General features: G+C 59.3%; 5 protein-coding genes across 17 annotated transcripts; 2 read left to right on the top strand and 3 right to left on the bottom strand.

The window, feature by feature from the left end:
- The first annotated feature begins 1,627 nt into the window (after positions 1–1,627).
- PKD1 (polycystin 1, transient receptor potential channel interacting) lies at positions 1,628–46,587 on the top strand. Of its 2 annotated transcripts, XM_019713061.3 has the most exons (46): positions 1,629–2,057; positions 17,034–17,105; positions 17,226–17,297; positions 17,565–17,734; positions 18,041–18,712; positions 18,819–19,002; positions 19,813–20,033; positions 20,366–20,481; positions 20,887–21,013; positions 21,318–21,556; positions 22,071–22,826; positions 23,701–23,832; positions 24,028–24,203; positions 24,465–24,598; positions 25,206–28,822; positions 29,020–29,169; positions 30,271–30,414; positions 30,538–30,817; positions 30,901–31,114; positions 31,193–31,364; positions 31,705–31,857; positions 32,502–32,646; positions 32,727–33,347; positions 33,515–33,671; positions 33,959–34,211; positions 34,305–34,500; positions 35,458–35,628; positions 35,836–35,979; positions 36,068–36,278; positions 36,372–36,498; positions 37,492–37,608; positions 37,697–37,746; positions 37,983–38,167; positions 38,274–38,367; positions 41,258–41,376; positions 41,461–41,663; positions 41,739–41,933; positions 42,340–42,479; positions 42,892–43,004; positions 43,274–43,421; positions 43,521–43,646; positions 43,824–43,998; positions 44,162–44,452; positions 44,531–44,665; positions 44,743–45,048; positions 45,144–46,587. In XM_019713061.3, exons 1-46 carry the CDS (start codon positions 1,852–1,854, stop codon positions 45,609–45,611), a joined length of 12,897 nt encoding a protein of 4,298 aa, XP_019568620.3. In that variant the 5' UTR covers positions 1,629–1,851; the 3' UTR covers positions 45,612–46,587. The 2 variants fall into 2 exon arrangements, with proteins under 2 accessions (XP_074178747.2, XP_019568620.3); XM_074322646.2 differs by lacking the exons at positions 42,340–42,479; positions 42,892–43,004; positions 43,274–43,421; ... (4 more) ...; positions 44,743–45,048; positions 45,144–46,587 and adding an exon at positions 39,815–39,977 and having other exon boundaries at positions 1,628–2,057; positions 41,739–41,927.
- A 7-nt stretch (positions 46,588–46,594) lies between these two features.
- On the bottom strand, positions 46,595–83,122 carry TSC2 (TSC complex subunit 2). 9 transcript variants are annotated; one of them, XM_019713099.3, is made up of 42 exons: positions 82,986–83,122; positions 82,256–82,421; positions 80,207–80,293; positions 78,489–78,599; positions 77,436–77,580; positions 76,288–76,405; positions 75,785–75,833; positions 75,248–75,373; positions 74,827–74,900; positions 73,581–73,707; positions 72,650–72,793; positions 71,637–71,774; positions 70,975–71,078; positions 70,426–70,507; positions 69,109–69,264; positions 68,509–68,625; positions 65,608–65,730; positions 64,778–64,884; positions 64,404–64,554; positions 63,004–63,126; positions 62,363–62,497; positions 60,898–61,087; positions 59,976–60,069; positions 59,690–59,792; positions 59,358–59,452; positions 58,021–58,149; positions 56,475–56,636; positions 56,070–56,222; positions 55,832–55,944; positions 55,100–55,315; positions 53,770–53,973; positions 53,040–53,108; positions 51,645–51,775; positions 50,696–51,189; positions 50,404–50,479; positions 50,085–50,171; positions 48,985–49,171; positions 48,490–48,629; positions 47,346–47,424; positions 47,187–47,278; positions 47,006–47,104; positions 46,595–46,926 (listed from the first exon to the last, which is right to left on the bottom strand). In XM_019713099.3, exons 2-42 carry the CDS (start codon positions 82,391–82,393, stop codon positions 46,762–46,764), a joined length of 5,433 nt encoding a protein of 1,810 aa, XP_019568658.3. In that variant the 5' UTR covers positions 82,394–82,421; positions 82,986–83,122; the 3' UTR covers positions 46,595–46,761. The 9 variants fall into 9 exon arrangements, with proteins under 9 accessions (XP_019568658.3, XP_019568663.3, XP_019568657.3 ...); XM_019713104.3 differs by having other exon boundaries at positions 56,475–56,639; XM_019713098.3 differs by having other exon boundaries at positions 56,475–56,639; positions 82,912–83,059.
- On the top strand, positions 83,112–88,917 carry NTHL1 (nth like DNA glycosylase 1). 3 transcript variants are annotated; one of them, XM_074322648.2, is made up of 6 exons: positions 83,112–83,340; positions 84,336–84,574; positions 85,295–85,465; positions 86,411–86,570; positions 88,511–88,637; positions 88,723–88,917. In XM_074322648.2, exons 1-6 carry the CDS (start codon positions 83,202–83,204, stop codon positions 88,844–88,846), a joined length of 960 nt encoding a protein of 319 aa, XP_074178749.1. In that variant the 5' UTR covers positions 83,112–83,201; the 3' UTR covers positions 88,847–88,917. The 3 variants fall into 3 exon arrangements, with proteins under 3 accessions (XP_074178749.1, XP_019568666.2, XP_019568665.2); XM_019713106.3 differs by having other exon boundaries at positions 83,123–83,340; positions 88,532–88,637; XM_019713107.3 differs by lacking the exon at positions 88,511–88,637 and having other exon boundaries at positions 83,118–83,340.
- Positions 88,918–89,670: 753 nt separating this feature from the next.
- NHERF2 (NHERF family PDZ scaffold protein 2) lies at positions 89,671–100,879 on the bottom strand. 2 transcript variants are annotated; one of them, XM_019713180.3, is made up of 7 exons: positions 100,485–100,879; positions 97,721–97,921; positions 92,232–92,411; positions 91,809–91,962; positions 91,688–91,731; positions 91,042–91,104; positions 89,671–90,828 (listed from the first exon to the last, which is right to left on the bottom strand). In XM_019713180.3, exons 1-7 carry the CDS (start codon positions 100,695–100,697, stop codon positions 90,670–90,672), a joined length of 1,014 nt encoding a protein of 337 aa, XP_019568739.3. In that variant the 5' UTR covers positions 100,698–100,879; the 3' UTR covers positions 89,671–90,669. The 2 variants fall into 2 exon arrangements, with proteins under 2 accessions (XP_019568739.3, XP_019568740.3); XM_019713181.3 differs by lacking the exons at positions 97,721–97,921; positions 100,485–100,879 and adding an exon at positions 95,011–95,380.
- A 5,121-nt stretch (positions 100,880–106,000) lies between these two features.
- On the bottom strand, positions 106,001–107,032 carry NPW (neuropeptide W). The gene is made up of 2 exons (XM_074322567.2): positions 106,441–107,032; positions 106,001–106,206 (listed from the first exon to the last, which is right to left on the bottom strand). Exons 1-2 carry the CDS (start codon positions 106,908–106,910, stop codon positions 106,176–106,178), a joined length of 501 nt encoding a protein of 166 aa, XP_074178668.1. The 5' UTR covers positions 106,911–107,032; the 3' UTR covers positions 106,001–106,175.
- Between the last annotated feature and the right edge of the window lie 11,728 nt (positions 107,033–118,760).

The raw sequence follows: 118,760 nt of genomic DNA on the forward strand, positions 1-118,760 counted from the left end.
TTCCAGATCATTAATTTCTTCTTTAAATGTATGTATTTTCTGTTCCAAAAATCCTTTCCAAACAACTGCATTTATTCCACAACCACCTTCCAACAATCATTTAGACTTGATAAATCTCTTTCCCTCATTTTGCACTACTGTTTCTTATGGGTATATCTTCTCTCATCTGGAGTCCTTAAATCGTATCAGTTTGTCATTTAACTGGATTTAAAATCTTGGGTTTGGAATATAATCCTAATCCTGGCACTTACCTGCTGTGTGACTTGGCAAATTTTTTAACCTCTCTGTGCCTTACTTACCTCTCTGTAACTTACTCTATTAAGTTACCTCACTTAATAGAGGGAATAATAATAGTGCTCACATCCTAGAGTTGGTGAAGACTCAGTGGAATAAGGCAATGAATGAATGATTAGGGAAATGAAGGATGTGGTTTCCTTCCTCCCATCTCTCAGCTAATCCTCCCACTCGCTGTGCCCAACTGTCCAATTTTATTATTTCTTCATTGTTTTAAAAGTCGAGATATAATTCATACCATAAAATCCATCCTTTTCAAAGCACAATTCAGTAATTTTTTTAAGTATATTTACAAGGCTGTGCAACCATCACCACTAATTCCCGAGTATTACCCTCCCAAAAAGAAACCCCAAACCCATTAGCAGTCACTCCCCATCTCCCCGCCCCCAACCCCACTAATCTACTTCCTATCTCTATAGATTTGCCTATTTTGGATTCCTATAAATGGATTCATAATAACGTGTTTTTTTGTGAGGGTCTTCTAGCATGTTTTCAGAGTTCATCCATGTTGTTTGGCGTGGATTCTACCCACCACGGGCATTAGTTTCGTAATTAAATCCTGCACACATAGAGGAACAAAAGCTCCCTCTGCAGAGCCAAGCACGGAGTACTTCGAGACCAGGAAAGGAAAGAGTGGGCAAGCGGCAGCCGGAGCTGGAGAACCCGGTGTCCGGCGAGCAGAGAGCAGTCTCCTGCCCTCGGTCTGCGGGCGGGCTGGTGGCAGCAGGATTCTGCGCTTCACTGGCCCAGGTGAGGCCCCCCCCTTGGGCGCCACCTCCGTGACAGCGGGGATTAGCAGTCACACCTTTCCTGCCCTGGTGTAACTCCACGAGAGGACGCGAAGGGTACCTACTGAGCGCTTATCGTACGCCAGGCGCTCGGGGTACCGAGCAGATCGAGAGGGACAGAGGCGCTGGGGGTGGATGAGCGCGCGTAGCCGGCGCCCGGAGATCTCAGGCCGCGGTGGTTATTATTGCTGGTGTTTTCCGTGTGACTGTGGTGACAGCAGAGGGCTGGGAGGCGCGGACTCCGCGGGAAACTGAGGCGAGCGCGCGCAGCAGGAGCAGGGAAGAGTGCCGGGGGAGGGGTGTGCATGGGAGGGGCGGGGCCACACCGCCCCGCTCATCTCCCCGCCCCGTTCACCCCGCGCGGCGGCCACAGTGCAGAGCGAAGGGCGGAGCCTCAAGACATCCCGCCCGATGCCGCGCCCGACACGGTGGCGCGGGGGCAGAGCCTGAAGACACCGCCTCCCCGCGGGCCCTGGACTCCACGGCGCAGGGGGCGGAGCCTGGTGACGCCCCGCCCAGCCCGCGCCGCGCGGGGAGGAGGAGGAGCCCGCGGCGGCCCGCAGTGCAGCGCGAGCGCGCGAGCGGGCGGCGGTGGACTCAGAACGCGGCCGGGCTCGAGCGCCGAGTGGACGTCGCGCAGGCCGGCAGGCCGCGGCCGCCCCTGGATCCTGCCCCGCGCCCCGCGATGCCGACCGCAGGCCCCGCCTGAGCCGCGGCCGCCGGCGCCGGGCGGGCTCCGGGCCGGGGCCATGCGCACGCTACCCTGACGATGCTGCCCGCCCGCCTGGCGCTCGCCCTGGTCCTGGGCCTGTGGCTCGGGGCGCTGGCGGGGGGCCCCGGGCGCGGCTGCGGGCCCTGTGCACCCCCTTGTCAATGCGGCCCGGCACCCGGCGCCGCCTGTCGCGTCAACTGCTCCGGCCGCGGACTGCGGACGCTCGGGCCCGCGCTGCGCATCCCCGCGGACGCCACCATACTGTGAGTAACCCGCCGCCCCGCGACGCGGGCCGGGAGGTTGCCATGGCGCCGGGCGGGCGTGAGCACTGGGGGGCGGTGAGGGCCTGGCGGGGCGCAGGGCGTGGGGAGGCCTCGCCGCGCCTGCACCCTCCAGGGAGAGGCCCGGCCGGGCAGGCCGCCGGCCTGGCGGGCCTCGCAGGGCGTGGGCGCGTCCCCGGCCTCTAGAAGGGGAAACGGAGTGCCGGCCAGGCCTCTCCCAGGGCGAGGCTCCAGCGTAGTGAGGTCCGCCTGACTAAATAAGGAAAACCTGGGACCACGGCCGGCTTGTCAGCCAGTCTGGCCCAGGCCAGAGGGAAACAGAAAAATCCCGGTTTCTGTGAAAACAGAGACATCCCACCCGGTGGGACTCTGCAAACGCGAGCTGATGGGGGGCCCGTGGCAGCGTGCGGGGGCGGGGCGGGGCGGTCTCTGAAGGGAGGCTGCAAACACTTAAACGCTAATTAGACACTAATAGGATGCGGCCTGGCGGATACCCAGGGCATGGGAGCCCAGGGGAAGGAAGCGAGGAGATGGAGAGCTCTGTGTGGCATGGCAGAGAAGGCTTCCCGGTAGAGGTGTCTGGACAAGGGTTAGATGGATATGTAAGACTTGGCTTGACACTTCAGAAGGGGCAGGAAGGTGGGTCCAGGGGAAGAGAGGAGGGAATTGTCTACAAAGACCTGGAGGCTGGACTTGGTCGTTTGTAGATGTAGGGTTTCACTCCCAGTGTGGCAGCTGCAGGGCAAGTGTGAGGGAATGAGGGCCCGATGGGACGTGGGCAGGGGTTCTAAGGGCTTCAAGTGTCCAGTCTAGGGCTCTGATGTTATCCTGGGACTAGTGGTGGGTGGGGTTACCACAGAGGGGTTTAAAATGCTGAAGAGCTGTTGTTGGGTTTGCATGTGGGAAGTAGTAATAATCACCTTTATAGAGAGCTGTCTGGAGTGAGGTCCTGTGCCAAGCTCTGGTTGTGGTCATTGCACCCTCACCCTAACTCTGAGGTGGAGGTACAGTGAAGATCCCATTTTACAGATGGAAAAACTGAGAAGCAGGTGATGCAGTTTGTCCAAGCAACAGTACCAAGTAACAGCCAGTACATGGCAGAACTGGTTTTGACTGAGAGGTGCTCAGGACCCAGAATGAAAACGGTGTAGAGGACTGAGATTTCCAGACAGTTATCCCTGGGGCTGCGAACAGGCTCAGGGCCTGCTGGTCCATATCCCTGGGGCCCCGTTTGGATTTCTTGGGTACTTCCAGGCACCTAAGGCAGGACCTTGACCACAAACTGTTGAATCTGCGGGGTGGGCCCAGGCATTCAGTTTTGTGACACTGTTCCCTGGGTGACAGCAGCATGCGGCTACCTTAAATTGTGAGGCCCAGTGGTCAGTGTTCAGATGAGTTTGGATGTTGAGTGGGTGAAGTAGGGGTGGGCGCTTATCCTGCGCTTATCCTGAGTGGTCCAGATGTTCTTGGGGCTTTGCCAGGTGGGCTTGGGGGTGGGGGAAGAGCAGGTTCTCCAGGGTCAGCTGGGAGCCATGGGGGCTGTGCATGGGGGGCCTGTCATCTTGCTCCATGACCACTGAAGCATGTGCCATCTCTACTGTCTCTTGAGATTAGCCTCCTGTCTGCCACCAGCGTCCACATAATTGCGTCAGACTCCCCTACCCTTTGTTTCTTGATACTGTGGGTGAGGTTACGTGTGTCCCTGGTGGGCTGGGAGCTGCTGGGGGTTAGACTCCTGCTGGTGAGTCCGAGCTGGCCTCCAGGAGCTGTCCAGGGAATAAACAATGCCGATGGGTCCGAGGCCTGCAGCAGGCAGGGCACACTCAGGAGGCTCTTGGAGACAGTGATGGAGCTCGAGTCTGTTGCCTTGCATGTGTCCCCTCAGGCTCTGCTCCTGGGTTTTGGAGGTCCTGGGAGCTGATGGCCTGGCCCAGCCTGAGCTGGCAGGATTCGCAGGGTTGTTGCCCGTCTGTGCAGCAGGACCCTGGGAGACAGGTGGATGAGGAATAGAGGAGACTCCATGCTCTTTACACTTGAAGCTGCTTCTGGGAGGTTTCCAGAAGGCTGGGGGAATTGAGGACCCACAAGAAACAACCCTTGGGTGCAGATGATAAGGCCCCCGCTGGTCCCCCATCTGTACTCTGGGCAGCCCAGCCATTCTGCCTGTCGACCCTGCAAATCCTCTCCTCAGGGAAAGGGAGATAGGTGAGTCTCCTCTTCTCCAAGGGAGAAGGGCTGAGCTCAGAGAAGCCAGGGAGCCTTCTGGGCGAGGGTGTGCTTGTGCAGGGGACCCAGTAGCCTCTTCTGGGGGGGCTTGGGCCTGGTACCTCCGTCATCAGTGTCTTGCAGCCCACCTTTCCATTTGAGACTCCTTGGCCAGTCTGAGGTGTAGCAGGACAGTTGTGTCTAGACCTGGGTGGAAGGCTGGCCCCTAGGGGATTCCGGGCTCCCAGACCCTGGTCTTTCTTGGGTTAATCGATGCTGCTGGGAGGTGGCAGCCTTACGATGGTGATGTCACTCAGCAAAATGCTGTTGCTGCTCTACTTTTAAAGCTTTATGATGGAGAATTTGAACATACACAACAGACACATTAGCCTGGTGAACTTCTCAGACCCAATGCTCTGTGGCCTGCTGTGCCCTACCATACTCCTACCCCTTTAGAACCAAATTCCAGCATCCTCTTCTTTGATCTGTAAGCATTTTGGAGTATATGGCAACGCTGCAGTCACACCTGCAACGAGTAATTCCCTGATCCCATTACATGTCCAATGTATTCAAATTTCAGTCGTTTGAATTGGGATCCAAATAAGGTCCACACAATGCAATTAGTTGGTGTCTTTTAAATCTCTGTTGGTGTATAGGCTTTCCCTCCATCTCTTTTTTCCCTCGTGCAATGTGTTGAGGAAACGAGCTTTGACAATGCCTGAGATTGGGTTGCGTCTATCTCACCTCCCTGGTGTCATTCAATGTGACCCTCTGCCTTCTGCGTTTCCTGTAGATTGATACCTAGTTGGGTCCAGAGCTGTGTTGTATGACGAGTCACATTTCAAGTGCTACCGTGTTGGACAGGACAGCACAGAGGTGGACTGTGTTACCCCAGAAAGGTTTTGATGTGGCAGCGTTTCTCCAGGTGTGGGCTGTCCGTCAGTTTCAGGTGTGGGTGATTTTGGCCGACCACTTCTCAGGTGTTGGGTGTGCACTGCTGAGTTTGGCCTGGGGCCCATCCTGGGTTTTGTGTACTGACTGTCCTGTGTGTGTTTCAGATCTGGGTCTAGGCTTGGAACAGGAATTCAATAAGGGACTTGGTTTGCTGATTGCAATACTGGGGGCCTGAATGTCTTCTGTTGGCCGGGAGCACTCAGGGCCTCCCCCTTCCCTGCCTGTTCCCCTAAATGACAGGCGATTAGGGGAGAGGCTCAACCCTCAGTGTCTGCACAGGACATCGGTGTGAGGGAAGGTAAATAAACCCCTGGACTTGACCTGGGCCTGGCGTGTGCGTAATGTGTTAGACTGCAGGTGCCACATGCACTGCTGCGTTAAGGGCTCGCCGAGCAACAGAAGGTCGTGTCTGTGAGCCCTCGGCTGTGGGGAGTCTGGCTGCTGTGTGCCGGCTCTGTGCTGGGAGTCTTCAAGCCCACCTTTCAGAGGCTCAGTTATGTTAAACCAAACACTCAGATGATGGGGAGGGAACCACTTTGGAGGCGCTGCCCAGAAGGACCCCCAGTGTAAGTGGCATTGATTCAGTACTTGCACAAGAGTCATCTAGGGGCTGGGGGAAGCGTCCCAGGCAGAGAGGTTCGCCTGGTGGAGCCTCAGGCGGAGGAGTAGGAGGTGAGGCCTTTATCGAGAGAGCAGGGAGGGGTGACACCGAAGGGTCCAGGAGGGAAGTGGTGTGCTTGGCGTCTTCTAGAAGGAATGCTGGCTGCTGTGTGGGGACAGTGGCTACCGGGAGGACTCAGGTGTCCTGCACATTCAGCTGATCTCACGCTCACGTTCCCTGAGCTGCACACAATGGCCGGCACTTGGGGATTCAGACTATAAACGCGTGTGTCATGTGAGTTTCCTGGGGAGACACAGGATGCAAATTTGCCAGCACTGTGGACATGAGGGCACACATGCCTCGTGTACGGGGTCCCCCGAATGGGGACTGCAGAGTGGAGAACATGTGCAAATCGTATATCTGATGAGGCACTTGTAGCCAGAATATATAAGAAACCCTTATGACTCCATGCTAGAAAGACAAATGACCCAATTAAAAAATGGGCAAAGGATCTGAACAGACAGCTTTAAAAAAGACATACAAATGACCAATCAGCACATGAAAAGATGCTTAACCGCTTGCTTTTAGGGAAATGTCAATCAAATCATGGTGAGATACCATTTCATATCCACCGTGGTGGCTGTCACCAGAAAGGCAGACAGTAATGAGTGCTGGTGAGGATGTGGAGAAATTGGAACCCTCCTCTGCTGCTGGTGGGGATGTAGAATGGGACAGGCCTGTGGAAAACGATTTGGCAGTTCTGCTCCCAGGTATCTACCCGAGAGAAATGAAACATGTCAACACAAAAACTTGTATACAAATGTTTACAGCAGCATTATTCATAGTAACCAAAGATGGAAACAACCCAACTATCCATCAGCAGATGAATGGATTACTCAGCCATAAAAAGGAATGGAGTGCTGACACAGGCTACAGTTATGGATGAGTCTTGAAAACGATGCTCAGTGAAAGCAGACAGACACCAAAGGCCACGCGTTGAATGATTTCACTAATATGAAATGTCCAGAATGGGCAACTCCATGGAGGCAGAAAGCAGACTAGTGTTGTCTGCGACTGGGGTAGGCGATGGGGGTTTGGGGTGATGAAAAAGTTTTGGAATTAGATAGTGGTGATGGTTGTACAGCCTTGGGAATATGCTAAAAACCACTGAATTGCATACTTTAGAAGGGCGAACTTTATTAGTGTGCGAATTATGGCTGAATTTTAAGAAATCTCTGAAGAAACGACCCAGTAGGCAGCCCCCTCCTACCATTGCCTCGCCTTCTCCCTCCATGGTGGCCGAGTGCCAGGCTCCGTGCTAGGCCCTTTCTGTCCTTTACCTCAGGTGCCTCACACAGGGCTGTGCTGTGGGGGTGGAACCACTCGGTCCCACTCTACAGACCAGGACACGGAGGCTTCCAAGGTTGAGTCATTTCCTAGGGTCACATGGCTGGAGAGTTGTGGCCGAGACGTGATTTCATCAGCAAGCTCTGGGGCATAGCCTTGCAACTGCGTGGCGGGGCCGGGGGTACAACAACAGCAACCTGCTTCGTCAGCTATAGAGAGGTGGCAGCGGGGGTGTCCCTGCGTGGACGCGGTGGGCTTTGGGCTCGGGCCCCAGCTGCTGCTCAGCCCTGCTCTGCCCTTCCCAGCAGCTCCCCCTCAGGCCTCCCTTTGCTGTCCCCGTTCTGGTCCTTCCTGCTGACTTACTGTTTGGTTCCAGGAGGAAGGTGTGGAAGCCCAGGAGTCGGGGATTCAGGCCCTGGGTCAGACCTGGTTTATATCCCAGCACCTACACTTCCTGTGTGACCTTGGCCGAGTCACTCGGCCTCTCTGAGTTTCAATTTCCTCACCTACGAAATGGGCACCATGAGTGGATATACCTTACGGGGTCACAGGGCCTCAGAGGTGAGGGTGTGTGGGGCATTCACAGGGCTCGGTTGCTGTGGTCCCAGTAATTGTAACTTGCCAAAGTGGCTCCCTCCGTCCCCTCCTCTATGCCTGGTCCCCCGGCACTGGCCACCGGGAGATGGACCCCTAGGACCTGCCCTGCTGCAGAGCAGACGAACGGCGGAGGAGAAGTGCCCCTGAGCCAGTGCTCATGTGCTCGTGACTGAGTTGCTCAGACCAAACACTGCGACAGACGGGAGAAGCATAGATGAGCCGGAGCAGGCAGACTCCTACCCACCCCTCAGCGCCCAGGCAGGGAAACCCCACGTCCAGAAGCCATCTGGTCTGAGCTCGGGTGCCTTCAACACAGGGCCACGCGGCTGTTGGGGTTCATCACTCCTGGCACGTTCCGCTTCTGTTTTTATCTCAGTTTTAAGCCTTTGTGGTTTTGGTGCTTCCACGTGGGGATATGTAACAGTTACGAGGCGTGAACAGAACACTGGGAGCTGTCGTAGGCCCCTTGTTCTTGATGATGTGGCAGCCTTGGGACCTGTTTGCACGCCAGCCACTCGGCGTCTCCCACAGCAAGTTGGTCCTGCTGCCACCTCAGCTGTCGCACACGGCACCTCTCTGTGATTTCTCGGGAAGCTGACTCAGGCGGTTTTGGAGAAGGTGCGCCTGGCGCCTGCCAGACTCAGTTTCCCTTTCCCGGTTCTCTACAGGCTCCTCCCACCGTCGTCCTCTTCCCTCAGGCCAGGGCGTCTCCTCGTCGGCTGCCTGTTGGGGCTCCTTGTCTGCTCTCCACAGGCTGTGCCTGGGGACCACCATCTTGTGACAACTGGCTGGGCTGGGCGGTGCTGCCAGATGTGGCCCCACCCCGAGACCCTGCCAGCGGCCCCTGTGCCAGGTGGGTGGGGAGTGTGGAGACCCTGGCCCCGAGGGAGACTCCGGCTGGGGTTTGGTTTCCAGTGCAGGAGCCATTTTGGATGGAGACGCACGTTTTCTTTTCCGGAACACTGTGTGGTGGCCCGCGCCAGCCGCGGGAACCCAGTGGGCCCAGCCCGACGAGCACTCTGGAATGAAAACATCCCGTTTCTCCTGCCACTGTCTGGGGTGGCGCAGCATCTGGGCTCGGGCACCCGGAGGCCTGGCCCGTGTGCTGGGTTGCTCCTCTCCAGCTGGCTGAGGCCGCGTGCGGCGGGGGCGCTGCTGAGTGAAAGGCAGCTGGAAAATGCAGCTCACGTCCTTTTTCCCGGAACACCTCGTTCTTTATGGCTTGGCAGCTGTCTCCGCCAAGGGGCCCAGTGGTGCCCAGCTGCTGATGCCAGCGAGGGGCTGCCTTTGGGGGCCAAGGTGGGCAGGGCTCTTTCCTTTCCAGAGATGCCTCGTGGGCCCAGGCCTGACAAAGCGGGGTGCCCCCGATTTTAGCAGCCCCCGTGCCTTCAGTACCCTTGGGGCCACTCTAGAAGGGGCTTTGTCCCAAGGCAGGGAGAGCCAGCTTTCCCTTCTGGTCGAGGTGGGGAATGAGGGCCAGGGCTCACGGGAAGGCTAATGGCACCAGTGGCCCCCGGGTCCTGCGCCTCCACACTGCTCTGTAGCCCTGGTGTCGGTTGGATCCTGCCAGCGGCCCTGCCAGCGGCTGAGTGGGTGCTGAGGTTGCTGGCCACACTGAACTGATGCTTCTGCCCCTGGAAAGCCAGAGGCTCAGTGCCGGCTCCCCGGCCAGGGTGGGAAGAGCCCCAGCTGCCTTTCTCCTTCCCTCTTCAGACTCCGGGGAGGCGAGGAGGGGTCTCCCTGAGCCTCAGCATTCCCATTTGTGGAGGGGATGTCGCAGCCCCTGCCCTGGCTGGCTGTGACAGGCCAGAGTGCGGAGGGAACATCTGCTGAGTGCAGTGCTCTGAGGCCCCAGCTGTGGGTCCTTTTCCTCCCCTGCCCTTGAAGGGAGGCCCCAAATCCCCAGCTGCAGGTGGAAGAGTAAGCTGGCCCCCTCTCTGGGTGGGCCCCCTCCTTCCTAGCCCCTGGCCACCTCCCTGGTCTGTTTATGCCCGATGGTGGCTGGTCTCAGTGCCTCCCCTCAGAGCTGGGCGGTGTGGAGGGTGCCCCACGGCCTCGTCCCCTTCCTGAGGTTCCCCTCCCTGTCCTGGCCTGTGGTCCCAGGGGGATCCTAGGCAGGCTTTGTCACCACACCAGACACCCATGTCATCCTGGTGATAGTTCAGTTGTGGGATGGCAAAGCTCCATGAGGGAGCCCCACAAAATACCCTGTGAAATGGGCACTGTTTGCTGTTCCAATGCCCTGGGGCCGGGAGGCTGTGGAGGGGTCTCATGCAGGCCTTTCCCTCTCGTCTTCAAGGCCAAGATCCCCTACCCCCTTCTTGCTGATTCCTTGGGCCCTGGTTTGCAGTCAGGTGGGGTGAGAGCTGGGGTGCAGAGCCCCCAAGGATCTGGCAGGCCCACACCCTGCCCACCTCCCCAGCTCATCCCATCCGCGTGTTTTTTTTTTGGTGTTTTTTTTTTCAAATCAGCTCTCTCCTAAACTTGAATTCATTAATTTAAACGTCATCATATCCGGCCCTGGAAGCCAGCCTCACTCTCCATAAATAGAAGGGAATGAAAGCAGAATGAGGTTATTAGACTCAGACTGGCGCGGGTGCTGGGCTCCCAGCTGCCTGTCCCCAGTGCTGAAAGGAGTCATTAGTGAGGTGGTGAGGTGGTGAGTGGGTGGCAGTGCCAGGTCTGAGTGCCGAGGTGTTGGCAGGGATCCCCTGAGGGGCCCTGGACCAGCACTGTGGCCTCTCTTCCCTTCCTGCGCCTGGCTTCTCAGGGGCCGTGTTAGGCGCCCCCCTGGCTTTGCTGAGGGGAACCTGTTTCTCTTCGGAGCCTGTGGGGCCTCCGGGGAGAGGATGGGCTGGCTTAGCCGGCAGCAGCAGGGCCCACTGAGGCTGCATTTCCAGGAACCAGGAGGGCTGGAGGAAGAGGGAGGAGCCTGGAGCCCTGGGCCCTGGATGGGGAGTGGGGTGCCTGCCGCCCACTGCGCTGTCCTGTCCTGCCAGAGGGAGGAGGCAGCTGCTGGCTCTGGAGGAGCCAGTTACATAACATGTACAGGCTACCCCTCTGGAGCCCATTCCCCTCAAGCCCTGTTTCCAGCAAGGCAGCCAGCACCGGGGTGGGGGTGCTGGGCTGGGGCCTGGCAGTCGCCCCCACCGCTGACCACATGCGTCTGGAATGTGCAGATGTTTCCTTGGGGGCTCCAGCTGGCCCCCAAACCCCGCCCAGCATCTGGACTGGGGAGCAGGCACCCAAGGCCACTCTCCTCCTTGGAAGAGGAGGAAACTGAGGCTGCTCTGGGCTGCAGGACAGGGTCTAGGCTTGTCTGGGGGCTCTGTTTCCTCAGCTCTAAAAGTGACGGGCCCCGGAGCCACCTGGGAACGAACGCTCCAGACATGCTGTCTCCGGGACCCAACCCTCTTCTGGCCTCCACCTCCCACACCGACTCACTCACCTTCATACGTGTAGCCCCCTTCTATCTCTCTCTGCTGTGGCTCTGAGACTCCCTCTTCTCCTCTCTCCCCCTCCCCTGTCCCCCTCTCCCCTGCCCCCCTCTTCCCCTTCCTGCCTCCCATCCCCTCTGTAAAGCCTGGGATGTGAGCAGGGCCAAAGCCCTGTGTGGGGAGGGCAGAAGGAGCTGCCTTTGTCCATCGGATGGGGGGCCCTTAGCATCTTCCGCTGGGTACCTGCAGCTTGGTGGTGAAAGCAGAGGTCCCTGACCCAGCTCTTGTTTGGACCAGGAAGGATGAGAGCCAGCGGCACAGGGATGCCCCAGAGGGCGCCTGAGCCCCAGGATAAGGATGCAGTCCCGGGAGAGGCTGGTCCTCCCCTTGAGAACGTCTGATCTGCAAGGCAGGGGGAGTTGGGAGCACCCCTGCGTGGGGACAGACTGGGTTCCCCCGTGACTGCGGGGCACTGTGGGGGTAGGAGGAGGAGGGCCCAGGTTGTGGGGTAGACCAGGGGTCTTTCCTCCGTCCCCAACACTTGCCTGTCCTGAGCAGGAGAGGGGACGGCAGAGGGCCAGACTGGGTGGGAGAGCCCCTATCTCTGACCGTGGGGTTCATGTCTGGTGCAGCAGGCAGTGGGGGCCCCTCCCAGCCCTATCCCTGCTGCCTGGGGAGGTGACACGTGTCTTGTGCTTTCATGGGTGTGTGCCTGTCCCCGGTCACCCCTCCCCCCCAGCCGCCCTGACCCCTCCAGCCTTGGCTCTGTGTGTGTGTGTGTGTGTGTGTTGGGGGGGGGGGTCCCTGGAAGTTGCTGGCTTGGGCCTTGCAGGGGCCTGGGAGGGTCCAGCTGGCCCAGAGGGTGGGCCCTGCCTGGCTCAGGGCCTCTCAGGGTGCTGTCTGGCCAGGCTGCTGGCTCTCCTGTGGGGCCTGGCACTGCTGCTTGGCCAGCCTCTGCTGCTTCTGCCCACTGTGTGGGCTCCTGTACGTGCTCCTTGGGCCTGCTGTGTCCTGTCAGGCCCCTAAGTGTGGGGGCAGGGCTTCAGATTGCAATGATGTCACCTGGGGGGGTGCAGAGGAAGCCCGAGGGGCTGGAGTGGGGATGGGGCTGGCCTGTGGCCACCTTGGCGTTCCCCCAGAACATGGATGGCAAAAGCAGATGGAGATGTGGAAAGTGGCTGTGCAGGGCCTTGAGGCTGTGGGCCTGGGTGAGGACTCCACACGTCCCCCTCCAGGGGCCCCCCCATCCAGTCGCCCCCCATGACCCTCCAGTGACCTCTCCTCTAGTGTCTTCTCTGCCCCCAACCCCTCCAGTATATGTAGTTGCCCATGGCTTGCCCCATGCAGATATTTCCATATGAGGGGGGGGGGCTGTGGTGTGGCCCCTGGCTCTGCCCTCTGGGGGGTGGGCTGGGCAGAGTTGGGCCCGCAGGGTCCCTGAGGCCCTTTGTCCTTTTCTCTGCACCATGGGCCAGCCAGGCCCAGGTGAGGGCTGGAGAGAAGGGTCGGAGGGGTGCGGTGCAGGGAGCACGTGGCCAGCACCCGTGATGGGGAGACGGTCTGTGTGTGTGAGGAAAGTTCCACGGGGCTGCTGGGCCAGCAGACTTGGATGGAAGACTTAGCTGGGCTGTGGATGGCCTGGAGCCGTGGGCCAGGGAGCCCAGGGACGGCGCTGGACCCCACTCCACCCTGGTTTCTCAGGCACTGTAGGCGGCTCCCAGCAGCTGTCACTCATGATGAATTTTGCAGAAAACAGGATGTAGAAAAACACTTCAGGGGTTTTCCTTCTTTCTTTCCTCCTCCGAGGCCTGGGCTGGGCAGCTCTCCCTGGAGCTGTGGGTGTGTGTTTCATGCCTGCACTTCCCCTCATGCCACCGTCCTGTCCCCCAGGCCATCTCTCTGGACCATCGTACTCTCCAGGGCTGTTGCTTCTTGGCTTCTGGGCCTGATTCCTCCTCACAGGCCCGATTCCACTGCTGTCCTTACCTCAGCCACTGGGAAGTGCCCACTGTAGGTCTAACTGAACTCCAGGGTACCGTTGACCAAGAGGTAGGAGCGTGGCTGCCTGGCCACGTCCCGGCCTGTCTCACCCACCCCAGGGATGGTGTGGACACGCCAGCGTGCCGGCTGTGGGCACAGTGCTGTGCAGTGCTGGAGGGCCTTGGCCTATGCCGGGAGAGACCATACGTCCTTTCTTTTTTTAAAAAAGCACACATGACTGTCCTAAGTCGTTTATTAGGTCAGAGTTTTACACCCGTTGCTCATATTTGTGGTACCAGTGGAGCTGGAGAGTGTCGCCTTCTGCAGGTCATAAGGCGGGAACCATTGGTGTGGGGGGACCTGCCCCTTTAAGGCACAGCTGCGGTGATCGGCTGTTTGTCAGGGTTTCTTGGGATAGTTGGATGGAATGGATCAGTGAGCATAACCTCAGGGAATTTGTGTGTGGTGTCTTCACCAACCCACTAAGAATCCGGGACTCTCAGGGCCCTGCAATAGTGTCCAGCTTTTGGCTACAGACTGAAGGCTTCAAGCAGACGAGCTGGTTACCACCATGATGGACAGGCCTGCGTGGGTTCCCTTAGGAAGTGGGCGTGCGCGCCCACCGAGTCCCTTACCTGACAACCTGCTCTCCCAGTCTTGCAGCTGATTGGCGGCTGGGGCGGGACCTGTGGTGGAGTCCAGAGAGGGGTGGTACTGCCCACAGAGCACCCGAGAAGAAAGCACTGTGCCCCCTCCATGGCTCGTGGAAGCACTTGTGAGCGCCCATCTGGGCTTCCTTAACGGCAGCTACCGGACTGAAAGGAAAACGCCTCCCTGTGTGGGAAAGGACCAGGGACGCTGGCCTCGGTTGGAGAGGGCAGAGGCGGCACTGCCAGAGGGCCCATCCCTGTGGCCCCTGCCCCCAAAGGTCTCTCAGCTGCTGGAATTCTTGGAACCCGTGCCCTGGGCATGGGCTCCCTGTCCCACAACCCTTGAGGGGAAGGGACCTGCGTGTGCAAACATACACACCCTGTCTCCACATAGGAAACAGGCTGGGTGAGAGCGGCGGCATCTACAAGGCGGGCGGAGCTCGGGCCCTGAGCCCACGGGCTGTGGCCAGTGCCACGGCTTGGAGTGGACGTAGCCTCGCGGCCCCGACCTCCTAGGCTGAGTGGCTCCTGGCCCCCCTTGTCCACCCTCTGAAGCTCCCCCTCCTGGCCCTGGGTCTCACCCCAACCCCTGCTCCAGGCCCCGTTGGGCAGCCTGTCTGTCTCTTCCTGCACTGAAGCCTCCACACCCCATTTCTCCTACTTCAAGAGCAGAAAGAGTGTGGAAAATCTAGGGGATCTGCCTGCTCTTGAGAATGGGGTTGTTTCTCTGCACCCCCTTCCAGGGCTTTCTTTAGTTTCCGTTTGAACAGTTGCAGGGGGAGGGGGCTGCATTTTGCACCTGCCTTTTTTCTGACTTTGTGTGCCAAGAGGGGGTGTCAGGCCACACTTGCCAGTGGGCTCAGGGCTCTCAAACTATAAATCATGTCACATCTTTTCAGGTGAGGGGAAAGAATGTCTGTCCCTCTCGATGCGTGTGGCTACACTGCTTCCCAAAGCAGTCAGGTTCTCAGTGCGGTGGGTGGCATGAGTGTGTGACCTGGCACCTGCAGTGCCATTTGAACTTCTTGCTGGGAGGAGAGCTTTGCCAAATTAGGTGTGCTGGCATCCTGCCACCTGGTCAGAGCAGTGGTGGCGCTGCTGTGGGTTTTTCTGGCGGAAGCCCCGTCCCTACCTAGTCCCAGCCAAAGCTCTGGCCCACCAGCACCACCCCGCCCCACGGTACGCCTGTCCGTATCATGGCCCCAGCACCACCAGAGGTCCCACCACCACCAGGAGGACCTGCCCCCTGTTCTGCCTGCCCCTCTGACCATGTCTGAGGTTCCACTCGCAGCCCGTCTCGTGGAGTCCCCGGTTCACTGTAGGACCGTGGTCTTGCCCACCTGCTGCATGTACTCCCCTACTGAGGCCGCCTGTGGCCTGCAGCCCCAGGCCGCCCGAGGCCGGTGACAGGTGAGCACTTATGTCCACATGCCATCTGCTCAGCACTGAGTCCCCCGACAGCCGCTGCCTTTGCAGAGAGAGAGAGGGAGACAGAGAGAGAGACAGAGAGAGCCCAGGCTCCGGGGGGTTGGCTGACTATGTGTACAGTCCATCTCCGCACCCCCTTAGTGGGAGCTGCAGGGGGCAGGAGCTCCCCCCATTGGTCACTGCAGAAGCTCCTCAGATAGCCCCCTGCTGTACTGGGAGCCAGGATAGTGGGAGCAGCCTAGCTGAGACCAAGTACCCCTTGGAAGGTTGCGAGTATTTGGATATTGTGGCCAGCAGGTCTCCAGGGAGGAGCAGTGGTCAAGGGATGGGGTGGGGGTCAGTTCCTGACCCTGGTTCCAGAGGTGGTCCTGGGCATCGTGAGCTGCGCAGGGGGACTGTGCCATGCATCCCAGCCTGCCAAGCCCTGGGACTCTGTCTGTCTGCGCCTTGCCCATGACCTTGGGGCCTGGGCTAGCAACGCAGTGCCTCGGCTCGCAGGAGGACCTCGTTTGACACCAGCCTAGTCTTACTAAGCTCCTGCTGTGTTTGGAGCAGGCTTGGGATAGCAGCGCCCATTCCAGAAGGTGGCTGGTGGGAGCTGGGCTTTAGGACACCCCCGGGCTGCCATTGGGGTTTGGACCAATGGCTGCAGCTGGGGTAGGGTTGGGAAGCCTGCATTTTAGGAGCTGGGTTGGCAGGCCTGGAGGAGGCACCAGTGGACCCCCGGTCTCTGTATGACTGGGTGGTCATTGGTGGGAAGACAGGGCTGGTGAGAGGCATTCTGGGACCTGGGAGCATGAGTAGTGACACCTGGAAGGGCAGGGGCTTGTGGGCGGGAAGCCCAGGCCTCTTCTGTTTGGAGACCATGGTGGGAGCCTGGGGAGAGGACGAGGAGGGTGGGGTGGGTCAGGTGACCGGAGGTGTTCACCAATTCAAGGTGGTCCACAGGTCCCCAACCCATGAGGTGGATGGGCAGGGGCGACTGTGACCTCCACCTCCTGGCTGGGAAGGCAGGTGGTACTGTTAGCCAAAGAGTGTGTCCTTGACGTGTGAGTCCCAACTGTCTTTGCACAAATTCTTGTGGAGTCACAGTCTGTTTCAGGAGGTTCCCTTTCGTTGGTCAGTTTGTCCACTCCGACATACATAACACAGTTTTACATAACGTCAATCCACGCTTCAGCCTTTCTGGATGCTTCCCACGGGACGTTATGCTTCGCATTGAACCTGTGTGTTATCTTGTTGACTGGAGTTTTCATTGGGGTCGTGTTAACCTCAAGGTTTAACATGGGCTGTCATTGTCACTGTGGTATGGCCTCATCTACCAGGGCCCCCTGTTCACCTGGTCTGTGTGTCCCACTGGAGCTTACGGACATTCAGAGGCCCCCTCAGCTGGAAGCAGCTGGCCCCCTGGCCCTGGAGACCCCTGGGCTGCCCTGGTGTGTTTTAAACCCTGTAGGGGAGGTGAAGTCTGCCCTCCATGGACCGGCCCTGCTGGGCCAGGGGGCAGGGGACAAGTGGGGCCTTGGCTCTGCAGGGGAATGGGACAGGGCATGGATGGAGTGCTGAGGGGCCCCAGCCTTCTGCCTCTGTTTCCCCAGATGTGAATTCATTCCGATTCTCCATCCTGGCCTGGGACTAGGGAGCTCAGGCGTGGGAGGCCACAATTGGTGGTGCTGGGGAGCTTCTGGGACAGGCCCGGGGTCGGCTTTGTGCCCCACCCGGGGCTCCAGCACTGACCCGTGACTGATTTGCTTCCCAGAGACGTCTCCCACAATCTGCTCCGGGCCCTGGACGTCGGGCTCCTGGCGAACCTCTCGGCGCTGACGGAGCTGTGAGTGTCCTGTCCAGCGTGGCTATAGGATTCCTCGGGGTGGGCAGGTGGTGGCTGCTTGTCAGCATTGCGGTTATGGGGGCATTGCTCAGACCTCACCAAATCCCCCCTTTCTTCCAGGGACATAAGCAACAATAAGATTTCTACGTTAGAAGAAAGAACATTTGCTAATTTATTTAATTTAAGTGAAATGTAAGTTGCGTTGCGTTTGGTGGGTGTTAGTGGCTGGGCCCGTGGCCTCCACACGTGTGAGACCGGACCCTGGGGGACTGTGTGCTTGCCTGCTGGAGCCCCCCACCCAGGGCCTGGCAGGCTGCTACAGGGGTGGTGGGAGGCTGTCCATGTCGTGGGGCCCTGGCCTCCCCAGGGTGAGGCCGGCCCAGACCCTTCCTCAAGGCCAGGCCTGGTCCCCCATACTTGTCGCACCGTCCGCCGAGCGTCCGGCCCTGCCTCCCACAGAAACCTGAGCGGGAACCCGCTGGAGTGTGACTGCGGTCTGGCGTGGCTGCCGCGCTGGGCAGCAGAGCAGCGGGTCCGTATCGTGCAGCCCGAGGCGGCCACTTGTGCAGGGCCTGGCCCCCTGGCTGGCCGGCCCCTCCTCCAGGTCCCCTTGTCTGATGGCGGCTGTGGTGAGTACAGGTGGGGCAGGGCCAGCTCAGCGCTTCCCTGCAGGACACCCCGGCTGAGAAGGGACCCGACAGGCACTCAGGAGTCACCTGCTGGGGGGTGGGGGGGGGGTAGAAGAGGGGGACCTGGGCAACAGATACACTGGCGAATAATTACAGGGCTGAGACAGACTGACCGGGTGAGGTGCAGCAAGGCCCCTGGGTCAGGGGGACCGGACGGGTGGCGGGTGGGGAGACTGGCCGGGGGTTGGGGCAGGGGGATCTGGGATCTAGAATGGCGGCTGAGAGACAGCTGTCTGCCGCTTCCAGGTGAGGAGTATGTCGCCTGCCTCCCCGACAACAGCACAGGTGCCGTGACGCTGGTAGCCTTCTCAGCTGCCCATGAGAGCCCGCTGGTGCCCGAGGCCTGCAGTGCCTTCTGCTTCTCGGCCGGTCAGGGCCTTGCGGCCCTCTCAGAGCAGGGCCACTGCCTGTGCGGGGTGGCCCAGCCCCCTAACACCTCCTCCGCCTGCCTGCCCTTCTGCTCTGGTCTCCCGCTGCCCCCTGCCCCTGCCTGCAGGAGCCCCACCCTCCTGCAGAATGTCTTCCCTGCCTCCCCGGGGGCCACCCTGGTGGGGCCCCATGGACCCCTGGCCTCTGGCCAGCCAGCGGCCTTCCATGTCACTGCCTCGCTACCTGTCAGCTCCACACGCTGGGACTTCGGCGATGGCTCCCCCGAGGTGGACATTGCTGGTCCGGCTGCTACTCACCGCTATGTGCTGCCCGGGCACTATCCAGTGACAGTTGTGCTGGCCCTGGGGGCTGGCTCAGCCCAGCTGGGGACAGAAGTGCAGGTGGAGGCGGCCCCGACGGCCCTGGAGCTCGTGTGTCCAGCCTCGGTGCACACTGATGAACCCCTCGAGCTCGGAGTCCGAAACCGTGGCGGCTCAGGCCTGGCGGCCACCTACAACATTGTGGCGCTGGGCGAGGCGCCGGCCCAAGGTGGGTGCCTGCTGGGCCCCGGTCACCCCAGGGTCGGGGGCACACGGGGCAGTGTCCTGAGTGGGCACACACTGATAACCCCATCTCTCTGCCTGCCGGCCTCCAGTGGTGCATCCGCTGTGCCCCTCTGACACCGAGGTCTTCCCTGGTAACGGGCACTGCTACCGCCTGGTGGCAGAGAAGGTGGCCTGGCTGCAGGCGCAGGAGCAGTGCCGGGCCTGGGCCGGGGCCGCCCTGGCCATGGTGGACAGTCCTGCCGTCCAGCACTTCCTGGTCTCCCGGGTCACCAGGTGCCTGCCCCCACCCCCAAGAGGCTGAGAGGTTTGGAGGGGGGTCCCCAGGACACTCGGGTGGGGGCAGAGCCTGAGGCCGTCAGGAGGAGAGACAAGAGAGGCTGGAGAGACCTCAGAACCTTCCATGGCTGGTCAGGGGTGGTGGTGGCAGAGGCCAGATGTCCACCTCCTGCGGTCCCTGTGTGGGAAGGGGCCAGGTGGACTGTGAAATCCCACCCTGGACATATTCGGTGTCTAGAAGGGGAAACCGAGGCCCAGGGCAGTCAAGGCCCTTGCCCAAAGTCACCCAGTAATGGGCGGTAGCTTGGCCCCGCCCTGGCTCTGACCACAGCACCTCGTTTCTCTCCCTGTGCCTTTCCCTGTCCCCGCCTTTCTGTCTGTCCCTATCCTTCTCCCCCTGCCTGTCCCTGTGTCTGTCTCCACCCCTAGCTATGTGTCTATAAGCCCTATTTCTAGAAGGGTCTTTCCACCTTGGCAGAGCCCGTTTGGGGGCTGATGTGCTGGTGTCTTGGTCCCCACATGCCACACCCAGGACCTCCCCCTAGGACATGATGTGGGTCTGATTGAGGCAGAGCTCCCTTGACTGGGCCCCTAGCCCCATGTCATGGGCAGCTGGGTGGGCACTACTGTGGGCCGTGCTCACCAGGTCTTGTCTCTGAGTCTCGGTTTCCCTATGTAGGAAGCAGGGACTGGGCCCACCTGATGGGCTGCTGTGAGGAGCCTGCCCTCCAGAGAGAGGGTGGGCGGGCAGAGGGGTGCCTATCTTTGGGGAGCCCCCTGAGTCTCCGCCCTCCCTACCATCTGCAGGAGCCTGGATGTATGGATTGGTTTCTCGGCTGTGGAGGGTGCTGAGGCGGGCCCGTCGCCTCAGGGCGAGGCTTTTAGCCTGGAGAGCTGCCAGAACTGGCTGCCAGGGGAGCCACACCCCGCCACGGCAGAGCGCTGTGTGCGGCTTGGGCCCGCCGGGCAGTGTAACACGGACCTGTGCTCGGCGTCACACAGCTACGTCTGTGAGCTACGGCCTGGAGGTGCGCTGGGGGGCCGGGGAGCGCCTTCTGCCTTGGACCAGGGCAGCTGCCCCCCACAAAACACACGTCTCCCTGGCCACCCTGGAGCTCCTCCCACCCTTGGCCAGGACACTGTCCCCTCCTCCCCGCCCTGGGCTCCTTCCTTAGCCTGTCAGTGTTCATTAGGTGTTTGCTGAGCACCTACTGTCATCCTGGGCTTGGCCTGCACTGGAAACAGACAAAGGGGGAGGGAGCTGGAGGGGCCGCCACCAGGTGGCTCAGTCCCACCCTGGCCCCCTACATTCTCTTCTTGGGCCTGGGACCAGTACCTCATTGCACACTCGCCACCCCAGGCCCTGTGTGGGACTCGGAGAACTTCCTCGTGGGGGCGCCAAGTGGAGACCTGCAGGGACCCCTGAGCCCCCTGGCACAGCAGGAGGCCCTCTCAGCCCCTCTGGAGCGTGTGGAGGTAGGCCGGCCGCGACCCTGCTTCAGGGCGCAGTCTGGAGGTCACCCTTACCCTGGGCGCTTGTGCCTCTTAAAAACAGGCTGCTTTTTGTGTGGGCCTTTGCAACATCCTCTGTGCCCAGTAGCGACGGTTTGCCAAACGCGCCATCGTGCAGGGAGGAGAAGCCCCCGTCCCAGTACCTGGGAGAGCTCTGATTGCTCCCAAACCTTTTCTCGGTGTCTGGAGTTTTTTAAAAAAGCCATGGTGGAGGGCTGGCTGCTCACACATGGTTTCAACCTGACTTTTCCTCCCGAGTGAAATTCGTGGGGGCCTCATGAAGCCCCATCTGGCTGTTCCTTCCCCGCTTGGCTGGCCGGGGCGGGGGGCCGGGGTCTGTAGAGCTGAGCCCCCCCCCCGCCCCCCCAGGTGATGGTGTTCCCGGGCCTGGGCCTGAGCCACGAAGCCTTCCTCACCACTGCCGAGTTTGGGACCCAGGAGCTCAGCCGGCCTGCCCAGATGCGGCTACAAGTGTACCGGCCTGTGGGAGGAGCAGGTGGGACCCCGTCCTGTGGTGGGAGTTGGGGGGCTTGGGTGCACTGCACTGTAATGTCTGCTGGTCCCTTGGCCACTGGACTGGTTTCCAGACTCAAAGTGGACAGAGTAGGACCCACAGAGACTGTGGCCTGCCTGGGTTGGAGCTTTTCCTGAGTCAGTCAGCAGGCCCAGTGTTGGGAGGGGTAGGGGTGTGATGGTGGGGGCTGGGGGCACTGCCTGGCAGGGCCTCGTATAGTAGTGGGTGTCCCAGACTGTGGCCTGTTAGCAAATCAGGGCCTCTGACACCCTTCCTCTCTTTGCAGGGGTCCCAGACAACAGCAGTGAGCCCGAGAGTAGGTCCTTGGAGAACAGGACTGAGCCAGCCCCTGCGTGCACGCCAGAGGGTCTCTGGTGCCCCAGATCCAATGTCTGCCTGCCGCTGGACACCCCCTGCCACCCTCGGACATGTGCCAATGGGTCTGCATCAGAGCCGTGGGCCTCCTACACACTGTGGAGGGAGTTTCTCTTCTCTGTGCCTGCAGGTCCCCCTGCCCAGTACTCGGTGTGTGTCACTGGCCTGGGTGCCGTCTGCCCTACCCCTGCCACCCAAGATCTGGGTCTCGCATTAAACACAGACAAAGTGCAGATTCTTCCGCATAGCCCAGCAGACCCCCGGCCTCATTAGAGCCCTCACTCATCTCAACGTGAGAAGCTCCTGCCCCAGGGCCATTGCACTTGTTGTGCCTTTATCTCAGGAGGACTCACTTTACCTCTCTTGATGTGTCTGGCTCCTTCCTACCAAGTCTTGGCCATAGTGTCCCTCCCCTGTCTAGGGAATCCCTACCCCTGCCTGCATCCTGAGGCTGTCCCCACCATGAGTGCCTAGGTGGGGGCCCTATGCAGTTTGGTGGTACGTGAGTGACTGATTGGTGTTGAGACCCTTGTAGGGGAGTCTGGGTTACCGTGAGAGGATCCTGCCCCCCTGTTGGAGCCCCTGGCCCAGTGCTCCCCTGCGGGCCCCTGACCATTGGTGGCCCATTGAGGACCTGACACAGCCCCACCTCCCTCTCCTATAGGTCGCCTTCCATGACCAGGATGGTCCCCTGCTCCCTGGTGACCTCATAAGCTTACAGCACGATGCCGGCCCGGGCGCCTTCCTGCACTGCACCCCGGCACTCGGCCGTGCTGGCCCCGAGCCCCCATACCTTTCTACCAGTGTCTCATCCTGGCTGGCCTGCCTGCCCGCTCAGCTGGAGGCTGGCTGGGCTGGCCAGGCCTGTGCCCTGCGGCTGCTCGCTGCCACAGAGCGACTCACCCCCCTGCTGGGCCTGACACCCAACCCAGGGCTACGACAGCCTGGGCACTATGAAGTCCGGGCCTCGGTGGGGAACAGCGTGTCCGGGCGCAACCTGTCCTGCGGCTTTGACGTGCTGCCTCCAGTGGTCGGGTTGCAAGTTATCTACCCCGTGCCTGATGATGGCCTCCTCTACGTGTCCACCAATGGCTCCACCCTGGTGCTCCAGGTAGACTCCAGTGCCAATGCCACAGCCATGGTGTGCTGGCCTGGGGGCAACATCAGTGCACCCTTCGAGGCCACCTGCCCAGATTCGGTGGCTGCCCTCGTGTCCAGCTGTACCAGTGAGGCCAACGACACCCTGTTCTCTGTGCTGGCGCTGCCCGGGCTCAGTGAGGGCAAGCACGCAATGGAGGTCGTGGTGGAGAATAGCGCTGGCCGGGCCAACCTCAGCCTGTGGGTGAAGGCGGAGGAGCCGATCTGCGGCCTCCGAGCCATGCCCAGCCCCGAGGCCCGCGTCCTGCAGGGCGTCCTGGTGGTGAGTGTGGCTGGAAGGTCTCCCAAGCCCTCCTGAAACAAGGTGCTTCCCCAGAGACCGGCCCCTCCCTGTGAGAAAAGAGCTTGGCTGCTGGGCCAAGCGGCTCAGTGGTCGGTTACTGGGCAGATCCTGTTAGGTGGTACCTGAGATGGGTCATTCATTTCTAAATTAGTGAAAAGTCACCGCTAGAGCAGTAGTTTTGAGAATGTTTCTTTCCACTCTCTCATGAAACAAACTCAAACTTTTTGGCCCGTCTCTGACCTCATCAAGCCTAGGTGTTTTCAGGGCTCCTGCTGTGTTCCCACCTGTCTAAAGTGAGCATTTTTTCAGGTGGGGTCTGATGCCAGCTGGCCACTGTCTGTGCTCCCCGGGAAGGGGCTCTCCTTGGCCTGGGGTGCCCACGCTTTGCACAGGGGCCTTTAGGAGGGCTGTTTCTGCTGACCCTGCCACTGTAGAGTTGTGTCCGCTAGCTTCCCCTGGTCACACCTGTTCTATCTGGTGATGCAGTAAACATCCAGCCAGGGTGGCCCTTGGAGACTCACGTGCCTTGTCAGATGGCATTGTGCAGGAGCCCTGGAAGGGGGGTATAGACTCAGAGATGGCAGGTAGAGAAACAGGTCCAGAGAGGTCAAGGTGTGACTGAGCCCAAGCTCAGCCCCATACCACGTGGCTCCCTCACTGGTGGCGGGCCCTGGGGCGCCCCTCCTCTTCCGTATTCTTACCTTCCCCCTCCACCACGCTGTCTCACGTCCTCCCAGGAAGCCCCACAGGGAGACGTGTCCAAGCGGGCAGAGGGAGTGAGGGCAGAGTTGATCCTCCAAAACCCGGGCCTGGGGCAGGGTCACTGTTGGCCGACGCCGTTCTCTTCTTGCAGAGGTACAGCCCCGTGGTGGAGGCCGGCTCGGACGTGGTCTTCCGCTGGACCATCGATGACAAACAGTCCTTGACATTCCACAACGTGGTCTTCAATGTCATTTACCAGAGTGCTGCCATCTTCAAGCTCTCGGTGGGTGGGGGCTGGGGGGTGGGGAGGAGTCAGGGGCGGGGAGGAGGCGGGTGGCCAGCGCTCACCTTGCCTTCTGTGCTGCTTTGCTCCTGAGGACCGCACGGCAGCCGTGGGCGAGTGCAGGGTGGGGCTCTGCCCACGCTGTCTTGCGGCCTAGCCTGTTGGCAACCTGCTCACGTCCACCTGTCTGCACAGCTGACGGCCACCAACCACGTGAGCAACGTCACTGTGAACTACAACGTCACCGTGGAGCGGATGCACAGGATGCGGGGCCTGCGGGTATTTGCAGCGCCACCTGTGCTGCCCCCCAATGCCACGCTGGCACTGGCAGCTGATGTGCTGGTTGACTCGGCCGTGGAGGTGGCCTTTCTGTAAGTGTGCCAGGCCCAGTGGGGAGCAGGGGCACCAGGTTCCCCCCAGCCCCCAAGTCCCCACCTCCTCGTCTGCCAGGACGTGCTTGTATGTAGGACCTGGGAAGGGGAAGCCGCTGCAGCGGGGCTGGGTGGTCCCTGAGTGGAGGTACAAGGAAAGGGTGACTGTAGCCGGGCTGGGGGACGCCCGCCTCCAGGACAGTGGCCGGCCTTCCCCACCCATCCTTCCAGCCACTCACTGCCTGCCCCCTGCCCTGCCAGGTGGCTCTTCGGGGACGGCGAGCAGGTGATCAGCCAGTTCAAGCCTCCATACGACGAGTCTTTCCAGGTCCCAGACCCCACGGTGGCCCAGGTGCTGGTGCAGCACACCACCACGCACGCCTACACCTCCCCAGGTGAGGGGGGCCCACTGCTATGCCAGCCCCCACTGGGCAAGCTCTGTCCTGGGGGCAGCCCCCCCTCGAGCAAGCTTGGGTTTAAGGCCCAGGGCCTTACTAGGGTGAAGGAGGGATGTCCAGGGGTGAGGAGTGGACTAGACCACTGAACCCCGTGATTTGCGTCTGCTGGTCAGAAACTGGACCCCTGTCCCCTCTTCTGAGGCTTTTTGTGGGGGCAAAGGGGGTTATCTTTTAGTTTGAAAATTCTGGAAGTCTAGTGCACAGAATGCAAAGTAAACTGTGGGGCCCCCACAATGCTTGCCCTGCCCTGGCGTTTGCTCTGTTAACCCGAGTGCGGTCATATTTGGAAGATAGTCCGCTTCTTGTCATGCTTCTGCTGTAGCCTTGTGTCCTGCCCCATGCTGATGGCACCCACACATGTCTCGCTGTGGGACCCCCGGGGTGGGACCCAAGGGTGTGTCCCGCTCACGTGTTGAGCGGGGGCCTGCTGTGCCCTCCTGAGAGGCTCCTGTGTGTGACAGCCGTCACGGGGTTAGGGAGGGATTGTGCTGAGCAGGCGGGGTGGTGGTCCTGGCCCCATTCCCACTCCGCGCCTGTCCCCCAGGTGAGTACAACCTGACCCTGCTTGTGTCCAACGCCTTCGAGAACTTGACCCAGCTGGTACCTGTGAGTGTGCGCTCCTCTCTGCCTGCCGTGGCCGTGGCTGTGGGCAGCGCTGTCCTGGTGGCTGGCCAGCCCATCACCTTCTCCCCACACCCGCTGCCCTCGCCCGGGGGCGTCCTATACACGTGGGACTTTGGGGATTCTTCCCCTGCCGTGACACAGCACCAGCCAATGGTCAACCACACGTACACCTTGCGGGGCACATACCACGTCCGCCTGGAGGTCAACAACACGGTGAGCAGTGCGGTGGCATGTGCTGATGTCCACGTCTTCGAGGAGCTCCGTGGCCTGAGCGTGAGCCTGAGCCCGGCAGTGGAGCAGGGAGCGCCCATGGTGGTCAGCGCTACCCTGGAATCGGGTGACAACGTCACATGGACTTTTGACATGGGGGATGGCACGGTGCTCACGGGCCCCGAGCCCGCGGTGGAGCACGTGTACTTGCGGGCGCAGAACTGCACGGTGACCGTGGCTGCGTCCAGCCCCGCTGGTCACCTGGCCCAGAGCCTGCCCGTGCAGGTCTTTGTCCTGGAGGTGCTGTGGATCGACCCTGCAGCCTGCATACCTGCACAGCCCCAGGCCCGGCTCACGGCCCACGTCACCGGGGACCCCTCCCACTACGTCTTCGATTGGACCTTCGGGGACGGCTCATCCAACACGACCATCTGGGGGGACCCGACGGTGAAGCACAACTTCACGAGGAGTGGTACGTTTCCCCTGGCGCTCGTCCTGTCAAGCCACGTGAACAAGGCACATTACTTCACCAGCGTGTGTGTGGAGCCCGAGGTGGGCAATGTCACCCTGCTGCCCGAGAGGCAGTTTGTGCGGCTCGGAGACGAGGCCCGGCTGAAGGCCCTCGCCTGGCCCACATTTCCCTACCACTACACCTGGGACTTTGGCACCGAGGATGCACCCTGTGTTGGTGGCCCCGAGGCCACATTCACCTACTGGGACGTGGGCTCCTACCTGGTGACAGTTGCCGTATCCAACAACATCTCAGCTGCCAATGACTCGGCACTTGTGGAGGTGCAGGAGCCCGTGGAGCTCGCGGACATCAGGGTCAATGGGTCCCGTGTGCTGGAGCTGCAGCAACTCTACCTGTTCTCTACCGTGGGCCGCGGGCATCCCGCCACCTACCTGTGGGATCTGGGGGACGGCGGGCGGCTGGAGGGCCCTGCAGTTACCCACACCTACACCAGCACGGGCCACTTCACCATCAGGGTGGCCGGCTGGAACGAGGTGAGCCGTGGTGAGGCCCAGCTGAACGTCTCGGTCCAGCAGCGTGTGCGGGGGCTTGGCGTCAATGCCAGCCGCACGGTGGTGCCCCTGAATGGCAGCGTGAGCTTCAGCACCTCGCTGGAGGCGGGCAGCGACGTACGCTACTCCTGGGTGCTATGCGACCGCTGCACGCCCATCCCCGGAGGCCCCACCATCTCCTACACCTTCCGTTCCGTGGGCACCTTCAACATCATCGTCACGGCTGAGAATGAGGTGGGCGCAGCCCAGGATAGTATCTTTGTCTACGTCCTGCAGCGCATCGAGGGGCTGCAGGTAGCTGGTGGCGGTGGTGGCTGCTGCTTCCCCACTAACCGGACGCTTCAGCTCCAGGCTGTGGTTAGAGACGGCACCAACATCTCCTATGGCTGGATTGCCCAGCGGGAGGGCGGCCCGACCCTGGTTGGCAGTGGCAAAATCTTCTCGCTCACTGTCCTCGAGGCTGGCACATACCATGTCCACCTGCGGGCTACCAACATGCTGGGCAGTGCCATGGCCAACCGCACCGTGGACTTCGTGGAGCCTGTGGGGTGGCTGGCTGCGGCCGCCTCCCCCAACCCAGCCACTGTCAACACGAGCGTCACCCTCTATGTTGAGCTGGCTGGCGGCAGCAGCGTCGTTTACACCTGGTCCCTGGAGGAAGGGCTGAGCTGGGAGACCCCGGAGCCGTCCACCACTCACACCTTTCCCAGCCCTGGCCTATACCTGGTCACGGTCACAGCCAGGAACCAGCTGGGCATGGCCAACACCACCATTGAGGTGGTCGTGCAGGTGCCCGTGAGTGGCCTCAGCGTCAGGGCCGGCGAGCTGGAGGGCAGCTTCGTGGTGGCCGGCTCCACCGTTCCTTTCTGGGGGCAGTTGGCCTCAGGCAGCGACGTGAGCTGGTGCTGGGCTGTTCCGAGTGGCACCAGGTACGGCCAGCACGTCGCCGTGGTCTTCCCTGATGCCGGCACCTTCTCTGTTCAGCTCAACGCCTCCAACGCGGTCAGCTGGGTCATAGCCACACACAACCTCACGGTGGAGGAGCCTGTGGTGGGCCTGGTGCTGTGGGCCAGCAGCAAGGTGGCGGAGCCTGGGCAGCTGGTCCATTTTCAGATCCTGCTGGCCGCTGGCTCTGCTGTCAGCTTCCGCCTGCAGGTCGGCGGGGCCGGCTTTGAGGTGCTCCCAGGGCCCCATTTTTCCCGTAGCTTCCCCCGGGTTGGGGAGCATGTGGTGAGTGTCCAGGCTGAGAACCACGTGAGCCGGGCGCAGGCGCAGGCACGCATCCTGGTGCTGGAGGCCGTGGGTGGGCTCCAGGTGCCCAACTGCTGCGAACCAGGCATTGCCACAGGCACCGAGAGGAACTTCACGGCCCGGGTGCAGCGGGGGTCCCGCGTGGCCTATGCGTGGTACTTCTCCTTACAGAAAGTCCAGGGGGACTCGCTGGTCATCCTGTCCGGCCGCGACGTCACCTACACCCCCGTGGCTGCGGGGCTGCTGGAAATCCACGTGCGCGCCTTTAACGAGCTGGGCGGTGTGAACCACACACTTGTGGTCGAGGTCCAGGATGTCATCCAGCACGTGGCTCTGAGAAGTGGCCGCTGCTTCACCAACCGCTCAGCCCGGTTCGAGGCCGCCACGAGTCCTAGCCCCCGGCGTGTGGCCTACCACTGGGACTTTGGGGACGGGGCCCCGGCAGAGGATACAGACGATCCCTGGGCCAACCACTCCTACCTGCAGCCCGGGGACTACCGCGTGGAGGTGAACGCCTCCAACCTGGTGAGCTTCTTCGTGGCGCAGGCCACCGTCACTGTCCACGTGCTCGCCTGCAGGGAGCCCAGGGTGGATGTGGCGCTGCCCCCGCAGGTGCTGATGCGCCGCTCCCAGCGCAACTACCTGGAGGCGCACGTCGATCTGCGTGATTGTGTCACCTACCAGACCGAGTACCGCTGGGAGGTGTACCGTGCCGCCAGCTGCCAGCGGCCTGGGCGTATGGCCCGTGTGGCCCTGCCCGGTGTAGACATGAGCCGGCCCCAGCTGGTGGTGCCTCGCCTGGTACTGCCTGTGGGCCACTACTGCTTTGTGTTCGTGGTGTCGTTTGGGGACACACCACTGGCACAGAGTATCCAGGCCAACGTGACAGTGGCCCCTGAGCGCCTGGTGCCCATTGTCGAGGGTGGCTCGTACCGCGTGTGGTCAGACACACAGGACCTGGTACTGGACGGGAGCAAGTCCTACGACCCCAACCTGGAGGATGGCGACCAGACCCCGCTCAGCTTCCATTGGGCCTGCGTGGCCTCAACGCAGGTCAGCCCCACAGTGGGGCTCAGGGCTGAAGGGGGGGTGTCCTCCAGCCCCACTCAGTTTGCGCTAATGAGCCCGGCATGGGGAAGGGGTCCACCTGCTGGCTGAGTCCTGGCAGGCTTGTTCCCAGTGGGGGAGGGGTGTCCCCACCTGTCCCTGTGTCCGGTCCAGGGTCTCACTGCTCCTGTTGTGGGCCACAGAGTGAGACCGGCGGGTGTGCGCTGAACTTTGGGCCCCGTGGAAACAGCGTGGTCACCATCCCGCGGGAGCGTCTACAAGCTGGTGTGGAGTACACCTTCAACCTGACCGTGTGGAAAGCCGGACGGAAGGAGGAGTCCACCAACCAGACGGTGGGTGCCACTGGGCCATGGCCCTACACCAGCAAGGTGGAGCCAAGGGCCCGAGCTGGGGGGGGGGGGGGGACGCTGCCAGGAAGGGCTGAGAGTACAGGGCCGCTTGCTGCAGATAGCGCCAAACACCCTTTTTAAAGGTTTTCTAGGTGTTAGTGCTTCCAGAAGCTGTCGGTTCTCCTCTAAGTTACTACTTTTAATATAAATTCTGTTTAACAAGACATCCTGCTTCCACATTGCTTCCTTCTAAACGGACTAGGGCCGCGCTCCAAACCTTAGAGGGGCTGCACAGCTGTCATGATTTATGAAAAACTGTCCCAACAGCACAAAGGCAAATAGAAAGCATATCTCCCTGAGTGGCTATCCTTGTTTCTGAACTGGGAGGGCCTGTTCTCCCCACTCCATGGGCACGGCTCCCCTCCACTGGACTGGCCAGGAGGGTCAGGACCACCACGCAGTGACCCCATGGCAGCCACTCCAGCTGCTGTTGGACAGGGCCTGCTGGTGGAAGCAGGTGCGCCAGGCTTTGCTGGAACCTGGGATGGGGAGTCAGTCCCCGTTGCCACGCCTCTCCCTGACGGCCTGCCCAGGGAGGGGGGCCTGCCCAGAGGGAGAGTCTGGTGAGGTGGGAGCTCGGGGCAGGGTCCAGCCCAACTCAGCTGTCTGAGGGGGCCCCCCCCCTCCTCACCCAGCACAGCCGTCCTAACCCCAGGCGTGCATTGATACATGAGCACATATCGTTTCCTTCCTGTGTGTCAGGCCCAAGCTGGGCCCCAGATGCTGCAGAAAATAAGCCCATTGTAGTTTCTGCTGCTGGAGATGACACCCCCTACCCACCCTAGACTGGGACACACAAACCAAGATTAATGCACTGGGTGAGGGGTGGACTCACTATCGCTTGGGGACCTGGGCTTTGGGCTCAGTAGGAGTTGGCAAGGCCCAGAAGGGAGTTTTCCCAGCAGGGCGACAGCACGTGCAGAGGGAGAGGCCCTTCTCGTGGCCCGTGACCGCCCCTCTGCCCTGGGCAGATGAGGTCTCGGCCCCAGAAGCTGCGGTCCTGTCTCGGGGCGTGGCCTCTCTATAATCCCGCCCCATTCCCAGGTGCTGATCCGGAGTGGCCAGGTGCCCATAGTGTCCTTGGAGTGTGTGTCCTGCAAGGCGCAGGCAGTGTACGCAGTGAGCCGCAGCTCCTATGTGTACCTGGAAGGCCGCTGTGACAACTGCAGTGGGGGTTCCAAGCGAGGGGTGAGCTGGGTGGGCCCGGGGGCGGGGCTCCGGTGGGGGCGGGGCTCCAGTGGGGGCGTGTTCAGGCCCTGGAGGTGGCAGCAGCGCCAGCCTCGCCCCTGAGCACCCATCTGCACCCCGCAGCGTTGGGCAGCGAGCACCTTCAGCAACGAGACACTGGTGCTGGATGAGACGACCACCTCCACGGGCAGCTCAGGCATGCGGCTGGTGGTGCGGCGCGGCGTGCTGCGGGACGGCGAGGGCTACACCTTCACTCTCACCGTGCTGGGCCTGTCTGGCGAGGAGGAGGGCTGCGCCTCCATCCGCCTCTCCCCCAACCGCCCTCCCCTGGGGGGCTCCTGCCGCCTCTTCCCGCTGGATGCTGTGCGTGCTCTCACCACCAAGGTGCACTTCGAGTGTGCAGGTGAGTGTGGCCCGGCTGGGGGAGGCAGGTGGCCGGGATGACAGCCCGTGGAGGAGCTGCAGTGACACTGTTGGGGTCTGCAGGCTGGCAGGATGCGGAGGACCCCAGCGCCCCGCTGGTGTATGCCCTGCTGCTGCGGCGCTGTCGCCAGGGCCACTGCGAGGAGTTCTGTGTCTACAAGGGCAGCCTCTCCACCTATGGGGCTGTGCTGCCGCCCGGCTTTGCACCCCACTTCGAGGTGGGCTTGGCCGTGGTGGTGCAGGACCAGCTCGGTGCTGCCGTGGTCGCCCTCAACAGGTGGGCAGGGCCCCTGGGAACGGCTTGGGGGGTGGGAGCACGGGCTGCTGTCTCTTCACCTACGGCCTCTGTGTGCAGGTCTCTGGCCATCACCCTGCCAGAGCCCCCGGGTGACCCCCTGAGTGGCCCCCCAGACCTCACCCCCTGGCTGCACAGCCTCACGGAGAGCATGCTGCCCCGGCTGCTGAGACAGGCCGACCCCCAGCACGTCATTGAGTACTCACTGGCCCTCATCACTGTGCTCAATGAGGTCCGTGCACGGGTCTGCAGTCCGCGGGCGGGAGTGGGCCCCGAGCAGTGCTCCTGACAGGGTCCTTGCTCCCCGGCAAAGGGCTGGGCCCTTGGCTCCCGACATCCAAAATCCCTACCCTATTTGAAATGATTCCTCTCAACAGACCCCTCCCTGGGCCCTCCCCACGTCACCTCTCCTTGTGCCCCAGCCCCTGAAGGGGTCCTGGGAAAGCCTCCCTTCGCCCTTCAAGGAACAGGCCTCATGTTGCTGCCCATGAGAGGCTGCACTGTGCCCACCCGCACTGCTGGTGGGGCGGCCCGTCACCTCCTGATGCCTACCCTGTGCCCTCCACCCGCAGTACGAGCAGGCCCTGGCCATGGCGGCTGAGCCAGACTCCAGGTGGCAGCTGCGAGCCCAGATACGTAAGAACGTCACAGAGACACTGGTCTCCCTGAGGGTCAACACCGTGGACGACATCCAGCAGATCGCAGCAGTGCTGGCACAGTGCACGGTAGGCGGGACCCTGGCCCTGCAGCAGCCCTGGGCCTCCGTACCCCGTGTCTGGCCAGCCATGACCTTTCTGGGCGACCCCAGTAGGAGCCATAGGTGTCCAGGGCGTAAGGAGCAGCCTGACACAGAGGCCATCGTGTGCCCTCCCCCTCGGGCCTGTGGTCACACCTGATCTGGCTTTGCAGCCATCAGTGGCCTCCTGCCACTCACCCGGGAGCCAGGCTGGGCTGGGCACAGTCTTGATGTGGAGGGCACTGTGCTCAGGGTGGGGGAGATTGCTACAGAGGAGAAAGGAGCAGAGAGCCTTCCAGGTGGGGGTTGTCTGTCTGCCACGTGGCTTCTGTGATTCCGTGTGCGGCTGGGGGCGACCAGCAGGGCCATGTTTCCTTGGGCTCTGCTTGTGGGTAGGGAGAAGCCCCAGAAGGGCGCTCAGCGTGGAGGCACAGGACAGGAACTCCGTTTGGGGTCGTTTCTCCGGCTGCCCTACAGAGGGTGGTTTAGAGACACTCGGTAGGCAGGAGGCCACGGCCCGGGAGGCGCCCCTGAAATCACAGCAAGTGTGACGTTACTGAGCGGGGCCAAGGGGCGGAAGAGGGAGCTGCCAGGTGGGAGCGAGGCTACACACGGTGCCCGGGTTCCCCACAGGTGTTCAGCAAGGAGCCCGTGTGCCGCTCGTGCCTGAAGAAGACACTGCACAAACTGGAGGCCATGATGCGCGTCCTACAGGCTGAGACGGCCGCAGGCACCGGCACGCCCACCGCCATCGCCGACAGCATCCTCAACATCACAGGTGTGGGCGAGGGCCGGGGGGTGCACGGTGCTCCCCACCTCCTTCTGTCTCTCCCTTGCTGACCTCTGCCCCATCCACAGGCGACCTCATCCACCAGGCGAGCTCAGACGTGCAGGACCCACAGCCCTCAGAGCTGGGGGCTGAGCCGCCCTCCCTGATGGTGGCCTCCAGGGCCTACCACCTGTCGTCGGCCCTCATGTGCATTCTCATGCGCTCCCGAGTGCTCAACGAGGAGCCCCTGACCCTGGCGGGTGAGGAGATCGTGGCGCAGGGCAAGCGCTCAGACCCCCTGAGCCTGCTGTGCCAGGGCAACGCCTCGGGCCCCGGCTGCCACTTCTCCATCCCCACCGCCTTCAGTGGCGCCCTGTCCAACCTCAGCGATGTGGTACAGCTCATCTTCCTCGTCGACTCCAATCCCTTTCCCTTCGGCTACATCAGCAACTACACCGTGTCCACCAAGGTGGCGTCCATGGCCTTCCAGACGCAGGCCGGCACCCACATCCCCATCGGGCGGCTGGCTTCGGAGCGCGCCATCACCGTGAAGGTGCCCAACAGCTCCGACCAGGCTGCTCAGGGCCACCGCATCCCTGCTGGCTCCGCCATCGTCCCGCCCCGGGCTTCGGTCAGTGCTGTGGTCGCCCCCGAGCACAGCAACCCTGAGGCCGGGCTGCACCTGCAGCTCACCTACACGGTGCTGAATGGTGGGTGCCATGGATGGGGCCCTGGGCGGTGGGGGGCCAGGGAAGAACAGGTGCTGCTTCTAGCATGGGCGTCCCTCAGCCCCTCTAGCAGGGACGACTCAGGAGGGCTCCCAGGGGTGTCCTCTAGGTGGGCGGTCATCTGACCTTGCACATGCCCCCCCCCCCAGAGCACTACCTGTCCGAGGAGCCTGAGCCTTACCTGGCCGTCTACCTGCACTTGGCACCGTGGCCCAACGAGCACAACTGTTCGGCCAGCAGGAGAATCAGCCTGGAGGTGCTGGCAGGCGAGGACCACAGGCCCTACACCTTCTTCATTGCCCCGGGGTGAGGGCCTGCGCACGGCTGCACCGAGTCACTGGTCAGACACGCCACTCGGCGTGGGTGGGGATGGTCTCCGAGGGCGGGCTGGAGGGATCAGATCTGTATGTGCCGAGGTCTGTGGGCTCCCTCTGGGAGCAGGCGTGGCAGCCAGATGACGGGGGGTGGCTGGGCCTGGCCGTGCACGGTGAGCAAGGCTGTAGCAGAGAGATGTTTGGGCCAGAACACCGCCCTGACTTGGGACTCGCAGCTGGGCAGGGTGTGACCGTGACACTCCCCACTGCTTCTCCCAGGACCAGAGACCTGGGTGGGAGTTACTACCTGAACCTGACCAGCCACTTCCACTGGTCGGCGCTGGAAGTGTCCGTGGGCCTGTACACGTCCCTGTGCCAGTACTTCAGTGAGAAGGACATGATGTGGAAGACCGAGGGGCTCGTGCCCCTGGAGGAGACCTCGCCCAGCCAGGCCGTCTGCCTCACCCGCCACCTCACCGCCTTCGGAGCCAGCCTCTTCGTGCCCCCCAGCCACGTCCATTTCATCTTCCCTGTGAGTAACGCCAGATTCCTGAGTGGTGGCGAGACCCCTGAGACGGTGAGGTGAGGGCCGCACCTCCTGGGCCTGACAGCTCTGTCTCCCTAGGAGCCGGCCTTGGGCATGAACTACATCGTCCTGCTGACGTGTGCCGTGTGCCTGGTGACCTATGCGGTCATGGCTGTGATCCTGCGTAAGCTGGACCAGCTGGACGTCCGCCGGGTCCGCGTCATCCCTTTCTGTGGGAAGGGCGGCCGCTTCAAGTATGAGATCCTGGTCAAGACCGGCTGGGGCCGAGGCTCAGGTGAGGGGCAGGGCCCGCTCTCCCGAGCCCGCAGGCCGCTCTTTTGCTCCGTCCGGCCACCTTCCCTAGTAGTGATCATGGTAATCGGGGTGTGAAACAAGGGCTCACTTTACCGAAGTCCGAGTGGAGTGAAGTAGTAGCTCGTTAATCCTTGCAGTGACCTGTGGACAGGCCGCCATCCTTCCTGAGGATAAGGATGGTTCCTGCGAGAGGCAGGAGCTGTCGGCGTGGGTGGTTTTGCTTTTGACAGTTGTGTGGGACCTTCTCGCGTGTGCAAGGTGTGCCAAAGCGAGCTCAACGTTCCATGGGGGAAATGGTGATTGAATGATAATAAAATCACTGACAACAACAGTGTTTAGGAGACGTCAGGCACGGTTACAAATGTATTGTTAGGTACAGCGTAGCTTGAAACAGTACAATGTGCTTAAAACATTAGAGGCGCTAGGGAATTAAAGTGTTTTATGTCCAGCGTTACCATTTTCCATTTCTTGGCTGTGCTTTCATCTTTGCCGGCCAGTCCCCTCTTTTGTGAAACACCGTGTCCATTTATCACAGGGAGACAAGGAGGTGGCCCCACTACATGCTTGGTGGTCTGTGTGGGAACAGATAGGTGCACAGTGACAGGTCACCAGCAGGCTTTGGAGGAAGCGACGTGATTGGTCACCGGTCGGGATGTACATCCCTTATTTACCTAATAGACTGGAGAGCCATAGCCAAGTTCACACTTTACACAGTTGCTCACAGCTAACATACCATCGTAACTGACACTTGAATCATGTCGTAGGGGGCTGTGTGTATTCAACAAATTGAGATAAGTGAGATCTGTGTTCATTAGAGCTGAGCAGAATGTGGACTCCTGTACCTGAATGAAGGTCAACAGAGGGGAAAACTTGCTGGGGTCACGTGTTGGGTGGGCAGCAAACCCAGAGTCCTGCCCCCTCCGCTGCCACCCGCTAGGTACCACAGCACACGTGGGCATCATGCTGTACGGGGCAGACAGCCGGAGCGGCCATCGGCACCTGGATGGGGACAGAGCTTTCCATCGCAACAGCCTGGACATCTTCCAGGTTGCCACCCCTCACAGCCTGGGCAGCGTGTGGAAGATCCGCGTGTGGCACGATAACAAAGGTATGGGGGGGCACCTGCTGCTGCCCCTTGGTCCTGCCTCCCCCCCACACGACCCCCCGCGCCCTCCCCGTGCCCCCTCCACCCCGCGCCCCAGCACCCTGCGCCCCCACCACCCGCCTCTCCCTGCGCCTCCCGCTGCCCTCCCCCCCCCCCCCCCCCGCCCCGCGCCCCTCCCCCAGCCCTGACCCAGCTCCGCCCCCTCCGCAGGGCTCAGCCCCGCCTGGTTCCTGCAGCACGTCATCGTCAGGGACCTGCAGACCGCGCGCAGCACCTTCTTCTTGGTCAACGACTGGCTGTCTGTGGAGACGGAGGCGAATGGGGGCCTGGTGGAGAAGGAGGTGCTGGCAGCAAGTAAGGCCCCGCCCCTCCAGCCCGGCTAGGCCAGAGGAGGTGCCCGCGCCCCTGGCCTCCTGCAGCCCCTTCTGTGCCCTTTCCCTAGGTGAGGTGGCCCTTCGGCGGTTCCAGCGCCTCCTGGTGGCTGAGCTGCAGCGTGGCTTCTTTGACAAGCATATCTGGCTCTCCATATGGGACCGGCCCCCTCGAAGCCGCTTCACGCGCGTCCAGCGGGCCACCTGCTGTGTCCTCCTCATCTGCCTCTTCCTAGGTGCCAATGCCGTGTGGTATGGGGTCGTGGGAGACGCTGCCCACAGGTGGGTGCCCGTGGGGGTTCGGATGACCCCCCGTCTGCTGTCTCCTGCCCCCTCGCAGCCTAACCCAGCCAGGTCTCTTCTCCTGCCATGCAGTGTGGGGCCCGTGTCCAGTCTGCTCCCGCTGAGTGCTGACACGATCGCCGTCGGCCTCGTGTCCAGCGTGGTTGTCTACCCCATCTACCTGATCATCCTGTTCCTCTTCCGGATGTCCCGGAGCAAGGTGGGCTGGGGACCACGGAGCTCCCGGGGGTGGGGCACGGGCCGCATTGCCTCTGCCAAAGACGGTGCCATCCAGTGTGGCAGCCCAAGAGGGGAAATTAGCAAGGTTTCCCTGCTAGACTGACCCGGGAGAAAAAGAGAAATACAGATTGTTGAAATCATGAATGAATGAGGGGACGCATCACTACAGATGGCACAGAAACGAGCAGGACTCATCAGGAAATCCCATGAACTGCTACTCTAGGCCAGCCTGTTAGATACCTTAGAAGAAACGGACAGGTCCCTGGAAAGGCAAAACACCAAAAGTGACTCAAGGAGAAATAAAACATCTGAGCAGACCTGTAGAAGTAAAGAGGCAGAATTGGTCATTTAAAACCCCCCATGAGGAAAAGCCCAGACACCCTCGCTGGTGATTATACGAAGTGGTTAAAGAAGAATGCACACCAATCAGTCCTGCACTGACTGAAAGACACACGGGAGGAGGGAGCACTTCTAACTCACCGGCGAGGCCAGCACTGCCCTGAGGCCACAGCCAGACCAGGACAGCAGAAGAGGGAACCACAGACCACTCTGCCTTAGGGAGACGCAGGCAAAACTCCTTACCGAAACAGTAGCAAATCAAACCCAGCAACTCGTAAGAAGGGACTGTACGTGCGACCAAGAGGGCGGCCTGCCAGGCATCCAGTCCAGTGATGTTAGCCGGAAAGAGCTATTTATATTAACAGAAATTAAAATGAAATGTAACTGACACTTCAGCCCCTCAGTTTCCGCAGCCGCATTTCAGGTGTTCCACAGCAGCTTGTGGCTGTGGCCACCACACCAGGCAGTGTAGATGTAGCACATGTACACCCTTCTAGAACATTCTTCAGGCAACACTAGTCTAGACTCTGCCTGCTCAGGAGGTTGCAACCCCCCCGGGCCCCCCCACTGGAGCAGGAGCCGGAGCCGGAGCTGTCCCCTCCCGCTGACGCTGACGGCTTGCCTCTCCCTGCAGGTGGCTGGGGGCCCAAGCCCCACCCCCACAGGGCAGCACGTCCTGGACATCGACAGCTACCTGGACTCGTCTGTGCTGGACAGCTCCTTCCTCACTTTCCCTGGGCTCCGTGCTGAGGTGAGGGCTCCCCGAGGGGCCCTGCCTGGGCTGGGTGGGTCCCGCTGCCTCTGGGCAGCCCTGAGGCTCTGTCTGTGCTTCTCAATAGGCCTTTGCTGGACAGATGAAAAATGACTTATTTCTGGATGATTCCAAAAGGTGGGGGTGCCTAGAGAAAATGTGAGCCTTGGTGTAGGTCAGTTGTGTGTGTGCTGTGTTATGGGGATCCGGGCGGCGTGTGCCGTGTCGCGTGTCCTCGTCCAGTGTTTGTTGGCCCTGTGTGTTCTCACATGCTGTCCCGGGGTGTGTTTGCTCAGAAGCCCCCCGTGCCATGTGTGACTGGGTGTGCAGACGTGTTCCCCTGGGCTCCCCTTGCTGACCTGTGTCACCTACAGCCTGGTGTGCTGGCCGTCTAGCGAAGGCACGCTCAGTTGGCCAGACTTGCTCAGTGACCCCTCCATCATGGGCAGTACCCTGCAACGGCTGGCGCGGGGCCGGATGAGCCGCACGCTGGGCCCAGAGGAAGATGGACTCTCCCTGGTCAGCCCCTCCTCACCAGCCAAATACTTCTCAGCGTCAGGTGAACTGGGGTGGGGAGGGTGGTAGCTACTAGTTCTCCCTGAGAGGTTCCAAGGCTCGGGGTGGAAGGCACTCCTGCTCTCCTTGACACGTTCTGCTTCCTCTAGATGAAGACCTAATCCGGCAGGTCCTGGCTGAAGGGGCCAGCAGCCTGGCCCCTACCCAGGACACACAAGTGGAAACAGACCTGCTCACTGGCCTGTGAGTGCCTGGCTCTCTGGGGTGGACGCATGGGTGGGGGGGCCCAGGCCAAGAAGCCCTGCTCCCTGCATGTGACTAGCCTCGTGTGGTCCAGCCCCATGTCCCCGGTATGGCGCTGGGGTGACGTTGTTTGACCTCTGAGCCCTTCATCTCATGGGGACCTCATGGGGTTGCCCAGGGCCCAGCAAACATTCCCTTTAGTACAGCAGGAATGAGGGACATTTGAGGAAGAGAGGTGACCGGTGTGAGGCTCAGGGCCTGGCTGTGATGAGAAATCATTGGCAGGTTTTTAAATAGCCATTGTTTTCTTTTGAGACTATTTTGATTTTACATTTAAAAAAAATTTTTCAAATGTTTTGGCTGATTGCCAACTTAGTAGCAAGATTCATTAGGAATTATCTTCTTTTTTTCTTGACTATATCTATTTTAACATCTTCCATTCCTTTTAACTCTTCTAATTTTCAAGCAACCAAAAATTGTTAAAATATACAAACTGTCCCAGAATACAGAGAAAAAGAGAAAGCTTCTCCAGTCATTTTACGAAGACAGATAACCATGACATGGTAGCATTTTTATGAAGCAATTGCCAACTGATTAAAAACTATAACATGGGGAGCTCCTGGGTAGTAATTATAAGCTGGCCACTCCACGTGTCTCTAGCCCACCCTCTTCCTGAAATCCCAGTTCAGACATCAACTGTCTGCTAAACAATTTCTTGCGGGTTCTAGTGCTCAGCGCAGACATAACAGCTACACAGAGCCCTTGATTTCCCTGCTGAGTCCCCGGCTGCCCCATCTCGGGGAAGGGCAGTGCTCTCTCCAGTTGATCAAAACGGAAATCCTGGGTTCATTCTTGACTCCCTTCTTCATCCTTCCTCACACAAGCCTTTTCCCTCTGCCTGTGCACCTTCCATCCAAGCGTCATCTTCTGCCTGGAAGGTTCCAGGGCCCCCTGAGCTGTGCCAGATAGTGCCCGCATGCCGAAGCAGGCCCTGTCACGGCCTCCCTGGGGCATGGCTTAGCTGTCCCTGTATAATGGGTTACCCCAAAACTCGGTGCTTAAAGTAATTCAGACAGCAACACTTTGGTTTTGGGTGTCTCTGGGAGGCCTCAGCTTCTCCCTGTCTAGACCTCACTACTGGGCAGCTTGAGTGTCCTCACAACATGGCAGCTGGCGTCCCCAGAGTGGGTGTCAGATACAGCAAGGCAGCAGCCAGTTAGTCACACACTGTCATTCTGTAATATCCTCGTGGTTTCTCCATGGGAGGAGACTATGCAGGGGTGTGATGCTAGGAGAGAAGTGTCACTGGGGCATCTTGGAGGCAGCCCACCACGGCTGGGGACACTCCCACAGGCTCCACCAGCCTTGTCCCCAGCCGTACCGGTATGGCCCACGCCTCCCCCAGCGCTCTCCTGCCACCTTCTCTCTGCTCCCCACTTCCCTTCAGCTGCAGCGGCCCTCACTCTTCTGCCTCCGTGTTTTGTATCTGCCGCTCCCTGCCTGGGCTGCTCCTGCCCGAGACGAGAGCCTCATTGGTTTGCTTCCTCAGATCTTCTCTCAAATGCTCCCTAACCAGAGCCCTCCTTGCTGCCCTGTGCAAATGTAGTCAGGTACAGTAACCGGACGCAGGCACGAGCGCACCATGCAGACCCGGGCCACTGGTGCCGGGTCCGCCCCTGCTCCCTGGGCAGTAAGCAGTGCCCACACTGTCTGCTCCCCCCACTGGTGCATGTGAATTGTAGGTGCATGGACTTGGCTTTCTTCGCTCAATGCTTAGAACAGTGCCTGGCGTTTAGTGGGGGATCAACGTCCCTGTTGAGTGACTGAAGGGATCATTGTGTTATCCATTCACTGACACAGTCTTTGCTCCCACGTAGCTTAGAGTGTGACGTAGAATCTAAGTATTCTGTGCTGTAGCCGCTATCCGACCTGATACAACATGTGTTTATGTCCCTGTGTAAAATATAAACACATGCATGGGGAGAAAAAGAACTAGAAGTAACTATTACCACTACTGTTCCTTGCATGATGGAAAGGCTGGTATTAAATATCTGGTCTCTGTTTATTATTATGCTACTTTCTACAAATAGTCAGTTCCAAGAAACATGGTTTTCGTTTGCTTCCTCTGATCTCCCACCTCCGTAGACGATAGTGCCTTTTATTCTGTAGGAGACGCACAAACCAGAAACAGCGTAGCTCAGTGGCAGGCGCATACTGGGATTTGGGGGCCTGTTCTCTTCTGCCTCTGAAATCAGGGCACAGCTGTGTGGACACCCCCCTAAGTGTGTGCACTGTCTCCTCAGTATCTGCCTGTCCCGGTCTTGCTTCCCTTTCTTCTTGCTCCCCCTTTCCTCTTATACTCTAGGGGAGCAGCTCTGGAGCTGGGAAGGCAGGTAGCACTGAGCGACGCGTGGTCTCTGGGCCCTATGGAGCGCTGTGCACTGTTGGAATTTGGACATACACGCGTGTTCTTGTCCAAACGCTAGGCTTAGGTTACAAAGCTGCCTCGGCACAGCGGCCCTTTGTGTACCGTGTGTGCAGTGGGGAGCTGGAGGGGGCGGGCTCGAGGCGTGGGGAGTGCTTACTGGAAGCTACTCATAGTTTGCTGGCATGAAACGCACGCAGTGGTACGAGACTGGACGCAGCTCTGTGAGATGCGATGGCTGCTGGAGTGGTGGCAGGACAGGAGAGAGGCGGAACAGGTCACAGACATGTGGGGCAAGGTCCATGCAGGGAGCAGGAAGTGAGGTGGACAGAGGGACTGGCCTGGGGGTGGGGGGTAAAGGGGGAGCACAGGCCCAGACAGGCTCAAGGAATTGCCCCACAGATGAGGTGGCAGCGTGCGGGCTGACAGGTGAGTGCTGTCTGCTTCCCTCTTCCTGTGTCTCAGGTCCAGCGCTCCCGGGGAGAGGACTCACACGCTGGCACTGCAGAGGCTGGGGGAGAGGGGGCTGCCCAGCCCGGGCCTGACCTGGGAGCAGCCCCCGTCAGCCAAGCTCTCCAGGACAGGTGCGCTTGTGTGTCCTCCAGGGTGCCCCTCCCTGCCTCTCTCTCTGGGTCCCACCAGTCACCTGTCTGTCTCTGTCTCCCCAGGGCTGGTGGAGGGTCTGCGAAAGCGACTGCTGCCAGCCTGGTGTGCGCTCCTGGCCCACGGTCTCAGCCTGCTGCTGGTGGCTGTGGCCGTGGGGGTGTCAGGGTGGGTCGGCGCCAGCTTCCCCCCTGGTGTGAGTGTCATGTGGCTCCTGTCAAGCAGCTCCAGCTTCCTGGCCTCGTTCCTCGGTTGGGAGCCGCTCAAGGTGAGTGGGCTGCAGGGGTGCCAGGCTGTCAGCCTCAGGCACTCGTGGGCCCCTCTGATGCCAGCCCCGGCCCAGGTCCTGCTGGAAGCCCTCTACTTCTCGCTGGTGGCCAAGCGGCTGCACCCTGATGAGGATGACACTCTGGTCGAGAGCCCGGCCGTGACGCCTGTGAGTGAGCGAGTGCCCCGCGTGCGGCCCCCTCACGGCTTTGCGCTCTTTCTGGCGAAGGAGGAAGCCCGAAAGGTCAAGAGGCTGCACAGGATGCTGAGGGTGAGCTCGGGCCAGCAGCTGCCCACCCTCTCCACCTCCTGGCCAGTGCAGCCTCTGTACAGGTCCTGCGCTTCTCAGGAACCCCCATGCACCCCCTCCTCCCGACAGAAGGCCCTCCAGTGGGCAGCCTAGGGCTCTGCAGCCATGGCCAATTCCTTCCTGTCACCCCGACTCCTGCTGCCCCAGTCCCTGCTCTGTCCCTTCTCACGCCCGGCTTCAGTGCCCTGGGCATGACTTCCATGGCCTTCAGTGGACGGCATGTCTGTTCCCCAGCTGGGCCGCTGGCAGGATGTAGTGCTGCCCTCTGTCAGTGCCAGGTACCCTGGCCATGGGCAGTGGCTGTCCGGAAGCCCTGCCCAGCGGCCAGGCTGGGATTGGCTCACCCCAGGGCCATTCTGCCCCCCAGAGCCTCCTGGTGTACATGCTTTTCTTGCTGGTGACGCTGCTGGCCAACTACGGGGACGCCTCGTGCCACAGCCATGCCTACCGTCTGCAAAGCGCCATCAGGCAGGAACTAGACAGCCAGGCCTTCCTGGCCATCACCCGGTACGGACACCCCTGTGCACACGTACACCTCTGTCTGCTGGGCCAGGGCGGGGCCGATGCCAGCCAGGGTCCACCTTGATCCTGCCCTTGGTCCAGGTCAGGCCCCGGGGGACATTGGGAAGGGTCTCGATACGTTTTCTGTTATCAGGACTGGAGTGGGTGCTGCTGGCAATGGGTAGAGACCAGAGATACTGCTAAACACGCTACTGCACCTGGGAAACATAGCAGTTCCTGCTCCCAAACGTCAGTAGGCCGAGCTCGAGAAGCCAGGTCCTGCCTCATCCCCTGGGTGGCGCTGGCAGCCTCCTGTGGGCTGCGGCAGGGCTGCAGTACCTCTGCTCCCTGGGCCTCGAACCTCCAGCATGGCAGGGAGCTGAGGGGCGCAGCTTGTGACTGTGTCTGGTGTGGGCAGGTCTGATGAGTTCTGGCCGTGGATGTCCCACGTGCTGCTGCCCTTCGTCCACGGGAACCAGTCGAGCCCAGAGCTGGGGCCCACACGGTTGCGGCAGGTGCGGCTGCAGGAAGGTGAGCTGGGGCCGGGGTTGTGGGGGTCACTCTGACACTTGTCCCTGATCTTTTCCAAAGAGAAGCCTTGGGCTGGGTTCTGGGTCAGGGTCCTGGCTGTGTGACCTTTACTCTCTCCCTGCCTCAGTTTCCTTCTGTCAGTGAGCTCATGACATCTGTCTTCAGGGCTGCTGGGAGGCTTCAGGGAGACTGGAGCTCAGCCCAGGTAACTGGTGAACAGTCAGTGCCCCTGGTTTGGTCATGCTCACTCCCCGGCCCTCCGCTTTCAGCACTGTGCCCAGACCCTCCTGGTTCTGGGGCACACACGTGTTCAGCAGCAGCAGGCAGCTTCAGCACCAGCGACTATGGCATTGGCTGGGGCAGTGCTGCCCACAACAGCTCGGAGACCTGGGCCTACTCGGCGCCAGACCTGCTGGGGTGAGGACCCAAGGAGCTCTCCCGAGGCGCCCCTCACCTCTGCATGACTCCCAGGTGCCTGCAGGGTTGGGCCGTCCCTAAGCTGCCTTTCACCCACAGTGTCTGGTACTGGGGCTACTGTGCCGTGTATGACAGCGGCGGCTACGTGCAGGAGCTGGGGCTGAGCCTCGAGGAGAGCCGCGCACAGCTGGGTTTCCTCCAGCTGCACAACTGGATCGACAACAGGTAGGCGCTCAGGAGACAGGCAGCCTCGCTCTGCCACTGTCTCCCCTGCCCTCGGTGGTCGCCCCATCAGTGGTCCCAGTTGACTCCCACCCCCAGCTTTCAGCTCCTGATCCCTCCCCTTCCCCGCAACTCCTGCCGCGCCGGAGGCCCCGCCCCTCATTCTTGTCCTCCGCACAGAAGCCGTGCCGTGTTTGTGGAGCTCACGCGCTACAGCCCGGCCGTGGGGCTGCACGCCGCTGTCACACTGCGCCTCGAGTTCCCTGTTGCCGGACAGGCCGTGGCGGCCCTCAGCGTCCGCCCGTTCGCGCTGCGGCGCCTGAGCGCAGGCCTCTCGCTGCAGCTGCTCACCACGGTACGCTCCGCCCTCCTAGCCCCGCCTCCCGCGCTGCTCATCCCAGCCCCGCCCACACCTTCAACCCCGCCCACATCCTCAGCCCCACCCCCATCCCATCCCACCCTGGCAGATGCCCAGCTCGCCCCGCCCCCAGTGTATCCTGACGGCCCCGCCCCCGCAGGTGAGCCTGCTGCTGTTCGCGCTCTACTTCTCCTTGGCAGAGGCGCGTGCCTGGCGCAGGGAGGGGCGTTTGCGCAAGGCACGGCCCGGGGCCTGGGCGAGGTGGCTGCTGGTGGCGCTGACGGCGGCCGCCGCGCTCGTGCGCCTGGCCCAGCTGGGAGCCGCTGACCGCCAGTGGACGCGCTTCGTGCGCCGCCGCCCGCGCCGCTTCACCAGCTTCGAGCAGGTCGCGCAGCTGAGCACCGTGGCCCGTGGCCTGGCGGCCTCACTGCTCTTCCTGCTCTTAGTCAAGGTGAGAGCCGGCCGGCGGGCTGGGGTGGGGCTGGGGGAGCTGGGCCAGGGTTGGTCGGCTGACGCCCCTTGCCCACAGGCCGCCCAGCAGTTGCGCTTCGTGCGCCAGTGGTCGGTGTTTGGCAAGACTCTGTGCCGGGCCCTGCCGGAGCTCCTGGGCGCAGCCTTAGGCCTGGTGGTACTCGCTGTGGCTTACGCTCAGCTGGCTGTTCTGGTAGGTAACAGTAGGTCCCTTGGGGGTGGCTTAGCCAGAGGCACGCCTGTCACTCACGCCACCTTCCCTGCCTGCAGCTGGTATCCTCCTGCGTGGACTCACTTCGGAGCGCTGCCAGAGCCCTGTTGGTGCTGTGCCCCGGGACTGGGGGCCCCGCCCTGTGCCCTGCGGAGCCCTGGCGCCTGTCCCCGCTTCTCTGCACAGGGCTCTGGGCCCTGCGGCTGTGGGGTGCCCTGAGGCTGGGGGCGGTCCTCCTGCGGTGGAGGTACCACACTCTGCGTGGGGAGCTCTACCGCCCTGCTTGGGAGCCTCAGGACTACGAGATGGTGGAACTGCTACTGCGCAGGCTCCGCCTCTGGATGGGCTTCAGCAAGGTCAAGGAGGTGGGTACGGCCCAGTGGGGGGGAGAGGGACGCGCCCTGGACCCAGGTGAGCCCAGGGCGCAGCCGGACTGACCGAGCCCCTGTGCCGCCCCCAGTTCCGCCACAAAGTTCGCTTTGAAGGGATGGAGCCGCTGCCCTCCCGCTCATCCAGGGGCTCCAAGTCATCCCCGGATATGCCCCCGCCAAGTGGGGACTCTGACGCCTCGCGCCCCTCCACCTCTTCCAGCCAGCTGGAGGGGCTGGGCATGGGCCTGAGCCGGCTGGGGCCGCGGGGGGAGCCCGAACCCTCCCGCCTCCAAGCCGTGTTTGAGGCCCTGCTTGCCCAGTTCGACCGACTCAACCAGGCCACGGAGGACGTCTATCAGCTGGAGCGGCGGCTGCAGAGCCTGCACGGCCACCGGAGCAGCCGGCCCCCAGCCTCTCTTCCCCCGGGCCCCTCCCTGGGCCTGCGGCCAGCCCTGCCCAGCCGCCTGGCCAGGGCCAGTCGAGGCATTGGCCTGGCTACAGGCCCCAGCAGGGCTTCCCTGCAGGCCAAGAACAAGGTCCACCCCAGCAGCACTTAGCCCCAGGGGACCTGCGCTCATGCCCCTTCCCCACGGTGGGCCTGTGGCCTCACTCCAGCCCCTTGGAGCCGGAGACACCGCTCAGTATTACCTTCTGCTGCCCTCAAGGTCTTGGGCTGAGCAGAACAGCTGCACGCAGGTCCCCCAGAGTGGGCAGCACTTGTCTGAGTCTCTGTGGGCTTCAGCACTTTAAAGAGGCCACGTGGCCAGCCAGGGCCCAGGGTCCCCTCCCCGGCTCCCTGTGGGAGGACACAGCAGTATTGGAACAAGTGCCCAGCCTCTGAGACACTAATTTATTTCCCGAGTCCTCAGGTACAGCGGGCTGTGCCCGGCCCCACCTCCTGGGCAGACATCTCCCCCTTGCTAAGGATCCAGGCTGCGGGGAGGGAACCTGCACTCCCGTTGTCCCCCCCTAAATTATTACCTCTCCTGTCCCCTGCTGAGTGCACTCTTTCCAGCTGCCGTCTGTGTGTTTATTGTCAGTAATTTATATGGGGTTAAAATGTATATATTTTTGTACGTCGCTGTATTTTCCACCAGGGCCACAGGGCCTGGTGGCTGACACAGCCCAATGCCCACTGTCGCCTGCATCGAGGGGGAGCTGGCCGCCCTCCCCAGACACCAGCCCACATAGCCCTGGGCAGGTGCTGGGATGGGCGAGTTGCTGGAGGGCACAGCCGCCTCCTAGGCAGGTCTTATCACCACTGTGGCCTTGTTCTCCTGCCCTGCTGGTGTCGGGTCTGGGTGAGGAACAGGACTAGTGTGTGTGGCAAAGGACCCCAGCGTGGTTAGGGGGAAAAACCCTCCTTGGGGCTGGCTCCCGGGACTGGGGAAGGTGAGCGTGAGAGCACGTGTGAGAGGCTTTCCTGAAGGGGCAAGGCGTTGACAGCCCCCTGTACCGCTTCTGTGGGCACAGCTGAAGCTACAGCCTTGTCCCGCCCCCAACAGACGAAGTCAAATAAAGGAGTTGGCTGACTCTTACGTTGATCATTGCGGGCCATGGGCACAGCGGCAGGCCTGGCTGGGCCGCACAACCACTTTATTCATGCGCACAAATAAATACCGCCCAGCACCTGGGAGGGGCAGGCAGAGTCCTGCAGCCTGGCTGCTCAGACAGCCCCAAGGGACCAGGCAGCACCCAGTCACAGCCTCACACAAACTCTGTGAAGTCGTCCACTGAGGAGATGAGGCGCTTCCGCTGGCCGGTCTCGTAGGTGTGCGTGGGCTCGGCTGGGGCCTGCGCCGGGGTTTTGGCATGGCCCGGGGGGTGCATCAGGGGCAGGCTGGGGTTTGAGTAGTGGGCTTCCTCACGTATCTGTAGTGGGGGGATCTCAGCAGCGAGCCCAGAAGGGCACCAGCCCCCGCCCTGTGGGGAGCCCCGGGCCCATCCTTACCCGCTGACGGAGCCGTTTGATGTGGCGGAGCCTGGCAATCCACTTGGACGGGTAGATGTCGGTGGGGTTGGAGCGACTGTGGTGCACCTGTGACGCCATCTGGGGGGGGGGGGGAACGGGTGAGCCCGCTGTGGGGAGCAGCTGCGCTCATCCCGCCCGCCCCGATGCCACCTCTGCTCACATTTGCGTGCAGGGCCATCTGGCGCGCCACGAAGGGCAGGTTGCGGTCAGACGCGATCTTCGCCGCGCTGGGGTCCACAAGGCCCTCCATGTCTGGGGAGACACGACGCTCAGGGGGGTTCGGCGCCCTGGGGCCGCCCCGCCCATCCCTGAGCCTCACCTTTCCTGCACTGCAGCGACACCAGGTTGCACTCATAGTCCAGGGGGGTGATAATCACGTGGACAAAGTTGAACTGGCCCTGCCGACACAGCAAGGTCACTACTTCCTCATGAGGGCGGCAACTCGGTGTTAGACGCCTGCCAGCTCCACAAGCTTCCGTGTTCACCACCCCTTTGCACCCACATTTTCTCCTATGCAGCCTGGGGCCGCCATCATATCTCCCTTTAACTGCCTGGCCTCCTGAAACCCCACCTACTCCACACCCCATCCCAGCACCTGAATTTGCCAGAGTTGAAATTCACGGGACCGCAAACAGAACTCCCCAACACGCACTACCTGGGACACCACTGCCACCCAGCTGACACCTGTCTCTCTACTGAGCAGCGTGTGCAGCTCCCAGCTCCGATGCCTCCACACGCTGACAGCTCCCAGGAGCCTCTCTAGCCCACACGTCCGAGCCTGTTCCCCCGCCAGTGACAGCGTTTCCCAGGGCCCCACCTCAGGAAGGGGCTCCACTACCGGGCCCTTGGCCCCTCCCTGCTCTCCCAGCTCTGCAGCACAGGAGGACACGCTGGCCTCCCCACAGGTACCCCTACCCTCCACCAGATTCTCCATCCAGCAGCCCGGGGATCTGTGTTTGGAATAAATCTGAACCGCCCTGAGCACCAGCCCCTCTGCTGCCTGGGCTGCGCCCGGCTCCCTGGCCCACTTGGCCTTGCGGCTACCTTCCACATCCCACCTTGTGACATGTGCCCACCTCAAGTCCTTGTCTAGGAAAGGGGGCGAATGCCAGGGCCTATGCCCTAGCCCCGCTCCGTGTGAAGACACGAGGAGGTACCAAGGGGAAAGGGCTCAGCATTATGAGCACCTACTATGCACCACGCCCTACTATGCTCAGCACATGCACAGTCAGTCATTCCTCCAAAACCACAGCAGGTGCCACAGGCTCTTCAGGAAATGGACAGGCTTGTCATCCTCATTACAAAGACACAGGCTCAGGGGGACCTGGCCCCTCCAGCTGGCAGTGGGGGCCACTAAAGCGGGCCAGTGCTGCTCGTCACCCCGCTGCCTCCACTCACTGTGCACCAGGGGGCCCTTCCCCAGGATGTGGCCTCAGCCAGGGTGCTGGGCAGCCCTCACTCACTTTGATGGTGCCCAGCTTGAAGTCCTCGCCAGAGTCATTGTAGACAATGGACACGAAGTCATTGCCCAGGTGGCGCTTCTTGTCACAGCGGTGCTTGTCCCCGTCCTTCGTGGGCATCAGGGTGGCGATGTGAAAGACGGCTGCGAGGCAGAATGGGGCCAGTGGAGTGGGCATGGCCTGACCCGGCAGGGTGCTGGCAGGGCTTGTTGGGATGGACAGGTGCGGCCAAGGTCGGGGGGCAGCAGGCCCTCTGCCTCTCGCCAGGGGCACCTCCTGGTTCCCCCGGAGGCTCGGAGCGCCTGCAGGGGCCACATCTGGTGCCCAGCCAGTAGCACTTGGCTTCTCTCCCCAAGGGCAGAGCTTCTGGAAACAGCTACCAGCCCATTCGCTGCCTCAGTGCCCAGGCTGGTGGTGACCTTGGGCCCCTCCACTGCTCCCAAGGGTGGGCCAACAGGAATGGGGTTGGGGGGGCACGTGCCACAGGAAGGCACGCACCTTGCATGATGTCATCGTGCCAGCAGTAGGTGAACTGGCCGTCCTCGCCGCACACGTCCAGGCCGCCCAGGTACACCTTATCCGGCTGGCAGTCCTTGAGCTCAATGAGCTTGCCCAGGCCCGTCAGGAACTCGGTGTACCTATAGGAGCCATGCTCGTTGGACAGGATGGCGAGCTCACTGTTGCTCTGCAGGGACAGAAGGAAGGAGCACGGTGGCACCTCTCCCAGGCTGCGCTGCCCCCTCCACACGCTGCCCCCGGCATGGCTCCCAGATGCCCCGAGGGCTTGTTGCTGCTGGGGGCCGGGGTAGTGGGGGTGTGACTGGTGTGCCTTGGCAGTCCCGCTTCCATTGTCAACCCAGATTCGGTGCAGGGCAAATGCACCCCAGCAGCTGCCCAGGTGACTTCCTTGATTTCTCTCGTAATTATTCTGCCAGCAAATTTCAGAGCACAAACAAACTGCACCCCGAACCCTAGCATTCCTCGGCACCCACTGACCCACTCTGCAGACCTGCCCCTCTCACCACCCCACTTCCACCGGTTCTCCACACGGCAGCCAGAGGGATGCTTTTGAGACTGGCTGAGTCCTCTCAAACCCTTGGCTCAGACCCAACGTTCTCCTGCCTCACCGGGAGCAAAAGCGCAGCTTCCGGCAGCCGGCTCGGCCCCTCCCCATTACGCCTGCACCCCCTGCCCGGCGCTCCCTCTGCTGGCCCTGGAGCACACAAGGTGTGCCCGACCCCGGGGCCTCTGCACAGGACACCCACACACACCAGCACGCACGCTCACTTTCACTTCGGTCACGGCTCTGCTCAGTGTCACCTCCCTTGGAGCACTGACATGGAGATCCCTGCCCCCACCTGCATCTCCGGGGCCTGCTCCCTTCCCCGGCCCAGCCCTCTGCACTCGGCGTCCCGTGTGCTCACACACTGCCCTGCCGCTCTCACTTCTGTGTCCGGGCCCCAGAACAGTACCTGGCGTGGAGCTCAATAAGCACTTAGGCTCTAGCAGCTCCTGCAGTGACAGCTCTGCGGAGGCTGCGGCTCAGGCCCCGCCCCGCCCGGGCACCCAGGCCGGCCACTGCCACCCCCGCAGCCTACCTGGCCTTCCCCCACGTACAGGACGGCGATCTTATGCGTGTCGTACGACGGGATCTGGTCAAGCAGCTGCACCGATCGCTCGAAGGACTGGAGCCACAGGAGCCCGCCTGAGTCGTACACAGGCTGTCCCCTGCCACCAGCCCTGCCTAGCCAGCCTCCGCCACACACCTGCCCAGGGCAGGCCCTCCCCACCCTGGCAGATTACCACAGGCTGCCATCGGGAGCTGAGGGCTCCAGCCGCCACCACCCAGAGCCAGGCATCCCACTGTGCCCCCCACCGGCCCCAGGGTCCCGTGCAGGGCAGAGAGGGCATGCCCACCTCGTTGGGCAGCAGGATTGGCTTGTTGGACTCGTCACCAAAGAAAGGCGAATGGTAAAGCTGCAGGAACACGAAGCTGCAGAGGGAGAGCTGGTGAGGGCTGGCCTGGCACGAAGGCCCGACTAGTCCCAGCCCACACCGAGCACCGCTGAAGGACTGGCCTCTCCTCGGGCTCCGACAGCCCCGGGCAGAGCACATGCGGACCTGCACCCCGGCCTGCTCTGCCCAGGGCCTTAGGTGCCACGTCCCCACCAGGCGTGTTCTGGAGCCCAGCCCAGAAGGCGCGGCTCACCTGGGGTTGATGCCCGGCACCTTCTCGGCGTTGGAGGCCCCTGTTCTGCTCTGGAAAGAGCCCTTCTCCACCCGCTTGCCCCTGCGCGACGGGGCAGAATCGGAGATGGTGTAGCCTCGGGGCCGCAGGCCGCCGGGGGAGCGGGGACAGCTCGAAGGCAAGGGACCCTCAGGCTGGGTGGGGCCCCGGCTCTCTTCGCCGGGGGCTGACCAGGAAGTGCCTTCCCCATCCAGGATCCCTGACTGAGAGCGGGCCTTGGCCTCCGGGCTCAGCCTGCCCACGTCAGCCTTGTCCCCAGGGTCCCCGAGGATGTCCTGTAGGGTCTGCAGTTCAGGCGAGGAGCTGGACTTGCTCAGGGGCTGCGACGGCTGGAAGGAGAGGTCCACAGAGGGCCGGGCTGCCTTGGAGGCCACAGCCTGCTCGATGGGGACCCCGCCGGCGGCCAGGTCCTCTGCGCGGCACGACTTCTCCTCCTGGCTGGAGGTGGACGACGACTAGAAGGAGCACATCCAGGGCACCTTCAGCAGGAGGCGCCACTGAGCCCACCGGGGTTTCCCTGGAGATGACGAGGCCCCACGTGCCCTCCAGCCCAGGGCCACAGCGCCCAGCACCCAGCTGACGGCCACCACCACAAGGGCAGCACCCACCTATGTCCTATGCTGAACAGAGGAGCCAAGTGCCCCACAAACCAAAGGACGGCCCCAGTGAGGAGCAGGTCGGTCCCCCGCCACAAAGCCTGGCGTGGAGGCTGCCCTCCGCCTGCCCTCCCCCACCCGCTGGCCCTGACCCCACCCCTCTGCCCTTCACCCCGCCTCTCAGTCTCACCCCTCCCCAGGGAGCGCTCCCCCCCTTCCAGTGGCTCAGGCTGAGGCCTGGGAGCCCGCCGGGCCCTGGAGGCAGGCACTCGCAGGGCTCCTTGGGCGGGCGGCTGGCGCCCAGCAGGACTCACCCTGCTGTACTCTCCAGCACCCCGACAGCGCCTGTCTGTGCCTAGCGTGGCCTCGAAGTCCTCCAGCTCCGGGGGCTCCACTGGCAAATTAGCCTCGCCTGGACTTCCCTCCTCCAGAACCACTGCAGAGTCTGGGTGGACAGAAAGGGCTGCTGGGTGCTGGCCTGGCCCTGGGAGCTCACATGGCCTCAGAGGGATCAGCCATGCCCTGTGGGAGACCACAGCGGCCCCCAGAGGAGCCTCACCCAGGGCCCCCCTCACCTGTGGCTCCAAGCCACCCCCATCCATCAAGCCAGCTGGAGGAGGGCATTCTGAGGGGCCTGGCTGTGAGCCGGACACAGGGTGTCTCTGACACGGGTCAGGACAAGGGGGCATGTGGCTCCTTTCATCCCCACCCGCCCCGCCCGGCATCCACAGAAGCTGCCTCTGCTCCTCCAGCCAGGAGGGTAGGCGATGGCAGGCGGGGCCCGAGATGAAGGAGCACTGTCTAGACGAGGCCTCAGCTCAGGAGGAACGGCTGGACCAGCCCCCGGAACCAGGTAAAGCAGCCTGAGCTCCTCCCTGACCGGACCGGAAGAAAGAACGACACAGGAGACGTCCCTGTGTGCGCACAGCCTCGGGAGCCCCTCTGGGAAGCCGAGGCTCGCCTGCTGAGTCCAAGCCAAACCCAGAGCCAGGTGTGCTCAGCAGACGGCATGATGCCCAAAGCAGCACTTTCTGAGCCAGCATCAGGGCAGGGGCAGCGAGAAGCAGCCACCGAGGGTTAGCACAGCCTGCGGCCACCTGCACACAGCCCTGCACACGCGCAGTCTGTTAGCTGCTGCCAGAGCCCATCTGCACACTGCCCTTTCCTCACTGGCTCCTGCCCACACGTGGGGATCCAGGCAGGCCAGAGTCAAGCAGGTCAAACCCTCCCTGCCAGGGCCTTGGGGCAATGGGCCAGAGCCGGTCTGCAGGGCCCTCAGCCAGGCCATGACAAAAGGCAGATGCAGCCCAATTTGTGGGTTCACAAAGCCAATCAGACCATCAGAGACCAGGGCAAGGTCAGCTGGGCTGAGCCCCAGGGCCAGGCTCCCCTCCAAAAAGGTGTCCCCAGCCAGCATCTGCGGCTCAGCTGCCCTCTGTCACCTCCTCGGGCCTGAAGAAGGGGCTGGGAGGGCCTGTCTGGCTTGGAACAGAGTTCAGCCACAAGGGTGCGAGGCAGAGGGTTTCCCGCCGGCAAAGCAAAGGCATTCTGCAGACGTCCTCATGCGAGTCGGGCCCTGCTCCCGGGCGGTGATGAAAGGCTGACAGGATCATGACGGGATGAGCGGATGAGGGACAGTGAGAACAGGACCTGTGAGGCAGAGCAGGGCTCTGCAGCAAACAGCGCTTTCCTAAGGAGACGCACGATACCTGCCCAGGAAATGCTCCTGTGCAACTTTCCTTGGCAACTGGACTGGTACAGGGAGGAGAAAGAGGCCACTGCAAGGGAAGCCGTGAGCGGCCAGTCAGCAGAGAGACTACGCACATGTCGAGCAGAGAGGACAGGCCCCACTAGTCCTGCACAGCCCCCGAGCCTGGAGAGAGAGAGGGGAGGGCCAGCAGGGTCCGGGCGGGCGGGCGGGCGGTAGGCAGGGCGCATGTGGGGTCCCAGCTCTCCAAGACGCTTAAGCGGACGACTCGGGGAGGGGGTGCGGCCCTCCTCCTCAGGAACAGAGATCCTCAGCCTCTACACGCCATCTGTGGCCAGAGGGCCGCCTAAAAGGACGGCCCCAGGCCCGCTGGGCAGGGTCATGAGAACGCGCAGGCAGGCTCAGGCTGTTCGGCGCATCCACTCGTCCCCAGCAGAAGTGCGTCACCCCTGGAGCCCCGCACCCCGGGCACCCTGAGGAGGGCGCAGGGCAAGGGCTCCTGCCCTCCACGGGCGCTGCGTCTCCAGAGCCCCTTCCGCCAGGGTGGGCCCCACTCCTACACGGCAGAGGCCAGAGTGCGGGCGTTCTCCCACAGGCCAGGCTCCTGTGAGGCCCCAGGCTGCTGGTGCCAAGGGAGGCTGAGGGACACCCGCACCGGGCGCATCCACAAGCTGGGGGAAACCACCTTGCTGTCACAGCTTGCACCCGGGCGGAGCTCGGCCAGGGCTCACCTGTGTTAGAACGTGGGGGTGGCGGGGGCTTGGCCGAGCCGGCCGTCGGCATGGACAGCGACTTGTACAGGGCCGTGTCGCGACGCTCCTTGAAGCGCTCGGCGGCCATGAGGGCATTGGACAGCTCCTGCAGCGGCATGTTGTTGATGTCCGAGGAGAAGGGGCTCAGTGGGTTCTCCAGGCTCATCAGCCAGCTGGTGTTCCCTGGGGAAGGCGCGCAGCACCCCTCAGGCCACAGACCCCACGCATCCAACCAGCCACCCCCTCCCCACCCGCCCTGGGAAGCCCGATACGCCATCCTCAAGGGCACATGCAGGGGCCTGCGGGCTCCTCGTGCTCAAGCAGGGAGCGACATCGAGGGCAAGGAGCCGGCCCTGTGCAACGCCTGCCCCTGGCTTGGTCCTGACGAGCCTCTGCTGCCCCGTGTCAGGCTCAGGAGGCATCTCAGACTCCTCCCCAGAGGGCTGGGGGGGCCCTGTCCTCCTGCCCACAAGGCACTGGGCCCACGCTTCACCTCGACCTTCCTCACCGAGCATCCTCTCATCCCAAGCGTCCCACCTGACCCAGGCTCGCCTCCTCCCGCCCCACCTGGACCTTCTCACCTGGTCTTCCTGCCTCCTGTGTGCCCACTCCCTGACAAGAACCAGGGGGACACACGAGGAGCCTGGCCTGGCCCCTACCCCACAGCTTTGCAGCCCGTCCTTCTCATCCTCCGGTCACCACTCAGCCCACACCACGACCGAGGGGCCTCCTGAGCCCTGGGCCTTGGCTTGTAAGTCCTTCCTTCAGCCTGAAATCCCCATTATGGGCTGAGCTGAGTCCCCAAAATTCACAGGTTGAAGTCCTAACCCTTACGACTTCAGAATGTGACTCTATTTGGAGAACGGGATCTTTAAATAGGTGATGAAGGTAAAATGAAGCCATGTGGGTGGGCCCTAGCCAATCTGACTGGTGACTTAGGAGAAGATGTGACGTGGACACAGACACACAGACGGGTGACAACGGGGGAACAGGAACCAGTCCTGTCAACACCTTGACCTCGGATTTCCAGACTCCAGGACTGGGAGGAAACACATTTCTGTTGTGTAAGCCACTGGCCTAAGGCACTTTGTTACAGTGCCCAGCAGACTGTTGGGTCCCCACTTAGCCACCTGCACACCCCCACTCTTCACCCCTGGGGACTTCACTCGAAGGTCACCTCCCAAGTGCTCCTGTGGGCCATTCTGCCTGCTGCTGGTTCCTGTGCATCCACAGCGCTTATGGGCCACTGTCCCACACTCCCTGTGAGTAAGAGGCACAGGCCGGCCGAGCGCAGGGCCACCCTCCGTACCTGTGGGCCTCCGGACCAAGATCTCCGCCCAGCCCTGGGTCAAGAGGGGTACGTAGGCTGCCAGGTTCGTCTTCTCTTTCTGCACCGGGAGCTGGGTGCCGGCTGAGGCCTTCTCAGGCTTGCTGACGGCGGCAGTCTGTGGGCCTGGCAAAGTGGAGCCGCCTGGGAAGTGGGAGACTGGAGCGTCCAGGGCACCAATGCGAAGGCCGTGGCCCCCTGAAGGGAACGAGGGCAGGAGGGCTGGTGACCACCACTTGCCCAGTGCAAAGCCAGCAGCACAGATGGGGCCAAGAAGCCCGGGGTCAGTGCCCAGCGTAGCTCAGCCCTCCTGGGCATGGTCCTCTTATGGTATCAGCCTCAGTGGACCCAGAACCACAGGAAGGGGCTCCAGCACCTGCCCAGTTGGACCATGGCTCTTTCCAGCTGCACCAGAGAAAAGCTCCAGGGATGGGCTGAGCTGAGGGCCAGGCATCCTGAAGGCTGGTAGGAAACATCTGCCTTCAGAAGTCCTGCAGCAGCAAAGGGACCTCGTGCCATAGCTGTGAGCAAGGTGCGCCCCACCCCACCTCCCCCACACACACACCCGTGACGAGGGCTCAGAGACAGCACCCTAGTGATTCAGGAAGTGGGCCAGGCCTGAAGCCGACCACCTGTCCCTTGGCCACCAGGCGCCGTCCTGAGCACGGGGACCTTCAGAGGCACCCGTGAGGTCTGGGGAGGGCAGCAGCTCACCAGACATGGAGCGGACACGGTCCCGGGCCCCGCGGCACACCTGCTGCCCCGCCTGCGACTCCAGCTTGGCTGGTGCCTCCTTTGTCTGCCTCACGTGCATGCTGGGGTCAGAGCTGAGGAAAGATGGGCCCATGCAGGATGTCACAGGGTGACCCGTGGGCTCTGAGCCAGCACAGCACTGCCCCACACAGGAGAAGCACCATGAAGGCTGAGCAGGCTGGGCACAGGGGTGTATCACCTCAGCTCTGGGCTGCCCTGTAGCTCTCCTGAGTCCAGGCCCAGCAGCGACCGGGTTCCAGTGCCCACACTTGTTGTCACGGTAATGAGCTTGTTCCCAACCAGCCAAGTTTTGGTCCTGCCACCGGCCAGCAGGAACTCTCCCACGGGGGACCTGAAAGCACAGAAGCGTTGGCCACACCTTGCCCAGTGGGGTCTCCGGACAGGCATCTTGGATTCCCAAGACCCCCAGACGATGCACGGGGGTCCACAAACTGAGGGGGGAAGACTCAGACATGCAGAGCTGCCCTGCTGGGGTGGGTCGGCAGGAAGGAGGCCCCCAGGCCATGCCTGCGGCCACTGCTTTGACCAAGTACAGTCACCCTGCACCTCCCATCCTGCCCTGGCCCTGGCGCCTGGCCCACACCTCTTGGGGACCGCCGTGAAGTTGGAGAACACGTATCTGGCCATCATGTCCAGACACGTTTCTGTGAGCTCCAGGTGGAGATTTTTCAAGTTGTCGTCAGCCTGGGCCATGGAGTTCTCATCTGCAGACCCCAAGCTGGAGCTTGTGAGGGACGTCTGGATCCTGCTGAAGGGAGGGGCCACGGCAAGATCAGGGCGCTGCGTAAGCTGATTCATCTACCACCAGGGCTGGAGATGGAGGCATGCATGTGCTGAGAGCCAAGCTCAGGAAGACCCCGCCTGGGCGCGTGGCACTTGAGCCACAGCCTGGCACACAGTACACATCACCCCACAGAGAGGAGGAGCAGGAGCTCCTGGCAGAGACCCAGGCCCGCTCCTCAGAGCAGAGGCTTAAGAGGCAAGAGAGACAGGACGTCCCCTCACCCAAGCACAGGAGTTAGGCGATGGCTTCGTGGCAGAACAGTTTAGTCATGCAGACAGGGCGACCATGGGACACACGCACAAAGATTGCATTCTGCCCACAGGGCCACCTCCCGTCAAGGACAGAGAAGGTCTGGGCTTCGTGTGTGGCTCTTCACCCTCACTCAGGCCACCCAGTGTCCCACCTTCCACCCAGTGACCAGGAGGGGCTTATGCAGGTTTCATTCTGATACAAATTCCACAGCCCCTTTGCCATGTTTTGCTCAAAATAAAGAATGTGCTAGAAAAGAGCTAAGAGGGGAGCCATACTGACCACCCTCCCTCCCAAATCCCGCTCCATGGAGGCCAGCCTGAGGCTGAAGCCCAAGCCAGGGGTCAGTGAGGAGGTGGGTCTCCGAGTTTTGGGACAGAGACCTGAAGGGGCTTCCAGGTGAGGAGACAGGAACCCCCTGCTCAGCAGCCTGGCCTGGTCGGCACAAAGCAGTGACTCCCGAGAGCCTACACCTGCACCCGGACACCGGGACTGCACCCCTCGAGGGCCCAGGCCTCCCCTGCCCAGCCCCTCCCAGGCTGGCCCCACCCCCCTGCCCTACACAGGCGTCTCCGACCCCTTTCAGCTACCACGGAAAGCAGACCTTTCCTTGAAGACAGCTGAAGAAGAAAGTCCATTCAAGAAGATATGAAAAGCCAAACCCTGGAAAGAGTGTTCCCACCCAACCTGTATGGACACTGTTTTAATTTGCAAGCCCCCTGACCACCCAGGACAGGTCTGCAGGCGGCTGCCCCTGGACACTTTCTCAGAGGAGCCACCCTGCTTCGGGCTTCCCGGCCAGCCGGAGGCCACCATGCAGCCAGCCCGTGCTTGTACGAGGCTTGGGGACAGAATGCAACCTTCCCCACCCTCACCGCCAGGCTCCTTGGACCGAGGGCTGGGCTCAGCAGGGCGGGTCCCTGTGGCCCGAAGGCTGCCACTCGGGCTCTCCTCCAGCTCTGGCCAGGGAGGGCGTGGGCAGACGACGAGGTCATGCAAGCAGCCCCATGCACCGCCACCCGGTGCTCCCGCCTGGCAGCGCCACTTCACGGACCAAGCTCCAGGGTCTGAGCCCCCCCCCAACAGAGCCCACTACCTGCGGACCACATGTTCAGACACACTGATGCTGCGGCACCGGAAGGCATCGGCTGCAGAGCTCTCCTTGAATTCTTTGACGGGTGGAGAGTTATTCAAGCCTTGTTTGGGGGGTCTGGCTATCCTCAAACTACCAGGTGAGGAAGGAAGGCCCAAGCCCCAGAGAGCCCAGCTCCCGGGAGGGGAGAGCAAGCCATTGGAGGGATGAGGAGGAAAGGTCACAGGCCACAGGGTCAGGATGGAGAGCCCGCGGGTGAGATGAACAAAAAACCATGCCAGAAGCCAGTTAGCAGGGGGAAGAAACAGAAAACAAAAACGCATGAAAATACATCTTGTAAACATGACAGAAAAAGTCAGGCTTCACGTATGATACCAAACCAAGGAACACTAGTGCAAACTAAATGTGTGAATTGCGCCACACGGCAGATTCCAGGCTGTACTGACCAGGTGTCCCCCCGCCCTGTGGAAGGCCAGCACTGCCCAGCTCAGGGACCAGGAAGCACTGAGGCCCTGAAGGTAACTATTCCAGGGGCCAGTTCTTAGCTCAAGGCTCCTGGCCTCCAGCCACCAGGGGCTTGAGAAAACAGCTTTAGACTTTAGGTCACACTGACCTGGTCATTCTGGAAAATGCCGTATTCCCACCTCAGGAGAGCCAAAAAAGCTTGGGTGGGAAGGTGGGGGACAGGAAGGGGGGAGCTGTTTCAATGAAACACAAACAAGAACACAAGGCCTAGCACAGCTCTGTGTCAGATTTGGCAGAAGCGGCTGTGATGGTAGAGAGTGTCCCTGATTCGCGAGGGGCTGGGGAGCGAGGTCGGGAGGAGGGGCGCCCTGCCTGGCCCAAGGCTGGGCTGACCACAGGGCCCTCCCATCCAGGCCAGGTGTTTGGCTTCTCAGGAGTCACAGCTGCCCTGACGCAACCCTGGGCTCGTTCAGTGGAGTCAGACCCAAACCCAGATGCCCTACAGCTGGCACCAAGATCACCAACTCGGTGCCTCTGGCTCTGGCTGCCCAGGCAGGCCAGGACTGGCCATGACGCAGCACGCAGGCACCGAGATCCTGCAGAGCACAGTGCCCGGCTTCGTGAGGAGAGCGCTGGGCTCTCCAGCTGTGTAGGGCACTAGCAGCCTTCACAGGCCCGGCCCCAGGGCACCGTGGTACCCAGCACGGCCTGCACGGGGACACACCCTCAGCCACGCATCCCATTTTCACTCACTGGCCTGGGGCAGCTGGTCAGCCCCGGGCCCTGCATGCACCACGCTGCTCACAGGCCACAGCTTGCAGACCTGCCCCGCCCACCCCACCAGACACCAGCCATGCCCACGGCAGGCCCCACACCTCTTGGGCCTCTCATTGAGACTGGTGCTCCGTGCTCTGAAGCTGTCCTTCTCAGGGGTGTCATCAAAAGACCGGAGGACATTGGAGCGCAAGCCCTGCAGAGTGGAGCAGACCTGAGCTAGAGGCGTGGGGACCCGGCCCTCCAGGCACCCGGACACTTCCTCCCTCTCCCCCCATGCCCACAGCGAGTGCATCCCAGCGGGCCAGGCGCAGCAGACCCCTGGGAGCCGTAAGCACAGCACCAAATGACACCCCACCTCTCTCCCCTCCTGTCATGCTCTAGCCAAAATCAGCCAATGGCAAAGCGGGTCCCAGCCCTAACACTGGCTTACCTTAGTGATAAAAGGAACAAAGTCTTTCCGGAAGGGCAGGCGGCACCTAATGAACCACATAGCTATGACATGATGGGCCAGGCACACGATGTACTGATTGAATCTGTGACGAGAAGAAAACGGAAGTGCAGGACCTCCATCCTGACACTCGAGGGAAATGTGGAAGCGGGAAGCGCAGACTAATTCGAAAACACAGAGGCCAGCATGGCGTTCTGCTCCAAGAGGCCTGTCCGGGCCACAGCCAGGAGGGACAGGGCCTCCCAAGGGACGAACGGCCAGCACTTACTTGGAGGGGTTGGTATACGGTAGGGAGATGGCAAACACACTGGCGTACTGCTCTGCTGCGAAGTTCCTGTAGAGGTGAGGCAGCCTGGCCAGAGCTGTGACACAATGAGACAGCCTGTAAGGGAGCCCAGGCCAGCAAGGCAGACAGGCCCACAGCTGCGGGGGCGCTGGCGTGGCCAGGGTCCTGTGCTGTGTCTAAAAACCAGTGCAGCCACTCTGACCCAAGAGGGCTGCAAAGGAGTGCAAGTCGCACCCCACCCAAACCTGACTTTCCCCTGACCTCTGGCCTCAGCTCTCTATTCCAAGGGGTCTGAGGCCGACTCGGGCTGGTGGCCTGCCTTTGTACGAGCCATGAGCGAAGAACCACTTTTACATTTTTAAGGGCTGTAAACAACAACGTGCACCGGAGGGCCAGCTGACGGCCACACACACTAGGGGACTGGGCACCAAGGGGCAAACGAACCCCCTGAGCTCCTGGAAGTCACAATCTGAGAGGTAAGCCAGCAAAGCCTCGCCAAGCTGTGGGGTGCGTGTTCAGGGGGACAAACAGGAGGCTGTGAGAGCCCGGCCGAGTGCAGGGACAGATGTCAGGTGACAGGAGGCTTGTGAGCTCTAAATTGATATTGAGGGGAAGAAAGGAGCCAACCCCTTGAAGACCAGAAAGGAGGAAAGCATTCAAGGCACAGGGACAGGAAGTGCAAAGGCCCTGGGGCAGCAGAGGGTGGCATGCCCCAGGCGCCCAGGAGGATGAAGCACCTACATGTAAGCAGAGAGGTCACAAAATAAGGTCAGAGACCGCAGCACGGCTTCCTTCAGGCAGGGCAGGGCAGGGCAGGGCGGGGCATAGCCCCAAACCCAAGGGTCCACCCGCACTTACACACGCGTGTGCAGACGTGGAAGTACATGGAGCTACAGACACTTACTCGACAGGAACTCAAGAAGTGGAATGGCCATGCTGGCCGTGGCCGAGATGTGCGTGAGCTTCACGACCAGGATGGGCAAGGCCTTGACCATGATGTCCGGCATCTCTACGCTGCAGATGGCCAGGGCCACCACGCACTGGCTGGCGCACCGGTAGATGAGGCCTTGCTCCAGGCAGTACACCATCTCCCGCTGGGGGCAGCACACATGCCTCAGAGCCAGCCCCCCACAGGCTGGCCCTCCACACCCGCCTCTGTCTGTGTTGGCTGTTCTGGTGAGCCAGGGCCTTATCTGCCCTCACCCCACTCTAGAATGTTCTACAGAGATGGAGGCCAAGGCTTACGAAGGTGAAAGGCCTTGTCGCAGGTCCCTGAGAGACCAAGCATCAGAGCCACCAGCAGCTGACCCCAACTGAGCCAGTGGGGTACCAGGGCTGCTCTGGTCAGGCGCTTCCTGAAACCCCCCCACCAGCCAACACGCTGGAGCCAGGACATGCTGGGCCCATCACCCCCTTGCTTCTGGGATCCCCAACTGGTTGGCATTACTGCAAGACGAGGCTCTGCCTAACAGCAAAGCCACCAGGCCCACACCGACCGTGGGCAGGTCCTCCATGAAGACAGTTCAGCTGTGCCCGCCGGAGACAAATGCCAAGTGTGGGCCTGGGCCTCAGTCTCAGAGCAAACTGCCCGATGGCACAGGCCCCATAGGTGATTTTGATTTCCTGCAGCTGCCCCACCCCTCAGCAACATTTCGGGCCTCGAGAGTTCTCAGGGAACCTTTAGCCCAGCACGGCCAGCTGCCACTTGGTGGGTGTCAGGTGCGAAGGGAACGGGACGTGAAGTGGTGTGTGAACTCCCAACATGCCATGAGCAGGAGTGAGGGCTCAGAGCTCAGAAAGCCCAGAGTCCTGGTGTGAGCCCCCCCACTTTGCTGGCTCAACTGAGCTGGAGCAGGCAGCCTGAACTCTCTATGGCAGAGTGACAAGAAAGGCTTTGGGAATTTAAATGCAATCGCAAATGTGATGGCTCAGCATGGGACTTGCTCCCGACAGCAAGGAATAAGGACACAAGCGTTACGACGCAGGCTTGCTGCCCGATGACAGATGCGGAGGGAGAAGTCGGGAGGGGCGCTGGTCTGGCCACACTGCCTCTTGAAGCAGGACGGGCTCTGCCAAGAGGCTTGGCCACCCGTTCTAATGCTGTGAAGGCTTTTCAAAGAAAAGATACTGTGTGTATGTTGGGGAGGGGAGTCTGGTGCTGCGTTATGCCCAAACACCCGAGGAGGCTCAGGTGTCCGGCTCCAGGCCGGGCAGGGGTCCAGCGGGCACGTGGGCAAGCAAAGGCAGCTCCCTCATCCTGGCCCAGCAGCCACCCAGGTTAGAAGGACAGTGCTGGGCCCACTTAGTTGAAGCAAACCTCCTGAGGCCCAAGAACCACAAAGGCTGACTGTCCCTCTCCCATCTGGTACCTGTCTGGCTTTGTCCAAGTAGTTGTGGTACGAGATCAAAGCTGTCAGCACAGGCACCACGGCCAGATGCAGGTCAGTTCTGGAGAACCCCTCCGGGATGCCTCGGAGCCGCTCGAGGGTCTTGGGACCTGAAAGCTAATGACCAAGGTCCAGACATAAAGCCCCGCCCAGTGGCTAGGTCACCTGCTGGGTGTCTGGAGAGTGCCAGGAGGCCCCTGAGAATTCAGGCCCAGTGGGAGGAGGGGTCAAGAGCCCAGGGGCCTTCCTGCTTCCTTTTCTAGCCAATGGTCTGCCTTTTCAGGGAGGTAAGAGGCCACCCGCCCTGACGCTAGAGATGTGACTAATGCACTTGTCACAGCAGCCCCAGTGAGATGGGAGAGGAGACAAGACGTCACACTCAGTACCGCGTTCCAGCCCTACATTGGGGACCTCCGGTTTTCTGCCCTATGAGCTGGGAAAGGAAGGACGGGGCCCTGGAGGCATGACCACTCCAAACAGGAATCACGTCTCTGAAGGAAATGCCACCTTGTGTTTCACCAGTTTTCTCCCAGGGCCTCGCAGCCTTTGGGAGAGGAAGGAACTATGCTGCAGCCGGGCCCATGACCCCAGCCCGCCGAGGACACAGGAAGCAGCTGTGTTACCATGGAGCAGAGGGCGGAGGACAGCTGGTCGACGCTGCACGGAGAGGTGAAAATGAGGACCTTGTAGCGCAGCGACTCGGGCAGCTTGCTGAGCACGAGCTTCAGTACCTTCCAGTCCGTCTCCTGCGGGAGAAGCGGGCGGTTGGGGGGACGTCTGTGATCGGGGCTGGGAGACCAAGTTCCCGAGCTGGAAGCTCTGTTTGGAGCTGGGCGTCTGGGCCCCCTCTCCTGTTTTCCACACTCCTGAGCTTGCTAGGGAGGGCTGGGGAGAGCTGGGCAGAGTGGCAGCTGCCCTCCACAGGCCAGGCTGAGCAGGAGGCCCAGTGCAGAGTCCACACCACCCCGCTCTTCTTAGCTGGACTTGGAACTTTCTTGCACACCTGGCTCCATCCTCCCCATTCACCCAACGGGGACTCCAGGACTCCCTACCTACAACACTAAACCCAAAGGGCCGTGACTGATGCCCCCCAGAGTACAATGAGGTGTAGCAGGAAGAAGCTGTTCCCCAGCAGGCAGCCGCCCACAAGCCACAAGCCCAGGTACCTGCTGCAGGACTCAAGTCAACCTAGGGCCACAGCTCCAGGGAGCACATAGCTGTGGCCCCACAGGACCGAGCCCGTGAGCCCTCCCAAGCTCCCTTCAGGGTGACTGCGGTCCAAGAGCTATACCAACGGCCACAAGCCCCGAAAGCCTTTCCTCAGATCCCACCTGTGACATGGAGGCTTTGGGACTCACAGGAAATCCCCAACAGTCCCCTTTAGTGCCACTGCCTGGCACCGCAGGGAACCTGGTCCTGCCTCGCCATTCAGCTGTTTCTTGCCATGGCCGTTGGGAGCCAGCCTAGCCCCTTCCAGGCCGCCCTGCCTCGCCGAGGCACACTGCAGATCACGGCTCCTCTCTCCAGCCTGGCAGGGCACTGGCCTAAACTCTTCCGCCCCCCATCTCAGCTCCAGCTGTGTCTCCACCCGTGGAACTCCATCTGTCCGACTTCCAAGCTTCGCTTGCACCTGCCACTGGAAACTTCCTCACCTTGCAAGACTGACCTCACCTGCCCCTCCAGGTGCCCTCAACCAGACGTGACTGTTCCCACTTGCAGCCCCATACGGCCCGCCTGTGCCTCCTCCTGAGGCGAGCCCTGCTCTGATCCGTTACCTGCCTGTACACTTAGTCGTGAACCAAAACCACCTCCTGGAGGCAGGAACTTCCCCTCAGCTCCGCACCCAGATCCAGGTGAAGCACTGCACACGGCAGGTGCTCAACAGTTACAGAACCGCTGCTGGAGCCTGCACACCAGCGCGAACCTTTCAAGGTCGCTGTATTAACAAGGGACTGTGCCCTCTGGGAAGCATCTGGCACTGCTCAGTCTGACCTACCACAGCTCAAGGGACCGGCCACCTCACCTGCTTCAAACACTGCAGCAGGACACGGAAGAGCAGGGAGTAGGGCAGAGAGCCGAGCCGCACGGTGGGGCCTGCAGGCACGGGGCTGGGCGGTCCGGTGGGAGGTGACAGGGGGCCACTGGCCTTCTTCTCGGGGCCTCTCTCTGGCTCCCTGTGGAAACAAGCAGGGGAAGCGCTGCGGCTGAAGCCCCTGCTCCACAGGGTAAGAAGACCCACTGCCACCAGAACCCCTCTGGGAGTGTCCCTCAGACGAGACCACCCTCGGGATGAAGCCCACCGGGCTCCACCCCGCTGCCCTGGGACCCTACTGCCCGGGCCCCGGGGGGGAAACGGGGCTGACAGTGGCAGTCGGGAAGGATGCGGGCCACACATACACGTAGTCACAGAGGCAGTAAGAGCTGAACCGCACAGCCCCGTCCTTCGTGGGCAGGCCGAGGCGGTGCAGCGCGTCGGCCCGCAGCAGCAGCAGGAAGTCAAAGGCCTGCAGGGAACACAAGGCGCCATCCACAGACCCACACGTCTCGCAGGAAAGGCTGCTCCCGCTAACAGCAAACACCCCAACTTCTCTGTGCAGACAGCGGTGTCGGGCAGTGAGGTGCAGCGTTCACGGCCTTCTCCCTCAGAGCCCAGGGCGGGCAGCTGGCCCCGCCCCCAGCTCAGGGGCTGAACCCTCACATGCTGGCTGGGCAGCAAAGCGCAGCCCTGAGTGCCAGGGAGCAGGCCTCTGCTCAGGACACTGTCACTTCTGCAAATGACTGGGCTCCCCAATGACAGGTCTACCCCATCGAGAGGGCCCAGAGCTTCTGTCCTGTGACCTCTGCCCAGCCTGGTGCCAGCACCCAGTGGAAGCTCAAGGCAGTTTGCCCTGCCCAGCCCACACCCTCTGCTGCAGACTGCTGACAGGCTCGGCAGCAGGAGTGATGGGAACACGTGCCACCCTGTAAGCTGATGCCACACCCTTTGTCTCTCCCCATCCCAGGCCACCGTGTGACCCAGACTGATGTGCCACAGAGGTACGAGGGCTGCAGGCAAAGGGAAGGGCAGCAGGTGGCATTGCTGGAACTGAGGAGGGAACAGTCTACTGAGGGCTCCTCCCGGGACCACCTGCCACTTCTCGAGCCTGTGGTCACTGTACCCGAGACTGAGGCAACTGCTGGGCCCCATGGGGAGTCCACCCCAGGCCAGCCCTGAGGCCCCGTCGTACCTGCAGCCGGATGCTGCCGGCGATGGGGAGGGTGTAGCTGTGCTTGTAGTGCAGCTGGATGTGGTTGACCAGCATCTCGTACACACGCACGGCGTGACTGGCAGGCAAGGCGTACAGCTTGGTCTGCAGAGAACGCGCTGGTCACCGCGAGGGCAAGAGGCCACCCTGCAGCCAGGGAGCTGCTGCCCAGGAGGAGGCAGCAGAAGCAGCTTTGGAGGTACCTGGGCAGCATCTACCGTTCTTTAAGAAGCACGAACCCTTCAAGCCACCACTTTTCTCCAGGGCTTCGCCCCACAAACATCCCACACGAACGCACCGCACTCTTGGTAATGGTAATACATCAGAGACGGCCACATGTCCCTGGCATCCACAGGGAGTCAGTTACTAAAACAGGAAGTCCACCCAGGGGAGCACCGTGCAGCCACGTGTGAGACGAGACCACGTGGGCTGAAAGAGCACGCTCAACACCACTCAGCAAAGACAGATAAACCAGGACGCACAAGTCCGTAGGGTATTCCACAGGGGCTTCTGAAGGGATTTACTCCCTCAGCTGCTGGGGCTGTGATCCCCATTGTAAGCCCCCTCCCCGCCCCACCTCAGCAAGGCCAAGGGCACCTCCCTGACAGGTGAGCCCAGGTGTGAGAGCCCTTGGTGCTGCCAGGATCCTGGGCGGATAGAGCCAGCAGGGGGCAGGCGGGACCCCTTCATGGTACTCAACCTTAGAGAAATGTTTGAAATCCTATCACTGTTACTGTTTTTAAAGAAGAAATAATTAACAAATCTGTCTCTCGTTTCGAAAACATAATATAAAAGCATTATCCCCGTTATCCACAAAAAAAAAGGGTGGGGGGAGAAGAGAGGAGGGAGTTTGGTACAATGCTTGACAACGGCCAGCAGTTTCGGGAAGGATGCCCTAGGAGCCGGACAGCAGCTGCTCTATCGACCAGTTTTGACGGGAAGGAGGAAGGGAATCTAACTTTTTGCTATGTTTATGCTGCCTGCACGTTTCACCCAGTTAAAACAGGGTGAATGTACTACTTTTTCATTACAAGAAAAGAGAAATGAAAACAACCTGGCCCAGGACTTCGCCTCAACTAAGAAACAGTTCAGTTCTGTGGCCCCTGGCCCTTAGGGCTGGATTTCCAAGGGAGGGCAAAGAACCATCTCGTTTTCCTTCTCCGTAGGAGGGTTTTGGGTTTGTCCAGGCCACGGGGCCCCCATAGCCCAGCACGCTCCCCTCACAAGCCAGGGCAGCAGACAGTGTGGCGCTCCAATGGACGGGACACCAAGGAGATGCTGGCCAGGTTTTATCAAACACTTTCAACTTCACGTCAGAAAATAAAAATCTATCACATATACACGGTACAGGAAACTGTTCTACCGTCTTTATGAACTAGAAGTTCTTGAGACAACACATTCAAATTTTACATTTCACACAATACTGATGCCAGCAAGTGAACGTGAGTGACACTATCATGCTTTGCATATGGGTGATCAAGGTGTGGTGCCAGCAGCAGAGTCTGATCGCTGCCCCTGGGGACATTAAGGGACGAGGTCACAGCACCAGCAACGCTCAGGAGCCAGGCAGTGCCTGGGAGTACGTGAGGACAGCCACCGCCCAGGAGAGCGAGCACAATGCTGCAGAAATGGCTGGGGATGGAAAACGAACGTAAATCACCTGACTGATAAAGGCCTTGCAGCCAGAATCTATAAAGAATTCTCAAAACTCAATAAAAGGACAAATGACCCAATTTAAAAAACGGGCAAAGGATCTGAACAGACATTTCTCCAAAGATACACAAATGGCCAATAAACACATGAAAAGTTGCTCAACATCGTTAGTCATTAGTCAGATGCAAATCAAAACACAATGAGATATCATTCCACACCCACTAGGATGGCTATAATTAAAAAAAAAAAAAAAAACACTACAGGAAATAACAAGTGTTGATGAGAACGTAGAGAAACTGAACCCTCATTCTCTGCTGCTGGGAATGTAAAACGGAGCAGACCCTGGGGAAAAGTCTGGCAGTTGCTCAAATGATTAAGCACAAAGTTACCATATGACCCAGTAACTCCCCTCCTAGGTACCAAGAGACATGAGGACACACGTGCACAAAGAAACTTGTACCTGGATGCTCGCAGCAGCATGATTCACAAGAGCCAAAGGTGGAAACCATCCAAGTGTCCATCGACAGATGGACGGATTAGCAAACTATGCTTTAGCCACACAGTGGAACATTACTCAGCCTTAAAAAGGAAAGAAGTACTGACACGTGCTATAACGTGGGTGAACCGTGAAGACATTATGAAAGACGCCAGATAATGCAGAAGTCTGTATGATTCCATGTCTATGAAACGTTCAGAATAGGCCAATTCACAGAGACAGAAAGCAAATTAGTGGTTTCCAGGGCTTGGGGGTGATGAGAGGAGAATGGGGAGTGACTGCTAGTAGGCAGGGGGTGTCTTTTGGGGTAATGAAGATGTTCTAAAATTGTAGTGACAGCTGCACAACTCTGTGAATACACTGAAAACCACTGAATCACATACTTTAAAACAAAGCAATTGTATGGTATATAAATTACATCTCAATACAGCTGTTTAAAAAAAAGAAAAAAATCAAACCACCCTGGGACCAGATGGATGGCAGCCCTTCTGTTCTCCGCTGCTGGGAGAGCGGATGGTTGGGGCCCTGACTCAGGAGTGGGTCCACAGTCCGCCTCGGGCTCCCTGAGGGCTCTCACCCAGCCCCCCCACTGTGACCAGGAGTTGGGATCACACCCAGGCTGCCCAACTCAGCCCCTAGGGCGCACCCAGGGCTCCCAGGAGATGCGTCCCTACAGAGCAGCCCTCCAACAGACGCAGCCGGCTGTCACCCGTCCCAGAAGAGCAGACGCCCACCTGTAGGATGACCAGGAGCCCCAGCACGGCCGTCTTCACGTCCTCCAAGGAGGCCGAGTACGCCGCCACCTCTCTTTCCTCTAGCTCGGGAGGTGGAGAAAGGGAACGAGCGATCACCTTTGGAGAGAAGATCTGTGTGTAAGGTCCAGCTCCAGGCTCCCGGTGGCAGCACTCATGCGATCCAGTGCTTTCTACCAGCAGACACTTTCTCCCTTATTTCTCCAAAGGAGTGATACACTTTATGCACCTGAGGGACCATGGAGACACTGCTCGGCATTTCGAAACGACCAGAAAAGGGTGGTGGAGGAGGACAACGGGCCCAGCCCCACCCCGCCCAGCTGTGGGGCGTCACCACAGCCGTTTCCCAGGACCCCAGGCAGCAGAACACGGCTGAGCAACAGCAGGCCCGGCTGGGTCTCCAGACACCACCCATCACTGTGGGAGGGAAGCCCTGCCTCTGAGGAACCTGCTCGTCATTCTGCAGAGAACGGGACAGAGTCCAGAGGATGCTGCTGCCCGCAACACTTTGCCACAAAGACCAGGGTGGGGTTCCCTCTGGCAGCCCAGGCACCCCACACCCCAGGCCCGAGCAGCTCTCACTTTCTCGATAATGTCCAGCAAGCTGTTGAAGTGGTGGGTGTGGCAGCCTTCGGCCAGGTCCACCAGCAGCTGCGTGGCCAGCTTCCGGACCTGGTGGTCTCTGTCCTCGGGGATGTGGGAGAGCTGGGAGATGACCACTGTGTTGATCAGCTCCTCCTGCAGCAAGCACAGGGGTGAGGAAAGCCGTCCGTGCGTGACACAGGCCGGAAAGCAGCTGAGGTGCCACTGGAGATGGGAAAACCCACGGGAGGGATGTGTCGCCTGAGGGGCCCAGCCCCTTCCAGGGTGCTGCGCATGGCCCCTCAGGTCAGGAGAACAGCGACGGCTGCACAATAGCCTGGCCTAGGCACAGGTCCACAGGCTCAAACATGATGCAGCGTGAAAGTCCCCTGCTTGCTCTGTTACTCAACGTCACAATTAAGGATGACGCTATGTGGAAGGCCCTGTGTGTGCACCTGGGGGTGGGATAACCTTGCCCCTGACATCACCGAGTCCACTGTCATGAGGAAGTGTGACGAGGGCTTTCAGAGAGGCAGAACAAGACCGACCCTGACGTGAGGGACCCAAGAACCCAGAGGGGCTTCCTGGAAAAGGAAGCACTGAGCTGGACTTTGAAGGAGAGTCGGATGCCAAGAGACAGAGACATAGGGAAAGGGAAGGCTGAGAGAGCAGGAGGGGGAAGGCAGGTCCTGGGAACAGCAGGAATGCAGGAGGCTGCTGGAAAGCAAGGGAGACTGTACAGAGCCTGAGGTCCATCTCCTGGAGGAAAGGGCATGGCAGGCAGGCACACTAGTGTTTCTGAAGGAAGGAGGGACTTGGACCACAAACACAGAGAAGGATGCACTGGAGGGAAGAATCCAGTAGTAAAGAGACAGGCAGGGCCTGGCACCGTCCTGGCAGTTACTGGTTGGGCTGGGGTCCAGAGGTGAGTGTGATTACACAGACACAAAGAAAGAATCATGCAAGACTGTACAGAACTCTTCTTTATTCTGGGTGACGACCAGGCTGGAGCTCCCTGAGTACAGGAACTGGTAGGGGGCACCATGAAATGGACAGACGGACGGATGAATGAGGGTATGGACGGACAGATGGACAAACGAATGAGGGAGTAAAAGACAAAGCCTGCTGAGAGAGCCTGCCAGAGGAGTGTGTTGGACCCCAGGTCCCAGGCGGACCCCAGGTCCCAGGCGGACCCCAGGTCCCAGGCAGACCCCAGGTCCCAGGCAGACCCCAGGAGGCTCGCTCGCAGTACCCCTCGGGCGAGCGTCCCCCTCCCCTCCGACAGCCCGGGCTCCCCGCCGGCTCCGGGACACGCACCTCATAGAACTGCCTGTTGATGAGCAGCACGAAGGACAGGACGTCCAGCACCTTGATACGCACAGCACTGCGAGCTTCACTCCTGGGGGCAGGGGCACAGCGGCTGGGGCCGGGCACTGCTGCCAGCCTCACCCCCTGCCCCAGGCCCTGCTCACCCTGAATCCTGAGCTTGGAGGGCTCCCCTGGAGACCCAGACCCCAGGCCTACTGCAGGAAACCAAGCCCCCCAGCCTGGGTGGCAGGTGAGACCCACTCTAACTCTTCCTTTGTGGGGCCCAGCTTGTCCACATCCAGACCAAGAACTGGGCCCAGGAGCACTGAGCTCAGCGCTCAGAGATGGCATCTTTCTAGACAAGCCCTCCACAGGAAGCAGCAAGCACAGCCTTCAGAGGACTGCCCTACCAGGAACCCACCTGGTCCTGCTCAGCGAGAATCGTTACTTTCAAGAATCCGCAAAGAAAACCCTGACTCTTGGTGTCCTAGAGGCCACGCCAGGGCGGAGACATGGGGTCAGGCTCCAAGGCCTGAGAGGCCTCCAGAGGCTCCCTACCTGAAGAATCTCTCCATCAGTAGCTGCAGGTTGTGGATCCAGCCATCCTTTGCTGGGTGGATTGACTGAGCTCTATAGGTTATTAAGTTTAAGAGGGAGGACTCCTGTCAAAAGAAGAAAACCCTGGTGTGAGAGCCACTTCGCCTTTCTGGAGGTTTTCTTATGAACACAGCCGCCTGCTGTGGCCCCAGAGAACAGTTTGCTCGGTGAGACCAGCCTCTTCAAGGCCCAGGTGGGGAGCCCAAGACAAAGCTCTACTGACAGCAATAAAAATCCATTGACAAACCCACATAAAAGCCTTGGCATCAAGCTGCGCGTTTCTGGCACCAAGACTGCCTGCCGCCCAGGGAGCAGACGTGCTGAGCAACAAGTCTCCACAGGCAGGCCGACACCTTCCTCCGCACGGGTGGGAGGAAACTGTGAGGCTAGCGCTGCGCCCTGACAGACCCACACACCTTCAGCGTGCTGACACCCTGACAGACTTCCCTGCTGGAGCACAAACGCCGGCAGAGCAGGAGCCTGCCTGGCCTTTTATTTCCAACTCAGTTTCAGGCCTACACAACCAGGCCTCCCAGAGGCGAGCGGGCCCGCCCTTCCCCAGCAGCCTGACCAAAACCACCCTCTCGCCTGAGCCCGCCGGGTTGGGGGAAGAGTGGTCTTACAGGCCTCTGGTCTGCACATCTCTCAATGAGCTCAAAGTATCTCTCCTGCGAGCCGTGGAACTCGTTCTGATCACACAGCTCTTCCACGGTAGTCAGCAGGTCGTGGACGATGGCCTTGAGCTCCGGGCTCTCCAGGCTCTGCAACACAAAGGTGCGCTTACACAGGACTGACTTCCGCTTCCCTCAAGGACTCAAGACCAGCTGCATCCAGACACCCCCGCAGGCCCTCCTGCTGGGCAGGGGGCATGACCCCCACCGTGCGGGGACACTAGGGACAACAGGGCTGTTCCTACTCATTCCCTAACCCCAGGGAGTCCTGGCTGTGTCCACACAGTGCAGTGGGCCGTGAAGGGACCGACTGCGAGTGCTTCCAGCATCTTCTGGAGGCCCCAGGGCCACGGTATCCCAGCCCACCATTCCAGGGTGAAGCACGACCTGGGCAGCCGGTGACTGACAATGAAGTGCAAGAGTCCGCACTGAGTTCCAGTCCTTCCTCCCCCGGCCCGGCCACCTACACATCGCCCACCCCAGGCCCCAGAAGGCCTCGCTCTGAGCCCGTGCCTCGTCACCTCTGCAGCCCCATCAGCAGGTCCCCCTTCCTGCTGTGGTCAGCGCTGTCCCCCAGTTATGCCAAAGCTGGGGACGGCTTTCTAGATGCTTAGGGAGCTGTCTTCAGGGTCCATGTGCAGGCCATGGAGGTGACCTGGTGTATAACTGTCAACCCTGACCAACGCCAGCCCTGTCCCCTTGCTCATCTACTGCACGTTCATGTTCCCAGTGATGGAGCAGGTTTGGAAAACCCTGGCCATCTTCAGTGGGTGGCGAGCTGACGTCACTCACAACCATCAGGCAACACGTCCAGGAGGCTCTGAGGAAGGTTCCCAGTGTGCAGGGAGCCATCGTCCAGGTGAGAAGAGCCCCCATGGCTGCGCGCCCACCCAGAAAGGGCCCTCGGACCAGTCTGTCCGTGGTCCCGGTCCTCCCTGTGCCCAGAGCATTCCCAACGGCCTCACCTGGAGCTGCTGAAGCAGGCGCTCAATGATGTTCAGCAGAATGTCCCACGTCACGGCCTGCAGCTCCCTCCTGTACTTCTTGATGAGTCTGGTTATGGAGAGGACGATCTCATAGGACACCACCTCGTTTGGACAGGTCATGGCCTGGAACACAAGCCCAGCGAGCAGGCAGTGGTCAGCCACTTCGGCTCACGCACAGGAAGTCCCCCATCACGTCACCATCTGAAGCCAGCGCAGGATGCCTGAGAGGGCCACGCCCCCAATTCACATCTCACAGAGCCCAGAAGTGTGTTTCCTACACGGGCTCCAAAGAGCCTGACTCGGCTGAATTCCGGGCCCCGGGCTTCCCGGCCTAGAGGAACCCGGATGCCAGCAATGCACAGACCGCATGCTCCAGTGCCCAGTGAGGTGGGGACAGGGCACAAAGGACAGCCCATCAGGAGAGTCTGTCGCCCTGGACACGACACAGCTCGCCTGCGCTGCTCTCCTGGTGGTAACATAAGGATGGTCCGATGGCCCAGCTCACCAGGATGCCCTGATGACTACGTGAGAACACACACAGGAAGCGCTCCGAACACCGCTGGGCCCATGGAAACAGAAGTCCTATCACTGGCCTCAACTCGAGAGCGAGGGTGAGATTTCCAAGTGAAATCGTCGCCAGTACGACTGTCACCGCTCCTGGGGGCATCTTGGGCAGTGCTAACGCTAATTGGCAGGAGATAAAATTCGTAAGCTATAACGTTTGCTTGAGACTGAAATGTTCCAACGGCCCTAAACCTCATCTCCAGTTGCAAAGCAAGGAACTGGAAATACCCTCACTGCTCCTACAGCCAAACCCGTCTCGTGGGCCCACTCGGAGCGGGTGGGCGGGCCTGCCTGAACTGAGCTCTCAGGCTCTCACCAGCTCACCGCAGCACAAAACATGAGTCACCTCGTAAAATGACGGCAACACAGACGTCGGGGAGTTCTTGAGAGAATAGAGTCGGTGGGCTCCCCAGAGAGCCATGCCGACAAAGAACACGGCTCCTCTCAGCAGCGGGGCATCTTCCATGTAGGCTCTGAAAGCATTGCCCAGAAAGACAGGATGTGAGCAGAGCCCAGGCCCAGCGGCTGCCCTCCACGGGGCCCGAAGGTGGGCCCAGGCTCCTGGCAGCCTCCCCAGAGGTCCCTGCACTTATGGGGCAAAAGCAAGGCTGGGGGAGGGGTGCTGGGAAGGGCCCACAGAGGCCAGCAGCAACTGTTCGATTCCTCCATGCATTCACTCCACATGCTGACCGTGAAGCCACACTAGATGTACAGCGGTCAGAGAGAAGGCTCTTAGCCTCATGGAGACACAGACGTGCACCAAAGGACCATGTAAGGAAATGGCCAGTTTCCACCTCAAATCACAGCTAAGAAGGGAAGCTACGGGATATGAGCGCCATCACCTGCTTGGGGCAGTCAGGGAATCAGTGACAGAGCCGAGATGTCAAGGAGTAACTCGAAGAAACTCGACGCAGGTGGAAGGATATCCCAGCAGGAGCAAAGGGCACATGCGGGTGCCCTGGGTGGGTGGGAGCATGGCAAGAGGGAGGGAGCAAGACGCTGAGGGCTGGGCAGGGCCAGGCCAGCCAGGCCTTGCTATGGTGAGGAGTGTGGTTTTGATCCTGAGTCCTGGGAGCCACTGTGGCTTCAAGCAAAGGGTGACATCAATCTATGTTGTTAAAAGAACATGTGGCTGCTGTGTGGAGGAATGGACTTCGAGAGGCCAAGAGTGGGTACAGGGGAGGTGACAGGTGAGGGGGTGGCGTGGGGGGCCTAGGGGGACAGATTTGAGCCACCTCTCCAGGGCAGAAGCAACAGGACTTGTGATGGTTGGGCTGTGGGAAGTGAGGGCAAGGGCCTCGTAACAAGATCAATGGTGAGGCCGCCCAACTAGACGCGACCCCAGTGTGGGAGGGAGGTTACCAGCTCAGTTTGGAACATTCTGATCTTACTAACACAAGTAAGAGGACAGGAGACCAGGAGCATAAGAATGTGCTCTCGTTTTAGTGCAATCACTCAAAGGGAACAGGAAACCACCCCATCAGCCTATGCCACACAAAAGCCAACACAGACAGACTCCTTGCAAAGACTCTGCAGCAGCTGACCCAGCCACCTCGCCCTCACCGTCTGCCCCAGGCTCTGCCCACACTCGCCTGTCCTCCATGATTCGGCACATGTTGTAGATGGCACTGTGGCCCAGGTGAGTGCCCAGGAGATTACGCATCAGCTGGAAAAAACACATCACTGTTAGCCTGGCAGATACAAGCCCGAGGGCCCCCAACTCCACCCTGTGTGCCAGGCCTGCACAGCCACTGCTCCGAAGCTGTGTCCAGCCAGCGCTCTGCTATCTCCTCCCAAACACAGGCCACAGAGTTCTCAAAATGCCACCAAAACCCTGACCTCAGCTCAACCGCCTGGGAAAATGCCACTGGACTCCCTCAACAGGCCATTGTCTGGCCGCCCCAAGAATCAGATGGCCATTCATTGAAGACAAGATTGCCCTTGTCCTGTCCATGTGCCCAGCTCATAACTCCCCCAGGGAAGACTCTGCAGGACCGCAGTGCAGACCCACACCTTCCAGCAAGGCTCACAGAGCTCCTTGACATTGATGGTGCGGCAGAGGGTGACGATGAACAGGGGGAGACTCTCGGCCGGCAGGCAGTTGTAACAGACCACGGCGTCCAGCACCTGCAGAGAGACCTGAGCGGGTGGAGAGAGGTCAGGCCGGCCCTGGCCGACTCCTGCCCGCAGGGAGGTGACCCTCCAGCTTCCTTCTCGCCCTCCTTTGGTCAGTGACTGCCGCCCCGCCCCACTGCCAAAGCAGCCTTCCTCGGAACAAGAGCAAGTGAGCAGCCGGGAGGCACTTCTCCATCCCGGTCACTGCGGGTCATCCCATCCCAAACTATGATCCCACAATAGAGGTTAACCAACCACCCTCATTTACAAGACAGTCCTGAGGCTCAGAGGCCAGGCTGCCTGCCTGGGGCCACACAGCCAATGAGGGGCACCACAGGGCTAGACCCCAGAGCCCAGGGTCTCCACTGTTATGACACCCAGCCTGCCCGGAAAGAGGGTGAAACGAACTGGCCCTGGAGAGGGGCAGCTACTAACCTCTATGTCCACAGAGGACACAGTCTGGACACATAGCAGGCAGATCATGCTGTTGGAGGAAGCGTAAAGTCAGCTAAAAGGACATTTCCCCACAGGCTGCGTGGCTCGAGTTTCCTTTCTAGTTACTCTACAGAGTCAGTTACATGAGGGGCTCAACCTGCTTAGGGCCCCCGCTCACCCACAGACAAGCAGGAGCTCAAGGCTGTGTGTGTAACCCCAACAGGACCAAGCCCCTACCCTCATGGACTCCACAGTGTGTTTTGGAATAAATGACAACAAAAATAATAATAAATAAAGCATCAGGTAACATTAAACATCTGTTAAAAATAAAATATCAGATCAGGCCTCAAAATATCAACTGAAGTGGAAGACGGCTATGGCCGCCTCCAGTTTCCCCACTTATGGGATGGTTTCAACAGCTTTATTCACATCGCAGCGCTGAACTGAAGACCCAAGACAGCGGCACTACAACCAGAGCAATGTTACTGGAATTCTTCTCTTACTGGACCATGGACGCGATGTGCTCATCGAGGTAACAGCTGTTGAACTTGACGAGGTTCACAAGCACCAGGAGGAACTCCGAGGACAGGCCGACGTCCATCCACTGCAGGACAAACTCGGCTGTGGAGAGGAGCAGGAGAGCGATGTACTCCAGTGCACTGCCTCCTCCCCGGGAAAACACTACCCAACTCATTCACTGCTGGACACCCTGTCATCGGTCCCCATGCAATGACAGGTGGGCCGTGCACGCACAGGGCTGAGGGAGGCTCAGCTGAGCCCAAGGTCAGCAAGTCCCAGACTCTGGAATTCACCAACCCCCCCCCGGGATGCACTGAGGGCCATCGGGGCTGAGAGGCGGTAGCAGCGCTTGTGCACCTGACGCTCAAAGCCCTGACTGCGATGCTGGCATCCCAGCATCACCACCAGGGCATGTGTCTAGGAGGCAGATTCCTGGCCCCAACCCCCACAGAGAATCTCTTGAAGGAAACATAAGCAACGTTTGGCTGCTAGCTAAGTAAACTTAGACAGAAAACCTGACCTCCAGCACCTGTCCTGGAGGCAGACTGATAGTTGAGGCCCATTTCTGGGCAACAGAACAGCAAGGCCTGAGTCAGATTTACTTCTTCCTCCTTCCTCTTCTCTCCCCAGCAGTGACATGAAATCGCAAGACTCACAGAAACCTCACACCATCCGCACGAGGAAGGCCAGCAAAGGGGAGGGGTGGAAGTCAGGCCCAGGGCACGGAGAGGGCGAGGAGGAAGACACCGCAAGGCGGCCTGGCCCCCCAGAAACCTCGGGGTGCTCTGGGTAAGACACAGCCTGATGCCACGTCAGCAGCACTCTCTCCCTCCAGCAGAGCTCAGACCACCACCTGCCTGCCTAAAAGGCACACCTAAGCCCAACTCCCCACGGCTTCTGAGCCAGCAGCTCTGGAGTGAAGCCCAGGACTCTGCATTTTTAACAAGCTCCCCAGGAGATTCAGGTGGCTGATCCAGCTTGCCCACAGGTAAGCAGAGCTGCGTGGTGCAGCGCCCTCTGCAGGCCATCTGGTGACGGGCAGCACTCCCTCTGAGCCCCAGTGGCCTTCCACATCCCAGATTAAATTTGATCACCAAGGCCAGAGAAACCTCACACCCAGTGTGGCACCCACCCAGTTCTTCTTCCAAGTAGGTGATGTGTCTCCCATTGTCCGTGAGGGCCTTGAAAACTTCCAGTCTTTCATGGAGGTCTTCATTGGAGGGGTAATCCTTGATGACCTTGAAGAAGAGGGCCCTGAGAACACCCAAGCGGTCCCCCTGAAGACAAAACCACGAGGTCAGCAGCCCTGCCAGGATCCCCTGGCCACGTGGGCTTCCTGAGCAGATGTAAGAAGTCCAGGAGGTGTAGTGGGCTCCAAGACTCCCGACTCTGGGGCCCCTTCTCCTTCCCATGGGAACTGGCTATGAGGGACGAACTGGAAACACGGGAGCAGCGAAGGGTAGGGGACCAGACCCACTGATCATCAGCGGACCAGTGTGTGCGGAGCACTCACTGTGTTCAGCTCTGGGCACGGGAGTGGGCACACCGCAGGGGTGGGGCAGGTCCGCCCCCTACCCCTACCCCACCAGGGTGGGCACTTTTGTGCTCACAGGACGACGACAATGGCCTGACCGCACCAAAAGTGACAGGGCCTCCCATACCCTCTCAGGGAATGAAAGAGTAAAGGAAAGGGGCGGGGGGTGGGGTGGGCAGCGGAGCCTTCCAGGCAGGAATGGCGAGCGGTGGCCTGGACGTTCCAGACACAGCAGAGACCAGTGGAGCCCGAGCACGGCGAGCACGGGCCGTGAGGAGCCCAGGGCGAGGGGAGCGAGGCTGGCAGGAGCAACCACCAGGCACTGTTCTCACCATTTTGCATGGACTGCCTCCTTTCCTCCCCAAAACATCCCAGAGGAAGGAGCCACAAGTATCCCCTTTAACAGGGGAGGAGACGGAGGCTCAGCAAGCTCCAGTGACTCGCCCAGCGTCACACGGATACAAGAGGTGATGCCAGGATGCCCATTCAGGCCACCTAGCTGCAGAGCCCCTGGGAACCACAGATCCTGGGCCTGGTGCCCTCCCCAAAGACAAGAGTCCCAGTGGGACCAGCAGGAGGAGTCAGTGGGCGGCCCAACGTCATCCCACACCCACCCCAGCTCCACCTGGGCACAGACCCGCTGCCCCTTACCTGCCCCTGCACGATGGCCTTCAGCAGAGCCAGCACTGCGTGCCGGGCCTCTGGTGGCTTCTCTGGCTGCAGCAGGTCTGCGACGGCCTTCCAGAGAGCTTCCACTGCATGCTGCCACCAGCGAAGAGGGGACGGCAATTAGGATGTCCTGGCCCCCTCAACTCGAGGGCAAAGGACAGAGAACAGCGTCTTCTGACTTAGCTCTTCGCCTCTAAAGTCCGCATCTCGTGTACCTGTCATAGCCCATGGCGACCATGGTCCTGACACGGGGGATAGCTCCAAGCCACTTCAAAACCCTTGCAGATCCCTTTAACCCCCCACCAGGCTACAGGCTGGGGGACGGAGGAGAGCAGGCAGGATAGGGGAGCTGTCCTGGCTGCCCCCGAGATCACAGGGAGTCCCCCTCAGAGCGTGCTCAGACTCTGACAGGGAAAGTCACTGAGTCTCACGACCCGAAGCGCCACGGAGGTCCCTGGGCCTGCAGCCTGACCCCGAAATCCACTCCCTGGCTTCCCTGTGTAAACACACCTGCCCAGTCACAGACCACTCAGTAGTATACCCCTGCCCCACTTCAGTTGCCGGCTTGACCTGCCAAGAACTCTGTGCAGGCTTCTGGAATCTGCCTCCTCTAACTAAGTCCACCCAGCCCACGGGAGAGCTGGGTCCTGTTCTCCACAGCCACCTAGAATACACTTCTCTTGTATCACCTTCTCCATGGTAATCGTCCCAGATTCCCTTCAACAAGGGTTTTCAGACCACTCAACCTTTCCTGGGCTCCCTCCTCTTAGGAGCAGGACTAAAGTATCTTTTAGACGTTGTTTGACCAACATCCTGACCAGCTCGGGATACACTGAAACTTTTACCTCCTTTGTCCCATTCATAATGCTTCTATTAATGCAATCTAAGCCACAACAGACGCTGAGCCTGTTGTCTATCCCAGCCTCTTAGGCCTGTGTCCATTCACATGACGGCAGCCCAGCCATACCTCACCTTTCTGTTCCTATACAGGCAACTTTAAGAACACAGATACCTATTTTCACATTTATCCTTGGTAATGTGTAGTCTGTGTGTTTCAGATGACCTGCTGAGAATGTAGTGGTCACTCTCCCTCTTGGCAGATCTGAATCTGCTAGGTGTGAGGTCCACATCTCCCCCGAGTCATTTACACAAACACAGGGCAAGGCTAGAGCAGAACCCTTGAAATGCTCCAAGGACAATTTTCCACTCTGTTCAAAGGATGCCAGGAAAAGAGCCTGGATGTATTTGGCTGAAATAATCACGCTTCCATCTGTAAGGCTGCTTGATACCACCAACCAGATGCCCAAAAAGACACCAATACTGGTGTGCCTTAAACTATTCTCCGTGAGACCACACTCTTTCCTGATGTTCCTGTTTCCTTCCCCAAATCTGTAATAAGAGAAGCGCGCATTTCTGCAAGCCACACACACACACACATACACACCCTTTCTTGAATCAGATAGAAAAGCCTTAATTCCCTTGTTCCCCACCTCCACACATGACTGGCCCCTCAGGGTTGTGTTCAGGACATTTCCAAAAGTTTCTCCGTCACTAAGTCATAAGATAAAGGTTAATCTGCCCTAAAATAGTGTGTATCAGTTCATTAGCAAAGCTAGCTGTCCATCCTGTTCCTAGAAAGAGCCATATCAAGCTTCTGAACAGCTCACAGCTCTCCAACAGTCCAACGGAGACAGACCTACCTCTTCAAATTTCTTTGTTTTTGCGACTTCACAGATCTGCCCTATGACCCGGATACGATTGTTGAGGCCACTATCACCACTCAGTTCCTGGAGAGGTGAAAGAAAGAAAAGGGGCCCATTTTCAGGCAACAGGTCTCCTTACCTGCCAATCACAGACCACCCTAAGAATTGTACAGTATTTCCCACCCTAGAGACTTACAGCAGCCCTTCTGAAATTAGGAAACACTAGTTTACCACTCCACCTCACTGAAGTAAGAACAGACTTTTTTTTCCATCACTGAATTTTAAAAAAAATTTTTTAATTGGGGAATATTGGGGAACAGTGTGTTTCTCCAGGGCCCATCAGCTCCAAGTTGTTGTCCTTCAGTCTAGTTGTGGAGGGCGCAGCTCAGCTCCAAGTCCAGTCGCCATTTTCAGTCTTTAGTTGCAGGGGGCGCAGCCCACCCTCCCATGCGGGAATTGAACTGACCACCTTGTTAAGAGCTCAAGCTCTAACCAACGGAGCCATCCGGCCGCCCCACCAGCAGCTGAGCGACAGCTCGTTGTCTTCAATCTAGTTGTGGAGGGTGCAGCTCACTGGCCCACGTGGGAATCGAACCGGCAACCCTGTTGTTCAGAGCTCACGCTCTAACCAACTGAGCCGCCCGGCCACCACTGAATTTTTTATTTTTGAGGTAAAACTCACATCACATAAATGTCACCATCTAAACCATACAATCCAGTTGTCAGTATATTTACAATGCTGGTAACCACTTCCACTAACTCCAGAACGTTTTCATCACCTCAAAAGGAAACCTGACACCCATTGGCAGTCATGCCCTATTCCTTCCCCTGCCCAGGCCCTGGCAAATGCTGATCGACTTTCTATGGATTTGCCGCTTCTGGACATTTCACATAAATGGAATCACACATTGCATGGGCCTTTGTAACTGGCTTTTCACTTAGCATGTTTTCAAGGTTCATCCATTTTGTAGCATGTATCAATGTATCATTCCTTGTTTTGGCAAACAATACTCCTTTATGAACATATCACATTTTGTATATACAGTTGACCCATGAACCACAAGTGTTTGAACTGCGAGGGTCCACTTACACATGGATTTTAAAAACCTGCATTTCAGTGAAACTGCAGTTCAAACCTTTGTTCAAGGGTCAACTCACCAGTTGATGAATATACACATTGGCTGTCTCTGAATGGGAATCTTTACAAGTGCAAAAACTCAACATTTATTTATGGACAAAACATGGTGCCCGGCATGTGGTGGGGGAGTCAAACACAGATTAAAAAAAAAAAAAAAAAAAAAGCCAGACTTACTTCTCACAGGGATTCACAAATTACCAATTATCACCTGGCTGTAACCCTAATCACCTGTGGAGACCACGGTGCTCAGGCCCCATGTAGTAAAACAGGTGTTTTTACATGGGTATCTGAATACTAACTCGTGTGCTGAACTGTCACCAAGATTCTGACTTCCTGAATCTCCAGAAAAAAAGACACGTACGTCTCCATGGTACTGAGGACACCAGCCCCTGCAGACAGTCATCAGCAACCCATCTCCCACAGAACCTGTTGAAACACCAAACCCAGCGCCAGCCCGGTGGCTCAGGTGGTTGGAGGGCTGCGCTCCTAATGCGGAAGTCGCCAGTTCAATTCCCGCATGGGCCAGTGAGCTGCGCCCTCTACAGCTAGGATTGTGAACAACAGCTCTAAGATTGTGAACAACAGCTCTCCCTGGAGCTGGGCTGCTGAGAGCAGCTGGAGGTTGGCGTGAGTGGCCGGCAGCCAGCCTGTGTGGCCGGCAGCTCCCTGAGCTGCTGTGAGTGGCCCACCGACTACAGGTGACCAACTGCCTCAGCTGGGGGGAGCGCAAGGCTCATAATACCAGCATGGGCCAAGGAGCTGTGTCCTACACAACTAAACTGAGAAACAGTGGCTTGAAACAAAGTGTGGGGGGCGGGAGGCAGAAAGGGGGGGAGAAAAAAGACCAAACCCAGCATTCCTTGGACCTCCCACGAGGCTAGCAGGGAAGCCACAGGCAGTTCACTCACTCTCAGGGTTTCCGCGGTGATAACAAACTCCGTCTGTTTGCCCTCTGCAGACCTGGGATTCGGCCTTGGAGTTCCCAGTCCCAAAAGAATCTTAAATTTCTCCTTCAAGCCTGAATCTTTGCTTGTTGGCTTGGCCATAGTGGGAAGGGACGCACCGAGGACTCCTCTGTGCCAAAGAAACAGGCAATAAGATCTCAGGAACAACTCCACACACCTGTCCCCTTCGGACCTCCAGCCGCCTGGCCTGGATCCCTAGGTCTCCGGTGGGCTCCTTTCCTCCCACAGCCCCTGGGGAGAATTCAACCGCAGCCAGACTGTCCTGGCCAGGAATAAACCTGGGAAACGCCCGGCCGCCCGCCCCTGTCTCAGTGCGTGGGGTAAGGGAGAACTGCGGGTGAGGGGCGGCCACCACGGGGCCCAGGGAGCCCTGACGTTTGCCGTGTCTCTCCTCCCCACGTGAAGGAGAACTGTCGGGAGGGGCGGCGGGGAAACGCCGGAAGCGGGGATCCCCTCGCACTCGCCATGACTTAAAACCAAAGAGCGCTTGGAGCTCTAAAATTAGGCTGAGGTAGGCGCGGCCGAGGCCCGGACCGGGGCCACTGCGGCGTCCACCCCTGCCGCCTCAGCCCAGAGCAGGCCCGGCGCTGCCACCTCACCCCTGCCCGGTCGGAGCCGGGCCACACCACGGTCTGCGTCACCGCCAGCCGTCGGGGTGCCACAAGCCACTCACCCCGCGCCGCGCCGGCTGCGCGCCGGAGTGCCGGCGCGGAGAAGGGAGCACACCCTCGGGCCCGAGCTACCGCCGGAAGCGCGACCGGCACTTCCGGTAGCGGGACCGCACGGAGGACCCTCGCAGAGCTAGCTGGGAGTCGTAGTTCTGGACCGCTCTTTAACGGAAAGGCTGGGCGCGTGTCTGGTCACGTGACGGGGCCTCAGGGTCGCCGGGATGTGTAGTCCGCAGGACTTCGGCATGAATTCGGGGGGCGTGAGAATGGTCACACGCAGCCGGATCTCGGGACTTCGGGCCCGGACGCGAGGAGGTAGAGAGGAGGCCGCGCCGCTCCGGAAGGGAGAGGCGTCTGCAGGTAGCGCGCTGCCCGGGCCAGGGCAAGGAAGGAGAGCAGGGGGGAGGGGGCTGCAAGGGATTGGGGCTGGGGTCAAGGGCTCCGATCCACGTGGGCTGAGACCCGGACGCAGAACGTGGAAGAACCGGCAGCAGCGAGCCAGTTCCTGGGCCCCACGTGCAGACCTGGGTTCCCACCTCGCACCCTGTTCCCGGGACGCAGGGGGTCCACAGGGGCTCACAACACCTCCACCCTCGTCCTGAATAGAAAGTTCTCCGCGTCCCACTAGTCTGCCCTGGGATGTTCCATTTATGCCAGGCTATCTGTGGGGCAGACCTGCCCTGTCCTCATAGCTGCTTCCCTCTTAGGGGGGTTGTCCCCGCCAGACGTCCTCTCCCCCTGCTAGAGGGTGCCTCACAGAAAACAGGAAGGGCATGTCCTTAATTATGTTATCCTGTAGTCGTTGAGGACTTACTGGGAGGGGGGAGGAGGGCCTGCGGGCTGCTACTTGTCCTTACAGATTGGCCAGAGGGGAATACCCTATGGGTATTTAGGGAATACCCAAGAACCCCCAGGTAGTCCAGAAAAGTTGCCCACTGGGACAGAAGCATGCTGGAGGAACTGGGGCTGGAGAGAATAGGCAGGTGACAAGGCCAGTCAGGAAGGCAGGAGCTTTGATACCAAGACAGAGATTGGAGTTCATGAGTACAAGGAAACACCAATGAGGAGTTTGAAACAGGAAGAGGTACAATCAAATTTGGGTATTAATTCTCTCTGACACAATGGGGAGACTACATTGGGATGGTAGAGGCTGTTACTAGAGTCCTCATGTATTAAGTTGGACTTGGTCGGTGGGCAGTGGCACAAGCCTTTGCATGCTGCAGAGGACAGAGCATACCCCCAGCTGTAGCAGATGATGGATGCTTGTTGAATGAATGATGGGAGGTGAGACAGCACGTAGGGCAACATCCACACCTGTGACCCCCACTGAAGGGACCTAGTGGTATTTTTTGCAGAAGGAGAAAAAAGTCACCACCCTGTGAAGCGTCAACGGAAGGCACAAAGCCTGAATGTGGCCTACGAGGCCTCAGATGGTGAGAAAGGAGAGGGGACCAAGCAACTCAAGGCGCCAAGCTGGGAGCCTCAGAACTGGCGGCAGCAGCTGGCAAACATCCGTACCATGAGGAGTGGGAAGGACGCACCTGTGGACCAGCTGGGGGTTGAACACTGCTATGACCCCAGTGCACCCCCAGAGGTAGGCAGGGGCCCCATCTACCTGGTGACCCCCTTCTACACAAGACACTTGTTTCCTTTCAGGCCTGCGGTAGGGGACAGCCTGACACCTGGCAGGTGTTGGCTGGCACCTCCCCTGCGGGCAGCACCCTGAAAGGATGCACACCTGAGGCCCAGAGCACTGGGCAGCTTCATTGTGGCCACTTAGTAGGTCAGGGTACCTATGGCTTGGGGCCTCATGCTCTGCCTGCTGCCAGCACAGTGCTGGCACATCAGGGGTGTTCAGTAGTGTTTGCTGAGAGAGAAAGAATTCCTTGCACTTCACTGGCCTGGAGTCTGGTCCTTCAACCAACCTGATTCTAATCCAAGCTCTGCCACCGGGTGACTTGGATACATGCCTCAGTGAGACTCAGTTTGCTAGTCTGTAAAATGGGTAGTGGCATCATTCACAAAGCAATAACAATGATGGCTACTGAGCACTGACACTGTGCCAGGTACAACCCTAAGTGCATTGACAGTTCATTTAAACCTCACAGTGATCCCGTGAAGCAAGTGCTGTTATCGCCATGTTATAGGTGAAAAGCAGGCCTAAGCTAGATCCTACCCCACCCCCGAGTTGGCCAGGGTGGATGGGAGGCTGACATCCCATACATTTCCACGTGGGTATAAGGGTTGGCGGGGCCTGGCCTATAGTGGAGCACCCAGGACCTGCCACCATTCTGGTCCTTGTCACTGAGAGCAGGTGCGGAGGTACCAGGTACTGCTGTCGCTGATGCTCTCCAGCCAGACCAAAGACCAGGTGACAGCAGGCGCCATGCAGCGGCTGCGAGCCCGGGGCCTGACGGTGGACAGTATCCTGCAGACAGATGACAGCACGCTGGGCACTCTCATCTATCCCGTGGGCTTCTGGAGGGTAAGCCCAGCATGTGGCAACCGGCGCCAGGGGTGCCACTGGCCTGCGAAAGACGTCAGTTTGCTGAGGGGGGCTGTGGGGGTACCGGAGGCCGGTTTGGACATTTCTGGCCACAGGCCTCGGTAAGAATTCTCACTGGAGCCCCCCGCCCCTCTGACCAGCCCATAGGGGGCCGGGCCATGGAGCCTCGAGTTCAGGCCCTGGAGTTCCTTGGCCTTTCCTGTTTGCAGCCTGCCCCTTCCTTCCTCCACCTCCCCACCCAGCCGTCTGGCCCTTCCCTTCCTCACTGAGGCTGCCCACCCACTTTTCCCTTTGTTTACTCCAGGCCTCCCTAGAGTGCATCACCCCCTCCCCTCTGGAGCCCTAAGAGGCTACAGAGCAGGGTGGCAAGTGGGTAGAAGTGTGGAAGGTGGCTAGGCGGGTGTGGCTGCTTCCCCTTGGCACTGGCGTGGGCTGCAGTGTGTCAGATGGGTTTTAAATAGCCCTGTCTGCCCAGGCACAGGATGGGAACCGCCCGGCTGGCCTGGCGGCTGGTGGGGGAGCCCCAGGCTCCAGCCTTCCTTCCCGAAGTCCCAGGTGCTGCTGAGTCCAGCTCCTGGGTCCAGATCCTGGCATGGCTGGCCCTGCTTAGCCTGCCTGGCCTCGTGGGGAATGATAGGGCTGACGGGGCGGGGGGTGCCCCAAGCCAGACCCCACACGAATCACGGACCCAGAAAGGTGGAAGGCAGGGGTCCAGGCCTGCATTGGGCCTCCTTCAAGCTGCCTGCTGCCTTTGGCTCTTTCCCACCTCATAGGGGGACAGGAGCAAGCAGGTGCCTCTGAGTGTGTCCTGAGCAGGTGACAGGCAGCTTTGGGCACCTGTGAGTCTCCCTCAGGCCTTGTCCTTCCAGGTTGGACTCCATCCCCCACCTCTGGGGCTGACTACCCTCCTCCCCCATCTTTCAGAGCAAAGTAAAGTACATCAAGCAGACCAGTGCCATCCTGCAGCAGCGCTATGGCGGGGACATCCCAGCCTCTGTGGCAGAGCTACTGACACTGCCAGGCGTCGGGCCTAAGATGGCACACTTGGCCATGGCCGTGGCCTGGGGCACTGTGTCAGGCATCGGTGAGTGGCAAGCATCTACCCATGAGGAAGGAGGGGCCAGCTCTGAGATTGCTGACTATTGTTAGGGTTCCCTAAATCCTGTGACCCCAACTCAGGTTTCCTCATCCATGACTCAGCCCAAAGGGTCAGAAAGGTGTTCCCAGCACTAAGCCAGGCCTGCCCCACCCTTAGGCAGATACTAAGGGGAGAAGGGAGGAGCTCCCATTTGCTGAGCACCTACTTTGTGCTGGGCTCTGTGAGAAGCCCAGAGAATGCACTCAGGGTCTGTGCTGCCTAAGGAAGAGAGACAGCGCACAAATCCTTACCAGTGAGGTAGAAACCCTGAGGGGGGTGTGCATCCAGGAAGACCATGGGAGGTGATAACTCAGCCAAGAGCTGAAGGCTGAGGCCGGGCCAAGAGAAGGATGTGTGTTCCAAGCAGAACAGCACGTGCAAAACCACCAGGTAGGAGAAGGCCAGAAACAGAGGCTCTGGAGTGAGCATGGGCAGATTGAGGCAGTGTGGTAAAGGCGGGGGGTGCCCAGGAAGAGGAGGAAGGGCTGGGGGTGGGGAAGCCCCTTTCTGTAATCTCTTTCCTGGGTCCAGGCCTCGCATCATGGCACCAGAGGACCTCCGTGTAGAGACAGACCCTGGGTCAGGGTGTGGCTGCTTCCTAATACCTCTGCCCAGAGAGTTGGGGCTTCTGAGGCCGCCCTCAGCAGTAGGCCCAACCAGCTCAGAAACCAAAGCTTGACCTATGACCTCTCTGTGCCCCCATGAACCCCAGTGTTTCTCTGGGACTCCAGGGGGGACAGCAGCAGGTGGGAATCCCCCCAGCTTCTGTGGCTTGCAAAACCGGTCCCCTGGGGTGGGAGCCCCTTTCCAGCACAGCCCATGGGCAGGAGGGCAGCTAAGAGTGGCAGTCCCAGATAACCAAAGCCAGGCCAGAGGGGTTTAGGGAAGAGCTTCCCCACCACTAGGGCTCCCAAAGCCTCTCAGCAGATACTTAAGTTTATCTGGGTGGCTGTCCTCAGCTGCCCCTTCCCGGGAGCGGTCTGGCAGGTCTGTGGGGGAAGGGACCCTGCCCATGGCCCTGACAGGGAACAGGGCTTTGGGTCTAGCAGACACAGGCAGGAGTGTCAGAATGTCATCCTTTCTGGTTGTCTGTGGGCTCAGAGACCGTAGGGAGAGTGGGCCCCACCTCCCAGGGGCTTTCCCAGGAAAAGTCCCCTGGATAAGAAAGCTGACCCCAGCTCTGCGCCCCCCACCAAGCTGGGTGACGTTGGGCAGGTATTTGGCCTCCTGGACTGGCCCACAGGAGGCTCACAGGGTGGTATGGCCCTAAGCTGGACCTCTGGGTGACAGGGAGCACGGTTACCTCCATATTACAGAGGAAACTGAGGCTCAGTGACCCAAGGGTGTGACCCCTGTACATGGGCTTGTTAGCAGTAGCGGAGGGAGCTGACACAGGGACTGGCTTTCTTTTTGGCAAATGGGAGGAAATGGTAGCGACTGCAGCTGGCTGGAGGAGGCCCCGTGAGTGGATGCCCAGGCTGAAGGCAAGGGCTTTGGCCCAGGTGGATGGCAGCTGCAGCTGGCCTGGCCATGCTCCCCACTCTTTCCCTGACAGGTGCACTGTCAGGTGCTGGCTCTTCAGGCAATGACCTCACATTGGCCCATTGGGCCAAGCTGCTGCCACCCAGCCTGGCACCCACAGCCCGTGGCTGGGCCAGGAGGCACTGCTTCCTGCACCCCAAATAGAGGACCCAAGTCCTTTGGGTTCTGGCTGTAGCCCCTGCCCAGCAGGAGAGGTGGCCTGGTGACATGCTCTTGTGCCTGTGGCCAAGACTGTGCAGCTCTGGGCCCTCCTTGGAAGCTCAGGGTGGGAAAGAAGCCAGGGAGACTCAGGCCCCCCACCAACCTGGGCCATGGGCAGGGACGGTATGTTCTGGGCCTGCTAGCATGTCCTGTGTTCCAAGCAGCAGTGGACACACATGTGCACAGAATCTCCAACCGACTCAAGTGGACCAAGAAGGTGACAAAGTCCCCAGAGGAGACCCGCATAGCCCTGGAGGAGTGGCTGCCCAGGTGCTGCAGCAGGGTGGGGGCAGGGCAGGGCTCCCCTCCTTCCCTCCTCCCCTCCCTTCGAATTGACCCACTCCCATCCCCACAGGGACCTGTGGAGCGAGATCAATGGGCTGTTGGTGGGCTTTGGCCAGCAGACCTGTCTGCCTGTCCGCCCGCGCTGCCAGGCCTGCCTGAACCAGGCCCTGTGCCCAGCTGCACAGGGGCTCTGAAAGCCATGTCTGTTCTGCCACTTTGCTGGGGAGCTGCAGCCTGTTGTAATAAAGCTTGGGGGTTTGCAACAGTTGGGGTTTGACTTGTACCCCTGAGGGAGTGTGTGAGTTTTGCATTGGCCTGTGTCACGTGTCTGAACAGGCTGCCTGGGAGGCCAGGCTAGGGACGTGACAATCTGGGCTGTGTAGTGGAGGGGTGGGGGGTGCGGGAGTTCTGACAGAGGAGATGGATCGTGGGAGCCAGCTGCAGCCAGCTGCCAGGAAGCCCGCTGGGGATGCTGGAGGCCTGGGCCTCCTCCCTCCCCCAGCAGTTGGCTGAGGGCCTGGAAATACCCCTGTCCTGAACTTGTGCACCCTGAGCCTGGCCTCTGCCAGGAGGCTCCACCCCCAGTGCTTCGAGAGCCACCTGGCCTCCAAAGGAACACCTCCAGCCTGGGCACCACAGGGCTGGAGGACTCAACTTTGTGTACCTGCTGGGATGCCGGGTCGGGGAGGGCTGTGCCACAGCAGGGGTTACCGGGGGTTCAGAAGTCTTCACAGGGGAGGTGCCAGCAAATGAGCTGGGCCTCATGAGGCAGAGGAAGTGGGCAAGGGCTGCAGAGTGTGCCAAAAAGGGTGAGAGGAAGGCAGGGCTCCAAAGGCAGGGGAAGAGGGAAGCAGGGCTTGGATGCCAGGTGGATGGATTCAGGGAGAGGAAGCTTAGGAGGCCTGGTTTCCAGCAGCTGAGACTTGGGGAAGGAGCTGCCAGGCTGCTGCCTTCCTGCCTGGGCCATAGCCCCCCACCCCCCAACTGTGGGCTCAGAAAGGACAGAGGCAGCCAAGGGTCTGAGGAAGGCCTGTTTATTCCAAGGGCGCGCATGCGCTATGGCTTACAGGGCAGACAGCAATATCGGTGTGATTTAGGACAGAGTTGGTAGAGTCTTCTGGGGGAGGGCTCCAGGCAGTGGCTGAGCCCAAAGCCTGCAGTCCCCGCTGGGGGACGTTCGCACACAGCCACACTCCCCAGGCCTGGGGGCTGTGGCACAGGATCAAGGGGCCTGTCCAGAGGCTACCCTCTTTAGGGGCAGGGGTTCCTCCATCCTCTGGCCCCTTAGAGAGCTCAGGCCCTTCATCTAGACTCCTGGTGTGGAGGGGCCACAGGGGGCCTGGCCTAAAGAACCGCCCCCCACCCATACACACAGGCACACACCAGAAAGGGCAAAGATGGGGTGAGGGAAAGCTCCTGGGCCACATCTGGCCTCCCTAGCCTCACCTGAAGCTCCCAGAAACGCGGCCTAGGCCCTCCCCCACTCTGTCCCAGGAAGTCCCTGAGACTCCTATCAGGGGTGGCTGCAGCTGAGGGGGAGGGGGTGGGGAGGAAATGGTTTGCAGAGAAAGGTTTGTTTTATTGCAATTATTTAGAGAGCATGTCCTTAGGGGGGCGGGGGCTCTGGTATTAAGTGGAAACATGTGCAGAGCTGGAGCTCTTTTTGGAGAAAAAGCAAAACCACAAATTCCTTTAAGTCAGCAGGCCCAGGCAGAGAAGCAAAGGCCTGGCCCCCTGGGTCACCGCTGCCTCTCACATCTGGGGGGGCTACCTCTCCCCCCTCTCTCTCATATCAGGGGCTCCCTCTCCCCAGTCTTGCTGCCACACTCCCCCAACCCCCACCAGTAGGGGGGCAGGTCGGGGACTCACTGGGGCGTGGATTGGTTTCTGGGTGGTGGTGGGACACCACTGCTTCTGGGGGTGAGGATGCATCCCCTCCAGTCCACCGAGGTTTGGGGAGCTCTGGGCTGGGCCTGAGGGGCGAGGCCCAAGGTCCAGCAAACAGGCAGGGAGGGGCTCAGAAGTTGCTGAAAATCTCACGCTTCCGGTTCCAGTCCATCTGTGGCGCCCGCTTGTTGACCCTGGTGGCTCTTGCCTTCTCCTTGGCCTCGGCTGCTGTGGGGCTCAGGTGGAGGCCACTCTCCTGAAAGGGGTCTCGCTTCCAGGTGCTGCCATCCTGAGGGTGGGCAGGTGTCCAGAGTGAGCCCTAGACCCAAGCCCCCAGACAGGTGTTCCTTCCCGGGGAGTTCACACCAGAGGCCACCTGATGGGGCTGAGGCAGTGGGCCCAGGCAGGCTTCCTGGAGGCAGTGGCCCCACTGCCCAGGTTGACAGCTCCACAGACACCCACCCCAAAGGCCTCTGGCCCCCCAATGTGTGAGCACAGCTACCTCATTGTTCTTGTCGAAGCCAGGCAGATCGCTTCGGGATGAGCACGCTGAGCCACCATTGAGCTGGGAAACCAAGGGCAAGGCAGAGCTTCAGGGGCCCTGCCCAAGAGCCACTGGTGTGCGCGCACACACACACACACACCCCGGAGCTGCATTTATTCCTTCATTCGGCAGTGAGCATCAAGCCTCTAACACACTCTAGGCACGGCCTAGGCAGGATGCTGCACACCTAGCAGTGAATAGGTAGGTGGCCCGGCCCTGGCTGGCTCACAACAGGGAAAGGCAGTTTTGATGCACGAATCACCCACATAAGCGAGTCACCTGGGGTGAAGCCAGGCACAGCTTCCAGAGAAGGGACCGAGGATGACTCCAGGTACCCAGACAGTGCTGGGCAGAGGGAATAGTGAGGGCAGCAGCCCTGGGGCTGGAGGTGCCTGCCCGCCCCATGGGGCTGGGGTGTGACTGACCCATGATAGGATTCACAGGGAACATTAAAGCTGGGAGTGATGGGGCCAGATTGGGTGTCAAAACCTCAAATATATAAGGACAGAGATCTCAGCGGGGGGGGCTCTCAGGCCTGGAGACTCTCAGGGGTACCCCTGCGGTTTCCCGGACCCACCCTATCCACTTCCACCCACCCTCTCACCTGGGCAGGGCTGGTCCCGTTGGTGACTGGTGATGGCAGTGGACCTGTGGGGACAATGTGTCAATGGCTGTCCAGCTCCCTCACTCCATCCCACCCCCAGCCTCCCAGGGCAGCGGCCCACCTTCCACATGCTGCTCCGTGGGTGTGACCCGAAGCCGTTTGAAGTACTCGTCTGTTTCTGGGTCCACCACCAACAGGTGGGCCTCGTCTTCCCGCGCCTTGATGCTGGCAACCACCTCTGCATGGCGCAGCCCCTCCACGTTCTGCCCATTCACCTGCACCGGCAACACGGGGTCAGCACTGCCTGAGGGCAGGCCCCCACCAGCCCCCCGAGCTGCCTGGCCAGGTGTGGCATCAAATATTCATCAACGTTGTCACCAGCCGTGGCAGCAAGAGGAATGCCAGCTCAGGTTCCCAGCATCTCCCCTCCTCCCAGGGAGGACCTGGGGCCCAGACACACACTGGTGACATGGGCACAGACACGCAGATAAGGAACACAGGCACAGACACACATGGGGCATCCTGAAGCCACGGTGACAAGTACCTCAATGAGTCGGTCCTGGGCTAGGAGGCCAGAGTGGGCGGCGGGTGAGCCTGGGTCCACGGAGCGAATGTACTGTCCTGGCCGGGACTTGTCACTGTGCAGGTTAAACCCATATCCCTGGGGGCCCTTTCGCAGGTGGCAGAGCCTAGGCCGCAGCTCCCTTGGGGGCCCATTGATATCCTGCAGGCACACGGGACTCGGGGTCAAGCTCCAGCTCTGATCTCCCACCTCCAGAGGCCACTGACACCACCCCCAAGGCCTCTGGCCCTCAGTGTGCAGCGCAGCAGTGGAGGCGGGTGGGAGGGAGCTCCAACCCCACACTGGGCATCAGCCCCAGCCCAGTGACAACCCCAGGTCTCAGAGACAAACGCTGTGTGCCCATGCCCTGGGGGCCCGTAGACTGCCCGTGACAGCTCCAGCTTTGGCATCTTGGGCAAAGCCTCGGTTTCCAAACCCAAAAATGACTTCTGATGGGGCCAGGGGCCTTACAGGGGTGTTGGGGAAATCAATAGGCTCAAAGACAGCACTGAGCACAGGCCAGAAAACAGGCAAGACGAGGTGCCAGTCACTGCGGTGTCCCCGGATGGCTGTCCCCGTGGGCCTGCCTGCAAGCGCCCCCCCACCCCCCCACCTCCCTCTCTGAGTGTGGGGCTGGCAGAATTCTGGGCCTGGGCAGTTTTGTTTTCTCTCCCATAGGGCTAGTGGCAGTGCTGCTGTGTTTGCTTTCACATTCCAGAGCAAACTGGAGCCGCCCCCATCCCCACCCCCACCCAACCCAGAGACGCAGGGATGGGAGCTGGCTGGGGCAGGAGCCCAGTGAGGGCTGAGGGTGGGGCCGGCCCTCCTGCCCTCCCTGCTGGGACAGGGAGACCCATGGTGCCCTGAGGGTCCCCCATCAACACCCCAGGGTCCTGCCTCGCTTTACCTCTGGCATCCTGCAGTAGGGCTCTGGGCCAGGGAGCCGTGCCGGCAGGGGCCAGGCCCCAGGACCCTACCCAGCCGGGGCCTGGGGTAGTGACCACGGCGCAGAGTGGCCAGCGGCTGCTGGTGCTCAATTAAACATGGCGGTGGCCGGAGTGAGCGAGCGGGCAGCAGCTCAGGTTTCCCAGGACGCTCGGGGCTCCAGGGCGAGAGCAGGTGAGAGTGTGCAGGGTGAGGGTGCTCACTGGGCCCCTCCCTTACCTTCTACCTTCCTTTGGGTGGCCGAGGGATCCTGGGCTAAGCTGAGGCTGGGGGAGGCACTGAACAGAGGGCCCCTCGCCCCTCAGGGCATGACTTCAGGCCTTGGGCACCTGTCCCCCTATAGCCCAGGCCACCCTCCAAGGGGTCCTGGACCACCCCAGCCTCCAGGCCAGCAATCTGGTTCCAAGCCCCAGATCTGACTGCGAATGCTCTGGCCTGCCGGTTGGTGGCCACCTGGCTATGGGATCAAGCATGTCTTTCCTGGCGGGGCGGGTGCCTTGCCCCAAGCTCTGGGCCTTCCCACCTATCGGAAACATCCTCTTCCTGGCCAGCATGTGCCCCTCCTCTGGGACCCCTTTCCTGATCCTCCAAGCCTGCCCAGACACCCCCTGGGAACTCCCACTACAGGCCACCACCTGGCTCCATAACCCCAGGAACGCCAGGGACAGAGCTGCTGCTCGTCGGTTCCCGAGGGTCTCAGCTGGACAACATGGTCTGAACTGGAGAGCGTAAGACCCCCAAATTCTCCAGAGCCCCACTGTACAGACTCATGCCTTCTCCTAGACACACACCTGGAGGTACAGGTGTGCGGCTCTGAGGTGGGCTCACACCTCCCCTGAGGGACCTCTCAGGTACAGGCTATCAGACCACAGGCCCCAGAAACTGGCCAGGATGGAACCGAGCCAGGGCCAGGGCGGTCCATGGAACCTGGAAGTGTGATATCACTACAACTGGCATGTGGATAAGGGCCCAGGTGGCAGAGGCACATCCCATGGTCATGGAGACCAGACATCCAAACATACGCTCACAAACACACTACACAGACACACACGGCAACCCACACGTGTGAAAGGACAGCCCTGTGGCATAGGGCCCTGCAGCCTCTTCCCATGCCCTCCACAGTGACCTCCAGGGCGGGTTCTCTCAAGGTCCCCAGATGGGAAGAGGATTTAGGGGGTTATCCGGGGCCATGAGGCCAGGCTGAAGTCACATCCGGGTTCACAACCATACTGGCCATTTCGGCCCCAACCCAGTACAACCGCCTCTCACCACATACAAGCCATGAGGTTACTCTCCTAACGTCTAGTTTAAATCCTCTCCTTACAATAGACCAGGGTCCTCAAAGCACCAGATCTGGCACTAGACCCTCAAGCTGAGGGCTACAATGCAGGGACCCTGCAGGGAGGCCAGGAAGGGGGAACCGGCAACAGTGGGTCTGGAGGGGCTGCAGGCAGGACAGTGCATTGCTCACATTCCTTGCTCCCTGCCCTGGCTCAGAACACTTCCTGTAGCTTCCAAGCCAGGCCCTCTGGCTCCCACTGCTCCCACGGCTCCCACAGCTCCCAGCAGGGCCGTCCCAGAGCCGGACAAGCCCTGGCCTCCCAGCCCTGCCTATGACCAAAGAAGCTGGCATGGGGGTACCCCGGGAGCCAGGCTGTGCCCCCCCAGATGGTGACTCACCAGCCCTGGCAGAGAAAGGCCCCATTGTTGCTCAGGGTCCAGCCTGTTCCCAAGTCCCCTCTCCTGACCCTGGGGCTCACGGGCTAAGCTGGCTGCTGGGGTCCTCACTGCCCACCCTGTTCCCACTCCACCTAACCTTTACAAGCCCCTTGGATGGGCTCCGCAGAGAGGCTCCTGGGGCCGGGGCAGGTGGTGTGGCATTCCCACAGCGGGCCATGGAGGTGGGACAGAAGTGGCAGACAGCAAGCATCCAGCTGGAGTCGCGTGCGCTCTCCTGCCAGCTCAGGCTGCCACCCCATTTATCCACCTCCCACTGCATCCCAGGCTCCCCAGGGACGGGTGGGGACATAGGGATTGAGTCATTTTTTGGGGAGCAGGGTGGTGACTGAGCCACCCTCCCCTGCTCAGGCTCCAGCCTGGCGCCCCCCCACCAGCTAGGTTTCCGTCCCAAGAAGGAAAGGAAGGAAGCTGCTGGGAGGCCCTGCCCTGCTCCCAGGACCCAGGGCTGGGAAGACAGGGAGGCAAGGGAGGGGACCCTGGTCCCAGAATAGAAGACAGTCCCTTAGTAGCTCATGGGGTTTGGGGGGAGCAGGAACCAAGAAACCCCAGAAGCACTATTGTAGGCATTGGGTCCTATGCCAAGCAGTCACCCCCTGTAGGACTTTGTCATCTCACTCACTCTCAGCCCCCAGAGGCCACCAGAACCAGAGGGTGGGGACACAGGCTGGGTGTGAGGGGGAGGAGGGCCCAGAGTCTATCATCACCCCCATGGCCCTGGCACCGCTAGTAGCCCTTGCTCTACTTGGGGACTGTCCCCTACCATCACTCTCAGGATCAGCTGCAGTGCAGCTGCAGCCAGCCCAGCCCAGTCTGGCCCAGGGCTGAGTCACCACTGACAAGGCCCTCACAGCCCCACGGGAGGAGCTGGCCACATCAGTGGCCTCCCCTGCCCCACCTTCCCCTCCCAGCCCTGGGACAGGAGGAAACTGAGGCTGAGAGAATGCAAGTGGCCCACAGCACCCTGACTCCATCTCAGCACTTACCTCCCAAGGGCACTGGGCTAGATTCTTCATCATGCCCCAAAGCAAACCACACGCATCCCGCCTCAGTTTCTACTGTCCCCTTAGAGCACAGCCCTGCATGCAAGCGTCACCAGGTTCCTTGGCAGCCCGTGAGTGGACAGAAGCTAAGCCTAATTTGTGGAGGTCAGCCAGGCCCAGCGCCTCCTTCTGACGCTCTGAGCTCAGCTGACTGAATGGCGGGTGTCTGGCTGGGAGGGACACGGAGACCCTGTCGCCTGGGCCCCCCTGACTTTCTGGGGTCCCTGTCCCCAGACCAACACCAACCACAGAGAAACCAACCAGTTGGGCTCCACTCTGTTCCTCTAAAAATATGCCCAGAGGAAGCCCCCTCCCAGGGCTTCCTGCAGCCCCAGAGCCTGAAATAGCAGAGGGGGAAGGTCCCACCCAAGGACAAGGTACCTCAGCTACCCCACCCTGAAGATAAGACCCGAGGGCAGATTTTTCCACAGGAAGGTAAACTTAGCCATTTGTGTCTAAATCAACGGACAAAGGCCCACGGGGAGGGGTGCTTCCTGGGGGGGCAGGAGGGATGAGACGTCCAGAAAGGAGGGAGGCTCCAATCCTCAGGCCGGGGAGGGGGCCAGCCAGCCTACCATCCCAGGACTCCCCTGAAATCAGATATGACCCTAACACCCCTACTCCGGCCTTCAGTGGCCCCAGGGCCAAGTGCAAACTCCAGGGCTTGGCACCATGGCCCTGAAACCCCCGTGGCTCTCTGCCCTTGAGCCCCAGAGAACAAAAAGCACAGGCCTGTGCCGGGGCCGGCTTGCCCCCTGAAATGCAGTCTCCCCCAGGATGAGTCCTGCAGGGTCCAGGTCACAGGCACGGAAAAAGGCGGATGTCAGGGGCCCCTGCACACCCCGAAACTTCAGATCTCACACCTCCACTGGACCTAGGCCAGTAGTTCTCAAATTGGGATCTGGGGGAACCGCTAGGCTTGAATCCCCTAAAGGAATTTGTTTTTCTTTAAAAAACAAAAAAACTGGGGGACGACAGGAGAGACAATATGGGGCTTCCAGGAGGGAGGAACAAGCAGCTTCAGGCTCTTTCTCCTGGCCTCCAGGTGCTGCCCAGGTAGGACCCCCACCCAGGCCCAGCTACATCGAAGGAGGTGGAACAGGCCCCCCAACCCTACCCCATTCTTTTCCAGCTCTTCTGGCCTAGAGGCGGGGCAGGGAGAAGCAGGAGGTGCCCCAAGTCATATAGACTTTGTGATAAGGACCCAGCTTATAGAGTCTCCTCCGATGCCCCCAAACTTGCACTGCCCTCAGAGGAGGGCCAGCCCCCTACCCCCCACTGCAAGGCCTTCACAGTACAAGCAGTCCCCTTACACAGGCAGACGGAGGCAGAGCCACAGACAGACAGACAGGCACGAGACAAGCACAGAGCTGGGCACTCTCAGTCCCGAGATGTCCCAGCAGCCCCTCCCCAGGTTTCTCAGTCCCTAGGCCCGGAGGGTGGCTTGTCAGAGTGACCCTCCTTATGTCAGGTGGCTCTGACGAGTGTCCTGGGGAATAGAGCTAGAGGCAGGGGACCGAGGGCCAGGGACCAGACAGCCATGATCCCACCAGCTTAGAACAGGCTGACAGCAGAAAGAGCAGAGCCAAGAGGGTAGTCACCAAGGGCAGAGAAGGGCCCTGAGAGGCCGAAGAGACTAAAACGGAGACATGCAGAGGTGACCAGAAACGGCGACTGCTCTCAGCAGGCTGAGACGGTGGTTCTGGGAGAGGCGAGGGTAGTCCCCGTGGGCAGAGAGCGCCATACCTTCTGGCCAGCCTCAGAGCCGAGGCTGCCTGCATGTGTCCAGTCCGGCTTGGGCTCCCAGGGGTCGTGGGCAGGTGGAAGCCCGCGCTGGGCCATCTCCTGGGTGCAGGTCAGCTGCCGCCGCCGCAGCTCCTCATCTGTCTCCTTATCCACCACCAGCAGCTGAGTCTGCCCTTCCACAGCCTTGATCCTCTGCACCACCTGGGACAGGCAGGTGGTGGTGGGTCAGCGGCCAGCGCTCTGGGCAGCACATGGACAATGGCACCACCCAAAGCTGGCAGGGCTCGTGGGCAGGCAGCTGGCCTACCAAGGGTGGGTCACTGGACTGAGAGGCCCGCCAGCTCCGCCCCCCACCCCCGGGCTCTGGCCGCTCAGTCGCTCCTCTCCCGGGGCTCCAGACACTAGGGCTCAGGCTGCAAGGGCTGCAGGCTGGTCCCAGGGCCTCAGCCCAGCGTCTTTTCCAGCAGGGGCAGGGCAGCTGGGTGAGGCAACCAGTGTGGAAGTGACAACGATGGCACATGGCTGAGCTTCAGGTTTCAGGGTGTCAGTGTGCGTGCGTGTTTGCATGTGTGCAGGCATGCATCCACCTATTTCAGGGTCTTAGTCGGTTTGAGGGCGAGAGGCGTCTCCCTGGGTGTCAGTCTGGGTGTGTCTGTGCCCATTTGTGTCCTTCTCAATGGTGGAGCATGGACATCTACACCCCTGCCTCTAAGCCCCCTGTTCGATCCAGACCATGGACCCACTCCGCTGGACCTGAGAGAGGGGAAGCCCTGGGTTCCTGTGGCAAGGCACCTACTCAGGCATCCCACAGCACCCCGTAAACAGGATTCACACCAAGCAGGTGGCGGTGGGGAGGAGCAGGTCCACCTGTGGGACAAGTGTGGCATGTGGCCATCTGTGTGTCTATGCAGGTGCCTATGAAGTATCTAAAACATGTGGGTGACCATGGGGCATGCATGCCACAGTGCCCTGCAGGGAAAAGGAGCAAGTGCCCACTGGTCATTGGGGTAGGAAGGGTAACACACCCACACCCACCCCAAGGCCTTGGGGAGGGTAGATGGAGTCCCCATCTGCTGCTTGGCAGAACTTGTCCACAGAGAGGAGGGTCTGAATCAGGCCCATCTTCCCGCAGCCCTGCTTTGTCCCTCCTCTCCCTGTGACTCTGAGAGCCGCAGCAGGGCCCCAGCAGCCGGCTCCTTCCTGACTGTGGGACCCAGACCAGTCACCTAACATCTCTAAGCATCGGTTTTTTCATGTTAAGATGGGAGCTATAACTGCACACCCTCCCTGCGGGGGCAGTGGGAGGGTCCCCCAGGGTCCTGTGTGTGAAGTTCTTAGACCAGCACCCGGAGACCTGGGACAAGTAGGGTCAAGAGGAGCAATGAGTGTTCAACAGAGGACAGGCACCAGCTCCGCCAGCCCCTCCCTGTGGCCTGTCAAGCCAAGCCTTCTGGCCCTGACCCCCACCCTCCTTCAGCAAACAGTTTTATCAGGTTGACATTCTGGGTGGGAGACAGAGGACAGCAGACAGATACAGAGATAGACAAGGGCCCAGGGTTAGAGCAGGAGGTCAGCTCCTGGCCCAGCCAAAAACCACTAATCTCTAGGCCCCAAGAGCTGGCCACAGCAACACATCATGGATACACAGGCGCTGGGGGGACACAGAGGACCCTAAGCAGAGGAGTGGAGAAAGGCTGGACCCAACTCAGGTGAGTCTCCAGCCAGTGGGAGATGGACACCCCCAGGGGTCAGAACCTGTAGAGAGGAGACCCTGCCCTCCCTCTGGCCCTCATCTTCAGCTGTAGGAGTCTGGGGGCTGCGGCTGGTGATGCCCGCAAGGCCAGGCAACCTCCAAGGAGAGGAATGCGCTGCTCCCAGCAGTGACCCAGACACCATCAGCCAGGGCACACACTAGTAGTGTACTGGCTGCCAAAACGCACTGATGACTACACACAGCCAGGTGGGTAGACACACACAGGCCTGGATACACACAGCCAGGTGCGCAGACATGAATATTTTCACACACACAACCCAGCTCACACACACTCATCCAGCACGCATGCGCTCATGCACACACACGCAGCCCAGCTCATATACACATACCCAGGTGTGCAGATCTGTCCACACACACAAACCTAGGGTGCCGACCTGTATATTCACACGCACACAGTCCAGCACACACACTCACTGATGCAGGCACACACAGGTGTGCTCTTACTGTGACACCCTCCAGGTACACACAGGCAGATGTGTGCACACATGGGTGATCCCCAGAGGGACCTGCACACTCACACATATACCCAGTTTTGTACACACCCGCGTGTGTACACACATAGAAAAGCACCCAGGGTCTTCCCTTGCATGGAGAGCCCCCCGCCAAGGTGCCCCACACCTTCACACTTGGCACACTGAGGCCAGAACAAGCCTAAAGTGCAAGAGCCTGAGCCAAGCTAAGGAGCCGCAGTGCGGGCCCCTCCCTTCCAGGATCTCCCCCTGCGCGGTGCAGGACCGAGCTTCCTGAGGAGTGGGGGAGGCTAGGGAAAAGGCTGGCGGTCCCTGCCTCCGTGGCTATGTTCCCCACCACCCGGAGGGAGAGGCACGCAGGCCCTGGTGCGACCCCCCTCCTGGCCTCCAACAGAGAGCTGAGGCCTGGGCTCAGGCAGCGCCGGACGGGGTGGTCGTTGGCGCCACCCCGCGCGCGCGGGACAGGGTCGCGCTCCCGGGGAGGGCGTCCGGCGGGCCCCAGCGGGGCGCAGGCACCCACCTGGTGGTGCGTCTCGCCCTCCACGTTGACGCCGTTGACCTCGACCAGGCGGTCTCCAGCGCGCAGCGCGGCCGCCTCGGCTGGGGAGCCCGGCTCCACGCGCCGGATGAACTGCCCGCGGCGGCCCTTCTCGCCGTGCAGGTGGAAGCCGTAGCCCTGCTCGCCGCGCACCAGGTGGCACAGGCGCGGCCGCAGCGGCTCTGGCGCGGCCATGGCGCCGGCTGCCCACCCGCCGACCACGGACCGGCCACGGCGCTGACGGCCGTCCGGGGCAGGCAGGAGCGCTGGGCGGCGCGGAGGAGGCTGCGGAGGCGCTGGGGACCCGGCGGCGTCCTCGGTGGCTCCGGCTCGGCTCCCGTCGCCTCGGGCTCGGACCGGAGCTCCGGCTGCGGCACCGCCCCCGCGCCGCCCCTTCCCCGCCCCCTCAGTGCCCCGCCGCCCCCGCCTTGAGTCCAAGCCATCCTGGCCTTCCCCTGTCCCGGCGCCCTGCAAGCCCAGGGGGAGTCGGGGGAAGGCTCTGGGGACAGGGTACCCCGAATCACCGGAACCTCTCTGTCTCGCCCTCACTCTCCGCAGCCTCCTTGGCTCCAGCGCCTTTGCCTTCTATTCCAGGAACATTTATTAACCACCTACTGCATACAGGACTCTACACTGGAGATAGGCTTTTAAAGAGGGAGAGTGATGGAGAAAGTGTTCTAGAGCCCAAGGACCCCCCACACACACACTGGAGACAGAGGGTAACAACGAGGGCCACAGTTCTGCCCATCCTCCTTGGGAAGCTACACTGCCACCGCCACCACCGTCACCACCACCACCATCACACCGTCCTTATATCTGGATCCTTCCTGCACTCATTGATGCCCTGGCCCAGCAGAGTCCCAGGATGGTCCCAGAGGCAAAAAGAGGGGTTTGCAAGTGACATGGCAGCAGCTCCTACTTATGTACTGGAGGTCAGTGACTGGGCGACTCCCTGGCCCTCCCCAGGCGTGTTTGTGCTGATCTGTGCTGTGCATGTCCATTAAACATCCCCCCATCATTCCCTCCCTATGCCAAGGCCCCTCACTTATGACCCTGCTCATCCTAGACCTGGTAGGTGACAAAAAGGATGGGGGAAGGAAATGCTCTTGTCTGGCTGGGACAAGAGGGTCTTTGCTACCCTACTCCTGACCTGGGATGAAATGTGCTGAGGACTTTGGCCTCTGAGCTCTGGCCTGTGGTCAGCACTCACAGGAGGTGTTTCCTTGAGCAGGAACCTGTTGGATCCTCCACCCAGAGCCCTCCCCTCCCTTCTTCCTCCCCCTTTCTTAGCTCTACCTCCCTCCCCTAACCTCTACCCCCTCCCAGGATGAGTGCCCTCTTCCCCCAACTGGACAGTAATCACAATGAAGAATCATTTATGCTTTGTCTTGCCTCTGAGAGCATTTTACCTGGAACAACCCTAGGGGCCTCAGGCCATTTTACAGATCAAGGGACCAAGGTTTGGAGAGGGAAGAGACCAAGGTGAGGCTCCCACCTCCTCTTGGGCCCAGGGCTGAGATTCTAAGTCCACAGTCCTCACAGCCTCAGATACAGAAGACAATCGGCTGCAGGCTTCCCCTCAGTCTGCCCCTCCCCAGCCCTGCCCTGCCCCCTACACATACCTGGTGCCTGGGGGTCAGGCACAGCCAGCCCAGACAGTTCCCCATGAGGGCAGAAGTAGGCTCAAATCAGGCCCAGTCCTTGCTGCTACTTCTCCCCTCTCCAGTGCCCTCAGGCTGGGCTCCCAACCCCCGCCCAAGCACAAGGCCCGCCTCTGGGCAGCCTCCTGGGCCCCAGCCCCTTGGGTATCCACACCCCAACTGCTGCCCCTAAAAGCCACTTAGGCCAAAGCTGCATGGCTGCTCCCCCACCCCCACCTCTGAGTTCCTGACTGATGCTGCCATAGACGCCCATATGGCTGGCCACCTCCATCTGTCTGCCTGTCCAGAGGCTGCCTGTCTGGCCTGCGACTGGCCTCCCTGGGCCCAGCCTGGTGCTTCTGCCCCGGGAGGCTGTGAGGATGGGTGTGGGCTGGGAGGTCCACCATATACCACCCCAAGGGATTACCATATAGCAAACAGGACCAGCCAGGACCTGCCAAACTGTAGCTTTGGGGCCACACCAGAGTTGAGGGAACTGGCTGGATGGGAAATCACCAGAGAAGGTAGAGGCCCCTAGTCCCCTGGGTCAGAAGGCTTGGAATCTACCTCCCCATCCATAGGACAACCACTAATCAGTCTTGGGCCCTTTCGCCTTCCACAGCCCAGGACTCAGCCTGTGAGTGAAGATGGATGGGAACAGAACACAGCTGGAGGGAGGGGTAACGGCATGTGGTCACAGCCAGGAGCCAGGAAGAACATTGCATCCCAGAATAACAAAGGAGGCCCCAAAGCCTGGAAAGTACCCAGGAAGATAACAGTAACAAAGGAGGTGGGTAACAGAGAAGGTGGGTAACAGCAACAGAATAACGGTCCAGGGAAGAACTGCAAGTAAAAATTACAAAGGGGGAGCAGGAATGAGTAAGAGGGAGCAGAGTCAGTGTGGAGGACCTGGAGGAACAGCCATGAGGAAGCTCTCAGGCAAACTCTCCCCTGCCGTTCCCTCCAGCCTCGGGCCTCAGGTGCTGTGATGGAAGTGAAAGACACAGAGGCTAAGGCAGAGGCCCAGAAGTCTGGGCTAAAAGGTGTCCAGGAGCTGTGAACTGTTTGGGGTCCCTGGGGAAGGGGTAGGGGAAGTGAGCCTTGAGGCCAGCAGGATGTCAGATCAGAGGTGGTCTGGGTGATAACCCACCGCCCACTCCCTCACCCACTCCTGCCATCTTGCTATGCAGACTTTGTGAGTGCTCTACACCCCTGGTCTGCCAGATGGTCCTCCTGGGGTAAGGAGGGGACTTTCCTCTGAGCTTTGAGCCCAGCTCACTGCTACAAGGCCCCCAGCGAAGGGCGGAGCCTGAGCCTGGGAGGGGACTTGGGGTGTGGCGGTGGGCAGAGGCTTGGTCACAGTCAGAGGAAGGGCTCCGGCCTGTCTGGGGGGTGGAGCCATTAGTCTGACGCCCGGCTAATGGCCCAGAGCTTCTTCGGCTGGCACCGCCTCCCTAATGGGCATTAATGGCCCCGCGGGATGACCAGGCCTCGTTTAGGGCCTCCTCTCTCAGACACCAGGCCTCACTTCCGAGCCCGAAATGGGAGCAGGCAGGACCAGGGCGACGGGAAGAGATGAGAACGAGACCCGGAGACGAGAGTGACAGAGAAGAGGAGAAACGGCAGGACCAAAGAGGGAAGACGCGCAGGAAACTAGCCCAAGACGCCCGGGGCGGCTGTGCCCCGCCCACCCGCCACCCAACCCCTCCCATCGCGAGAGGCGCGGAGCGGGGCTATAGCCCAGAAGTGCAGCGGCGCAGCGCCCCTTGCGGGCTCTGGCTGAGATTGCATGGTCCGAGGGGCTGCCCCAGGCCCCGCCCCTGCGGCTCGGACTGGGTCTTGCCCTTCCAGATGGGAATTGGGATGCGGCTGGCGTCCTAAGGCTGCTTGCCCTACAGAGACATAGGGGGGCCATAAGGGTGGTAGGCAGAGAAGCCGAGCCTCTGCATAGCCCCTAATCAGCTATGCTCCGTCATCTTGGACCTAGCACCAACCTCTCTGAACTGGGGTACCTGCAGGCAACATGAAATCTGGCCCCTCACCAAGTATTCCAGCACTTGTGGACAAATATTTGTGGACCACTTGGCGCCAAGCGCTGGTGAGCACTAGAGAAACATCTTGACCCGTAGAAACAGGGATTTGTGTACCTTGGCAAGGGGAGGCCCAGGGTTGGGGCAGCCCCAAGGAGGGGCAATTAACCCGGCCTGGAACCCTGGAGTCCTTCAGGGTGGACCATAGAGCTGTTCTGGAATGCAGTGTCTGCAGGCTATGTGCGGTGGGGAGGGAGCAATGAGAGTGCGGCATAGGTCCAGCCCTGTGGCCCAGACCCAGAGCACAGATTTAGTTCCACCAACAGTGGGAAGCCCTTTTTAGTGTGTAGGGGGGAGGGTGATAAGGTCAGGACACCCGTGTTTGTTTGTTTGTTTTAAACTTTTATTTATTTTAAGGGTGTTTTTCCAGGACCCATCAGCTCCAAGTCAAGTAGTTGTTTCAATCTAGTTGTGGGGGCACAGCTCACAGTGGCCCATGTGGGGATCGAACCAGCAACCTTGTTAAACAGACCTGCACTCTGACCAACTGAGCTAACTGGCCACCCCCAGGACACCCATGTTTTGAAAGGCCAAATTCGGGGTGTAGCAGGGGCAGCTGTGGGCTCAGAGCGGGAGAATGAGTTTCACCTGAGGAGTCTGGGGCCATCTCTTGCCCCAGTTCAGATCCTGGGGGGGAAAAAACTGGGTGGAATCAGGGTAAATAAATTCAGGGTAAGAATTGGGAGAATGGAGTAAAAAAAGAGCATCCACATTAGGGAACCGACTGGGAGAAGGATGCCCCCAGGAGATGAGATAGAATCTCCAGTAAGGAGAGATGAGGGCTTCCAGAGGCCAGAGGGGGAATGTGGGGGCTGGATACACGTGGGCATCTGAAGCCAGACAGCTGGGCAGACATGAGACCCCTCCTCCAGTCTGTGCTGCGTGTCCCAAGGGAAGACCTTGCCACATGGCCCAAAGAGGGCTCCACGGGCACACAGCATCAGAGCACAGTGCCCAGGCTCTTCAAGGGCCAGGACAGTTGTGGGAGTCCGAGCCCACACTGAAAAGGGAGCAGGAGGGAGCAGGAGGGTGGAGGGGTCCAGACACTTGTGTGGGGGGAGCAGGAAGGCGGCCCAGGTAGAGGGAGTTCTTTGTTAGTCAAGATGGCAGAGCACTTTACGTGGGGGGCTGGAGCCAATAACCAGAAATACAGAGCGAGGGATAAGAGGTGGAGGGATCCCCGAGGAGGCAAGGGGACTCTGGTGGAAGGGCTCTTCTTCCCTAGGGGGAGAGTATGGCCATGAAGAAAGGGACAGAGGGTTCCCACTTCCTCACCAGAAGCCTTCAGCTAAGGGCAGGGAGGGGTTCCTAGGAGATCCAGGTTTGAAATGAATGCTGGGAGATTGGGGAAAGTTTGGGTGGGCTGCCAGGTCTGGAGGTCCTACTTCCTTGGGGAGGACAATCTCCCCAACCTGGCCAGAGGGCAGAGTGAGGGGGCACCATGTGGGGCTCCCAGGAGGCTGGGGGTGGGGGCTCCTGCTCAGCGGGTGAGGTATAAGCTCCTGCTTTCCTCCTGCAACCTTGGTAGATGGTAGTAGGACCCCGGGTCTCACTTATTCCTGCCTGGGGCAGACCTCTCCCCTCCTGGGGGACCCAGGGACCTGGTCTGATGACCCCCACCTCCAAACAGGAGGGGCGGCGTTGGCAGAAAAGGGAGAAGGGAACCCAGGGCTGGGCAGTGTCTCTGCCTCTGCCCCCCTTCTGCTAGGGCAGGGGCGTGGCTGTTTGCGCCCCAAAGCTAGATGGCAAAGTACACATCACACTGGGGGCATAGGAACCAGACAGGTTTTATTGACCAGACGGACCGGCCTGACAAGAGCTGTGCGCCCTGGAGGCCGAAGCGACTTCGCCGGGGTCAGGCGCAGTGGCGCCACGGGCAGAGGGTGAGGTGTGGCCGGCCGCGGAGCGAGGCGAGGGCCCGGGAAGGCGGTTCGCTGCGCGAATCACGGCTGAGCGAGAGACTCTCCGAAGGCTCTAGAAAGAACAGAGCAAGACCGTGGGGAGAAGGCTGCTGTGCGCCCTCCACTACCAACCCTCCCCAGGCTGGAAGGATACACCGTGCTCCAAGGAAGTCTTTTTTCCGCGCGGAGTCGGGTCTGAAAAGAGTGGCGGGTGCTGGGTGGGCACGGGGACGTGCGCTCCGGGCTCAGATCTCCAGAGGCCCGCGAGCCCGCTGCCATCCCGTCCCCACTTCCTCTCCCCACGTACCTGGTCTGCTCCGCTGAGGTCCAGGAACCGTCGCCCAGCCACGGCTCAGGTTCAGGCGCGGGCTCCGGGGCAAGCGGGCTGCGGGGCGCGCGGACGGGGAGCCCTGCGCGGGAGCCGCTGTGTCGCACCTCCCACAGCTCCTGAACCCGGGAGGGAGGCAGTAGCGCCTCACGGGCGGCGGGCCCCGAGGAAAGGGTGTCTCTGGAAGAGAGCCCCTTGGGGGCCGCGCCCAGGGTATCCCAGGCAAGGGGCCCCGCAGTGGGGCTCAGCGCGCGGCGCCACACGTAGGGCGAGCGGCGAAGCCCCATGAGCAGGCCCGCGGCGCGGCCCACGGTGTGGTAGCGGGGACTCGCCACGTGCTTGTACCAGGCGCCTGCGGGCAGCGGCAACAGCAGAAGCAGCAGCAGTGCGAGCAGCGGCCGGCTCGCAGGGGCGCCCCGCACTCCTGTGCCCCGTGCCAGGGTGTTCATGTCGATGGCCACCTGGTAGGGAGGGTCAGGAGCGGGCTCAGCGGGGTCTGGGAGCGGGAGCGCAGGAACCTGCCGGCGAGGAGTTGATCCCCGGTGGGTCCGACTATAACAGCTCAGTGGCCCCGCCCCTGCTCACCCCCGCGGTAGCCTCTCTGCTCCCAAGGGTAAGGGGAGGGATGGAGGGATAAGAGGAGCCCGGGCTACTGCGTCAGGGACGTGGGTTACTGGAGTACCTTAGCTGAGTGGGCCTTTAGCTAGAACTCATTTTGATGCTCCCCTGGGGGCGCTCTTCCTCTCCCCAAGGAGAGGAACTACCAGGGCACAGGGACTGGGGGATGGGGGTGGGGGCGGGACAGGGGCAAAGAAATGCCTCGGAGCCGGAGCTCTTACAGGTACAGCACCGGGCGAAGACAGGGAGGCTGGCAGAGCGCTGATGGAGTGAAGCAGAGCTGATTTGGGGGGTCCCCTGCACCATGCAGGTCCCCTCTGTGTATCCATCCCCTCCTTGGGGGCCTGCCCCTTGTCCTCATCTAAAATCTCTCAAACCTGTCCCCACGCCCTTTCCTCTTCTCCCCCACCCCAGCTTCTGCCCACAAACCTATTTCCCAGCTGAAGCCAGATGGACGCTTGCAACAACGTTTGGCCACAATGAAGCCCTCGGTAAGATGGTTAGTGGTTCCGCAAAGCTTCCAGAAAAGAGTCAGCCCCTCCTCATACCCCCAGCCCTGGCCTGGGCAGGATAAGGCCCTAGCAACCTCTAGCCTCCTCTCGGGGGTGGTGGTGGGGGTCATGGTCCCCCTAAGACCACTTCCTCTGGCCAGTGGTTTTTTTTGTTGTTGTTGTTGTTTTGGTTTTCATTTTTACCTCACCCAGAAAACCATGATTGTGCCCACCTCTGTGTTCTGTGCCTGGAATGTCGTTGCCGTCTTTCTCAACCTGGAAAACTCCTACTCATCCTTCAGGTTCCTGCTTAAATGGCCCTCAGCTGAATAGTCCCCCAGAGTATTCCTCTGTGCCTGTCTGGGCTTAACAACCCCCTCCCGGAGGGCAGGGCCTGCCTGACCCATTCTTGCCTGAGTCCCAGCCCAGGGAAGACGCAACCCTCAAAATACTCAGACCTCACCAGGAAACACCACTCCTGGGGCACCGTCTAGATTTCAGACACCAGGGATCCTGAAACACCTTATTTTGACCTCTAAACAATGCTACGAGGTGGGACAATTGTTGATTCCATTTACCAATGAGGAACCAGGGGAAATGGACTTGTTCCGAATCACCTGTTGGGCAAGCAGTGCGAGGAGTGTGGTCCAACCTAGACCCCCAGCCCAAGAGTTCCAGTTTGGGGCCCCAGCTGCAAGGTCTCCATGGAAACCTCCCCTTGCCCTCTGCCTGTCTCTTCAATAAAAAGGAAGGGGTGATTCTGGGGCTGGGGGAACAGTCTGGGCCTGTCCTTCCTCTTGGTCTCCAAGTTGAGAGGGAGGGGTGTGTGTGTAGAAGATGGCACCTGCTTCTGAGGCATGAGGGGCCCTAGTAGGTTCTGGTGGTCCCCTGGATGTTTAGAAGCAGCAGCCCTCCTTTCAAAGGCCCTGGAACCCAGCTGGTTGGTGGTGGGGTGGAGTGGGGGGAGGGGTAAGTGCCTCAACCTCTCCTGTCTCAGGTCCCTCGTTTGTAAACGGGATGACAGTAAGCACCCCATCAGGGTGCTGTGAACATTAATAATGCAGGTGTGGGGCTTGGCACCGTGCCTGGTACACAATAGGTGCTCAGTAAATGGTTGTGGATACCATTTATTGCCGTTGTTGTTCCAGAGGCTGCCCAGCCCCCCTGAACTGCCAGTGAAAACACTTTGATGGAGGGGTGACGGAGCAGGGACGGGTGTGGAGTGGGGCGCAGAGGGAGCCGCCTCCATGCCAGGCGGGTCCTGAAGGACCGTAGAAAGCTGCTTCCACCGCGTTCCCCTGGGGTCCCTTGGCTTGGAGAGCCTGCTGGAGTGCGCGGTGGGCGGGCGGCGTGACATGACGCAGGCTGCCGGGTCCCCTGGCGCTGCCGCCTCCTCCCTCTTTAGGGGCCGCGGTGCCCCCTTCCCGGGGAATGCAGCCCCGCCTGGGAGGGTCTAGGGCGCCCCATGGAGGCAGCCCGGGGGAGCTTCTGCTGGGAGAGCGTCATCAACATGAAAAGTGATCCGTTATAATCTATGCTGTAATGGAGGCCTCTGTGACAGTTACAAAATTGAAGAGAGCCATCAATAGCACGGATAAATCTCCAAAACGCAGTGTTGAACAAAGGAAATACCCTGCACAATGATACATTCAGTGTCTGAAATTTAAATACCAACGATATCTCTGGTTTCTTTATGGCTGTACACCCTAGGGAACAAAAATGTCAGGGTGCAGATAAAGCATAAAAGCCACACGAGGACAGAGGAGTGAGGGGTGCCTGTCAGATGAGGGGAGCAGAAGGCATGTGGGGGGAGTCCAGGGCTGGGTTAGGGGAACAATGCACAAAATAGCTTGATGGTCCCTGGGGGCTCCTAATTTGGGGTGCAGAAGAGGGGCTTAGTGCCTTGTCCAGCCAGGAGCCCAGGGGCCCCGTGACAAGGCCTCTGCCCACCCTATCCCCACTGGAGGTCTGGAGCCAAAGTTCCATGGCAGGAGGTGATGTTGCTAATAGCCCATGAGAGCAAACTCTCCTTTCGGGGGCTCACCTCTCCTTTCACCCCCACAACAGCCCCCTCCCAGACAGTGACTGATCATGGCTTCAGACTGTTTGCACACCACCTTCCCCGGACACCAAATCAAGCCCTCCACGGGCTGGGACCACATCTGCTCACTACTGTGCCCCCAACCCCAGGCATAGAGCCTGGTCCCCAACGTGGACTCTATCCTAATGACAGCAAATGAGCAAATCTCTTCATTTTGTCATTTAAAGAAATTATATATCACATGCTAGCATAAGGGAAAAAAATAAAGCTGTCCCTGTGTCACCCTTTCCCATTCCAGTCCTGCTCTCCGGGGACAACTGCTTCCAACTCCTCCACCTGTTTCTAGTATTTACTTCATTTTAAAACCACAAACTTTTCTAAAAATTGGTCGTCTTTGAAAGGCGTACCATACTTTTGAGTAAAGTGTGCATAGCTTAACAATTGTATGTTTATATATACCTGTGTGTCTACAATCCAGATGAAGAGATTTCAGCTACCCAGCAGGTTCCCTTTTGTCCCCTCCTAGCCAGAAGTGCCATCTATCACCTCTATTGACATCTGTGGGGCTGTCCCGTGCACTGCAGGATGTTTAGGAGCCTCTGTGACCTTTACTCACTTGTGTAGGTAGAATAACCCCTCCCCAAAGATGTCTACACCATAATCTCTGGAGCCTGAATATTCACTTTACACGGTAAGGGGAAACTAACGTTGCAGATGAACTTAAGGGTGCGAATCAGCTGACCTTAATATAAGCAGATCATCCTGAATTACCCAGGAGGGCCCAATGTAGTCAGAAGGGCTCTTCCGTGTTGAGGAGACAGGCTGTCAGAGGTGACGAGGGACAGGGTGGAGGGGCCATGAGCCATAGAACGCAGGCGCCTCTAGAAGTGGCTTTTGCCCTGGAGCCTCCAGAAGAAATGCAGCCCACCTGCACCTTGATTTTTTTTATCAGAGACCTATTTTCAACTTCTGAATTCCCAAACTGTAAGATAAGTTTGTGTTGTTTTAAGCCACAAAGTGTGTGGCAATTTTTTTATAGCAGCAAATACGGAAGTAATGCATTAGTAGATGCCAATGACACTCTGTGGGGACAGAGTCCCAGAGAGCAGTTTCCAGGCCCTCGGCCTCACGTGGAAAGGTGCTGGCTCAGGTAGTAGATGGTCATCAGCTGTCACTAGTTGGCCATCAGCTGTTACCAGTTAGCCATTAACCACTGATATAACTGCCGTGGCTAAGCTAACAAGCGCGGATTGCAGTTAGCAAGTGAGGTTGGTTGGCAGGCAGAGAAGTGGATGGCAGATTGCGGATTGTGTGGATCCTACTTCCTGTGCCTTGCCCGGCCGCCAGCGAGAATATACTGGTATGACTCCCCTATCTATGGCTCAGTGGGTGTTCCTTTTTGGCCTCACCATATCCTGCGTTCTTATTTGGGGAGCGTTCTTATGTGGGGAGCGGGACCAGAGACCCCGCATGACACTCTGCATGACAATCACTTTATCCTAATTTTGGTTAAATCACTAGCCAGTGTTTCTATCACTGCCTTGTAAATATTGTTCTCTGTTGAGCCAAATAGTTTACTGATTATATGATTACATTTCCTATCTCATTGATAGTTGTCATTTTTTTGCTTGTTTTTTTAATGTACTTATTTTGCTATTTTCCCTCAAATGTTCCAAGAGATATGTCAAGCTCCTTGCAATAACTTTTCCGATTTTCAAGCACACGAAGTCACCTGCCATCAGTTCCCTATTTACTTTGGAGACCATCCTCTGGGAGCTGGTGGCCTCCTGCCCTAATCTGGACATCCACTTTGTAAGCCTCTGCACAAGCACCATGCAAATGGGGACACGGGAGCTAAATTTGTCCTTTTGATAAGCTCTGTGCTGGACGGAAGGTCTCCAGAATGTGTGGATGGAAATCATATTCCCTCAGAAATTTGAAGGAACTTCTAGCTTCCAGTTTTCTAGGCTAAGTCTTGATTCTCAGTACTTCTTCCAGGTTTGAACTCGGGTGCCCAGACCCAGTTTCAAAGTGGGGGTGGAGGATTTCACACACATGCATTCTCAGATGCCAGCAGGGTGTCTAAGAATTCAGCTCAATTCTGACACTATCTACCTGGAGACAGCATCAGATTCCACAGGTTAAAAGTTCAGTCTTTTTTTTTTGTTTGTTTTTTATTGGGGAATATTGGGGAACAGTGTGTTTCTCCAGAGCCCATCAGCTTCAAGTCATTGACCTTCAATCTAGTTGTGGAGGGTGCAGCTCAGCTCCAAGTCCAGTCGCCATTTTCAATCTTTAGTTGTAGGGGGCGCAGCCCATCATCCCATGCAGGAATTGAACCGGCAACCTTATTGTTCAGAACCCGCACCCTAACCAACTGAGCCATCCGGCCACCCCAGGGTTCAGTCTTATAAGACTGCCCCCAACACACTTCAGACTCCAGCCACAAGCCCAGGTTGTTACCTGTGCTTTTTTTTTCTTAAAAAACTTATGAATTTGAGCCAAACTGACGATAATTGCCGGGGAGCAAAATCTCAACGGATTGAGAAAATGCTACCTGTGCTTCTAACCAACTGGCCACCAATTGGAGGTTTCAACTACCCCTGTCAACTCAGTATGTCAGGCGGAAGCCAAGGTTGTTACCTGAGCTTCTGACCAACTGGCTGTAAGTCAGATTCCCACAACCCCCTCCTCGGGTTCGATTCATTTGCTAGACAGCTCAGAAGAATCAGAGAAACATGTTACTTACTAGACCACAGGTTTATTAAAGAATGACTCAGAACAACCAGAAGAGATGCATGGGGCAAGGCAGGGGGAAAGGGAACAGGGTCCCCATGCCCCATCCAGGTGTGCCACTCTCCCCGCATTTCCACATGTTCACCAATGTGAAAGTTCTCCCCCACAAAGGACCAACACGCTGTCCTCCCTGGTTTTTATGGAGGCTTTATTAGAGTCACAATTGACTGAGTCATTGGCCATTGGTGCCTCATTCAACCTTCCGCCTCTTTCCCCTCCCTGAGGTGCATGTGGGGTGCATGTATGGAGGGGGGACACGGAAAGTCCAATTCTCTAATCACCTGGTTAGCTCCATGGACACCCAGCTCTCATCCTTAGGTATTTCCAAAAGTCACCTCATTAACCTAACAAGGTCCATGTAGGAAACTCCAAGGGTTTGGGGAGCTGAGACCCAGGAACTGTGGGTGAAGACCCAGTATCTTATAAATCACAATACTGTAGCCCACCCCTGGTCTTAGACCTTGATCCCTCGTAGCAAAACAATCACATAAGTGAAAAGATACTGGCATGTTACTAGAAGCTCATTCAGTCATTAATAACTATCCATTCCAGCATCATATATGTAAATGTCTCCCGGGTGATGTCACTTGGTTGGCAGGCTGCCATTCAACGCTGTCAGGTTCCAACAGCCTGGGTGGTGTTGGCGAACCCATGACTCCACCCTCTCAGGCATCTGGTATAATCGAGCTAAGAGACAGTATCATCTCATGCTCAGTCTCTCTTGAGGTACAAAGAAAAGTTGGATTTCCCTTGCTGCACAACCCAGTTATTCATCCCTTTGCCCTCTGCTGTTATGTCTCCTTTTCTCCATTTGTCATTTATCTTCACCCAGATTTTTCCACCCTTGGAAGAGACGTCAGGTTCAGCCACTGAACATTAGGTTCAGTCTAGATTGCAGGCAGCGACGCTAATCTAGCAAGTGCCTCCCCCCCCAGGGCACCCCCACTCACCCAGGGTGACACGGGTACAACACATCTGGGCTGTCCCAACCACTAGGCAACACAACCCATCCGCTGTCAGCCGGAACTCTGCCTGATGGGGTGAAGGCACAACTCACCCCCATCAGGTCCTCAGGAATCCTGACATAAGATTTAGTATAGTTTTAGTTTCTTGCTCAAGAATCCTCCTTCCTTCTGGCACCCACAGTTGCAGCCCTGGTCCTGGGACCACTGCATCAGGTAGGAAAAAAGAAAGCTGCAATGATGTGGGGAAGAACTATTCACACCAGCATCTTCCCCCACCCCTTCCCCAGATCCCTAAACTCCCCCATGTTGAATGTGAGCACACACTCAAGACGGCGTGTAAGCCAGCACTTCATGCCTTTATTTCTTGCTGTTTTAGACAACCAATCAATGTTTTAATTGCCCATTTCGATTTTCTATCAAACCTGTACTGAGGAGGACACCTCTCTGCCCATTATGGGATATTACTGGCTGTAAAGTGCATCCCTTGGTCCGAAGAAATGTAACATGGTGGTACACACTGGTTCAGTCTTTTCCATTCCAATCCTTTGATAGTATTTTGAATGTTTGTATCTGCTACTAGGGACGCAAAACCCAGTCTGGAGTGAAGTGCCTATTCCTGTTAGAACCCATTTGGAGCTCCCCAGGACTAATGGCAATGGTCCAATGTAATCCACTTCCCCCGAGCCATCTGCAGTGTCTCTTGTTGACAGAACAGTTGTTGGCATTTTGTGCCTCGCAAGGAAAGAGGGCTATGTCCGGATTCAAACCATCTCTGCATTGCTGCACACCAGTTCATTCTTGCCATGGGTCCAGGTGAGTGTGCCAAAAGGTCCACGTGGTGGTTTCCATCACCTTCCAAACCTGGGAGGGGTTTCTTTGGATGGGCCGGAACATGCCCCACTATAACACGCCCCTCAAATTCCCACAGGGATTTGCAGAGCCATGCCCTATATGGGCATCTCTTGGACAGGCCGGGTTCGTTGCCCGTATGCCTGACCAGAGGGCCAGGCCACTGGCCACTGCCCATGAGTCGATAAGCCCCCAAACAAAGGGGGCTTTTACCACTGTTCACTTCTTCCATCACTGCTGGGAAAACAGCATGCCATTCAGCCCACTGAGCTGCTGTTTCTACCTTCTTCGATCAGAGCGGTGGCCTTCCTAACGGGATGCTGTCCATTCTCTGTGGAACTGCCATCCACTAACCAAGCAGCTCTTTGTTGGTCAGTCGAGAGCTATTTATAGGGCACTGTCTGAGTGACAATCGAATCCAGCAGCTCCTCACACTGTTCCAAACTCGGTCCTGGTATCTCCTTGCATGCATTCCCCAGGCAGCATGATCCTGTATAAACCATTTCCATTTCATTATTGAACTCTTCTGGGCGCTGCAATACTCATTAGAGCACGTCTCTGACATCACCCAAGACTCTGGGTATTTCAGGTTTCAAGATCATTTTATGTCCTTCAGTCAGAGGAGTAGCTTCAATTTATGTCTGATAGCAAGGTAGTCAACGCCCTCACATGGAAACTCTCTTGTCTGAAGTCCCAGCAGTCGTCACTAGGCGATACTCGCGGAGTGTTGTCAACAGCCCCAGTCCACACACCACACAGCCTATCGCAGAGAATCTGTCCCCACCCGTGTGGGCTCCGGCAATCGCACAGGTTCCCATTTAGCAATGGTCCATTAGGCAATTTAAAACGTTAGTAAGAACAGACTTACCTGGGTTATACATTGGACAGGTGGGAAAAGTAAGGTAGGTACTTTTCATGGCCTTATTTCCTCATCAATACGGATTCATAAATGCTATCAGTTTGTCAGTGGCTGTACAGTACATGTACAGTAGTGAACAGTGGAAACTTTAGAATCTCTGGTAAAACTGGATCCAAACCAGAGGATTCCCTTTTTATCAAACCAACAATGTTTGGGTGTCTCTGGCTAGTTTTCCTAAGTTGTGAGCTGGGGAAATATCCCTTTGAACCCTGACAGAGGTTTGACTGCTGCTGGTTCCTTTAAAGTCAGCCTTCCTTGTGGAAATGTCAGTGATCTCCTTTAGCTTCCAGAGTTTAGAATGCCCTGGGAGTCTTAATAGCTGAAGCAGCAGGTAAAAGTATAGCATCTAATAATTCCTGAACATAGGCCATTTTTAATTTTATTTACACTGGAAGTAAGGAAGCCATGTTGCTTTTGTAATACTCCCAAACCATGAGTTACTCTGAAGGCATATCCACTGTCAGTAGAAATGTTGACAGTTTTGCCCTGGGCTAACATACAAGCCCAAGTGAGGGCGTATCATTCAGCTTGCTGTGCTAAAGTAGCCCAAGGTAAAAATGCTGCCTGGCCAACTTCAAAAGGGGTACAATGGCATATCCAGTACAATTTTCATTCTTTAAACCATGAGAAATCAGCATTACCCACACGAATCTCCGGCAGATACCCACGAGGGGCCAGGAGGTGATGTCAGTGCCAGGCGGTCATGAGGGGCTTCGTCAGTATTGGAGGTGGAAGAGTAGCTGGATTAGTTAGTATGTGAGGTCATTAGCTGAAAGATGCTGGGTGTAATGAGGATTCAGGAGAGCTTCTATTGCAGGGATACAAAGATGGTTAAAGGGGAATCTCACAATTTCCTCTTTGGCTTTAACCAAAGGGGCACTAGCAGTAAAGTCTCTAAGGCAAGGGGGGTACCCAGGTGCTGACAATACCCTAGGGGTCTACGGTAATACCCATGTTTTTGGGTGAGTACCCCAAGGGTATTCCCTTCCCTTTCAAAAATTCAAAAGGGAATCTGATAATTAGGATGCCCGAGAGCTGGTGCGTTTATCAAACTCTCCTTTAAGGCTTTAAAGGTTTGGTTATTCCATTCTTCCCATCAGGTTGGCTCAGGACTGTCATTCTTTAGTAATTCATACAGAGGTTTTGTCATGATGGTTTGGGATCCAGTTTTGATAATAGCCTACTAGCCCAAGAAAACCTTGTAACTGACGCTTAGTCTGGGGCCTTGGGAAACCTAGGGTACCATCAAGCTTATCTGGATCCAGGCGTAGTCCTTGTTCTGATATTATATCCCAAATACCGAACCCGAATTTGGACAAATTGTAATTTTCTTTATAGAGACTTTAGGTCCCTGCAAGGCCAAAAGTTCTAACAGGTGGATGCTGTCTTCCTGTGAAGAGATCTGGGAGAAAGAGCAAAGAATTACATCATCTGCATATTGCAACAAGGTAGAACCTTCAGAGACACTTATATCATCCAGACCAGCCTCCAGGATTTGAGAAACCAGGGTTTTCCGTAAAACTGGAGGCATTACTCTCCAGGGAAGTAGTTTTCCTTCCCAAGTGAAAGCAGAAAAGTCTCGGCTAGCTTCATCGACTGGAATATTAAAGAACGTACTACATAAATTAGTTAGTCAAGGGGTGGCCAGATGGCTCAGTTGGTTAGAGCACGAGCTCTGAACAACAGCGTTGCCGGTTCGATTCCCACATGGGCCAGTGAGTTGCACCTTCCACAACTAGAGTGAAGGACAACGACTTGGAGCTGATGGGCCCTGGAGAAACACACCGTTCCCCAATATCCAACATTCTCCAATAAAAATTAAAAAAAAAAAAAAAAAAAATATATATATATATATATATATATATATATATATACACATATATATATACACACACACATATATAAAATTTGTCAAGAATTTCCTTCCAGTGGGATGGATGTTGGTAGCGTATGGGAGTTAGGAGCAACAGGGTGTCAAGGGATAACAATGCTGTTTACTGCTTGGAGGTCCTGGGCAAACTGCCACCCTCGTCCCTTGGCTTTTCACAGGCAAAATGAGAGCGTTACTGGGTCTAGTGCAAGGGGTAATGAGGGCCCGAGTCTTGTGATCTATTATGGGTGTTAATGTCTTGAAGGACTTTATTACTCACGGGTGTTCATTCTGGAAAGGGGATTTGAGGCATCTATTGGAATCACTGGAGGAGGCATACGGTGGATTCTGCCAGTATCAGTCACAGACTTTGCCCATAAAGAGAATGGCAGCTGGTCCAACAGGGACAAAGGATGAATGCTCCCAGATTCAACTGTAATGTGGTCAGAAATGGAACAAACAAAAGATGTCGAAGGGTTATGTAGTTCACAATTGGCTGTTTTGACAGCTACTGTCCAATTCTAGGGTTATTTCCCTCTTTTTGGAGAAATTCTGGCAGGATACTTCTCTAGTCTCAGCCTAATAAATGAATAGGGGCAAAGGGGCAAAGGAAAAGGGATAGAAACCTGTTGAGGTTTAAGATCCCACAATTAGAACTGTTTTATTACTCCCAGGCAGGGCTGCTTTATAGCAGTGGGGTTCAGCTCAGGACAGATTCACTCCCAATATGGAGAGAAGTGATTAAGAGGGAGGATTGGGAAGAACCCAGAGCCATGCCACTGGGGTTAGAAGGACTTTGGGAAAGCTGAAGGCGCCTGAAGCGCTGAAATTTGCGATAATCTCTTTTGCAATATCCTGGCTCTCTGCAGTAGGAGCTAGAGAGCTTCTTTTTTTTTTTTTTAATTTTAAAATTTATTTAAAGTGTGTTTTTCCAGGACCCATCAGCTCTAAGTCAAGTAGTTGTTTCAATCTACTGTGTTTCCCCGAAAATAAGACCTAGGTGAACCATCAGCTCTAATGCATCTTTTGGAGCAAAAATTAATATAAGACCCGGTCTTATTTTAATATAAGACCAGGCATGATATGATATGATACGATGATATGATACCGGGTCTTAATTTTTGCTCCAAAAGACACATTAGAGCTGATGGTCTGGCTAGGTCTTATTTCCGGGGAAACACGGTAGGTGTGGACGGCGCAGCTCACTGGCCCATGGGGGGATCTAACTGGCAACCCTGGTGGTACAAGAATCACGCTCTAACCAACTGAGCTAACCAGCCACCCCCAGAAGCTAGAGAGCTTTTGCTGTCGTGCGGGAGCCTTCATTTGCTGGAGCTGAAAATCAAAATTCTTAGAAGCTGTACTTCTAGGTGACTCATCTAGGATGCAAGCAAGCTTATTTGCCAAATTGACCAAATCTAGAGTGGATTTGGTTTCCCATTCCATCCCGGTCCTTTTAACTAAAAGGGAAAGCTCTGTCCAGCCCAGCTGTTGACATAGACTTAAAAGCTACCGGAGTGGAATCAACATCTGAAGGAAGGCCAGAATTTTGTTTAAAAACAATCTGAAATCGATTGTAACAGTCATGAACAGGTTCATTATGCTTTTGTGAGTAGGCCTGAATTTTGTTCTAATTAACAGGTTTTGTAAAGGCTACTGGAATTGCTCCGTGGAGGTCTCCAGCGAGTTTTCTAGCATTTTGCCAAAAACCAGGTTTGTTTTTCTAAATAAATCCCTTTCGGGACATTCC

This window comes from Rhinolophus sinicus, chromosome 10 (genome assembly GCF_057876585.1).
Source record: "Rhinolophus sinicus isolate RSI-liver-muscle chromosome 10, RSI-T2T, whole genome shotgun sequence".
Classification (NCBI taxonomy): Eukaryota; Metazoa; Chordata; class Mammalia; order Chiroptera; family Rhinolophidae; genus Rhinolophus; species Rhinolophus sinicus.

Bases quoted from the DNA above. Each gene is read 5' to 3' on its own strand.
- NPW (XM_074322567.2), bottom strand. From the start codon at position 106,910: ATGAACACCCTGGCACGGGGCACAGGAGTGCGGGGCGCCCCTGCGAGC. The intron at 106,207-106,440 runs GTACGTGGGGAG...TGTTCTTTCTAG, and splicing joins ACCTCAGCGGAGCAGACCAG to AGCCTTCGGAGAGTCTCTCG.
- TSC2 (XM_019713104.3), bottom strand. From the start codon at position 82,393: ATGGCCAAGCCAACAAGCAAAGATTCAGGCTTGAAGGAGAAATTTAAG. The intron at 59,453-59,689 runs GTAAGCCAGTGT...TCCACTCTGCAG, and splicing joins TTGTTCCTTTTATCACTAAG to GGCTTGCGCTCCAATGTCCT. The intron at 47,279-47,345 runs GTGAGGCTCAGG...GTGTCTCCCCAG, and splicing joins GTCGCTGCAGTGCAGGAAAG to ACATGGAGGGCCTTGTGGAC.
- NTHL1 (XM_074322648.2), top strand. From the start codon at position 83,202: ATGTGTAGTCCGCAGGACTTCGGCATGAATTCGGGGGGCGTGAGAATG. The intron at 83,341-84,335 runs GTAGCGCGCTGC...TATTTTTTGCAG, and splicing joins GAAGGGAGAGGCGTCTGCAG to AAGGAGAAAAAAGTCACCAC. The intron at 86,571-88,510 runs GTGAGTGGCAAG...TGGGCCTGCTAG, and splicing joins GGGCACTGTGTCAGGCATCG to CATGTCCTGTGTTCCAAGCA.
- NHERF2 (XM_019713180.3), bottom strand. From the start codon at position 100,697: ATGGCCGCGCCAGAGCCGCTGCGGCCGCGCCTGTGCCACCTGGTGCGC. The intron at 97,922-100,484 runs GTGGGTGCCTGC...TGCCTGTCCCAG, and splicing joins AGGGCGAGACGCACCACCAG to GTGGTGCAGAGGATCAAGGC. The intron at 91,732-91,808 runs GTGGGCCGCTGC...TTGTCCCCACAG, and splicing joins CACGGAGCAGCATGTGGAAG to GTCCACTGCCATCACCAGTC.
- PKD1 (XM_019713061.3), top strand. From the start codon at position 1,852: ATGCTGCCCGCCCGCCTGGCGCTCGCCCTGGTCCTGGGCCTGTGGCTC. The intron at 18,713-18,818 runs GTGGGTGCCTGC...GCCGGCCTCCAG, and splicing joins GGGCGAGGCGCCGGCCCAAG to TGGTGCATCCGCTGTGCCCC. The intron at 23,833-24,027 runs GTGGGTGGGGGC...CTGTCTGCACAG, and splicing joins CTGCCATCTTCAAGCTCTCG to CTGACGGCCACCAACCACGT.